At 48.2% G+C, this 117,484-nt stretch overlaps 1 protein-coding gene across 4 annotated transcripts; it reads left to right on the forward strand.

Moving 5' to 3' along the window:
• Window positions 1-9,853: 9,853 nt before the first annotated feature.
• Window positions 9,854-99,787, forward strand: ANKRD33B (ankyrin repeat domain 33B). 4 transcript variants are annotated; one of them, XM_037798920.1, is made up of 4 exons: window positions 10,367-10,720; window positions 73,112-73,241; window positions 87,864-88,004; window positions 98,406-99,787. In XM_037798920.1, the coding sequence occupies exons 1-4, from the start codon at window positions 10,367-10,369 to the stop codon at window positions 99,233-99,235; spliced, it is 1,455 nt and encodes a 484-aa protein (XP_037654848.1). In that variant the 3' UTR covers window positions 99,236-99,787. The 4 variants fall into 4 exon arrangements, with proteins under 4 accessions (XP_037654849.1, XP_037654848.1, XP_037654852.1 ...); XM_037798924.1 differs by lacking the exon at window positions 10,367-10,720 and adding an exon at window positions 10,985-11,674 and having other exon boundaries at window positions 98,406-99,235; XM_037798923.1 differs by lacking the exon at window positions 10,367-10,720 and adding an exon at window positions 10,985-11,674 and having other exon boundaries at window positions 73,112-73,237; window positions 98,406-99,235.
• The last annotated feature ends 17,697 nt before the right edge of the window (window positions 99,788-117,484 follow it).

Consider the following 117,484-nt stretch of genomic DNA (forward strand, 5'->3'; position numbering starts at 1 on the left):
AGCAGTAACCCCGACCGCAACTGGTGCCCCGTGTGAGGAAAGTCTCCACACAACAGTTTGGCAGGTCGCCCGCTCGCCCGGACGCCTCTCCAGCTTCCCGTTTCCTCGCCTGCAAGGTAAGGGCCGCCTCTCCTTCGCCGCTTCCGGAGCCGTGTGAGGTTCACCGCTCCGAGGCCGCTCCTCCCTTCCCCCACGCTCTCTTCATCCAGTAGGAGTATCCCCCACGCTCTCTTCGTCCTCTTGTATGCGCACTTCTATGACCCCCGTTCCTCCTAACGCTCTCCCTCTTCCCCTCCATTACTTTGCTGTGGTTCTTTGTATCTTTCTTTCCTCATTTGGCACCGTGTGCCTCTTTGCAACCGCCCCCCCCGACTGCTCCCGTTGCCAAAGGGCACTGCTTTCCGCTCTCGCCGTCTCCTTCGGCCTCAAGGCCACGGTTTATCTCATTCTCTCTGCTCGGTAAACAACTCCCCCTCCTCTCCCCTCAGCTATGGGTAATCGTCTATCTACATGCCAGGCACCTCAAGTTCGTGCTCTAGCGGGTCTCCTAGACACGCATCGCTGTAAAGTGTCTGTCCGGCAGCTGCAGATATACTGGGACCTCCTGCTGCCCTTTAACCCATGGCTCACCACTTGCCATCTTTGGGACCCTGTTACTTATGATCGCCTTATTGATCGAGTCACCAACGCCATGGAACATGAGAGCAAGCGCTTCCCTCCCGGCTTGCTCCCCACTCTGATAACCATCCGCTCCTGCCTTCAAGGCTCCCTCCCCCCTGATCGAGGCCCCGTTAAATCCAAGGAGGCCCTATCAACCCAGCCAACAGATTCAGATAGCGATACTAATTCAAATCATGACTCGGACACGGAGTCCTTAGTTGAGCAGATTAACAACGCGCTCGAGGTGACTCCCAAAAAGCAAAATAACACTGCGCCACGCCAAGATGGCGAACTTCCTCCTTCTTCTTCCATTGAGGGGAGGAAATGCTCTGGCGATGACGTCAGCCCTAAGCTGGACCGGAAACCGCATACGCTTTACCCCGCCCTTTCACAGGGCGGAGCTAGTCCGCCATCTTGTGCCTTGGGCCCTGCCCTTTCGTGGGGCGGAGCTAGTCCACCATCTTATGCCTTGAACCCCACCCTTTCACAGGGCGGGGCTGGTCCGCCATCTTGTGTCTTGGCCACGCCCACCGCACCGCCATCTTGCGACGCTTGGGGCCTCCCACTCCCGCCTCTCCCTCCGTCAAGCTCCCCCTCGGAGCCGCTACCGGCAGCTGCCGCCGCTCCTCCCACCCTGCCGACTAACAACCCCTGGCTGCCTTCTACACCTCAAGGCAATCCTTGGGGCAACGCTCCCCCTACCCCCACTCCCGCGCCAAGTCCTCTGCAAGCGTGTCCTCCTTTCTCCCGTGCTTTTCACTGCTTTCCTCTTAACCTTGCCCCCACCCCACAGAGGCCGCATGACTGGTATCCCATTGACTTAGATACTATCAAGCAGCTTCGCAGGGCCGTCAAGGAGGACGGGTTAGGTAGCCCATATGCTTCCCAAATACTACAGGATCTCGCCATGAACTATTGCCTCCCCCAAGACTGGGCCTCGCTTGCCCGTTCAATTTTTAACCCCGGTCAGTTTGTTGACTGGCGTGCTCACTTCCAGGCAGAAGCAGCTAAGCAAAGTGAGCAAGACGCAGCCATTGGAGTCTATCATCCCCCCGAAGCCTATTTGGGCACTGGAGCGTTTCTAAATGCGTCTGCTTATATTAATGCCCCTGCTGCCTTCTGGACTGTCCTCAGAGGCATCGCCTTACGCGCGTTTGCCAACTGCTCTGCCCGTCGACCTGACAACTTTACCAAGCTCCTCCAGGAGCCAAACGAACCTTTCGCCACCTTCGTTTCCAGGGTTGAAGAAGCCTGTGCTAGAAAAGTTACCTTGGCCGTTCATGTATTCGGAGAGCCGCCAGAAAAAATTGTTTGGCCCCTAGAGACAGGCCAAACCCGCCTGCTTATACGTGACAACCCGGACATGCAAATCCTTTTAGAAGGATTTCAGGGGGAATTCAGCTGTTACTATCCTAGCCATCGGCTGTTACAGGGACTCGCCAAGCTTCCCTTCCGCAGCCCCTTCCATCCTTTCCCCTCCTCTGCACCCATCCCGGGTGCCAACACCGTCTTTACTGACGCCTCCAAAACCCGTTTCGCCTTCCTCTCTTATTCACAGGACCATCCAGAACCCCGCCTATTCAGTTATGTCAACCTTCATTCAGTCCAAGTGGGGGAAATTCTGGCAGTGTCATACGCACTAAATGCCCACTGCAACCACCCAGTAAACATTTTCACAGACAGCCTCTACACGTATCAGGTCTGCCGAGTCCTCGCGTTTTCCACCTTTTTCCCTGGAAACTCGGCCATTGATAAAGCACTTTCTAACCTCAGAAGCATCCTGGAGCATCGACAGGATCCTTGGTTCATTAGCCACATTCGTAGTCACTCAAGCCTTCCGGGGCCCCTGGCTAATGGCAATAGTATAGTAGACCAAGCAGTCTCAACTCAAAATACCCAAGCTATGCTAACCCACACGGCAGCCCCTCCGGGGGATGCTGTTAACCAGGCCAAGTTATTGCATTCCAGGTTTCACTTTTTGGCTACGTCGTTACATCATCTATGTGGCCTCCCCTTAGATACCTGTAAACATCTTGTCCGCAATTGTGCAACTTGTGCGCCCTTTACGCCACTAGGCCCCTTACAACCTCAAGGAGTCAACCCACGAGGCTTAAAACCCAATTCTAGATGGCAAATGGATGTAACTCATGTTCCGTCCTTTGGGCGCCTCAAGTATGTGCATGTAATGATTGACACCTTCTCGGCCATGTGTTATGCAGTCCCCCTCGCCGGGGAAACGGCCAAACACTGTATCAAGGCCCTAAGACAGGGAATTCTCTTCATGGGAGTCCCCTGGGACCTAAAAACGGACAATGGGCCTGCCTATCGCAGTGCCTCTTTTGCGGCTTTTCTTCAGTTATATAACATCACCCATCATTTCGGCATCCCTTATAATCCACAGGGACAAGCCATTGTAGAAGCAATCCATCGCCGCTTAAAAATACAAATTGAAAAAGAAAGGGCAATGCTCCCCCAGGCAACTCCAGGGGACCTTGTTATAGCAGCCCTTATTCACCTTAATCTACTCACATTCAATAAGGAAGGGCTTTCGCCCTTACATAAACATTGGGGGCCCTCATATAGGCCCACCCAGGCCCCGATGGTTTACTGGAAGGACCCGGAGAATAATACCTGGAAAGGTCCCTCCCCACTTCTCGCCCAGGGGCGCGGGTTTGCTTGTGTTTTTCCAGATGATGCAGCACAACCAATATGGATCCCAGGAAGGGCAATCCAGCCCGCCACCAGCAACCACGCGTCCAACGAGACGGGAACGCCGTCGTCTCCGCAGCCTGGTGCACCAGATGACAACAGTATACCTGGGCCTGGACCCCAGTCCGAGCAGAGCGCAGCAGCGGCGAGAAATTAGAAAAATTATACGCCTCTATAAACAGGCAAAAACCAATGTCATACACCCTCTCAACCCTCACCCAAGCATAACCTCCCTTCTAATGGTCATGTTAGTTCTTGCCTCTTCTACCCAGGGCGATCCCCACCAGCCTTGGAAGTGGACTCTTGCGCGTTGGAAAGACTCCACAGTAATTTTTTCCAACACCACAGCGGGATCTCCCTCCTTCGTCTTTTATGCCATTGATCTGTTTGTCCCTCCTAATCCAAAACCTCCTGGTTATCCAGGCAGCCTAAAAATTCAGGATTATTATGTTCAGGATTATTATATGTGTCCAGCTTCAAATCCTGGAAAGTCATATTGTAAATCCCCAAAGGACTATTACTGCCCGTACTGGGGGTGTGAAACATTAGCCACTGGCTGGAAACCTTCTGTCCCTGACAAATTTCTAAACCTCGCAGTAATCCCGTATACTTGCCAAAATTCAGGCTATCGCTATTTCAACAGGTACCTTTGTCCTAAAAGACTAATGCTCACCATACAAAACCCTGCCGATACGTCTTGGCTCTTAGGTAAAACTTGGGGCTTCCGAATTTGGCTATTGGGGTTCGATCGGGGAACCCTTATAATCATAAGAAAGGAGGCTTTAAACCAACCAAAGAAAAATACTGTTATAAAAAGGCCCTTTAACATTGGTCCCAATAAAGTCATTAACCCCCTTTTTCCACAGCTCTCCAGCCGCACCTTAGTTCCAACTAAACGCACTTCAACTACATCTCAAACACCACCACCCCAGCTTCCTCTGCCCCCTTCTCGCTATTCCTCTCCCCTCCTCAGCCTCATCCAAGCCGCCTTTACCTCAGTGAACTCCTCCAACCCCAATTTTACCTCCTCCTGCTGGCTCTGCCTCTCCACCTCTTCCTCACTGTACGAGCCCGTTGCCTCCAACCTCTCCTTTTCAGAAAGCACAGAAGACAGCCCCTTGGAATGCAATTGGAATACCTCTGCCGTCCCCCTGACCTTTCATTCAGTCTCCTATACGGGAAAGTGCGTCCGCCCTCGCTCCAGTAACTCTCCCGACCTCACTGCCTGTGCCAGCTACTCATCTCCCAGCAGCTCGGCAAAATTTCTCATTCCTCATAACTCCTCCCAATGGCTCTGCTCCTCTACAGGACTTACCCCCTGCCTTAATGTACAAACCCTCAAGACAACTAATGAAACTTGCCTCCTAATTGTCCTTATCCCTAGGGTCCTATACCACAGCGAAGAAGACTTCTTCCTCCGTCTGGAAAAAACTGCAGCTCCTGTCCTTCTGCAAAAGCGAGAGCCCATCACCGCCCTCACAATTGCCTCCCTCCTAGGTCTTGCCGGCACTGGCACCGGAATCGCTGCACTAGCCAGTCAAGACTCCGCCCTAACTCACCTCAGGGCGGCTGTTGACGAGGACATTCATCACCTACAAAACGCTATTTCCCATCTAAAAAATTCTGTCAATTCCCTCTCTGAGGTAGTGCTCCAAAACCGCCGAGGTCTCGACCTTCTCCTCCTCAAAGAAGGAGGCCTCTGCGCTGCCCTAGGAGAAGAGTGCTGTGTATATGCCAATTCCACAGGTCTCGTCGAGGACAGCCTGAAAAGGGTCCGAGAGGGACTGGAAAAGCGTAAAAGAGATCGTGAAGCCACCAATTATTGGTCCAGTTTTTTCACTCCCATCCTCCCATACATCCTTCCTTTTCTTGGCCCCTTATTAATAATTATTCTAGCTCTCATCTTAGGACCCTGCCTCATCCGCAAAATTGTCCAGCTTGTAAGAAAACAAACGGATGCCATTTTTTCCTCGTTCGTGCAAATCCAGTATCAGCGACTCGCCACCTCTGACGCCCCCCACTCCAAGATAACAGCCAACCCTCCGCGACCTCAACGCCACCAGTCGACTCGCCAACCGCGAGGCCCTTCTCAATCACCTGAACATCGCTCTCGCCTCGAGTTCCAGCTTCTCTGAACCCCTAAACTTTAAACCCCTCACCTTCGCCCAGCCCGCTGCAGCGAAGCCATTGTCAAGCGCCCGGGCACCACACCAACACTGAGCTCCAGCCTCGCTGAGCCACCGTCAACCCCTTTTTCCCTTCCCTTACCTCCCCCTTCCCTCACCCTTAGTGGGCCTCTCCGGTAAAGCCTCTTCCTCTAATTAGAAAAGAAAGGGGAATTGCGGGTAGCTGAGCTTGTACCTCGGCTTGCCAGGCCTGGGCCAGGGGACCTGATCACCCCCTGGGGAGGGTAGTAGGTACGGGCGTGAGTGCTCTCTGCAGCCCCCCCGAGCCTGGGGAGCGAGGTCAAGGCAGCTCCCTTTTCCTCACCCAAAATGCCACTGGCAGGGGAGGCTTGCCGGAGGAAACCGCCTTTCTCCCAACTGCCCTTTCCCCACTTCCTTATCTTACCCACTCACTCCCTGGTGCCAAGGCAACTCCTGCCACCGCCAGCGCGCATGCACCGTGGCCAGAACAACCCCCGCCCGCTGCAACGGCTCCTGCGTCCTCTCAGAACCAATCCTAGCCCCTCTCCCTTCAATATTGCCATTTAAGGCTGCTTCACCTCCTTTCCAGCCCTGCCCTTCTTACCAGCCTATATAACCTGTAATCACCCCTGAATAAAGCTCTCTCTTTGGCGCATACTCCTACTGGATGAAGAGTGTCTTGTCCTTATCGCCGCCCTCCTCACCTTGCACGCCTCCCGCCGAGGACCCGGCCAAGTCCTCCGCCTCGCCCTCGCCTCCGGGAAAGAGCCCCCGCCGCCGGTACCCTTTAAGCAGCCCCGAGAGCTGAGGGCTCAGCTACCGGCCGCCCCTCCCCCCAGAAGCAGTAACCCCGACCGCACCCCCCCAGAAATTTCCAATGGAATTTAGTCACATCACTTCAAGAACAGAGTGAGACAAATAGGATCTCCATAACCCTGGGCTTTTCCATCTATGATAACAATACAACTCTCCATTGAGTCAGGTCTCTTTCCCTGAGAAAGTTTTCACACATTTCTGAATTTTCTTCCTTGTGGTACTGTTTTGAATACAGCAGTGAACAAACTATTGGACTCTAAGAAGCTCAAGCCATTTGATGTAGAGGGTTTTCTGAGAGAAATATCTGGAGAAGGGTGCATTGTACACTAATACAAATGCTGGCAATGCCCAGAAGGTCAAAGAGTTGGATATTGGTCAAATAAATACAGGTATGCCGGTGGTAACAGACATTAAAAATCCAGAACTCTAATGGTTGCAACTGAACAGTGGTAGAGCAAAATCGGAAGGCAGCTGATAACCACAGTCTGCTCTTGACCCCAAACTCTTCTGCCTTCCAGACGAAAAATAACAAGCATTTCTCATTCATTTCATTGCAAACAAAGTAATAAATCTGGGAAGGCAGCTCTGCAGAGCAATTTACATCATGGAAGCAAATGGAAACTTTAGTTTCAGTGTTAAAAATATTTATTGTGCGCTGAATTGCAGGCAATGTGCAAAGTGTTAATATTGCTCTCCCAATTCAATGCCCCCTTTAGTCCTGGGAGGTGCTGCCCCAGTCTACAAACAGTGGGTGGGCTTGGGGCTTCTCTCTCACTAGGGGTTGGGGTGGGGAGGGGCCATTCAAATTTCTACCTCTGTAAAAACAATAAATACATTGCCTGTAATTTTGAAAGGATCCTCCCCATCTTAGGTGTTAAAGAGTAGCCTTTTACAGAAGCCTAACTGAACTAGTGCTGATTTTTTTTTTCCTGTTCCAAAGACAAAATATTCACCTAATCAACAAATTGTGCAATTGCAAAACAAAACAAAACAACAACCAAAAACACTAAGGTTACTTAAAAAAATCATACATTAAAATAATTACTGAAACTGAGCTGTCTCGGATAAAATACAATTTCTCAAAATGTGATTGATTTGAACTTTATCTTGAGTAAGCTGACACTTTTGATCAGCTACTTTCACCTTCCTATGTAGATGCTGTACACATAATATATAAGTAATTGACTTTATAAAAATGGATACACCTGTCTGTTATAATTATCAAAATTTTGTGCCTGCTGCCTCAGCACCCACCTCACTTTGGCTGAGCCGCTTGCCTCAACACTGATCCTTGGCCTGCATAATCTGCTTTCTAGTCCTGGGGCATGAACTCCCCCAGAACCCACCACCCACACCACCCACACCTCACCCCAAACCCACAGGTGGTCCCAAATGATAAGTCCTCGGACCATCAGGCGCTACTCCTTTTTGCTTATGCTTGCTTTTTTTTTTTTTTTTTTTTTTTTTTTTAACTGATCTTCAACTCGCCCTCGGGAGGGAAATCTACTAACCTCCACCCTGGACCACACACACACAAAAAAGATCTTTTCTCATGATCTTCTTGCCTAGGTTTCCCATTGTGCTCCACTTGAGCCCCACCCGGACCCAAATTTAAAATCCAGCTTAACTAATTTGAAACATTTTTTGTGTTTCTTTTAGTCTATCTTCCAGAAATGTGGAGAATTTATTAAATTGTCTTTGTGATTAAACGGGGTATATTTTTTAAATGGAGGAAAATGATCAACTTTTGCCTAAGAATCTGACCACTCATAAATGGCTAGTTCTTATTTGGAGCAGTCTCTGTCCCATTCCAGCTTATCATTAAAATAAAAACCATTTACATGCTATTAGGACCCAAGTTTCTAGGAAAGGAAAAGAGGAAGTGGTGACCTCTGAAGATAAACCCTAAGTTCCTTGCTTGCTGACTTTGGCGATGAGGACAGCTGGGCTGCCGACACCAGAAAAGAGGGGCTGGGCACCATGGGCTGCGGTCCCTTGGATGACCCCCGCCCGACCGCTGGGGGACCCCGTCACATGCCTCTGGGGTTCCTACTTTGCAGAGACCCAGGGGAGACCCAGGGCCATGCCCGGCTAGGAGAAGAGGAAGGCAGCAAACCGCACTCGCCCTTGGAGAGGAAGGGGGAAGGACTTCAACTGGTAAATCCCCTTCCCACTTCCAACAAGCCTCTGAAAAGGCCAAAACAACAACCTTTAGCCTAGACAGGGGAGATTCCCAATGGGAATTTATGTAAACACAGCCAGTTACAGAAAAACTGAAACGCAAACCACCATTTGGGGCATTTTTGGCTTCAGAAATAAAGCCTTGAGTACGGAGAGAAGCGAACAAGCTCAAGTTCACTGTGAGCTCAGGGCTCGCTCCCACGTGTCTTCACCAGAAACCCCCTTCACCTGGCTCCCCCCACCCCTACCCCGCAGATGCCAGGTCCTGATCCGGATTGGAGGCTCCTGCCCGCGACACTGGGGCCAGGAGACAACGTCGTCTGAGGGCCCCGGGAGCGCAGTGTTAACTCCAGGCGCTGAAGCGGCCACGCGTTTCAAACCTCGCTCGGGTCCACACCGCCAGCGCGGGGGATATTTTTGACCCCTCTCCCACATGTGCCCTTCAGCTTGCCTGGCCGGGCCAGGTGTCTTGAAGCCTGGTTCTCCAGAGGCTGCACCGCTAGGCTCTGTTCACCTTCGGTCCCCCAGGGCCTCCCCAAGGCCCTGTCTCGGGACTGGTGCCGTCGAGACTGGTGGAAAGGGAAGGAGTGAGGGGAACAGAGAGAGCGGTGGTGTTTCCCCAGTGGTCTCCGAATCCGCCCCTTTGACCCGCGACGCTTCAAGTTAACCCTGCGGCATCTGCGACCCAGGCCCGGGATGCGTCGTCCCCGCCGCGCCTTCCCGCGAGGATTTGGCCCACGGCGCATCCCACTCCCCGGACTCAGGCTCCTCACGGCCAATTCTCACCCCGCCGCGGGCCGGCCAGTGGCTTGCGGTCCTGCTCTTTGCGGTTGGCAGCCAGCCGTGGGGTCAGCGCCCCGACTCCGCAGTGTCGGGCACAGGGTTACTGGCCTCGGCATACGTGGGGAGAAGCCCCCTCCCCTCCCAAGTGTGCCCCTACCGCCGGGGGCTGCCGGACTTCCAACGCCCTTTCCCTGTTTTCCGAGCAACCGTAAAGACACAGCTGGAGCGGATTCTGAGGGGGTCCAAGGGCATGACCCCGGGACTCCGCGGATCTCCACCGGATCGGGGCTCCCCTGGTAACCGCGTGCCTCCAGTTCACACGAGCGCGGACTAAACAGGGAATGGGCCCAGCAGCAGCTCCCTCCTTCCCCCGCCCCGGGCTCCCAGGATGGGCATGGCCTCCCGCTGCTCTCCGCGCCCCGGGGTGTCCCGGGGATTCCCTGGTCTGAAGTCAGCCCGGCCGGGGCGGGGTCGAGAAAGAGGGCTCCGCGCCTCCCACGCGGCGAGAGAAAGTCTTCCCACAGGCGGCGGGCCTTGGGGCTCAGACGCTCCGGGCGCCGGGAGCAGGCTCAGCAGGGCAGCGTCCCCGGACCCCATCCCCGCCCATCCCCGGGCGCGCGGCCAGGGCGGGGCGGGGTGGGGCAGGCCGCCCGCGCCGACACCCTGACGCTCGGCGCTTTAGTTATTTCTTCTGCTTTTCTCGCGCTCGGGTTTCTACTCCCGGGCACAGCCGCCGGGCGCGCCATCCCCGCAGCCCCGACAAGCCCCGGCCTCGCCGTCGTTCCGAGCTCACCAGGCGCCCTCCGCGGCCGCGTCTCCCCGGGGCGGGCACCTCCTCCGCCCGCCGCCCTCCTTCCTCCCGGCCCCGCCCGCGCCCGGAAAGCCCCCGCGGCTCCTCCCACCCCCAGGGGATTTTCTCCAGCCGCCCGAGACTTTTCTCCGCGGACGCCGCCGCCGGGCGCTCGTTTCCGCCGAGCTGGAGCGCGCGGGCCATTGCTTTCCGGGGCCCTCACGGGGCGTGGGACGCTGACCTCGGCGCGCGGCCCCAGCTCCCGCCCAGGGTCCCTGGCATGGTGCTACTGGCCGGGCCCGGGCCGGAGGGCGGCGGGGCGCGCTGCGTGTCCCCCCAGCCGCCGTCCCCGCCCCGGAGCGCGCCAGCTGGGGAGGACCCCGGCGACTACGAGGACTACGAGGACTTCTCGTGTCTGCCCGATACTCGCAGCGTCGCCTCGGACGACTCGTTCTACCCGCGGGGCGGCGAGGAGGAGCGCGGTGCCGCGAGCGCGGAGACAGTCCCGGAGGGCGTCCCGGAGGGGGCGACCCTCCTGCGCGCCGCCTGCGCCAACGATGTGGGGCTGCTGCGGGCGCTGGTGCGGCGGGGGCCGCGCGTCGAGGAGGTTCAGGAGACTGACCGCAACGGCCGGGTAAGCGAGCGTCCCCGCAAACTTCGGGTCCCCTCCCTCCGATCCTCCCCTTTCCCCCCGTGCCACCCTAATTTCGGATCTGCCGGGGTCGCGCGACCACCCCGCCGCCGCCGGGCGCGACTTTTCCTTGCTCTCCGCGCGCGTGGCGCGAGTGGAGTCAAGGGTGGCCTGCCCTTCCCAGGCCGGGGCGAGGGAGGGGGGCGGGTTTCGTCCGCCCTGAGGTCACAGCGCCACCGGGGACCCCGCTAGTCCCACGTCCTCACCGCATCCCCTTCGTTCTCGTCCCTGGAGTCCTTCTGTCCCCGAGTCCGACCTAGGGGAACGCGCTTGGATCCGGGGTTGATGCCTCTCTCGGGGTCTTTCCTACCTGAGCCCCCCTCCCCACGCCCTCAGCCGGTGACCACGCCTTCTCATTTGCAGGGACCAATTCCGCGTGCCTGGCGTCCCATTTGCCCCATCTCCTCCGCCGCGCGCTCTGCCCTTGCCCTTTCCCCTGCGCACCCAGGAATCAGGACGCGACCCTGTCCTCTCCGGCCCGAGCGCCCCGCCCCCGCAGCGCCGGACTCGGGCGCCCGCACGGTGCGCGCCGCGAGCGCGTGCCAGCCTCCGAGGCAGGGCCTGGGGAGGGCACGGACCGGGAGGGCAGGCGGCGGTGGGGAGGTGCGGGGCTTGGGCTAGCCATTAGTTATGCCGAGACTCGGGGACAGCGAGAAGCATTTGGAAAAGGAAAGGAAAACTTGGCCTGAGAAGACTTCAAATGAGTCTGACTCACTCGTAACCCTCTCACCAAGTACTTTGGGAAAAACCGCAAAGTGACCACGATGACCAAGTCCCCGCTCGTCTGGGCTCTCGGACCAACGGCCGCGGTCTCGCCTGATTTTCATGGTCCCCAGGGGGCCCGGTACCTGCCGGCTCAGCCCAGCCCAAACCAGGAACCCACCCAGCAGGAAACAGGTTGGGGACCCTGGCGACCTGTGCCTTTTAGTTTATCTCAAGGGGCAGAGTGGTTTGTTCCTGACTGTTTGGGGACCAGGCTTAGGCGTACGGGAACCTGGGCGAGGAATGTCACTTTTTTGCTTGTACCGTTTTTGGTCCAGTTCAACACAGCGTTTGAACTTGGAGGAGCGGGGTCTGTGGTTATTCTTGTAACAGTATCTGGTGATGCAGGCGTAGGAGCGGCGAGGCGCTGAGAGCTAAGGGGGCCCCCCCTCGGGGCAGCGTCACCCTCTCACCTGGCAGTTTCCTGTCAGGGAGGGGAGGGAAGGGGAGGGATTCCGTACCCGCCTTCCCCAGGTCCTTCACCATATGCGCTGTGAACGCCATCTGGGGCTTAGGAGCGTGTATCTCCAGCCCTACTTTCATTTTTACTAAGGTTGAGTTTTCACCCCCAGATATTTATGTCAGAAACCTCGCTTTTCTGAAGCAGGTGACCTGGGCTGCGTTAGAGGAGCCCCCCACTCAGGTCACAGAGGGTAACTTTCTCCCCCACCTTGTGCAGCCTGGTGATCTCCGGGGAGCTGGGGTGGGCACGCAGGGCCTTGCTCACCCAGCCCCGACTCTGATGCGTCACTGAGCCCAGATATTATGTTTCCTTTGGGGGGTGGGGGTGGGGATGGTTCTGCTACTCAAAAATGACAGTTTGGGAACAGCTGCATTGGCACAAACTTAGAATAATGCAAGCCATCCGCAGGAGGTTTTGGCCTGACTTATTATGTTCCCTGGCCACAGCTTAAAGCCTCTCCTCAGCATCTCTCTACTTCAGTTTCCTCCTCTTTGAAATAGGAACGAAGGCAGTACGTGCCTCCTGGAGCTGTAAGCGTGCAGTATACTCATGCACAGAGCATTGCCTGGCACTCAGAGCCCTTATTTTCTTTCTTGTTCTCTTTCTCACCCACGTGATTTCCCCTTACTTGGTGGTGAGCACCCTCTAGCTTTTTTTCCCTTCTGCCAGCAAAGTTTTTTCTGATTTTTTTTTTTTTTTACAGTGAGGGAGACTTGCTCAGAATGAATGCTGTCTTGCTTCCATGATTTTGTTTCTCCACTTTGGTTCACCTTGTCTTTGCTTGTCACCAGATAATGTACGGGAAAACTGTAGGCTTAAAAACTGCAAGAAGGACCCCTGGGCTCTTTTGTCATCTGATCAGAAGGAACAGGGCCTGTACTCCGTGCTTTGAGAGCAGGGAGGCGGGAGCCTTCACCCTTCCCACTTTCTTCTAGATGCTCTTGATCTAACAACCCCCCCTTCTTGAAAAATTGCTGCAAGAATAAAGTGTTGCAAAAATCTGCATGTATGACAGCGACAAGTGGAGTGGCAAATCATTGCATAAATATTTATTGCACACCTGCTGTGTGTAAGGCACTGGTTAGGTACTTTAGGAGACTCCACGATGAATTAAATAGTCCTTGCCTTAAGTGTTTTAACCTTTTAGTTGAGGTGAGAAGAACTGGAGAGTAGAGGAGGATGTGGACCAGATAACCAGAGGCCAGCCTGGAGGACCTGGCTAAGTTACAGGAAATTGAGAAATAACTGGTTTTACATGCCAGTGTCTAAAGTTGGAGTTGTGGTGCTTCCCCAGGTGGTCACATGACTCTCCCCTCATTGCCTCCAGGTTCTTGTTTAAGGGCACCTTCTCCGAGAGGCCCTTCCAGCTCCCCCGTCTAAGCCGCCAGCACCGGGAGGTAGATAAGGGCAATGCAGACGTTCGGGGGTTGGGAGCTGAAATTGTAAGTAGGGTGGTCATTCGAGAGAGCAGGTGATGCCTCATATCGGGAAGGTACCTGGGGGAAGTGCATTCCAGGCAGAGGATGTGCAACGGTCCAGAGGCCTCCACCGTCTTCCAGCTTGGTCTGCAAGTTTAGGATTAGTGACCATGAAAATCTTTTAAAAAGCATATACTGCTTCTGCTGGGGGAGGAAGACCTGAGAATAGAGAGATAATTGTGTTACCTGCAGAATGAACAGCTTCTCAGTGCCACCCACAGCCATCTCGAAAGGCTTTATGACAGTCGCTGGTCAGTTAAGAACAGAGCTCTGACGAGGCTGGCAGGTGTTCGCTCCGTGTGGCTAAAAAGGGATCTGATGTGTTTTGTTTAAGAAAATGTTTTCCTGGTTCCTGAGATTGTAGACTATTGGATGTGACTCAGCACACAATTTTACTTCCTAAAATGTTTGTTTTTCTGAAAGGATTGCCTGAGTTAATGTGCAACATGTAAATGTTTGTCAAATAATTCTCTGATAACTTTCGAAATGTGCTCCCACTGTAGTTGTGTTATAAATTTTGTTTCCTCTGATGGGGGACCAGTGAAAGCTGCCATAATTCTTTTTCTTAATTCTTCCCGTCTACTTACTGCCTGAGGTTCACCTTTATGTCTTTGATGGTTCTGGAGACAGCAGTGAGAATAGAGGAAATGCTTTTGCTATATTAATTGTTGCAGAATGCCAGTTTGAATGTCAGGTAGCTCTCACATCAAAGGAGGCCCAATTATGCTAACTTTAAAATACAGCACTCCTCTCTTGATGTCATTCTGCTCATGCACACTTAAACTCCAGGGCCCCTCTGCAAAATTTACCAAAGGCCCCTCCACCCATTTGCTTTATTGAAAGATACACCTCATACTCAGAATGGAACTGGTTCCCTTGACTTTTGGGTGCTTTAACGTGTTATGGATTTGTAACTGTGATCGGGACCTTTCTCTTGAAATACACACGAAAAAAATTTGTTTCTTTATTTTGTATTTTTGGTTTTGGTTTTTTGAATGCTACAGGAAGATTTATGAGCTTTGGAATCCCCTTTCCCTAAAATGAGAATCACCTTACTGGAATTCCCTGCCTTTTTCGGGCTGGGCTGATTAGTATGGTGGGTGAACTCCCTTGCTCTTTACTAGAGAAAGTGAATCCTGGCCTCATCCCTCTGTGTTTATTGGCTTATTTGCAGTTGGGCCACCAAGCACAAGGGAGGGCCTGCTTTGCTGTTTGGGAATGTCCTTTAGGGTTTTAGTGACATTGGCACTGAAGAATCCAGCAGAAGATCCGACTCAGTGTCTCAGGATCTGGAACAAAAAAGTCAGCTCAAGTGGGCTTGGAAAAACCCAGGTTGTGGCAGTGAGGTTCAAAGATGTCTCTTTCCTCCACCTGCACTGACCAGGGAGGGGCTGCTCTGGGCTCAAGAGCAGGAGAGGCCCATGTGCATCATAATCTATGGCCACAATACTGCTGCATAACAACCAACTACAGAACCTCAGTGATAATACAACCGTCAGCATTTTGCTAAGGCGGGGGCTCGGCTGGACTTGCTCCCCGTCTGCAGGCAGCTGGTGTTCCTCCAGCAGGCTGGCCCAGGCTTGTCCTCCACGGCCGAGGCAGGGATCCAAGAGCTCAGGCAGGGCCAGTGGGGCCTCTGGAGGCTTCAGCTTGGAAGCAGTTCAATGTCATTTCTGCTGAAGCTAGTCCCAAGGCTATGCCCAGATCAAGGGCGAGGGCTCCTCCCCTCTGGCTGCAAAGTCATCCAGCAAGAGACCCGGAGAGAGGGAGGGGAGGGTTTGGGCCTTTTTTGCAGTTGAGCTACCAGAATAAAGATGAGACTTTGCTTTCCCCCTGGAGCATCTCAAACTGAACCCCTGGCCTTTTAGTGGTGTGCAGTGTACTTTTAGCTCTTGAGTTGGTGGGGGTGGGGAGTGTGGTTTACTGGACGCCACAAGAAACGAAGTCTGAAGAAATCAGGTGGGCTTGTGAGACTCTTCTAGGTGATCGATTATGTTGCTTTGTTGGATGCCACTCCCACATTCTTTTTAATGAGATGCTTTAACAAGGTGAACTGACATGCCCTGTTCTGGTTTCCTAATGCTGCCGTTATACAAAACACCAGAAACGGATTGGCTTTTATAAAGGGGATTTTATTTGGTTACACAGTTACAGTCTTAAGGCCTTGAAGCGTTCGGGTCCCTTCACTGGAGAAAGGCCTTTGGCATCCGGAAGACCTCTGTCATCTGGGAAGGCACCTGATTGGTGTCTGCTTGCTCCCAGGTTGTGTTTCAAAATGGCGTTCTCCAAAGCATCAGCTTTCAACGGCCATCTTCAAAATGTCTCTGTGAGCTGCAGCAGCAGCTCCTTCTGTCTGAGCTTATATAGTGCTCTGGTAAACTAATCAAGGCCCAAGCTGAATGGGCAGGGCCACACCTCCATGGAAATTATCAAATCAGAGTTATCACCTACAACTGGGTGGGTCACATCTCCATGGAAACAACGTAATCCAAAGGTTCCAGCCTAATCAACGCTAATACGACTGGCCCCACAAGATTGCGTTAAAGAACATGGCATTTTGGAGGACACCATACATCCAAACCGGCACATGTCCCTTTGGCCATTTAGGATTATTATTAAAGAAGAGAAAACAGGCGTTGAGTTAAAACAAAAAAATCCCTAGATATCGTGGTGTTTGTGTAAATGTCTTATCTTACAAAGGGCAAAGGGTTAGGTGCTGAATGTGAAAACAAGTAGACCTGATAACCCAATTCAAGTCAGTACTTTAAAATGCTGGTTCCACCCATATTCTATAGATGTGCCTCTGGTCATCAATTTGAAATGAACAGGGTATCTGCTCCATTTGTGTTTCCTGTGTATTTTCTTAAGTAAATAGGCGCCCATACCTGGGGCTTCTCTTTGGACCCCAAAGTGTGTTAGTGTTCCCCAATCCTGATCTCCATCTCTGGATTTTTAATGATTGAGGAAATATCCATTGTCTCATGGTGTTATCATTTTCAGAAACACATAAGTAAATTTGAACAACAACAAGCTTTTACGAAAGGGAGGTCAAGATTTCGGAGGTGCCTTTTGCTAAGTGAGAACTGCTGCCCTAGAAGCTTGGCACTCAAAGTGGGGTCCCAGACCAGCGGAGGAGCACCGGGGAGTTTGGTAGGCCCATCCCAGACCTCTGAACCAGACTGCCTTTCTACCACGTCCCCAGATGGTCTTAAGATAGAACATTGCTTTCGATCCTCCCAGGAGCTCTGTGATAGAGATGGGTGGTCTTTGGTTTCCAGGTGAGTTGCCACCTGGAAAGGTGAAGTCATTTTGGGAAGGTGAAGTCATTTCGCCAAGGTTATACCACTCCTGCGGCTGAGCCCAGAGTCACCTCCCCATCTCCACGATGCCATGCCCCCGGTTTCCCTCCGGTGTCCGGGCACACGGTGCTAGTGTAAAGCAAGTGCTTCGGGCCTGTACCCCCGTCTGTGGACACTGGAATATGACAGTGGAAGGAGCAGTGTTGAAGAGATCCTGTTAGTAGAAACAACTACGGAGATGGTCTTGTCCGTTCCCTGGGAACCTTAGAGGAAGATGTCAAATTTAAATATGTATCACTCACTGCCCCATCACATTTTCATGGTGCCGAGATGGTCTGGCTCAGACCTCCTTTATTTAAAGGTTCTTTAACATCTGGAAAGTAGTTTGTTCTCTTCATAAAATTTCAGCACGTTGGCTCTAAAGAACAAGAAATCTGCTCAGTTTTCTAGGTCCTATTTATAAAGATGAGGCCTTGCTCTTTCATTATGGTATAGAATTAGAACTGAGGCGAACAAGTAATCGGTGAAGCTTTAAGCGTGAAGTTATTTTTGTTTTGTAAAGGATTCTGTTTACTAATCCTAACCTTTTATTTGTTTATATTACATTCATTTTCATGATGGGACATTTCCTCTAGGTACCAAAGCAGAGCACATAGTACTGGGAGTCAGCCACTTGGGACAAGTACCAGCTCACGAAGGCCTGGTTTAATTTAATCGGAAAGGTTTATGTTGGATGTCATGTGTTTGGGTGAAGGTTTCAGAAATGTAGAATGACCCTCTTCATCGAATTTTAGTACTGGAATTAGTGGATTTTGGAGATCGTGGAATCCCAGGATTTTGTAGTGGAAGGCACTGGGGCTCAGAGTGTATGGAGCCTGGTTGTGCCAGGAGAGCTGGGGTCAGCTGAGAATTTACCTCTCCCAGCTGCACACTGAGAAATGGGGAGGCTGGAAATGGGGGGGTGGGAGGTGGTTGGGGAGGGGAGAGTTGAATGTACCATACTCAGGGCATTTTTCACAGATTTCTTTTTCACCCTGTGCCTGTAAAGGAAGACCAAGGGGGAGGTGTTGTTATGAAAATCTTAAACAAATAGATAGGATAGTTCAACTCTTTCAGAATATTTGTTTACTAGTCAAATATTCTTATAATATGCAAGCTGTTATTCAAAATTATTAGTAAGGATGACTTCTGGGAGTTAGGATTGCAGCACAGTAAAAGCTAAAAGTAGTATGTAACTAATTGTAAGTTACTAGAACTCAAGTCCCAGCAGTCTTTAGGCCAGCAGTTCTTTAATGGTTATGAGATGTCCTAGTTTTGCAGAGCTGCCATAAGAAAGTACCTCAAACTGGGGGGCTCAAAACGGCAGAAATTTGTCGTCTCACAGTTCTGGAAGCCACAGGCCCAAAATGAAGTGTCCAGGGCCAGGCTGTCTCCGAGGCTCTAAGGGAGTGTCTGCCCCGGGCCCTCTCCTGGCCCCTGGCTTGCTGTCCATGTCATCTCTGCCTCAGTCGTCAAAGGGTCTTCTCCCTTCCGGCTGTTTCCAAATTTCCCCTTCTTACAAGGACACCTGTCGTGTTGGATAAAAGGTCCCCACTACTCCCATCTGACCTCATTTTATCTTGCTTCATTTCGTCTGTTAACGACCCTGTTTTCAAATCAGATCATATTTTGGCAGACTGGGGATTAGGACTTCATAGCTTTTTAAGGAGACAAAACTCTATCCCTAACATCGGACTAATTGGATCTTCTCTTTCTTCTGGAGTCAGATTTGGTAACTTCTGTTTTCTAGGAAACTCCCATTTTTTCCCTGAGTTTTGCAATTTATCAGTACAGAAGTTTCAAAGAGTTCTCTTTTTAATCTCTGGGGTAACTGTGTTATATCCCCTCTTTCTGTCCTTTTGAATTCAGCTGTTTCTCTTTTATGTGATGAATATTGTCAAAAATATTTATTTTATTAGTCTTTCAGAGAATCAGCTCTTGGCTCTGGATATGTTCCTTTGTTGACTCATTAACTTCTGCTTTTCTTTTTATTTCCTTTCTTCAGTTTTATTCTTCCAATAAATTTCCCTAAAACTACCACTTTTACTTTTCCTGCAAGTTTTGATATGTAGTATTTTTATTACTACTCTGTTCTCATTTACATTGCAATCTTTCTTTTGACCTGGGAGTTATTTATAATAATGTTTTAAAGTTTTTAAATATTCTTAAGCTTAAAAATTTTTTTTTCTAACCTACTTCAGAGAGCTTGTCGTGATACCACTTCTTTGACATTGGTTGGGACTGGCTTTACAGCCTACTGGGTCAGTAATTCTAAATCATAGTCATGTGACCTTATAGGCTTTCTTCAAAGGAAGTAAAAACAATTACAAATATAAAATAACATGTCATTAACTTTTAGTAAAACAGATAAGAAAGATGTGGAGAAGTTACTAAAATACATGAAGAAGAAAATATATTTTATTCAAGAAGGTTGGGAAGTAATTCTTTTAGACAGCTTGGTGGAACGATGGTGTATTTATGTGGTGTGTGTGCCTGCATGTGCGTGTGTGTGTGTGTGTCTTGTATTAAGAGAATTTGCGGGCAGGGGAGGGGGCTGGTGGTAGCCACAAAGACCCCGAGTGGCACAAAGGAGAGGCTGCAGGTTTTGGCTGTGGAGGACAGTATTTGATGGTGGCACCTGTTTGTAGATCCATGAGGTCAGATTTTAAGATGAAGTGGGAGGTTAAAAATCCTGGGTGTCGTTAGCATGTATGTATGTCAGAGAATTTAGAAGACTCCATTTTTACATGGTGCTCCTGAATTCGAAAGACAATTGAAGACCGGTTTTACTTATTTCTACTGTCAGAGATCCAGACGTTGAGGTGGAAGTGAAGTCTCCTGTGGCAGCCTGCGGGGTGCAGGATTGTAGTGGAGTGGTGGGATTTGAGAGCAGTTTCAGAAGAACAGATGTGTGCTTCCAAGGGCGTTAGATGCCAGCTCCAAGGAAATTCAGATGGAAAGTGGGACGGAGAAGGAAGCATTTCTCGCTGGCCTGTTTTTGCAAGGCTAACTGGCTCTTGATTGAGAGTGCACACGTCTGGCGAAGAACATTCCAGCTGAGAAGCAGGGACAGAGGCAGAGATGGAGGCAGCAGGAGGGGTGCTTGCTTCCTGGGGAGCTGTGCCCACAGGACATGCCAGTGAAGGGTGTCACCGAGGTGTTTAATAGCACATTTGCTGAGACAAGCGATGGCAGAGAAGTTGGTTTAAAAATAAACGCAGTCTCTCTCTAAGCCAACTCTGCAGATGAACTCGGTGCCCTCCCCACTACGTGGGACCTGACTCCCAGGGGGGTAAATCTCCCCGGCAACATGGGACATGATTCCCGGGGATGAGCCTGGACCCAGCATCGTGGGATTGAGGAAAGCCTTCTGGATCAAACGGGGGAAGAGAAATGAAACAAAATAGTTTCAGTGGCTGAGAGATTTCAGATGAAGTCAAGAGGACATCCTGGAGGTTATTCTTATGCATTGTATAGATACCCCTTTTTAGTTTTAGTGTATTGGAATAGCTAGAAGGAAATACCTGAAACTGTTGAACTGCAGCCCAGTAGTCTTGATTGTTGAAGATGATTGTATATGTGTAGCTTACATGGTGTGACTGTGTGATTATGAAAACCTTGTGGCTCCCACTCCCTTAAGCCAGTTGTGGACAGATGAGAAAAGGGGGACAAAAATTAAATGAATGACAGGGGGGATGGGAAGTTTTGGGTGTTTTTTTTTTACTTTAATTTTTATTCTTATTCTTTTTTGTGTGGTAATGAAAATGTTCAAAAATTAATTGTGATGAATGCACAACTGTATAATGTGAACAATTGATTGTATATTTTGGATGATTGTACACTTCGGGTGACTGTATGATATGTGAATATATCTCAACAAAATTGAATTTAAAAAAAAATAAAGGCAGGCCAGGAAATTATATTGAGCAAGAAAAGCCAATCTCAAAAGAATATATACTTTTTTGTTGTTGGTTTTTGATTAGGGCAGTTGTAGGTTTTAAAGAAGGGGAGAAGGAACAGAATTCCCTTGTATTCCACAACCTATCCAGTTTTCCCTGTTATTAACATTTGGCATGATGGTGCCATCCTTACAGTTGACGAAACCATATTACAATTATATTGTTAGTTATAGTCCATAGATTACATTAGGGTTCACTCTTTGTGTTGTGTAGTTTTATGGGTTTTTAAAATCTTTATTCTGGTCACACGTATATACAGTCTCCCTTCCCATTTTAACCACTTACAAGTATAAGACTCAGTGTTAAGTATATTCACACTGTTGTGCCCCCATCACCACCATCCATTCTCAAACCTTTTCTGTCGCCCCAAACAGAAACTGGCAGCCAATTAAGCACCAACTCCCCCCTCCTCACCCCCACCCAGCCCCTGGGAACCTGGATTCTAATTTCTTGCTCTATGAATTTGCATATTCTAATTATTTCATATACATGAGCACATATGATATGTGTCCTCCTGTGCCTGGCTTACTTCACTCAACATGATTTTATCTAACATTCTCGTATTAATGCAGTTACGGAGGTGCAACGCAGGGGCTAGGGTTTGGGGGAGGGGAGGAGGAGGAGGATGTGACTGTGAAGAGGTGTCCCCAGGGAGCCTGGTAGCCAGGAGACAGTTCTGCCTCCTGATCGTGGTGGAAGCTGCACATGTGATACAATTGCATAGAACTGCATAGATACAGTTGCATAGATGCAATTGCCTGTGTACCTGGTGATGTGAGTAAATTCTGTGACTTGCACCAATGTCAGCTTCTTGGTGTTGCTATTGTTCTATAATGATGCAAGATGCTAACATTGGGGAGGAGGGGTGAGGGGGTCGTGGACCCTTCTGCATGCTATTTTGCAACTTCCTGTGAATCTATAATTATTTAAAAATTAAAAAGAAATTGAAAGCCACGCATTACCTTTGCGCTATAGTCCGTAGCACCATGGATAGCTGTCGTTTTGGAAACTGAAGCAGGGCCAGGCCTATTTAATACTCTGGTGGGGAACACCTGGGAATATTGGGTGTCCGAACCCCTTGCTACCTAAAGTGTGGTGTATGGACCAGCAGCATCGCATCCTCTGGGAATTTTCCCAAATGCAGAATCCCAGGCCCCTCCTCAGACCTACTGAGTCAGAATCTGGATTGTAAGAAGGTCTCAGGGTAATTTTTATGGACTTCTCCGGAGTAGAACTTTTCTTAACGTAAAAATTGAGTCTGGCTTAGGATGCTTATGTGATCCTGGAGACGTTACCCCACATTTTCAACCGCAGTCTCCTCTAGACCCCACCTAGAAAATGGGGAAGCTTATTTTGAGGATAATAATGCCTCATAGCGGTTCTGGGCCGATGAAATGAGTAACTTATGGAAAATACTTGCCAGGTAATACTCAGTAAATAGCACTGTTGTTTCTTCGGGCGAGTTAGGTGCTGGGTTCCAGTGATCAGGGCTGCAGTTTCAGCCTCAGCCAAGAGAGCGGTTGGAAGCAAAGTGGGTGTTGAATGCAAGAGGAGTAGCAAGGAAAGTGGTGTCAGCTCAGGGAGGACTTTCGTAACCTCTACAAGTGCAGTTGCTGTGAGCGGGAAGGAAGCCGTGTGGGAGAAGACGAGGAGGGCGCAGAGCAGGGGCTGCGTCTTGGGGGCACCTTTGATGGAGGTTGCGTGAAGGAAGAGACCCAGTCGAAGGCCCAGACTCCTGGAAGCAGAGTACTGGGAGGCCTTCAAGGATGGCAGGGGCGACTGTTGGGCCTTTAACATTTTCCTTGATGTTGCGGTTTGCTAATGCTGCCGTTATGCAAAACACCAGAAATGGATTGGCTTTTATAAAGGGGGTTTATTTGGTTACAAAGTTACAGTCTTCAAGACATGAAAGTGTCCAAAGAAAGGCATCAACAATAGACTACCTCCCCTGAAGAGCAGAGATGGCCTCTGGAAAACCTCTGTCTGCTGGGAAGGCACGAGGCTGGCGTCTGCTCCGGGTTCTGGCTTCAAAATGGCTTTCTCCCAGGACGTTTCTCTTTAAGCGTCTGAGGGTGTTCTCTTAGTTTCTCCCAGGCAAACTCTGCTAGCCAAAGTCTGCTTTCAACGGCTGTCTCCAAAATGTCTTCCTTGGCTGTAACACTGAGCTCCTTCTGTCTGAGCTCTTATAGGGCTCCAATAAACTAATCAAGACCATGCTCAATGGGTGGGGCACACCTCCATAGAAATAATTTAATCAAGGTATTACCCACAGTTGGGTGAGTCACATCTCCATGGAAACAACCTGATCCAAATATCCCACAGGATTGGATTAAAACATGACTTTTAGAGGGACATAATATATCCAAACCAGCAAACATGAGTACAGATCAGTGCAAAGAGCCCTGCAGTTGGGGCTCTGGGCTTTCCCAGGACTTCCAAGGACTGATTCTGCTGTGCCCTGTCCTCTGGGGTCCCAGTGTCCCCCCTGTAAATGGAGGCAGCTGCCCTGGATCCCCGAAGTTCCTTTCTGTTTCTCTTTCTTTTTGCCATTGTCAAGGCAGGCATTCCAAAGGGCGTGACCCTCCCCACTCACATTGGGAGAGTCTGTCTGTAATGTTTGCTTCTAGGCCTTCCAGCTTCTGTATTCTAAAGCTTGGGGGACAATAGTCATCTGCTAAAAAGAGCGGCAGTGACAGCTGCTCGGTCAGTGTTGTTGGACTGTGAGTGGGGCTTCTTTTCTGAGGTTAGGCTTCCAGGAATTGCAATCTGTTGGCAGCAGAGCCGGGCTAAGCTGAACTGAGTTGAGGAGACTTTGAACCTCGGTGGCTGCCCTGGGAGATACTTTTGTTACTGGGAGAAGCACCTTCCTGCTGACTGGTGTGCTTAGAGGTTCCAGATCTTTGGAGGATTTGTTTCTTCTGGAGTGAGAGGTGCAAGGGCTACAAAAAGCATGTTTGAGAACGCTGACGCAGCCTGTCACGGGCACAGTGGGACAGGGAAGGAGCTGACCCTCGGTGCATCTTGTCACCTGCACATCCTCCTCTGTTTAAGGGTGGGGTGGAGCAGACCATCTCTGAGGTCCCACCGGGCTCAGCCAGGCTCACCCTCCGTGCGCTATGAAGGGTGGGGAGGCTGCATTCATCAGGCACATGTGGGCCCTTTAGGATGACCAGCTTACCTGGGATTGGTAGGATTTGCCATGGAAAGGCTCTTATCCTGGGAACCTCCCCCCATCCCTCCTGAGTTGGGACTGCCCCCAAAGCCATACCTAAGAGAAGCTGAAGGACCCACCAACCCCTCATTCCACCTTGAGCTGTATCTGAAACCCATCCTGGAATAAAGCTGCTGTTCTGAGTTTATTATGTGGCCCCTGGCAGGGAAGATTCAGCCCAGGCTAGTTCTGTTAGAATGGGTTTTTATCACACGAGAGCTGTCACCCAGCTGGGGCAGGGCCTGAGGGGGGTGGCACGCAGCACCGATGCTTCTTCTTTGTGGACTTCTATGGTTCAGGGGTGACCTGGATCAGAGACAGCCCATGGGGGAGAAAAGTAGAATAAGTACAGTTTTCTTAAAAATTCAGTTTATTAAAATGCACTAGGGAAACTATAGCAAATTGTTTTATGAGAAATAATCATTAAAATTTTTCCTTTGGAGTAAACAAATTTGAATCCATTGGGTTTATTTAGAATGAGGCACAAGTTTATTGAGTTAATTAAAAAAAAGTTTCATCTTATTTGTTAAAGGCATTGTCTTACAGTGACCCTACTAAGAATTTCTGTTGGGTCCAGAAATACTTAGACACCATTAACTTATTTTTATTGCCTTATTTTAATTTAAAAACTCACATCAACCTGTTGTTTGCATCTGGCAGGTTCCTTTTTACCAGTTTGCAAATGGGTTGATTTCTGCATATGAGTTTTTCCGTATACTTAAAAGCTGTGTTTACTTATCAATCACATAGTAACACTAGGAAAAAGTCTCCGTTGGGTAATGGTTTTTTTCAAAGGAGTGAATATTCCTGACCTTTTGCTTTAAAAACAAATACTGAGTGAATAATAAAAACAGTTGTGTTTAAAATATCTTTCCACTTGCAGAAGAGATATATAGTTTTTCAGTATCTAAATAAAACCGAAGGTACATGACTTTTAAAAAGTCACTTTCACTCAATAAATCCCAGGGTATCTATCTGGAAAATTGGATGGTTTCACAGATAAGTGATTTCCAGCCCTCAAAATGTAGAATTCTATTATTTTGTTTATTTTGTGATTTTTCATTTAACATCTAAATAAGTAAAATTAAATAATTAAAATTAGAGTCACAGGATGCCTAGGAACAGAAAAAATATATATATACATAAATATACATATACATAGCTATATCTTTTTTCTGTATCTCTATCTATATTTATCTATCGCTATATCTGGATATAAAATGGAAGCTAATTAAAATCTTTAAACTTCTTAATGATGGGAAATCCCCAGACTGCAAACTAGAAGAGTCATTTCAAATGGAAAGTAAAGAAAAATGATCCTTTTTAAGTAGCTTTCTTGAGATATGATTAACATACCATAAAATTCATCTATTAAAAAGAGTACAATTCAGTGGTTTTTAGTATATTAGTAAATATGTGCAGCCATCACTCCAGTCAATTTTGGGACGTTTTCATCACGTCCGAAGGGCACTTTGTACCTTCGATTCCCCTCCCGACCCCGTCCCACATCCTAGGCCACCACGGGACTGCTTTCCAGATCCACTCACATTATTTATGGGAGGATTGTTCTGAAAGAACTAGACTGTTGTTCTCTCCACCACAGACCTGGGACCTGCCGTGTGCTCGACCCTGTGGCTTTCGTTAGTTTCATCTTCCACAATCTCCCCATAAATTTCATATAATATACAGCGTGTGATAAGAAATTAAGATTTTAAGAAAGTATGTCAAGCCCCAAGCTTGACCCATTTTCCGTTTAGCAGCTGAGCCTTCCTCTTATTTGCCTGTTGGTTTTGCTGACCGTAGATGTCTGCGTGTGGCCCCCCCAAGCCCCCTCCCGGTTCGGCAGCTTTGGCATCTCCGGGGACCCACCTGGGCAGCCGTGACAGTCCCCGGGGAGGGTTAGGCTGAGCCTAACTAGTCCCCAGGCCTGCTGGGTGCAGAAGGTTGCCGGTCCCCACGGGGCCTCCCCTTGCTTCATCTTCCGTTTGGTGCTTGGGTGGGTTCCCCCGGCCCGGCCTGGCCTGGCCCCTCCTTTGGAAGGAGACTGAGGCTGGTTGCCCTCAACCTGGCCTGGCTCCCCGCTTCCTCTCCTGGCTGCTGCCCCGGCTGAGCAGACCCCACTGCCCTTGCCTGTGCCAGGGCGTCAGGGCCTGGGGCTCGGCCCGCGCTGGCTGCACCTCCCTGGATGTGCAGGCACAGAGCCCGGGGCACTGGCAGCTCCTCCCGCCTGTCCTGCACCGTGTCCCTCCATTACCTCCTCCCTGGCCCCTTCCTTTGCTCCCCCTCTGCTAGTCCCATCCTTCTTGCAAACATTTGCATCCTTCCTGTCATTAAAAAGGTTGAAAAAAAGCAAACAGCCAAGCCCCAGGCCTGCTCGCCAGGGGTAGGCCCCGCCAGGCTCTGGGATGCTGGGAGGCACGGCCCTGCCCTCAGCCCCCTTCAGCCAAGACCCCTTCCCGTTGGCCTCGGGGCGTTTTCACTGACCACTCAGGGCTTCGGCCTTCTCAGGCTGCCCCTTCCCCGCTCTTTGACTTCTCTGTGGGGCATCGGGAAGGCCTTCCAGCCTCACCACCCACCCTCGGCTCACCCTACTTTGAATCCTGACTTACTCCCACCCCCCACCCCCCGAGACCAATGTAGTGGGTTGAATTATGTCCCCCAAAAGATATGTTGAAGTCCTAGCCCCCCCCCCAATACCTGGACTGTGGCCTTACCTGGAAATAAGGTCTTTGCAGATAGATTGACACCAAGACGAGGTCGTGCTGCAGTAGGGTGGCCCTAAACCAAGCGACTGGTGCCCTCACAAGGAGACACAGACACATGAGGAAGAGGCCGGGTGGTGACCGAGGCTGGAGTCATGCAGCGGCCGGGCACCAGCCACCTGGCATCGCCAGGAGCCTCTGGTAGCTGGGACAGGCAGGGAGGACCCTCCCTTGGAGCCCGCAAGGGAGTGTGGCCCTGTGGCACCTCGATTTCGGCTGTCTGTCCCCCAGAGATGATACATCTCTCCTGTGTTAAGCCACCTACTTCGTGGTCCTTTGTTACAGCAGCCCTAGGAAACCTAGACGGGCAGTACGGGCAGAATTGGAAAGTGACATCCCTTCCTTGGGTGGTGGCCCCGTACCAGGGGCAGGCCTGGAGGGCATAGTACGGGCTGGGTTTCAGACCCCCTCGCCCTCAGCCAGCTGCCCTGGGTGGTTAGTGGCCTGCAGGTCGCCCACGGCAGCCTGGCCTCCGGGCTGCCGATCCGGAAGCTCTTGCAGAAGGCTCTGCAGCTGGGCTGCTCCGGCCGGAACCTCCTCCTTGGTCCCTCCTGGCCTCGGTTTACTTCTGGAGGCTGCCCGCTGCCCGGTCTCACTCTGGCCTTCTGGGTTCTCTTCCGCGGCCCATCCCCTGAGGCTGTCCTCAAAGGCTCGTCCCTCTCTCCCTTAGGACGTCCCCACTTTTGCACAGTGGTGGCAGCTGGGATCGGTGGCCGGCCTGGCCCTGGACCACTTCCCCTAGTGTCAGACTTGCACCTGCAGTTGTCTGCAGGACTTCCCCAGAGACCTCCTTTACAAGTCTGAAACACAGCTCACCACCTCTCCCCACCATCTCGCCTCCAGGGCCGGCTCTCTGGGCATGTGGCCCGGGCGGTGCACGACCCGGTGCCTGGTGTCATGCTCGGCCCTTGCTGTCGAAGGCGACCCTGTGGGTCCTGGGTCCTTGCCCGGCACGGCAAGATTGACTCGTCACACTGGTTTGGTCGCAAAGAAAAGTGATTTAATAGCCAATGGAGACAGGGACTCTTCGTCTCAAACAGACCTGCCTCCCCAAAGGGTTGTGAGAGCTAGGATTATATCCATCATCGGGATCAAAGAAAATTAGAGACGAACAGAAGGAAAAACAGGGAGAGGACATTGATGGATTTTTCGGGTAATGAGAAAAGTTACAGAGTACAATAAAACATTGCACAGATGTGACTAAAATGTAAACATTTGGTCCGGAGACTGGCCGTTTGTTCAAGGGAACATTTGGTGAGGTTTGAAAGTCTGCTTATTGTTCGGGTTGATCGGCTCTCCCTTTGTCAGAAAGCTTGGCATGACCGAGTAAGATTTGACTTGGTTTTATCAGCATAGCTGGGAATTAAGAAACTTAATTGCGAGGGATTTTACAAAGAATGACAAAGTTTTGATGCTGTGTTGCCTTATCAAGGATGGGAACTGAGAAACCCAGTTGCAGGAATAAAGAGTAATGCAGTGTTCTCATCATCAAAGATGGGAACTGAGAGACCTAGTTGCAGGGGCTTTTTCACTATCTTGACATTCTTGATGAATTCTGAACAAGGGGCCCGACATGTGTTTTGCTCTGGGCCCTGCAAATCTCCAGCTGGGCCTGGCTGCCTCTCTGCTTCTCATTGCCCATATTTGCAACCCTGGGGTCAGCCTCAGCCCAGAAGTTTCCAAGCTCTGGACAATCCATAGTGATGGTCCCCACTTTTGTTGGGGTCTTCCTCCCACCTAATTTAGGACTTGGAGATATCTCAACTGAACTAATGCCTCTGTGGTCTCTCCTCGAGCCTCATCACTTTCTGGTCTCTTCTGCCACCGCTTCTGGATTTACTCGCTTATGTGCAGCTTTTTATTACAACAGCATCATCATCTTTGGAAGCTCTTCCTTTCCTGTTTTCAAGGCCCTCCCCAATAAGTGCTCCAAATGCCTGATTTTCCACTGTTTTCCTTTGCATCGAAGTAGCTGGGTGACTTGCTCCCCCCCCCCAGCCATCTGCTGTGTCCCCCCTGCTCTCCCACCCTCCAGCCATGTGTCAGTCCTCCACCCCCCTTGCCCAGCCATGGCTGATTTTTATGTTCCCTGGAACACTCACCCTCCATTCACTCTGTAACTGAGAAGTTAGAATTTGGGGGATGATTATGATTACTGAACCATTATATAGATATTCTTTTTTACTCTCTGGTATTTTAGAATAGAAAGAGGGAAATACCTGAAATCTCTGAACTGTAACCCAGCTGCCTTGATCTCTGGTAATGATTGTATAATGATGTAGCCTTTATCTCGTGACCCTCACTCACCTGTACCCCTCCATCCTGTTTTTCAACTTTAGAGTCTTGTGATCACTAAAAACAGCCCCCAGTGTTTACTAATGAGGGGCCGTGGGGCAGCCCAGAACTAACCCACTCCAATTCCAAATCATCCCTAACCTTGTCATCTCGAGCCATTGTGCTCATTAACCTGTCAATCTTTTGGTACAATAAACTATCAGAGTTACTGGAGTGCAGGGAGACAGATTTTTGGGCTGAAAGCCCACCTCATTTCCTGCTGTACGCCTAGCAATAAACACTTTCTATCTTTGAATCTCCCGGGGTCCCAGGAATTGGTCATCTGAGTGCACTGGGCAGAGAACCCACTGCTTTTGATCCGTATCAACTCTTGGCTTCAAGGCCAGTCTCAGACCTCCCCTTCCTCAGGAACTTTTCCTGTGCCCTGTTGCTGGATGACGTCTCCCTGACTTTGGCTTCTCATCACAATTTCTCACTCTTTTATGAAACTCCTTTCTTTCCGCTTTGTTTTACAGTAATTTTCCCATCTTTATTTTCTCTCCAAGTTTGGAAAACTCTCCAAGAGGGAAGATCCTTGGTGTCCTCTTTAATCTAGTAGAGTGTTTTGCACGTGGTAGGTGATTGGTACATGCTCCTCAAACTAAATTGGGATACCGTGTCCAGCTGCCAGTTATTATGCCTTTGATTTAGAAAACACTGAAGAACAGAGCAGGGCTTCTCAGCTTTAACACTACTGGCATTTTGGGCAGTTGATGCCTTGTTGGGGGTGGGAGCTGTCCTGTGCATTGTAGGACGTTGAGCAGCAGCCGTGATCTCTGCCCCTGGAGGTCAGTAGCACCCCTCTGCCCCCCCCCCCCCAGTTGTGACAACCCTAAATTTCTCTAGATACTGTCAAATGTTATTTCCTGTCTGGGCGGAGAGCCAGTGAAACAGAATGAAGTAAAATAGTTGGAGTTGTGAATGTGGGAAACCCTTTTACATGGACAAATTCTTAAGGTCTTCTAAGGATCTATAGTATTTGTCATGGCTGGTTGCTTTCTTCTGCCTCTTCCTCACCAAAAATTGTGTCAGGTATTTATTTTAAGATAAAGATTCTACATGTTACATTTTCAGGTCCTCTGAGGTGCTCCTATTGTATAAAATGAGAACTACCTGCTGTGAGACGGCTTAGCACTGTAAGCATCTCTAGGTTTCTTGCTGGAGTGTGTTTGCCCTAGCCGTGGCTCTTGGAAGATTAGCCTTTGGCTGTGTTTTCCTCTTGGAGCCACCGTGGGGCTGGCTGTGCTTTTTAAAATGTAAGTGAGATTAGCCCCAAGAGGCATGAAATTTCCACTCTGCATTTCACAGCGTTTGCCTTTCGTGATCGTTTCCCATTGATCCATGCCAGGAGCAGTTGGCATCGAGAAGGTGTGGGGGCAGCCACCAAATGCTCAGTGACAGTGAAATTGGTAATGAGGGACTGAGACGCCAGGGCTGAGGCGTTCCCGCGGCTGGCAATAGTGCGTGATATGCGTCTTACCAAGAACGCTGTGCCTTTGGTTTTGATTTTCCAAGGCATTTTTATTAGCTAATCATTCTTCAAGCAAACACTCTCTGTGCTGCAAATTCTTCCTTTAAAAAGCAATATCACAAAAATGATTTGCATTAAATATACTTCTCGATTCTGGAGGAGATGCCTTCTTTCCTGTTTAATACATTTGTTTATTTAGCAGCTATTTATTGAATACGTGTACCCTGTGCCAGGCACTGCTCTAGAGCAAATGAAGACGGAATTCGTACTTGAATTAAGCTTACATGCTATTTATTGGGGGAGAGAGACAATAAGCAAGTAAAATATACAGAATCTTTAGCCTGTGAGAAGGTGGTAAGTGCCAAGGAGAAGAGAGAAAGCAGGCAGGGTGCGGGGTGTGCAGTGTTGGCTGGGTCAGCGTTTTCAGAAGGTCTCGCTGAGAAGGAAACATTTGAATAAAGATCTGAAGTGTATGTCGAGCCATGCAGACGTCTCTGGGAAAGCATTCCAGGGAAATGGAGCAACAGGTGCAAAAGGCTGTGAAGTGGGTGTGTCTGGAATGTTCTAGAACAGCCAGGAGATGAGATCAAGGTGACTGGTGAAACCACTTTAAGAGAGAATGACAGATTTGGGCAACGGAAGTTAGAGGGGAAGAGAAAAAGACCCATTTCCACTCACAAGTGAAAGTTTTAATAACCTCTTACTGAAATTTGGTGCTCTTTCAAGTGTACAAGGTAATGCAGGCTGGAGGCTCTTAGGGGCTGTTGTGGTGAGCTTGTGTTTTGCATTCTACTTACTTACATCAATACCATTTCATTATTCACTTAACTGAATCAACAAGCATTTCCTGGGTGCATTTGGCATTGGAAATCAAGGTCTCCAAAACACTGTCCTTGATTTGTAAGTCCTTCTTTTAGCTTATAGTCATGAGTCCCTAAGTGTTGTTTTTTGAGGTCTGACTTCAGATCCAAGTGCTCATTTCCTTCTGACCCAGGAAGCTTTAGAATTAGCGGGGAGTCCTTTGGTTGATGGGTTAGTCACAGATCTTTGTTGCTGAACTGACTTTTCAAATTGTTGGAATAAAACTGTTACCATTGCTATCTTGCATTTGCTTGACTTCAGTCATCTGCCCAGAGGAGAAGACAGGTGAAATGTCTGGTAAATGCACAGGGAGGCTGGGAACCATGTCCCCGGGTTTCTTGGCCAGGGCCTGTGTGTCTACTAAGCCAAGACCAGAGGAGACCTGCTTGAGGTGTCTATCAGTGAGTGTGGGAAACCACATTCTGCCCTTGACCTGAAAGTGACCTTGTATCCGTTTCCTATTGCTGCTGTAACAAATTACCAGAAGTCTAGTGGCTTAAAACAATACAGATTTATTATCTTATAGCTCTGGAGGACAGAAGTCCCAGATGGGTTGTGCTGGTTTGAATGTATTATGTCCCCCCAAATGCCATTATCTTTGATGTAATCTTGTGTGGGCAGATGTATTTTTGTTGATTAGATTGTAATTCTTTGAGTGTTTCCGTGGAGATGTGACCAACCCAACTGTGGGTGATAACTCTGATTGGATAATTTCCATGCAGGTGTGGCCACACCCATTTAGCATGGGCCTTGATTAGTTCACTGGAGCACTATATAAGCTCAGACAGAAGGAGCAACCTTGCTACAGCCAAGAGGGACACTTTGAAGAATGCACAGGAGACAAAATGAGACAGACATTTTGAAGACGGGCGTTGAAAGCAGACTTTTGCACCAGAGAAGCTAAGAGAGGACAAACACCCCAAGAGCAACTAAGAGTGACATTTTTGAGGAGCCTAGAGAGGAGCATCCTGGGAGAAAGCCATTTTGAAACCAGAACTCTGGAGCAGACGCCAGCCATGTGCCTTCCCAGCTAACAGAGGTTTTCCGGACACCATTGGCCATCCTCCAGTGAAGGAACCTGATTGCTGATGACTTACCTTGGATACTTTATGGCCTTAAGACTGTAACTTTGTAACCAAATAAGCCCCCTTTATAAAAGCCAATCCATTTCTTGTGTTTTGCATTCCGGCAGCATTAGCAAACTAGAACATAGGTACTGCTGGACTAAGATCAAGATGTTGGCTGATATGTATTCCTTCTGGAGGCTCTAGGGGGGAATCCATTTCCTGGCCTTTTCCAGGTTCTAGAGGCTGCCTGCATCCCTTGGCTTGTGGTCCCCTCCTCCATCTTCAAGGCCAGCAATGACCGGTTGAGTGTTTCTTATGTCACATCACATAACATCACATCGCATTGCTCAGACCCTGGCTTTTCTTCTGCTTCCTCTTCCACATTTAAAGGACCCTTGTGATTACATTGGGCCCACCTGGGTAATCCAGGATGATCTGTTTAAAGTCAGCTGATTAGCAACTAATTCCATCTGCAACCTTAATTCCCCTTTGCTGTGTAATGTGACATAGTCACAGGCCCTGGTGATTAGGACAAGGGCATCTTTGTGGGGTTGGGGTTATTACTCTGCCTACCCCAGACATACCATGTACTCCAGGGATATTAATTTCACCATCGTGTAGGGCAGGTTTCATATGAAAATTCCCCCTCTGGAGGACATGGGAGCTGCTCAAATTCAAGGGGAGTAAGAGACTTACAAGGTTTCCAAAGATAGGGATTGGGAGCTTGGGAGGAAACATATTGGGCATGTTCATGCGTTAGAATGAGCTTCTAGTCACTGAAAAATTCATCCCTCACAGGCAGTTTACTTTGCTTATTTATTCCTTCAAAACTACTTACTAAGAACCTGTGTGTCCCAGGCACTGCTCAGCGTTGTGGGCATATAGTGTCAAACCAGGTGGGCAGGGTTCTCGGCTCTCAGGGCCTTGCAGTCTGGGAATTGGGATTCAAATGTCCGATACAGTGAATGGCCTTTCAGTTGTGTGGCTGTGTGAGTCTGTGGAGGATAAGGCTTTGCTCTCGTGGAAGAAAACCCATCGAGAAAGTCCTAGAACTAGAAAGCACTTCCTGGGGTGCTTGTGGCTTCCTCTGTCAGCCCTGTGGCCTGGCTGCCTGAGACCTGGCTGGCTGGTGGGTGTGCTGATGACGGCCTGGGTGACAGCCTTGCCGGGTGCCCCCACAGAAGAGGAAGAGCTGGGCTGTGGTGTTGGCGGGTGTTCCGGTTTGCTAATGTTTCCATTATGCAAAATATCAGAAATGGATTGGCTTTTATAAAGGGGTCTTATTTGGTTACAAAGTTACAGTGTTAAGTCCGTAAAGTGTCCAAGGTAAAGCATCAACAAAGGGACCTTCACTGGAGAAAGGCCATTGGCGTCCAGAAAACCTCTATTAGCTGGGAAGGCATGTGGCTGGCATCTGCTTGCTCCCAGGTTGCGTTTCAAAGTGGTGTTCTCCAAAGTTCGGCATCAGCTTTCAACAACCATCTTCAAAATGTGTCTCTAAGCTACAGCAGCACTGAGCTCCTTCTGTCTGAGCTCTTATAGGGTTGTAGTGATTGAATAAGACCCACGCTGAACAGCCGGGCCACACCTCCATGGAAATAATCTAATCAAAGATATTACCCACAGTTGAGTGGGTCACATCTCCATGGAAACAACCTAATCCAAAGATTCCAACCTAATCAACACTAATACCTCTGCCCCCACAAGATTGCATTGAACATGGTGTTTTGGGGGACATAATCCATCCAAAGCTGCACAACTGGCTTCCACGCGTGGGTGAGGTGCCAAAAGGAATGAAGCAGAGCTGCTGTTCTGGAGTCCGAGATGTATGAAGCCAACGTCGGAGCCCCTCTGCTGTGCCCCTTTCTCTCCTTTCTCACCTGAAATGAATCCATCCAGCATCCGTCCCTCCACCCATCTCCCCACGCCCTGATTCAGCAGCTCTCTGCTCACAGCTTCTCCATGCCAGGTTCTCTGCTGGAGCCCAGAGGTCTGGAAAAGTACCAGCCAAGGGGCTCTGTGCTCAAGGCACAGACAGACAGTCACGTGTGTCAGGACCTTGAATCCTGGTTAAGGTGGGTACTGAGAGGTTCTCCATCAGCTGTGCTCATTGCTACATTGGGTGGTGTTTGTTCCATCATGTGACAGTAAGAAATAATGCAGCCCTATATGAAGGAGAAGGAAGGGCAGGTGGAGGTACCTCGGCCAACAGCTCGTCACCTGGTTGGAAGTCATCCTTTGAGTTTGGTGTGCTGTGAGAATATATCATGGGAGGGTTCCTGTAGCTCAGCGTGAGTATGGACTGCTTTCTCCCTTTTGTGTCCCAAATGACTTAGGCCAACAGAATGGTTCCCATTGTTGGGTCTTTTAGTGCTGGTTGAACAGGTGTTTTGGCATGACATCTTCATGCATAATTTATTTTAGGATATTGCTATTGGTCTCCTATAGTCAGACCCAGATTTAAATGGTGAAAGATCTTTCCAGTGCAAACATGGGCCTTTTCCAATGCATTTACATGGACGGGGACATTACTCATTTGTTTGCTGCCTTTTTACTCCACAGCAGCATGCACTGGGCTAAGTAGGTGGGAGAATCTGTTGCTTGCTGGATTTCAAGGGGCAGTGAGATTGGGGGGTCCATGAAGCTTTCATTGTGGGAGAATGCTTCTGAGGTTGGAAAGAGCCTTCCGAGGAGAGTTTCTTGGTTTTCCCTGCAAGTGATCATATCCACACATCATCTTTGTTTCTTTACTCTGACAACATTTAACAGGAATATTTATTTATTTGTTTGTTTATTTTTATGCAGTTTTATTGAGATATATTCACATACCATAAAATATCCAAAGTACACAATCAGTTGTTCACAGTATCATCATATAGTTGTGCATTCATCACCACAATCAATTTTTTGAACATTTTTGTTGCTCCAAGAAATAAAAATTAAAATAAGAATAAAAATAAAAACAAAAGTAAAAAAGAACACCAAAAACATCTCATACCCCCCCCCCCATTATTCGTTTACTTTTTGTAGCCCTTTTTCCTACTCATCTGCCCATTCACCGGATAAAGGAATATTTATTAAATTTTTTTCCCTGCTTACAGTAGAAATAAATATTTATTATAGGAAAATGAAGAAAAAAATACTTTGAATATTTGATTTTTAAAATCCATTTATCATATTTATCATATTTAGTCATTTGTTGGATAGTCTGGTTGAGTCTAGTAAAAAGCATATATTTGGATCAAGAGTTTTTTTTTTTAATTCATTTTGCCAATCTCTTCCTTTTAATTGGAGAGTTTAATTCATTTACGTTGCTGTCACGGCCCAAGTGGGCCTTTGATGCCGAGAGGCCGAAGAAGAAGGCGGGCATGTTCAGAGGTGTGAAATTATTCAGGGTTTACTTATAAGGAAATGGAAGTTGGTCACATTGCCTGGATTCAGGAGCTGCTGTGAATGGCGGTGGGTTCAGAGCTCAATGTGAAGATACTCTGCAAAAGCAGGAGGTGCCAGGGAGTGGTTTATGAGGGTTAGGACAAAGACATTCAAATGGGTATAAAGCACAGGAGTGGGGGGTCTTGTGACATAGGGAGGGACCAACTGTAGTCAGCAGGGAAGAGGGGAGGCTTGTAGGTTACCTTGTAGATAATAGTATCTCAGGGAGTTTCAGGGAGGAGGTTAACTGTAGGTTACATTTAGCACCGGAGGCCTGATCCTACAAGGAAAGTAGGTCAAACCTTAACTGACGCAGGTCAGGCAAGCTGCTGTGTGCAGTCTTCAAGGCTCTTGGGGTAGACTCTGGGCCTGGGGCTCCCACAATTGAATATAATTATTGAAAAGGAAGAATTTATTTCTGACATCTTGCTATTTGTTTTCTATATGTGGTGGAAGTCTTTCTGGAACCTCAGTTTCTTCATTACTACTTTCTTTTTTTGCCAAATAGATATTTTCTAGTGTACCACCTTAATTCCCTTGTTTTTTTTTATTAAATGGTTTTGAGTTAGATTCTTAGTGGTTGCACTGGTGTTTATAATTAACAGTTTATAACAGTCTGGCTCAAATTAATACCAACTTAATTTCAATAGTGTACAAAAACTTTGCTTCTGTATTGCTCCATCCACCCCTTTATGCTCTTATTTTCACAAGTTATGTCTTTATACCTTTTATGTTCACTAACGTAGATTTATAATTATTGCTTAATGCAGTTGTCTTTTAAATCAGATAAAAAAGTAGTTAAAAAAATACATTTGCACTCTATTTTGTATTTACCTACGTAGTTACCTTTACTGGTGTTCTTTATTTCTTCATATGGATTTGAGTTACTGTGAGTGTCCTTTCAATTCAGCCTGAAGGACTCTTTTTAGCAAATTTGTTGTAAGGCTGGTCTGCAAGTGGCATACTCTCAGTTTTTGTTCATCTTCATGTGTCTTAATTCCTTCCTTTTTGAAGGGTGATTTTTGCCAGGTTTAGAATTTTGGGTTAACAGTTTTTCTTTCAGTATTTTTGAAGATGTCATCCTACTGCCTTCTGGCCTCTGTAGTTTCTGATCAGAAATTATCTGTTCATCTTATTGAAGATCCCTGGTATGTGATGAGTTGCTTTTTTCTTGCTGCTTTCAAGCTTTTCTCCTTACCCTTTGTCTTTTGACATTTTGATTATAACTGGTTTGGAGTTTTTGTCTAGAAAGTCTAACATCTGGACTTCTTCAGGGACAGTTTCTGTGGACTGCTTCTTCCCCTGTGTATGTGCTATACTTTCTTGTGTCTTTGCAGGTCTCATATTTTTTGTCAAAAACTGGACATTTTGAGTATTATAATGTGGAACTTTGAAAATCAGAATCTCCCTCCTCCCCAGAGTGTGTTGTTGCTATTTGTTGTTGTCATTTGTTTGTTTAGTGACTTTTCTCACTAATTCTTTAGTCTAGATTCCTTATTACCTGAGGCCACTGAAGACTCTTCTCAGTTAGCTTAGTGGTCAGCTAATGATTGGACACAGATTTCCTTAGATGCCTAGAACCAAAAAACATCTCCCAGTCTTTGCCAAGAGGCTTTGTGTTCACCTGCAATGTTCAGACAGGCTGTTTACAACTCTCCCTTAGCCTTCATTTCTTGCTTTTGCCGAGCTCAGGGCTTGGAGCCTTCTTGGGTTTCTCTTGAGCAAGCCCTCAGCTCTGGCTTGTGTGTGTCTTCCGCATTCCCCGGAATATGTTAGAGCCACTCAAAGCCCTTGTGGACGGCTCGTTCTCCAGACTTTCCTTCTAAGCTTTTTGTTTAGTCCATTTTTGTCCCATCTGTTACCTGTTGCCTCAGGCAGTAGTGACTAAAGCTTTTGCCCTTGGCTTTATCTCGGGGAGAGTTTTGAGTCAGGTGAAATGAGACAAACCTTTCAAGCCATTCTTCCAGGGAACCACCGGTTAAGTCAAATAGAGACAGCTCTCTGTGGTGAGATCCATCCTGCAGAGTGCAGGCTGTTACTTTCAGGGCTGCCTCTGAGTTAAGGAGGTGGGAGTGGGACTAAGGTAAGTTAAAATGCCACCGAGCTCATGAGTCTTACCAAGCTTTGGCCATTTTTCTTGAGTGAGTGCTCCCTGGGTTGCTGCAAGTCTTTTGTTGATTTCCAGAGTCCCCCAAAAGTTGATTCTAATGTTTTTTGCCAGTTGTTTTGTTGCATTTATGAAAAGGTGGAATTTTGGAGTTCCTTGTCCTCTATGTTTGCTGACGTCACCAGTACTTTTCTTAAAATTCTAAATGTGTGTATGAAAAATTGAAGTAGCTCTGGATGAGGTTATCTTCCTCCAGAGAGGATTTAATTTGCTTCTGGCAGACAATCAGGGCAGATGATTCCGGGCTACATTGTAGACTTTGTAAAGTTTGGTCTATTTCTGGTTTGCCTTACTCTTGGGGGCTGGTCCTTTGGGCTCCATATGGAAAATGTGGCCTGTTTAACAGGCCCCTCCCACCTGCTAGTCCACAAACAGCAATTTTGCCTCCCAAGAATCAGACTGTGCAAAATTCTGCTTAACTCCTGACACGGAGCTGCTGCTTTCTGCTTGGTTTCTCAGCCGCTTGGCCTTATGAAGCAAGAAATGACTTGAGGTGAAAAGTGGTAAGAAGGAAGGCGCACTCAGAGGTTTTACCTTTTTTCTGGGATCTTAGAATCTCAAGTCCTTGTTGCCTTGGAAGCCTAAGGCTTCCAAATGAATTTTCTCTTTAAAATTTTTTCAGCTTTATTTGTTATTCTCAGTGGAACTGTTGGTCTGATTGAAGATAGTTTTTCATAGTTGGAGGTAAAAGTCTCTGCTTTTTGTCTTCTTCCTTTGTTTGTACTGTTGTTTTGCTGAGAAGTTTTCAATTAATGGGTAGTCAAGTTCATCCATCTTTTTTCTTATGGTTTCTGGCTTTGGTATCATATTTAAAGATTTTTTTTAAAGCCAAGTTGATAGAAATAGTCATCAGAATTTTCTTCCAGTATTTTTATGGTTGTATAGTTAATGACAAATTTTGGCATAAGATGTAAGGTAAGGATCCAATCTTTTTTCCTATATAGCTAGGCCAGTTGTCCAGCACTACTTAGTAGTCCGTCTTTTGTGCAGATCTGAAATATAATCTTTATTGTTAAGTACATGATATCTCATCAATATTTTAATTTGTATTATTTTGCTTACTAGTGAGGGTAAATATATTTCACTTCTGCTTATTGGTGCTTTACTTCTCCTCTGTGATTTATCTATTCTTGCCTTTTCTCATTTAAAAAATTGTACTCTTGCCCTATTTCTGCTTATATTTAATATTTTTGTTGATATTTAATCAATCCATGTATATATCCTATTAAGATTCATTGATGTTTTCTGATTTCCTTTTAAGTTGGCTAATTTTTGATGTAAAAGAGTATTACATTTTTAAAATTAAAAATGTTTTTATTGTGGTTATATATATATATATATATATATATATATAGCATAAAATTTCCCATTTTAACCATTTTTTAAGTGTACTATTCAGTGGCATTATTTTTACAATGTTTTGCTACCATCACCACCATCCATCACCGAGACTTTTTCTACACTGTGAAGATAAACCCTGTTCCTATTAAGCAGCACCTCCCCGTTCCCTGTCTTCTCTCACCGCTACCCCACCCCTGGTAACCTTTAATCTTTTATGTCTCTGTGAATTTGCTTGTTCTGGATATTTTGTATAAGTGGAACCATACAGTATTTGTCCTTTGGTGTCTGGCTTATTTACTCAGCATGCTTTCAAGGTATATCTATATCGTAGCATGTATCAGAACTTTATTTATTTTTAGTGCTCAATAATATCCCATTGTATTATGGTCCACGTTTTATTTATCCGTTCATCTGTCTGTAGACACTTGGGTTGTTTCCACCTTTTGGCTATGGTGAGTAATGCTGCTATGAACATTGGTGTACAATTATCTGCATCCCTGCTTTCAATTCTTTTGAGTATATACATATGAGTGGAATTGCCATGTCATATGATAAATTTATGTTTAACTTGTAAGGAACCGCCAAGCTGTTTCCCAAGCATCTGTAGCAGTTTATAGCCCCACCAGCATGAGGGTTCCAGTTTCTCTCCATCCTCACCAACACTTGTTATTTTCCATTTTAAAAATAATAGCCATCCTTACAAGTATGTGAATGTTACATTTTTATGTAGTTAAATACATTTATGTTTTTGTTATTTATTCATTGTCCTTATGCTTTTGAAGACTTTCCTAGTATGATGATCAGTTAAATATTTTAGGATGTAAGTATGTATGTATATACTTACTTTCTAAGTATGTATGTGTATATACTTTGCTCTTAACTCTTTAGTCCTTTTGAATTATGTGTGTGTGTGTATTCTTTTCCTGTCCAATAATAATCTTTTCCAAGTGTTTAATCCATTTTCTAGATTATTCCTTTAACACACATTGAACTTTAAAGACAAGGGTCTTATTCTTAACTATCTGTTTTACTTTTTTCCATCAATGTACTTTAAAAATTCTTGTTAGTAGTCTATTCTTTATTCTCAATACTCCCTTCCCTTTGTTTTGTTAAAGTAGTACATGTATGTGATTTAAAAAAAAAATATTTAGACTCCTGCAGATGGGCTTGTAGTGAAAAAGTGGCACCTACTCATCCCAGATCCCCCGTTCTGCTCCCTAGAAGAGACCACTTTCCTGCTTTCATTTCTTCTGGGGGTCACCTCTGTGATGACAGATTGCTCATAATAGCTGGTCATGATGGATCCATTTGGGACTATTCCTCAGGGTTCTCTAGGAAACAGAAGCAACATGAGATATCTGTAAATATTATGGGATATTTATAAGAATTGTTTCACACAACTGTGGGGATGGGCAGGTCCAAATTCTGTAGGGCAGGCCACAAGCTGGTGACTCCGACAAAGGTTTTCAATGAATTCCCCAAGAGAAGCTGGCTGGCTGAGGTAGAGACGGAAATTCACTCTTCTGACTGCTGAAATCAGCAGTTCTTTTAAAGACTTCAGCTGATTGGATGAGACATCTCTCATTGTTGAAGGCATATTCTTCAATTGATTTTAGATGTAATCAGCCTAGATGCAATCAACTTACTGATGATTTAAGTCAACAAAATATCCTCAGAGTAACATCAGGCCAGTGCTTGCTTGACTAAACAACTGGACACCCTAAGCTGGCCAAGCTGACACATGAACTTAACCGTCACAGTCTACCCCTTGCCGCCTTAGCAGCCATGCACATCTCCTTAAACCATACTTAAGCTCTAAATAAAAATAGCAGTCATATTTTTGCCCAAGAATACTCAGTTCTCTTGTGTACAACTGGAAATGCACTAACTCTTCCTAGGATAGGGTGCAAGTCCTTGGGTAATAGTGACTCTAAAACTTGGTATCCTGTAACTTAAACACTACCATATGAAGCTAATACAACTTACGTCATATGATAAGAGGGTAAGATAGGGAAGAAAACAAAAATACTTTTTTTATGTATGTGTATAAACATACTCATGATAAAACAAGGAGGAAATATTTATAACCATTATAGTCCTTGTTTCTGTAATTGGTCATATGGTCATGACTTGTATTTATAACTACCTTTCTTCACTACCAATTCCATATTCCCTTTGTCCTCAGCAAGCTGTGGTTCTTTGCCTGGTGGAATGACCCAAACCCTCATTCCTGAAGTTTCTGGGCCATTGGTAGTCCTAAGAGATGCCTTAGGGGATCTCCTGTATTCCACAAAAACTCTTCTTTACCTCCATTGTGTAGTTGCAGTGCTATTTCCCCCTTGATAGTCAGGATCAATCACCCCAGCCATACAGTAATCCCCTTCTTTGCCTGTTGATTCAGAGGCACAAGAAGCCCAAAGTGGCCAGGTGGCAGTCTTAACTTCCAGTTCAACTGAATCACTATGTGACTCCTGGTGGAAGCACTCCTCCTTTTGGAACTAAGACCTGAAAGAGGTGAGCGTTTCTATGTGTGCCCTAAAAGAAAATCTTATTTTGTGTAGCCACAGACTTGAGATTTCTGAAAACCAAACCCAGAGTCTCATTGTGCAAATGGTTGAATTACAATGTAAACTAAATTCCCAGCCTTGCAAGTCCGGCAGAACTTAAGGTTGCAGGGACAGGAAGCAGATATTTTCCTAGTGGATCACCTGGGGTGATAGTGAGTGGTGCCACTCCCATTTCCACCCCTTGATTCCTGGACCTAAGGGAGATACAGCACCATAGAGTGGACACTGATTTAGAGCATACAGAGTCTTCTGGAGAACACTGCCCCAGCCCCGCAGGGTATTGCCACCTAGTTGGTGCCATAATTGACTCTTTAGAAGGCCATTCCACCATTCTACCAATCCTGCTGCCTCAGGATGATGGGGATCATACAAGGATCAGTGAGTGAATTCCATGAGCATGTGCCCATTTCTGCACTTCATTTTGCTACAGAGTGGGTTCCTTGAAGCAGTGCTGTGTGTGGAATATCTCAGCAGTGGATAGGACATTCTCTAAGTCCACGGATGGTACTTTTGGCAGAAGCATTGTTGCAGGGAAGGCAAACCAATATCCAGTTAGAACAAAACGCTGCCTCTTCTGTGATGGAAATGGTCCAGTGTAATCAACCTGCCACCAGGTAGCAGGCTGACCACCTCGGGGAATGGTGCCATATTGGGGACTGAGTGTGGGTCTCTGCTGCTGGGAGACTGGGCACTCAGCTATGACCATGGCCAGATCAGCCTTTGTGAGGGAAAGTCAATGTTACTGAGCCCGTGCATAACCTCTATCCCTGCCACGTGACCACTTTGTTCATGAGCCCTTTGGGCAATGACAGGAGTGGCAGGGGAAAGAGGCTGACTGATAGCCACAGAACTGGTCATCTTAGCCACTTGATTATTAAAACCTTCCTCCACTGAAGTCACCCTCTGGTGAGCATTCACTTGGGACACAAATACCTTTATGTTTTTTGCCCACTCAGAAAGGTCTATCCACATACCTCTTCCCCTGACTTCTTTGTCACCAGTTTTCCAATCATGTTCCTTCCAAGTCCCTGACCATCCAGCAAAATCATTGATGGCACCTCCGACCATTTCTCCTTCCAAGCAAAATGACCAGCGAGGTGCACTGCTTGACGTTCTGCCCACTGGGAGGATTTCCCCTCACCACTGTCCTTCAGGGACATCCCAGAAAGGGGCTGCAGTGCTGCAACTGTCCACTTTCAGGTGGCACCTGTATATCATGCAGACCCATCTGTAAGCCAGGCCCGAGTTTTCTCTTCTTCAGTCAACTGATTGTAAGGATCTCCCCAAGGGGCCATAGCTGTGGGTTGGGAAAGGAAGGTAATGTGGCAGGGGTGGGGGCCATGGGCATTTGGGCCACTTCCTCATGTAGTTTACTTGTACCTTCAGGACCTGCTCATGCCCTTGAGCTACAACAATGAATCCAGAATCTCTGCTTAGAGGGCCCATGTCAATAAATTCAGCCTGATCCAACTTTTTATTCCTCCTATCATTATCCCACACCTTTAATATCCACCTACACATATTCTTGATTTCTGTCTATATAAATTGGAAAAATCATGCAGTTCTTTTGGAATGTAGCACTCCTCCTCGTGGGTCAGACTTTTGTCCCTCACCTTTTGGGGCCTGTTGGAACTTCAGTCTAGTTACAGGTCTGGAAGTAAAAAGGGTAGTGGTTGCGAGAAGACTTGGAAGTGTCTTGCAAGCCAACTACCACAGGCATTCCATTGTAGTTTCCCCTGGTGAAACAGGATTACTCTCTTCAGACAGAGGAGTGAGGGCTGCTTCCTCAGGGGAGGTGGTTACAGGTTTATCAGGCACAGCAGGGTTCATCTCGTCAGGTGGAGGTTGGATGGTAGATCCCTCAGGGCAGACCATTACAGGTTTACTGGCAAAGACTCAGCAGAATGTAGGGTTTCAGTATCCTCAGGGCCATCCTTATCAACCCGTATGTTCCCATTCCAGTGCTCAGGATCCCATTCTTTTCCAGTTAATGCCCTCACTTTAACAGCAGACACCCTGCAAGGCTGGGAATTTATTTTACATTGTAATTCAATCACTCTCACAAGGAGACTCTGGGTTTGGTTTTCAGAAATCTCAAGTCTGTGGCTACACAAAATAAGACTTTCTTTTAGGGAACACATAGAAACTCGCATGTCTTTCATGCGGCGCTTATGTTGGGAATTTGAAAGCTTGAGCTCATCCCTTTCTTTTATAACTGTATCCAGCATATTTTGGGACAACTAGCTCATGTCATTATACCTTTTAACTCCACAAAACTCTGTTAAGGTGTCAAAAACACTCTCACTCAGAGCCTTGCCTCTTAGCAGCATGTGAGTAGCCATATCCAGTGGTGATATTCTGCACATCTCTATTGCCAATTCATGCCATGGACTTACCAGTGCCACTTTGATTGTTGGAAATAGAGTCATTAGTGCCTTTTAATTTATTCAAATTAGAGAACCAATTAAAAAAACCCAGAACCAATTCAGAAATCTCATCCTTAAGAATCTGTTTCTCAAGAACCACTCCAGATACCAAATCTGTATTAGTCACAGCTCTGTAGGGATACAGAACCAACAGGAGATATCTGTAAATATATCTGTGAAAAGAACTGTCAAATGCTATCATGGGGATGGGCAAGTCCAAATTCTGTAGGACGGGCTACAAGCCAGGAACTCCAATGAAGGTTTTCGATGAATTCCCCAGGAGGAGCTGGCTGGCTGAAGTAGAGATGGAAACTCTCTTTGGACTGCTGAAATCGTCAGTTCTCCTTTTAAAACCTTCAGCTGATTGGGGGAGACATCTCTCATTGTTGAAGGCAGTCTCCTCAGTTGACTGTAGATGCAGTCAACATACTGATGATTTAAGCCCATGAAACATCCTCACGGTAACAATGAGGTCCCTGCTTGCTTGACCAAAGAACTGAACACCATAAACTGGCTAAGTTGACACATGAACTTAACTATCACAGGGACAATAACTAATTACTCCCTGGAATGACAGTTGCAGTTTTTTGCTCATGTACACTTCTCCTCCTCTTGCCATCAAATCTACCCACAAATTTTTCATATTCATTGTTCTCGTTCTGTTACCGGACAAAAGTGGTAGGTTCTCTGCTGATGCACATAACAGCCAATCCATGACACCAGCGTTTCAAAGACAGAAAGAGGTTAATGCTGTGTGTGAAGCAGGAGAGCAGATGGCCTATTGGTCCCCAAATCTGTCTCCTGAGTAAGGACTTCAGGGTCTGTATGGATTCAAACAAGGGAGGATGGAGTTCTTACCATTACGATAGTAAGTATACACACGCCTGAAATAGGCTAGAATAACCATTACAATGGCAAGTATAAACCAGGGTGAGACTGGTTGAGTGTCAGTAATTTCAGGTATTAGCTTCTGCCTATTCTACAATACAGAAAAAAGAATCTATGTAATAATTCAGTAATCAGTTAATTCTTAATTTGTTTCAGTTCCTTATGTAATATATTTTATTCAACCTCAATTTCCTTCCCATTAACTGTCTCCAGTATTTCTCAACTTCTCATGTGTTAGGTAAGGACTTGCTTAATTCTCCTTCCACTTTCCATCCCACCCCCCCCCCATACCCTTCTTTGTATCTTTCCTCTGACAAAATTAGTAGCATTTTCTCTAATCTATAGTTGCACTGCTGTATTTCACCTTGATTTATAGTTTGATTCAAAAGTTGAAAACAAGTAACATTTGTATTGTTATAAACTATATTACTATCATTAGTTGAAAAACCAACTCCTGTGCTAGGATTACAGTTTCTTTATATATAGGAACTATAATCCTAGCACAGGAGTTGGTTATATATATATATATATAAAACTATATAATATTTTTTACTTTGTCTATCACACACACCCCTTTTTTAAGCTTTAACTGTTAACACATTATTCCCCTTTAGGGAATTAAAAAAAAAAAAAGAAAGAAAGAAAAAGATGGGTCATAGCTTTATAGCTCCGTTGTTGAAGCTTGGATATAGCATAGGCCTTACTTGGCTCCCGGCATTATTTCAGGTATTAAACCTTTGCAGGTGGATCTTTGGAGCATCCAATCAGCTGATGTGCTGCCAATTTTAGAAAGATCAAGAGGCCCCTGTAAGTCTGAATAGTGCAGCTGAAAGCAGAGTGAATCCAAGGCAGCCCCAGGCTGTCTTGTGATGTGGAGGACAGATGTGTTGTGGTTCCATGTCCTCTTGAGGAGTGATTCTCATAAATGCAGAATTTCTCTTTAGTTGGAGTTTGGAACTTGGGATAGACGAGTGGCTGAAAATTGATGGCCCCTGCTCAGAACTCGTACTTCAGAGAATAAGCTTAGGTGAGGTTTAGGGGTTTTCCCTATTATTGATGTGGGATGCTCTTTGATGATAGTGGCTCAGAATTTGGTTTCTTTCACTTTGCATTTGCATGTAGCCATTTTGGAGGAATGACGCTTATTTCATTTGGGATTTATTTGCAGAGAATTTGTTCTTTTCATTTTCCTAGTCAGCTGTGTTTTTCTGTTTCTTAGAAGTTGTGGTTACTGGTGGCTGGAGGAATATAAAGTTCAACAAATTACTAGGCATTTTAAATATTTTCCTGCACAGTACAGTCAGTTCTTGTTTTTGCAATGCACAGAATAAGTACCTGCCATTACAATGGGCGTCACAGATGCCATGTACTCTGAGGCTGGGAATGAAATTAACTATGAACAGGCCACTTCAGAGCCCCATGCAGGGTAAATTGATAAGACCTAAAAGTGGAGCAAGGAGGAAGGAGGTGTCTTTTCCATACAGTCATTAGTAATTGTTTTTTTTATTTCTTTTGTTTCTTTTTGGTTTATCTTTCTTCAAATATAATTTGTTTCTTTCTATAAGTTTGAACTGATTAGTTTTATGTGCATTTTTATTATCTCTCTCCAAAAAACGTGGCTTTGAATAAGAAACAATGTAGAATAGCTTAGTGCAGATATTAATCTTATAGAAATCTCTATAAAAATTGCCATGTTCCAAAGTATATTTTCACACAAGAGCCCTTAAGCCAGGGGATATGGGTAGTTATGTCAAAACATTTGAGGATTCATCATTTTTGAAAAAGGAAAAATAAAAGTAATACACTTGAAAATGCAGTAATTGTAGCTCAATAGTATGATGCAAACATCTGCTCTCTTAAAAGGGGAAAGTCTAAATTAATTATGCCCTGACAATTTTAACAGAATGCTATTCGATGTAATCAGATAGGCAGTTAATGTACTTTTAAAAAGTATATGTATTCAGGCTGGCCAAGTTATTGACAGAATGATGTTTGTAGACCCAATTTTTATGCTACTTTGGGGATTATATATATATACGTAATATTCTCAATTATAGAAGTAGACTGAATGATGCTTTGTATATACATTTAACTTAAGAGTATACTTTAATAGTGCATTTTGTTCATGAAGTTCTACCTATCTGTATAATTTTTATTAAATTAAATTATGTACCTTAAAAGAAATAAAACACATACTATATAGTTCATATTTTGCTATCATATATTTCTATGAAATCAATTTGCTAAAATTAAATCCATGCGCCATAAATGAATCCACTGCAACTCTGCTGGAAGGATCCTTTCTCTCCCCTTTAGACACTAAACATTTGAATTTAGAGATCCTCAAAGGGGCGAACACACACACTGATTGGAATACATTTACTTTTTTCTTACTTCATGAGCATACACAGTATTTTTTTTTCCCCTACCATAAGAACAGACATACTCTAAAGTAGTTCCACCGTCTTTGGTTAATTCTCAAACATTTAAAATACTCAGGATTGAAGAAAAGGCGAGGCGCGGGTCCGGCCCCGGCTCCTCCTCGGGACTCTCGGGGCTCGGGATTCCTCCGGCCTTAGGGGGCCGCGCGGGGCAGACGCGCGCCCGGGACTCGCACCCTGAGGGGGCGCGGGGCTCACTCTGAGCGACGCGGGAGGACGCGCCCCGGGTGGCGGCCACGTGTCTTCACTGTGTTTCAGTTCGTTTGAAATGAGCTAAAAAGCGTTGGGTTTTCAGAGTCTCTCGGAACTGTGGCGCCACCTTGGGTGTGAGACGCTGGAAGCGACCGCAGGGGCGGCTGGCAGGGGTCCCCGCATTCCAGCCCCGGGCCACCCCGCCCCGCGCCCCACCCGGTTCTCGGCTCTGGATTTCCCGCAGCGGTCGGCGGGGTTTTTTTTTTTTTTTTTTTTTTTTAAATCTTCATTTTATTGAGATATATTCACATACCACGCAGTCATACAAAACAAATCGTACTTTCGATTGTTCACAGTACCATTACAGAGTGGTACATTCATCACCCAAATCAATCCCTGACACCTTCATTAGCACACACACAAAATAACAAGAATAATAATTAGAGTGAAAAAGAGCAATTGAAGTAAAAAAGAACACTGGGTACCTTTGTCTGTTTGTTTCCTTCCCCTATTTTTCTACTCATCCATCCATAAACTAGACAAAGTGGAGTGTGGTCCTTATGGCTTTCCCAATCCCATTGTCACCCCTCATAAGCTACATTTTTATACAACTGTCTTCGAGATTCATGGGTTCTGGGTTGTAGTTTGATAGTTTCAGGTATCCACCACCAGCTACCCCAATTCGTTAGAACCTAAAAAGGGTTGTCTAAAGTGTGCGTAAGAGTGCCCACCAGAGTGACCTCTCGGCTCGTTTTGGATTCTCTCTGCCACTGAAGCTTATTTCATTTCCTTTCACATCCCCCTTTTGGTCAAGAAGATGTTCTCCGTCCCACGATGCCGGGTCTACATTCCTCCCCGGGAGTCATATTCCACATTGCCAGGGAGATTCACTTCCCTGGGTGTCTGATCCCACGTAGGGGGGAGGGCAGTGAGTTCACCTTTCAAGTTGGCTTAGCTAGAGAGAGAGGGCCACATCTGAGCAACAAAGAGGCATTCGGGAGGAGGCTCTTAGGCACAACCATAGTTGTTTGTTGAGCTAATAGAGCAATGCCAGATTTTCCCCTTCAAGACAGTTAAAAAAAATCGTTCCCAGCAGCAGGGTGGCGGAGGGGGCTGATGGGGACGTTCGCTGACCCCAGCCTGGCGCCCTGGCGGGAAGGAGGCGACGCCCCGAGACCGCGGGGCGGGGTGGGCCGGATCGGCGGTTCCTGGGCACCTGAGGGAGGTGGGCGGCTTCCCTTTCCCGCTCTCGGGGACCCGAATGGAATCGAACCTTCTAGAAGGAGTGCTCCCGGGGTGCATGGAGCCGAATGGACCCTCAGAGGCGAGGTCGCAGCCACGCTGCCATCCCTGCTCAGCTCTCCTCTCTACCTTCCAGGTCATAGCGACTCTGGAAATCTGTCAGTTGTCCATTGTGTGCCTCCTCGATGCAGAGCAGGGACGATGGTGTGAAACAGAAAGAGGAGGAGGATGAGCTGCCAGTGCAGAAGTTCTTCCTGGAGTTCAGCTGCTCAGGATGAAAGTGAAACTGACTCATGAAAAGTTTGGAGAGCGAAAGCCTGCGTGTCTCTGAGGGAACATCTTGGCATAAACCACACAAACTGTTCCCTGCCAGAAAAAGAGAAAACAGAACTCCTTAACTATGCACCAGCACCCTTTGAAGAGAACTCTACTTTCTAATATGATCCTCTAATTCAAGGCGAATATCTCTGTGGGCCCTTGAGATTTTTTTCCCCTCAATTGGTTTTGGATTTGTGGATCTCAGTATGTCAGCCAAGGAAGGGAGCTGGATTTCTTTTCTTGGCAAATGACTTTAGTATCTTCTTGGGCCCCAAGTCAGATGCCGGCCACCTACTTCCCGCACTCACACATCCAGCCCCTGTTCTGCTTAAATAACCTCCAGATTTGTTTCTCTCTCAGCAACCCCCAGAATGACTTCTGCCTGGTTCCCCATCCCCAGCCACAGGTTTATGCTGATGATAGTTTATTGAGTTACAATTCACATGTGGTAAAGTGCACACATTCTCAGTGAACAGCTGGATGACTTTTGACAGGCGTCTGCCCCCATGTGCCTGTCTCCCAGATCAAGGGGCATGGTGGGCATCTCCAGGATAAGTTTCCTCTCGCTCCTTTCCATTCAGTCTCTGCCCAGTCAGAGCACCCTGTTCTGTCAGTGTGGATTAGTTGACCCTGTGTGGGGATGTCAGTGGAGTCATGTGGTCTGCACGCTGGGGGGTGGCTTCTTTCACTCAACATCGTGGTTGTGAAATTCATCCCTTGTGTGCGTCACTGAGTGGCTTTTTTATGTGATTGTTACTTCACTGAGGTATAGTTTGCATAGGGTAAAATGCACCAATCTTGAGGTTACAGCTCAATGAATTTTTATAAATAATATATATATATGGAAACATCACCCAGAAAAAGAGAGAGGGTGTGCTGGTTTGAATTTCTTTTAATCCATTCTTGTGCGGGCAGATATATTGTGAGTGGGATCTTTTGATTAGGCTGTTTCCATGCAGATGTGACCCCCACCCAGTTGTGGGTAGGACCTTTTGATTAGATTATCTCCATGGAGATGTGACCCCTGCCCATTCAAGGTGGGTCTTAGTTGTCTTTTACTGGTGTCCTCTAAGAGAGAATAAAAGGCAGAGACATTTTGAAGAAAGCTCAGAGACACTTAGAGAGAAAACACCCAGAGATATTTGGGAGATAGCTGTTGAAACCAGAACCAGGACAGAAGCTAAGAAATAAAATCCAAGTTTGCCCTGGAGAAGCTCAGAGAGGACCCCCAGACACTTAGAGAAAAATGCCCAGGTTGAAACAGGCAAGGACACACAGGGGCTAAGAGAGAGAGAGGGAGTAAGACAGAAGCCCAGAGACAATTTGGAGAAAGCCACAGAGACGAGAAGCTAACCCCAGGAGAGGCCCAGCAGGCTCCAGCCATGTGCCTTCCCATGTGACAGAGGAACCCCAGATGCCATCAGCCTTTCCTCAGAGAAGGTATCATCCTGTTGATGCCTTAATTGGGACATTTTCATGGCCTTAGAACTGTAAATTTGTGAACTAATAACCCCCCCCCCCCCCCCCCATTGTAAAAGCCAAACCATTTCTGGTATTTTGCATTCCGGCAGTTTTAGCAAACGGGAACAGAAGGTGTTTCCATTATCACAGAAAGTTCTCTCGTGCTGCTTTCCAATGATTCCCCCCCACCCACTATTTTGATTTTTATCACCATCAAATGGAATCAGACAGCATGAACTTTGTGTCTGGCTCCTTTTGCTCACCCTAATGTTCTTGAGATCTATCTATATTGTCACATGCATCGGGATTTTGTTCCTTTTTGATGCTGAGCAGTAGTCCAAAGTTTGAGTATAGCACAGTTTGCTTATTCAGTCTCTTGATCAGTATTTGGGTTGTTTTCTGTTTTTGACTGGTATGAAGAAAACTGTCATAAACATTCTCATAAATATTCTTATATGGACATAGACTTCCATTTTTCTTAAGAATATACCTGGGAGTGGACCTACTGCCATAAGGTCGGCATGTGTTGAACTGATTAGACACTCCCAGTTTCTCAATGTGGTTATTCCAATTTACACTCCCACCGGCAAGCGCTACACAAGAGTTCCTGTGCCCCATATCCTCACTGGCATTTGGTATCGTCGGTCTTTTTAATTTTAGCCATTCTGGTGGGTGTGTGACGGCATGTCATGATGGGTCTGATTTGTGTTTATTTCCCTGATGACTAATGATATTGAGCACCATCTCATTTGGGAAAGGTTTCAATTTGAATTTTAACATAAAAGAAATCAAGTCAATGAACATCCGAAGAACAGAGTCTCAGAGCCTGGAACGTCATGTCAGAGCAGCCCCCCCCACCCCGACAGTTATGAGTCAGACCAACAGATGTCAGTTTCAGTTGCATCTGAAATCACAAATGAGTTGCCCAATCAGTTAAGAAAAAAGGAGAGGAAAAAAAGCAAGAAAAGAAAGGCCTGGTTAAAAAATATGTATTGAAAGTAGAATGAAGAAAATGACAAGGCTCTCTCCTCCCACTCCACCTCCGATCAGGGAACCAGCTTTTAGAAGGCAATGTGATCATGACACCATTCTGCTTCTGGAAGATGCTTTGGTGGTTCTCCAGCAGCTTTGGATGAAAGGCAGATGCCTTAACCCTCCATGTAAACCCATCATGCCCTTTCCTGTCTCCTGTGTGCAGCCATGTGGACCTGCCTGTAACTTCTGGAATTCCAAGTCTTTGCACACGCTTCTCTGCTGCCTGGAACACTGCCCGCTCTCCAGACCCTCTGAGGCCTTGCTCTTTGGCTTGGCTACAAAGCTCAGCCTGGGTCAGTGGCAGCCCTGTCCCCAATCTGGACCAGTTTCCAGTTCTCTACCCTCCTGTAATGGTTTGCTAAAGCTCCCAGAATGCAAAATACCAGAAATGGATTGGCTTTTACAAGGGGGGATTATTAGTTCACAAATTTACAGTTCTAAGGCCATGAAAATGTCCCAATTAGGGCATCAATAGGACTATAACTTCTCTTAAGAAAGGCTGATGGCATCTGGGGTTCCTCTTGTCACATGGGAAGGCACATGGCTGGAGCCTCCTGGGCCTCTCTTGGTGTTAGCGTCTCATCTCTGTTGCTTTCTCTAAAATGTCTCTGTGCTTCTGTCTTAGCTTGTCTTAGCTCCTGTGTGTCCTTGCTTGTTTCTCCCAGGGTGTTCCTCTCTAAGCATCTGGAGGTCTTCACTTAGTTTCTCCAGGCAAACTCTGGATTTCATCTCTTAGCTTCACATCTCCAGACATTTTTCTGTCTGCATCTCCAAGCACTTGGGTCTTTGTTGGCTCTGAGGTCTCTCTTTCTGCCTCTTAAGGACTCCAGTAAACTAATTAAGACCCATCTTTAATGGGTGTGGTCACATCTTCATGGAAACAACTTCATCAAAAGATCCCACCCATAACAAGTCTGCCCCCACAAGATTGGATTAAAAGAGCATGGTCTTTTATGGGGTCATAACAGATTCAAACCAGCACACCTCCCATGGTCCCCTGGGGCTGAGCTCAGACCTGGTTATTATTTGTTTATTTTTCTGTCTCCTTCCCCAAATTGAACTTCCTGAAGGGGGAGGATTCTTCTTATTTCAAAGTTCCTCTTTGTATTTGTGATGGTTAGGTGTATCAACTTGGCTTGGTTATGATGTTCAGTCATTTGGTCAAGCAAGCACTGGCCTGATTGTTACTGATTGTGAGGGTATTTCACAGGTGGATTTGCCTCTATAATCAGTTGATTGCATCTATGGTTGATTGCATTTGCAATGAACAAAGGAGATAGCCCTCAACAGTATGGGGAGTTTCCTCATCCAATCAGTTGGATGTCTTAATAGCCATAAGTGAGGATTTCAGAAATCAGAAGGAAGAATTTTTGCTTCAACGTCAGTTAGCTGTCTTCCCCTTGGGGAACTCAGACTGGAATTCAGAGTCACCGTTATTGGGGTTTTGAGCTTGTGGTCTACCCTACAGAGTTCAGACTGGCCAGCTCCCATGGATGCTGTTCTGGTTTGCTAAGGCTGCCATTATGCAAAATATCAGAAATGGATTGGCTTTTATAAAGAGGGTTTATTTGGTTACAAATTTACAGTCTTAAGGCCATCAAGTGTCCAATGTAAGGCGTCAACAATAGGGTACCTTCACTGAAGGATGGCTGATGGTGTCCAGAAAACCTCTGTTAGCTGGGAAGGCACGTGGCTGGCATCTGCTGATCCCAGGTTGTGTTCCAGCTCCTCTCTGAGCTCCTGGCCATGCTTTAAAATGTTGCTCTTGGGGGTGTTTGTCCTCTCTTAGCTTCTCCAGAGCAAAGTGTCTGCAAAGGTCTGCTTTCAAAGGCCATCTCCAAAATGTCTCTCTAAGCTGCAGCAGCTAGCTCCTTCTGTCTGAGCAGTTACAGGGCTCCAGTGATTTAATTAAGACCCATGCTGAATGAGTGCGGCCACACCTCCATGGGAATAATCCAGTCAAAGGTATTACCCACAGTTGGGTAATCCATGGAAACAACCTAATCCAAAGATTCCAACCTCATTAAAGACTAAATACATCTGCTCCCACAAGGTTGCATTAAGGAATATGGGTTTTTCTGGGGGACATAATATATATAAACCAGCACAGGTGCATTAAGCCAATTCCTTAAAATAAATATCTCTCTGTGTCTTTCCCTGTATATTTATATATCTGAATGGTTCTGCTTTTCTTGAGAACCCTGACTAATACAGAGGCTCAACAGCCAACCCAGGTGTGGTTGATCCATCAGTACAAGCTTGTTAGTTGTGTGAACCAGCGTGCAGAGGCTGATAAAGCAAGACTGTGAAAGCAGTGTGCCCCTCCTCCCTTCTCACCTTCCACTGGACTTGTTTCTTTCATTATGCACACTGTAGGACTCAAAATATTCCTGAAACTATAAGGCAAAATATGAACCTCAAAAGCTCGTGACGGCACCATCCCAGCCTAAGCCCAGGAGTAGCTGTTTGCTGGAGGCACCAGGGAGAACTCGGGATGTAGCAGCAGGGGCCCCAGTGGGAGGCAAGGCCAGTTAGAGGGCATCTGAGGGGCTACTGTAGGCACGGGGGCTGGGATTAGGTAAGGAATTATTTGATCCACATATGACAGAGATAGGGTGTGGCAAGGAAAGTGGGCAGCACTCCCCGTGAAAAGAAAATCCAATCAAAATAAAAATTAGCAAGAAAAGCCAGCCTTGCTCTGAGAAGTCTGCCCTTGTTGGCAAGGGGCAGTGTTGAGTGTCATCCCTGTCCCCCTGAGAGTCTGGTCCAGGCTTCTCAGACTTTCCTCCATATAGACCACCCAGGGGCTTGTTAAAATGCATGTTCAGATTCAGTAGGTCACGGCCCACGTAGAGATTCTGTGTTCCCCAAAAAGCTCCCGAGTGATGCTGATGCTTTTGGTCCAGGAACCCCACTTGGAGTGCCCACAGTGGAGCCTGAACCAATCAGAAAACAGTGAATTAGGCTGTTTGGGAGGAATAATTAGCCACATTTGTTACTTTATTCTCCATTGGACTGTACTAAATTATACCATGCTTTATGTGGCATAAACTAGTATTTGTGGGTTATTTGTAAAAAAAAAAAATTGGTTGAGAAATGTTGAACGGATCTTCACTCATTGTGAGGAGGACACGCAGATGTGAGTGGCTGGTAGACCAGTGGGGTGGAGCTTTTTCTGAGCATCCACGTTGTGTGCTGTTGAAGGCACACGGGGCAGAGTGGGTTAAATGTACAGTCATCCAAACCATAGGTTTGTAGTGATAATGAAATTTGCCTTGAATGCTGTGATGGTTAGGTTCATGGGTCAATGTGGCCAGGTGATGGTGCCCAGGTGTCTGGTCAAGCAAGCACTGGCCTAACTATTACTGCAAGGATGTTTGTGGCTGGTTAATAAACCAGAAAGCTGGTTTATTAAATCATCAATTGACTGATTACATCAACAAAGGGCCTGTCTTCTGCAATGAAGAATTCAGTCAGCTGGATTTAATCCAATCAGTTGAAGACTTTAAGCGAGACAGAGGACCTTCACTTCTTCTCTGGCTGACCAGCAAAGCGTTTCCTGAGGAATTCATCAGACATCTTCATTGGAGTTGCCAGTTTGCTGCCTGCCCTACGGAATTTGGATTTGTGCATCCCTACAGTTGTGTGAGACACTTTTATAAACTCTTATATTTACAGATATCTCTTGTTGATTCTGTTTCCCTAGAGAACCCTGACTAATACAAATGCAAAATGTAGTCTAAAGGGAAATTGTTTTCAATTACTGACAACCTTGGAATTTGTCAAATCCTAATTCAAAGTCCTGATTCTAGGTGAGCTCTGCTTCGCAGAGAAATCTCTTGGTATATTTTACATATTTATTTATTTTTATTAATGTTTGTTTTATTTCTTCATTAAAAATTTATTAGGCACCTCTTTAGAAGCAGAAAAGCACAAATAAAAATATAAATATCATCTGTAATTCCACTGCCAGTGTAAGTTTTTTTGGTAAAATTACAAAAAAATAAAAATGTGGATGCCTCAAAATGACATTGAAACAGACCCAGAATATATAATCAAAAGGAAAGTCTTCCTCCCTCATAGTACATAAGTTTTTTTATGTCTCCTTTCAGGAAAATAAAAGACCTCCTATGAACATAGCTGTACAAGAGTGCAATGCATGCTTTGTAAAAGTTTGTACGATAAGGGATCGAATCATACACCCCGTGCTGAGCTCTGGCCATTGGGATTTTTTATCTTGATACTCTGAGGTGAAGATCTTTCCACACCAGCTCTGACATTCCGATGATGTAGTTCCCCATTGTGTGCTTGACCAGCCAGTCCCTCTTAGTGTCTATTTGGGTTGTTTCCAGGCTTTTGTAGTTCCAAGTCTTGGTGCTGCTCTGTTGACACACTTTTTGTGTCCCTAAAGTGAATTCCTAGGAACGGAGCTCTTGGTCCTGCTTTTGTTTTCTGTGTGTTTTGCTGTTGCTTTAAGATCTGTGTTATTGAGCCCCAGGTCTCCCGGGGTTGAGAGTGATACTAGACTGAAAGCTAACCGTCTCTGAGGTTTTCCCAGGACCCCACATGATTTCCCGATGTGAAGGTGGAAGTAAGATAAAGAGCTGAATCCCATGTGCCTGTGTGCCAGTGCCTCGATCGAGTACTGTGTGAATCGGAGGTACGGGCACCCTTCAGGGAGTTTTCATTCATTCAGCAAATGCTTGGAGAAAGTCTTCGGGATCTTGGGCACAGGGGAAACAAATTTAAAAGGTGTGATTTCTCTCCAGGGCCGTCTGGCGAGGAGGGGTATGTGCAAGGCTGTCCAATCAGAGCCCAGGAGAGGGGTGTGAGAGGGTTTGAATTAAGACTTGTGGAGTGAGCAGATGTGTGCACCGGGCAGGCTGGGAGATGGGGCCATGGAGAGAGAGGAGAGACATCAAGGCGGAGGGGGCTGGAGGCATGAAAAAGCAAGGCAGGGGTAGCACTTAGGGGCAGTGCCTGGGAGAAGCCAAACCATAAGACCTCACGGTTCCCAGATAGAGTTCAGGAAGTTGGATGGTGGCATCTTCAGGCACAAAGCAGCTCCCAGGCTGGTGAATTTGCTGATGTATTAAATATCTTTGGAATATGTGAACTGACATACTTGCGAAATTTTTATTTTGTGAGCTATGGAAGAAATTTAAAAGATAGCCAGAACAAACAACCCAATTTTAAAAAGTGGGCAAAGGGCTTGAATAGACAGTTCTCCAAAGAAGCTGTACAAATGGCCAGTAAGCAAATGAAAAGATGCTCAACATCATTAGTCTTTAGGGAAATGCAAGTCAAAACCACAAGGAGAATAAGACTGTTGTACGATGCATGACTGATCACAGAATTCCCTTTCATTTAGTTTTTGGGGACCAAAACTAAATGAAAAACAGGGTGGGATGGGGAAGATGGAATTTGGGTGTTCTTTTTTACTTTTATCTTTTATTCTTATTTTCTTTTTGGTGTAAGGCAAATGTTCAAAAATTGAGTGCAGTGATGAATGCACAATTATTATGATGTTACTGTGAACAGTTGATTGTACACCATGGATGATTGTATGGTATGTGAATATATCTCAGTAAAACTGAATTTAAAAAAAAACATGAGAGGCCACTGCACATACACTAGGATGGCTATTTTTTTAAAAAAATGGAAAATAACAAGGGTTGGTAAGTAGTGGAGAAATTGGAACCCCTGTACATGTTAGTGGGGGTGTAAAAGGGCGCAGCTGTTGTGGGAAACAGTTGGGTGGTTCCTCCAAAAGTCAAACATAGAATTAAAAACAGAGTTCAAAAAGGGTGGGAGAAATGTAATTCCATCGTGTGCCAGAAGAGATGGATGATGGATGGGCAGCTCTGACAACTGCCCACACTGCATCGTCCTTGTCGTTTTGGTTTTGTTGTGTACCTTCGTCAGCTCCGTTATGGAACATCACTCAGACTTTGTCGAGTATGTGTCTTGTAAATACTTGTGTATAGGATAAATGAAAAAAATGGAGAAGGCTGTTACGGGCATTTTTAAGGAATACTAAGGGACAAATACTTTTTAAGAAAAGTAAAAAGAAAAGGTGAAATTTTAATAATGTATTTTATTTAAGCCAATGTGTCCAAAATATTATAAGTTCAACATTTAATCAGTACAGAAAATTTTAATGAGACATTTTATTCTTTTTTTGTACCAAGTCTTTGGAATTCAGTGTGTATTTTATACTTACCACACATCTCAGTTCGCGTTAGCCACATTTCGAGTGCTAAAGAGCCAAAACTGGCTAGTGGCCACCATGATGGATGGAAGTATTAAGGAATACTTTGGGACAGCAAAACACACTGCGCTTTCAACTACTTGTTTTTCTGCTGGACTCTCTGTGCATTCATCTTATTATTTATAGCTTGCCATTATTGCATCAATAACTCTGAACAACACTTTCCTTTGTCCCTGTCTAGGAGATGCAGCAAATGTCCGTTCTTGGCAGTTTAAGTATGTTTTGGGGTGTTCTCAAGTGCCATGTGGTCCGCTGTTTTGCACAATCTTCTTTCTTCTACCTCTGCTAGTAGGATTGATAACTGAATTTGATATTTTAAATGCAGCTTGGTAATGAAGACCAACCAAGGCAATTTCAAAGGGGAAGAATGAGGAGGGTTCTTCCCTATGAGACAGCACAACTGCAGGGGTAAATCAGTACTGTCCCGGGGCTGAGATGGGCCCCCTGGATCAATGGACCCAAACTCCAGGTTACACTCATGCATTTATGGGAATGGGGAACCCCTGAGCATAGTGCTACAGATCAGTGGGAAGAGAACAAATTTGTCCATAACTTGTGCTAGGAAAGTTGGCTCTCTATATGGAAAAAAGTCAAATTAGAGCTCTACAGTATATCATCTACAAAAATAAAGTTCATGTGGATTAAAGATCTAACTATGAAATTGCATCCTTCAAATGTTTTCCAATAAAATATAGAAGAACATTTTTACGGTCTTTGAGTATGAATGATTTCGTAAACAAATCGTAAGAAGCATATAACCATAAAAGGTTAATAATTTGATTGCATCAAAATGTAAAATTTGGCTGTAAATGAACAAGCAGGGTGGGGAGTAGGGTGCGGCAGGCAGGTGCCTAGGAGGCAGTGTTTCGGGATTTAGGGGGGCACTGGCCCTCGCTTGCTCCACCCTAGTCCCAGCCGTAGAGAGGTTTATTACGCTAGGGCTGTGCCGTCCGTCGTGGTGGCCACTAGCCAGTTTTGGCTCTTGAGCACTTGAAATGTGGCTAACGCGAACTGAGATGTGTGGTAAGTATAAAATACACACTGAATTCCAAAGACTTGGTACAAAAAAAGAATAAAATGTCTCATTAAAATTTTCTGTACTGATTAAATGTTGAACTTATAATATTTTGGACACATTGGCTTAAATAAAATACATTATTAAAATTTCACCTTTTCTTTTTACTTTTCTTAATACAGTTACTAGAAAATTTAAAATTACGTATGTAGCTCTTCTGGTTTGCTAATGCTGCCATTATGCAAAATACCAGAAATGAATTGGCTTTTATAAAGGGGTTTTATTTGGTTACAAATTTGCAGTTTGAAGGCCATGAAAAGGTCCAGATTAAGGCATCAGCACAAGTATACCTTCACTGAAGGAAGGCCAGTGGCGTCTGGAAAACCTCTGTTAGCCGAGAAGGCACGTGGCTGGTGTCTGCTGATCTCGGGTTGTGTTCCAGCTCCCGTCTCGGCTCTTGTGCTTTCTTTGAAATGTTGCTCTTGGGGTGTTTTGTCCTCTCTTAGCTTCTCCGGAGCAAAGTGTTAGCAAAAGTCTGCTTTCAATGGCCTTCTTTAAAATGCCTCTTTTAGCTTCAGCACTGAGCTCCTGTCTGAGCTTGTATAGGGCTCTGGTAAACTAATCAAGGTCCACGCTGAATGGGCGGGGCCAGACCTCCATGAAAATAATCTAATCTCAGTATTACCCATGGTGGGGCGGGTCACTGCTCCATGAAAACGACCTAATCCGAAAATCCGAACCTAATCAACACTAACACGTGTACCCCCACAAGATTGCATCAAAGAACATGGTGTTTGGGGGGACATAATACATTCAAACTGACACAGTAGCCAATATCTTTGGTTCCCCATTATATTTCTAGTGGATAGTGTTGGTCTGGAATATATGAAGAACTCACACTTGTCAGTAGAAAATGGGCAAGGGATATAAATGGAGCCTTCACAGAAGAGGAAATCCAGACAGCAATAGACACCAAAAGGTGCTCGACCTCACTAGCAATCAGGGAAATGCAAGTTAGTGTAATAACACATTATATGACTCAGATTGGCAAAAATTAAGTCTTATGTTTTAGATTCCCAGCTGCTAAAATAAATACCGTACAATGGGTTGACTTCAACAACGGAAACATTGCTCACGGTTTTCAGATGAGGCACCGAGGAGGCGAGGCTTTCTCCCCAAGACTGTGTCGGCTTTGCGTCTCGTGCCAGTGCAGGCAGTCTTGCTTCCTGGGCTTTTTCTCAGACTGACTGTCACTTTGTTTAAAGAGGACTCCTGTGGTCAGGATTAAATCCCACTTGATCCAGTTGAGCCATTCCGTGACTCAAGTAACATCATCAGAAGGGCCTATGTACAGTGGGTCCACACGCGCTGGAATGGATTAAGAACATGTTTTTCCCGGGTACATAACTCCAAGCCACCGCATCTCACGATATCGCTCATTGGGATGAATGAAGAAATACTGTCACTGTCAGACACCGTGGTGGAGCTTAGGTTGATGCAAGCACTGGGGAGAGCATCTTGGCACACGTTCCACCTCCGGCTAGCGCACTTACAGCAGTGGTTCTCACACGGGGAGATTTTGTCCCCCCAGGGGATATTTGACAATGTCTGGAGACGTTTTTGGATGTCACAATTGGGAAGTGGAGGATGTCCCTGGCCAGGGACGCTGGGGAACAATCCAGAAGGCAGAGAACAGTCCCCCCCACAAAGCAGTACCCAGCTCTGACTGCTTCCCGGGGTGCGGTTCCGAAAGCCCGGCTCACAGGTGCGGACACCAAGAATCTCTTGCACAGACACGTTGGGAGACACAAATCCGTGTTTCCGTTTTAGTGCCGCTCCTTGTTTACAAGTGGGATGTTGGGAAGTAACTTCACTGTTTTGTCAGTTAGGGGAATTAGATAAACATTTTTATAAAATAAAGTAAAAATAGACAGTATTTTACCATTTTTGGTAAAGATTTGAAATACAAAATAACACCCTATATTTAATGCGTTGTTTATGGAGACATGAATATGTAATAGAAACTCAAAAACAAAGCAGGCAATGGTGGCTGCCTCTGGAGAGGAAGGAGAAGTGGGGGGAGCAGGATACAAAGGGACATCCAAGTCTTTCTGGGATATTGGTTTCTTAAGAAAAAGTTGAAGCAATTATGATGAAATATTAGCCTCTGTAATGTAGCTGATGGATAATGTGGATGTTTGCTCTATTACTTAACTTTCTAATTTACTTTCTCTATAGTTGAAATTTTTCGTAGTAAACCCTCATACGCCCGTAGCAGAGCCTCGTGGGTACAAGCAGCTGGCAGGGCTGTACCCATTTCTGGTTGCTTTGCCAGCCTTTCCTCACTGCTGAGCTCCTGCCTGCCTGGGGAGGTGTGTGTTGCCCGAGCTGAGCTCTCTTGCTGCGAGCTGGCTCAGGCGAAGTGACGCATGGGGCCGGGCGGTGTCTGATCTGCAGGGCTGGGGCTCATCCCCCCGCTACAGCCCTCTCCACCAGGCCTGGGCAGGACCTGGGCAGACTTCCCAGAGTGTGGCACACAACACAAGCTGGCTAGAGACCAAAAACCACACTTAGGGAGGCTTTTTTTTTTTTTTTTTTAATCTTGACATAATTTCAGACTTACAGGACAGTTTCAGAAATAATACAAACCCCAAACAGAGAACTCCAACATTCCCTCCCCTCCAGATCCATGAATTTTAGCATTTTGCCATCTTCTCTTTCCCCCTCCTCCCCTCTCTCCCCCTCCCTCTCCCTCCCCTTCCTCCCTCCCTCCCTCCCTGCTGTTTTCTGAACATTTGAGAGCAGGTTGCACACATCATACTCCTTGCACACATACATAATACTTCCATGTACATTCCCTACAAACAAGGACATTTACTCATGTAATTACCTTACATATAGTTACCAAGTTCAAGAAATTTAACATTGTTTATAATAAACTTACATCCATATTCCAGTTTTTTTCTACGTGCCAATAATGTCCTTTTGAGCCTTTCCTCCTTCATGCTTAGATTCCATCCAGTATTGTGGATTGCATTTAATTGTCATCGTCTGCGTTTATCTTTCTGTGTTTTAATTGTGGAAACATTTATCCAACATAGATCTTCCCACACCAGCCCCTCCCAAGCACGCCATTCAGTGGGATTAATCGCATTCACAATGTTGCGGTGCCGTCACCACTTCTAGTGCTAGAACTTTCCCTCCACCCCACTCTTGCATTAACTCCCCATTGCCCTGCCTCGCACCCCTGGAAATCCGTACTCTATTTTCTGTCTATATGAGTTTGCATATGCTCCAGTATTTTCTTTATGGTTAAATTCAACATCCTACATCTATAACAATCTCGTTTGCTTTGATACTAACTTAACTTCAATAGCACACACAGATTACGTCCCTGTACCCCAAGGGAGGCTTTCAAGTGTGTGTATTTAAGAGAAAACAGATGTCACATCATATAAATTGTAGGCAGATCTGATTTCCTTGGGAGACCCTTCTGGGAGGAAGTTTACTTCCTGTGCTTTGTGGTTGAAAAACCTGTGAGGCCTCTTAAGAAAGGGTGTGCCTTGTACAGCATCCATTTCGTAGTTTGATGGAGAATTTAAGCCAAGCAATGGCTGTTGGCGTGCAAGCTCGGTCTTCTTACCAGCCACCGGCTTGGGGGGCTCACATGCCTTACAAGGGACCTCTCACACTCGTTTGTTTCCAGTTGTGCCCATGGGAAGGATTTCTGCCCATGGAGCGGGGCCTGTAGCTTCATTACCCAACATTTTTCTATAATCAGTTTAAGCAGTAAACTGGTGTTATGGGATCTTAGGATTCTTTAATAAAAGACTCCTTCCTTTGGATTCTCATTTGGAGAAAAGCTTAAATAGATAGGGTGTGGCTTGGTTGAATTGTGTCCCTCCATGAGTTGTGTTCAGTCCTGACCCCTGGTCCTATAACTGTGACCTTATTTGGAGTCTTTGCAGATACAATTTGTTAAGATGAGGCCAGCCTGGGTTATGCCAGGCCCTGATTCAGTATGACTGGTGTCCTGGTGTGCAGGTTTGGATGTATAATGTTCCCCAAAACGCCATGTTCTTTAATGCAATTTTGTGGGGGCACGGGTATTAGTGTTGATTAGGCTGGAATCTTTGGATTAGGTTGTTTCCATGGAGATGTGACCCACCCAACTGTGGGTAATAGCTTTGATTGGATTATTTCCATGGAGCTGTGGCCCCACCCATTCAGGGTGGGTCTTTATTTAATTGTTGGAGTCCTATATAAGAGCTCAGACAGAAGGAGCTTGGTGCTGCAGCTGAGAGACACATTTTGAAGTTGGCTGTTGGAAGCTGACGCTGACATTTTGGAGAATGCCATTTTAAAACACAACCTGGGAGCAAGCAGACGCCAGCCACGTGCCTTCCCAGATAGCAGAGGTTTTCCAATGCCGTTGGCCTTTCTCCAGTGAAGGTACCCTTTGTTGATGCCTTACCTTGGACACTTTGTGGACATGGATTGCGTTTAATTGTCATGATCTCTTGGTTTATCTTTGTTTTTTCATTGCCAAACATATATCCAACATAAATCTTCTCCAGTGATGGTACCTTATTGTTGATGCCTTACCTTGGACGCTTATGGCCTTAAGACTGTGACTTTGTAAACAATAAACCCCCTTTATAAAAGCCAATCCATTCTGGTGTTTTGCAAAATGGTAGCATTAACAAACCGGAACACCTGGTAAGAATAAAATCTGGACACGGATGGACACAGAGAACAGACGGCCATGCAAGGAAGGAGGCAGAGCTGGAGTGACATTACCACAATCCCAGGGACAGCTGGGCCCTCCAGAAGCTGAAAGAGGCCAGAAGGCCTCCTCCCCTGGAAGTCTCCAGAACCGTGAGAGCAGACATTTCTGCTGTTTGAAGTCATCCAGACGGTGGTACTTTGTACAGCAGCCCCAGGAAGCTAATACAGACAGTAAAGAGGGGTCTTTAAAACGCCTGGAGAATGGAAAACTTACAGCAGGCTGCGTCCACGCTGAGTCTGCGTGTACCTGTGCCTTTGGTGAGAGGCAGAAGGGGAAGCCAGTTCCTTCTGGCTTCATCCCTTTATGCCACTGTTATATGTGCTGTGAGAAGATCATATAATTTATTTGCATCCTTGGATCCCCCAGCTGCCCCCTTGGAATATCCTTTTCTTGGGCCCCTGGAGATTTTAATTTTTATCACCTTAAATGCTGATGCAGGGAAATGTTGCTGCAGTTTTAGTTCTAGAAGTATCTGTTTCGTAACATTTATCCTGACAGACCCCCTGGCTCCCAAACCCTCCTTCTGGAGGTGATTGACTTTGCTGGTTATGTCCCGTCACTCCCCCACCGAACCAGCCATCACAGCTGTAGACAGATCTCGGGGGACCGGAAAGCACGGCTCGGACAGAAAAACGTGTCACATTAGGGATATAAAGGAAAACAGCGCGTACAAAGTGATAGCTGTCCTGAGAATTACTTAAACTCCGTAAGGCAAGTAATGGCACTGGATTGTACTTGCTGGGTGATTTTTTGCCTTCCAAATGCCCAAGAGTGATGTCTGTAAGTGTATATGCCAAGCCCAGCATTTACACCAAGCCCAGTGTATACACCAAGCCCAGTTTATGCGCCAGGTGTATACCTGGGGGAGTGGGTGGGAGGTCATTGCCGGAGAGGCCCAGGCCATGCCCATTGACCTTGAAGTGTGATAGTGCAAAGGACATTTCCATTTACCTTCTGGGAAAAAACAGTTTGCAAAAAACTCAGTACTCTCCTTCATTTACTCAGTAAGCAACATTAGCAGCCATTAGCAGTCATAGTTCCAGGCCTTGTTCTTGGAGCTGGGAACTTGGCAGTGAGCTGCGTAGATCAAAGTCTCTGTTGGGGGAGTTGACTTTCTCATCGTGGTGCTTGATCATAAATCAGGTTCTTGAAACTACACCTAACACACTTTACCCAACAAATTGCACGCACGTGGGTGGGAATTTATGGCAGCCTTTTAGAAACGTCAGGTATCTTGAGAGGCCAGAATTCTTTAAGTTCTTCCATAAAGCCACATCAACGTTTCCTCCTCTTGTCAGTGGCATTATGTTGGAGAAGGATGTTTTATAGAAACGGATTTTTCAAGAAACTGAAGTTTACTCTTTTTGTTCCAAACTTTAAAAAAACATCACAATGAATGATGGAAATTTTTTACCTACGTGGGAACTTCATTACTCTCCTTTTGCTTCTGGATGATCAGAACCATCACTTTCTTTACTCTAGTGCCGTGCGGCTGTAGGGTTTGTACGTGCTTCTTTGCGTCTGGGTCTCTTCTCTTGGCTGTTTGTCCTTTCTCTTTCTCCTGCCGACTGGGTGGGGCTGTGATGTCGTATCCACCCCTCCCCAGCCCTTTGCAAAAAGTCCTTTCTTCAGTACATCATAAATGTAAACATTGCACATATTTACTTGTTTCTCATTGTTAATTAAAATGACTTAAGTTCCTCTTGAGTACAGCTTTATTATAGCAAGTTCTAACTGCAGAAATAGAGTAAAAAGTGAAAGTGGTTTTCTAAAACGTCCCTCTCCCCCCCACTTTCCTTCCTTCCATAGAGGAGACTGCTGTTAATGTCTTGGTGTGATCCTTCTAGATGTTTCCATTGCATTTTCCACATGTGATTTATGTTCAGAGCTTGAACCCACTTATGTGATGTTCACGTTTCTTTTGTTTTTGAATCATCTTTATTCTGTTAATATAATAAATGGTAATATTAGACTCCAGGTGTTGGTTATCATCTTTTCTTCTTGCCAGGAATGGGGTTTTTGTTTGTTCATTTGAGGTTTCTGATATACAAACCTCTGCAATTTTTAATCAGGGACATCTCAACTTACTGTTTTCCTCATTCCAATTTTTCTACTTTGTGTACGCTTTGAGAATTAGGGTCATGTTTTGGGGGACTGGAATTTCTAGCTGACTTCAAATGGGGGTAGCTTACTTTTTAATTGTTAAAATTATTATTTCAGTCTATGAAATGCTCTGCTTGTAATACAAAAAATAAGTTATTTCTGGTTTCAGGGAACCTCCTGGAGGTGGCCTTCAGGTGACTCATAAGTAGGCAGTATCAGCATCTGTGATAAGTCTGTCAGTGTTCCCCTCGTGAGAACGTGCTCTGGGGTTGCCATTGATGGCACCTTCCTTTCCTTTTTCCTGTTGGGGGCCCGAAGAGCCCCCAGCTAAGACAGAGGATTTAAAATACAGTCAAACAGTAGTTTTAAACATGGAAATGTCAAACTGTTGGAACAGACCCTAGGAGGTAGGGATCAAGGAAACAAGCCTTAATAATAACACAGGACCCCCTGGGGGAAGGCTGGGGTCACTGTTGCTGAATCTAATACCCTTTTTATACTGCCTCCTCAAGTAGAGTTGTCTCTCTCTTTTTTTCTGGTAATCTGCATTTCTGACCCACACATATAGTAAGATTTCCAAGGCTGCTTTTAGCAGAGTCCAGCTGCACACTTTGAGAAGTTATAACTTTTGGTGACTGTATTAGTTAGGGTTCTCTAGGGAAATAGAATCAATGATAGGTGTCTATGACTATAAAATTTATAAAATTTTATAAATTTTACCCACATGCAACTGTGGGTATGCACAAGTCCAAATTCTGTAGGGCAGTCAGCAAACTGTCAACTCCAAGGAATATGTCCGATGAACTCCTCAGGAAACGCTTCGCTGGGCAACGGAAGAAGAAGTAAAGGTCCTCTGTCTGTCTCGCTTATAAGTCTTCAGCTAATTAATTGGATTAAATCCAGCCAATTGCATTCTCTCATTGTGGAAGACACGCCCTTTAGTGAGTCATCAGTCACAGCTGCAGTCAATTGACTGATAATTTAATCAACCAGCCTGTTGGTTTATTAACCAGCCTCAAACGTCCTCGCAGCAATTGTTAGGCCAGTGTTTGCTTGACCAGACAGCTGGGTACCATCGCCTGGCCACGTTGACACATGCCTAACCATTATAGTGACTGAGGAGCGAGAGTGGGGTAGGGGGCAGGGGGCAGTGTTTCCAGAACAGACTGCTCCCTGGGGGGGTAGGAAGTGATGCAAGGGGGCCCTGAAAGAGCTAATTCAAGAGTCAGGGCCCTTGAGGGTTTCCTTTTCTTATCCACCAATGGGGATCCCTCCTTTCAACCCCGAGACCTTAAAATGAACACCGGATTCCCGGGGTTGGCAAAGGTGAGTGTCATTTGGGACCTTTATGAAGGGAAGTTTTGCAATATGTGTCAAAAGCTTTCAAAATATTTATTTCCTTTAATCCAGAAAGACTACTTCTAAGAATGTAGTTTACTGAGAAAATAAGGAATATGTACAAAGCCTTAGCTCTAGGGACTTTTGTTCAGGATTTACTCATAGTGGAGAAAAAATAAGAAACAAATAATGAAAGTACCCAAGAGTAGGGGTTTCTTAAATAATTATGATCCTACATGCATAGAATATCATACTCTAGACGTTTTGACACAGATAGACTTTTACGGGTGGGCAGAGATGTTGCTGATGTGTTCCTGAAACATTGTGAATAATACTATTCAGTTTAAAGAGACGAGTATATATATATGCGTTTGTGCATATGTGTGTCGGCATGTGTGATGGTGAGTCTAAGCTAGACATTTTTTTCTTCCCTGTGTTTTTGGATTTTTTCTGTAATAAATATGAGCCAATTGTGTAATTATATGTCAGGAAATTGAGGATGACTTGAGAACTATTTCTATCTAAAGAAGTTAAGAAAATGAGATTTTGGTGTACACAAGGTGGAACCCCACATTTTCCCAACCTTTAAGTACAGTGACCTGATGTTAGCTGGGAGATTTGAGGTTCGACGGCAGCCAGCATTTTAGTTCCTCGGAGAAAGTAAAGTCTGTTGGGGGCTTTCTCCCTGCTCTTTACTCTTTAAAAATGAAGTGATTCGAAAAGGTTCGATTTTCATATGAGAACTTATGGAATATTCTCTTTCAAAATATGCTTGAAGTAGGGTATATTAAATAGCCTTTACTGTAGTCCCAAAATTATAGAGTTGATTCTGCTATGGTATGGGTAAGTAAGTATTAAAAAAAATCAATGGTATTCTCTTAAACCTTTACAAATTCTGAGGTTTGTGGTTTAATATTATTTTGGGAGGAACTTTATTGAGATTGGCAGATGGGGTTGTCTGTGCCCCCACTGTGAAAATTGACACTCTTGTTAAAGTTCTGGTAAAAATAGGACTGGGCCCCTGGCGTGGCTAAATGGGAGCTTTGCAGCCCCATGCAGTGAGGGGCAGGCCTGGCCCATTAGCCCCGGACCTCGCCCTCTTCTTCCCGGGTTTGGCCCCAGACTTCTCGAGGGGCAGAATCAGTACATCATGGGGGAGGAGGGGGTCACAGGTGGGAAAACTTGCTAATGCCCAGCAGAGACCGAGACCGAAGGCAAGGAGATTTTATTGATGCCCAGTTAATATGGCTTACGAATGAGCTAGGATTCGTTTCTCTGCAAGTGACGGAAATCCCCAACTGCATTGGCCTAAGCCAAAACAACAAGAGGAGGAAGTGGAGGAATTTGTCCGCTCACATGATGAAAAGTCTGAAGCCATCTGGGTCAGGTGAAGCTTGATCGGCCGCTCACACAGTGCCTCCAGGACCGGCTTCTCTCTGTCTCTCTGCTCTGCCTTCCTGAGGGTGAGCTCTGTCCTCTCAGGCCCCAGTGTGGGCTTCTGGGCAGCAAATCTCCCTTCCCTCCTCTGGGCCCAGTGGCCATAGGAGCTGTGAATGCCCCTGGCACCCAACTGTCATCCAGAACAAGGGTAGCTCTCTGTGGGGCACCTGCTAAGCTGCCTTGCTCTCATTGGCCCAGTTGAGTCACATTCCCCTCTCCGAGCCAGTCACTGTGCCCAAGGGATGGACGAGGGTATTGGCTCAAAGCCCTGGAACTGGGGTGAAGTCAGTCCCACTGGAAATCCATGACTCGGTCTGGGAGGAATTAATTCCCTGAAGAGTTACCAGGCCACGTCAATTTGAGGGGAGAAAATGGACTCCTGGAGGCCACCAGCAAACACTACAGCCCTTGCTGAAATTTGTCCCATGACCAAAAGTGAGAGGAAACCAGTTGCGAGGAGCGGCCACCGTTATGCTCCAAGATGTTCCTTGTTCACGAGCCCAGAAGAAGAAGAAAGTAAAAGTCCACCCATGTGGGTTGAGTGTCTCATGTCTGCCAGTTCAGTTAACGCTTTCCCAGGCCTTGGGGATTTCCTAGGGAAGCCTCACAGAGTCACTGGTAGGTTCCTACACCAATTCTGACTGACAGGCCAGGGTTCTGTAGGTTGGGGACCATGATGGTTTTAAGGTGGAGCTACTTTGTGTTTTACCAAAGATTGTGATGGACCCTGTGGGGGATGAGTTGGCTGTTGTCCATGGGGTGGGCTCTGGCTGACACTGATGGGGGGCAGATTTTTTGTCACCCACATAAGCCATCTCTCCATCCGTCATGGCTGACGTGCGATGCCCAGGATCAGAGCAGGAATTTTTGAGGCCAGCGCCCAGTTCTGCCTTCTGGCCCCCCATGTCCTGCGCCAAGTGGCCTAAGCAAGGGTGCGGGTGACTGAGGTCTACTCCTCAGAGGGTGGTGTGGGGCCCAAGAGGTAGAACATAGAGGCCTGGCAGCCAGCAAGGGCCTCACGAGTGCCCCTTTTGGTCATCATGGATGGTGGTGGACTGTGTAGGAAGGTCCTGCACTGATGGATCTCAGCCGTTTCCTGTCCCACTCACCTGCAAGCATTGAAAAGCCAACTGGCCACATTGTCATACTTCTTCATCTTGCCAGAGGTCAATGGGATTGGGGTCCTGGGATTTGACTTAGCTACCTGCTTAGTCAACAGATATCCTGGCAACCCCGGCAGGACAAGAGGACACAGAAAAATAAGGCCGCCTCCTCGCTCATGTTGTTCATGGAGTCCACTGTCAACCTTGATGGGTTTGTTGGAGGTCCCAGTTACTGAAATTATATTTCTGTTTCAGTTTGCTAAAGATACCAGAATGCATATACGGAAATGGATTGGCTTTTACAACAAGGGTTTATTAATTCACAGATTCACAGTTCTAAGGCCATGAAAATGTCCCAATTAAGGCATCAAGAGATACACACCTTCTCTGAGGAAAGGCCTCTGGCATCCGGGTTCCTCTGTCACATGAGAAGGCACATGGCTGGCTCTGCTGAAGCTTTTCTGGGTTTAGCTTCTGGTTTCAGTTAACTTGTCCAAAATGTCTCTGGGCTTCTGTCTCAGCTCCTGGGGGGCAAACTCTGGATTACATATCTTAGCTTCTCTCTAAAATGTCTCTCTCAGCTTCTTGCTAAGCATCTCAGTCTGTTGGCTCTGAGCTCTCTCTCTCTCCCTGAGCTCTCTTAAGGACTCCAGTAAACTAATTAAGACCTACCTTGAATGCAGGGTCACATCTACATGAAAATAATTTAAGCAAAAGGTCCAAACGCACAATTGGGTGGGTCACATCTCCATGAAAACAACCTAATCAAAAGATCCCACCCGTAATAGGTCTGCCCCCATAAGAGTGGGTTAAAAGAACATAAACTTTTATGGGGTATGTAACAGATTTAAACCAGCACAATTTCCTTAATGAGTTGGTAAACATTTAATTAACAGATCTTCAAAACCAATGATCAGATTATCTGTCCACCTTAGACCTCTTTCCCCAACTCCATTTTCATATATCCAGCTCTCTATCTGGCTCTCCACTGGGCTGTCCAAGAGACATTCTCAAATGCAACGTGTTGAAACCAAAAACCCCGACTTTCCCCAACATTTGCTTGACCCCTAGTTTTTCCATCTCAGATGACGACAACTGCATTGCCAATTGATCAGCCCAAAACTTTGGAGACATTCTAGATTGTTCTCTCTCACACCCCACATTCTTTCTAACAGCAAGTCTACCTTCAAAAGATTTCCAGAATCCATACACTTCTCACACCCGCTGCTCCTGCTCTCGTGGGAGCCACCGTCCTGCCCGAGCAGTAGCCCTGTAGCCCTCTTGCAAGTCCCCTTGCTCCCAGCCTTCGTGCCTAGCACCTGTCGCCCACCCAGCAGCCAGATAACGGCGCCTGCCTGCTCAGAACACTCCCGTTCTCACTCAGGCGGAACCCAGAGGCCTCCCCATGGCCTCCAGGCCCTTTGCAGCCTCTTTGACCGTGGGCTCTTCCTCTCCCCCTTGCTCACTCTGCTCCAGCTCTGCTGGCCTCCTGGCTGGACCCGGGACGACCAGCGTGGGCCGGACTCGGGGCCTTTGCTCTGGCGGTTTCCTCTACCTGGATCTCTTCCCCTCGATAGCCCCTTGGCTTATTTCTTCTCCTCCTTCACATCTTGGCCACAGTGTCCCCTTCTTGATGATACCCAGCCTTATTTTATACTGCAGAACACCCCTCCCTGCACTCCCAACCTCCCTTACCCTGTGCAGGTTTCTAATGTACTCTGTAATTTACTTATTATTACGGGTTGAATCATGTCCCCTCCAATAGATACGTTCAGGCCCTAACTCCTGTCCCATGAGTGAGACTCTTATTTGGAAATAGGATCTTTGAAGATGTAATTGGTTATGATGAGGCCAGACTGGCTTAGGGTGGGCTGCAACCCAACACAACTAGAGTCCTTCTAGGAAAAGGAAATTTGGACACTGACATAGAGAGGCATGGTGGGGAGGCCATATGAAGACGCAGGAGGCTGAGACAGCTGGTGTGCCGGTTTGAATGTATTGTATCCCCCAAATGCCATTATCTTTGTGGTCTTGTGTGGGGCAGACGTTTTTGGTGCTGGTTAGATTTGTTGGAATGTGCCCCACCCAGCTGTGGGAGATGACTGATGAGATGTTCTCATGGAGGCGTGGCCCCGCCATTCAGGGTGGGCCTTGATCGGTGGAGCTATATAAATGAGCTGACTCAGAGAGAGGGAACAGAGTGCAGCTGTGAGTGATGTTTTGAAGAGGAGCAAGCTTGCTAGAGAGGAATGTCCTGGGAGAAAGCCATTTTGAGGCCAGAGCTTTGGAGCAGATGCCAGCTGCCTTTCCAGCTAACAGAGGTTTTCCAGATGCCATTGGCCATCCTCCGGTGAGGGTACCCGATTGCTGATGTGTTGCCTTGGACGCTTTGTGGCCTTAAGCCTGTAACTGTGTAACGAAATAAATCCCCGTTTTATAAAAGCCTGTCCATCTCTAGTGTTTTGCATTCTGCAGCATTGGCAAACTAAAACAGCCGGGATGCATCTACAAGTCAGGGCACGCCAAGGTCAGCTGGCAAACACCGGGAGCTAGAAGATGCCAGTCAGGAAGCTCCCCTGTGGGTCCCAGAGGGAGGGGGGCAGCCGACACCTTGATTTTGGGCCCCTGGCCTCCAGAGCTGTGAGACAATAAATTTCTGTTATTCTAAGTCACTCAGTTTGTCGTACTTGGTCACGGCAGCCCTCGGAAACTAAGATACTCATGTATTATGTCAATAGCTTATGGTTGTCTTCCTCCCGTTGGCAGGAAGCTCAGGAGGGCAGGGATCTTTGCTACTGACGTTTCCCAAGCTCAGAGCCTGACTCCTATCCAGTGCTCGATAAATATCGAGAGTGAGTGAATGAATGGCTGGTTGGCTCCTGCCTGTCATGGAGAACCGGGCCTTGGGGTTCTCCATACTCTGACCCCTACATGTCACCCCCTGTGCGTCACCCGCCATGCATCACCGCAGAGAGCAGGGGTACCCCGGTGGGGTCTGCAGTGCCAATGGCTGCTGCTCGGGCTTGGCCCCTCTGACCCACTCCCCTCTTCGTTTCCAGACCGGCCTCATCATCGCCTGCTACCACGGCTTTGTGGACACTGTGGTGGCCTTAGCCGAGTGCCCCCACGTGGACGTCAACTGGCAGGACAGCGAGGGGAACACGGCCCTCATCACAGCCGCGCAGGCAGGTAAGCCCTGGCTTTCCCCCCAGTGCCTGAGCTTCAGCCAGACGCAAGGGCCGTGCAGCACGGGGGGTTTGTGTGCGCCAACCGAGATCCTGAGTGTGAGGTGGGGGTGGTGGTAGTGGTGATTGACAGGAAGCGTGTTCTCCGAAGTGTGCATTCTCCTTGTGCATTTGGGACGGGATGAAGTTTACCCACTAGTGCAGGATTCCACGTCGGGCAGCTCCAGCTCTGACACTGCCCAGGTCCTTCAGGACCAAAACCGCCCTCATCATGAGCCCATCCACAGTGTCGCAGCCCGCCCAGCAAGATACCGGGGAGCTCCTGGTGGAACAGGCCAATCGTGTGTTCTAGTCATAGTTATATACAAGTGGACGTATTTAGAAGGCAACCTTGTTCTTTGCCTGTAGACTTAAAGAATACCTGGAGGCTCCTCTCTCAGAGATCGTACAGTTTTGGTGTAACGATGTGGGACTAAATTAGTGAGAGTCTTGTAAATACGTATCCGAGGACATTTCCGTCAGCCCGGATGGTCATCTTGAGAACCAGCCCTTGCACCAACACTGCTGACCACGTTTTGCATCCCCTTTTAGAACTGTGTCCACGTGGCTTTGGAGACTAGCACAGGAGCTGCACTTTTCCCCTCCATAATCACAATTCATTTGTAACCACAGTGTCAACCAGGTTTATATCCAACCACTTTCAAAATACATGGCTTCCAGAAATGGGATCTGTTTCATCGATCAGGTCCCCAGTTGCCAGCAAGGAGCTGCCTCTGGCTGAGTCAGGAAGGAAAGGAGCTGGGTTATTGAAGGAGTGTAGGCAGCTTGTGAAGCTGTTGAGATGGTTAGAGAATCAGACTCTTTCTGCCAAGACACACACGGTGGAGGACTCCCCAAGCAGAGAAAGGTGAGAGGCTCTGTTGACGAGTGTTCCCATCAACAGCTTTCCAAGCGTGGAGCTTTGCCTCCCTTGCAGATTTTGTTGGCGTTGAAAGCCCATGTGCGCAACTTCTTGAGTAGCAAGAGTGTAAATGGAGCAGAAGTTGGGCACTGATGACCTCCCCCAAGCCGGGCCCCCTGTTAGGGACCCAGGGTGCAGAAGTGGGACAGAGAAGTAGGCACACAGCTCAGCGGCGGCTGGCAGCAGTGCTGGGCGCCATGGGAAAAAGAGCACTCCGTGGGGCCTTGGATTTTAGGACAAGGGGTCACGGAAGAGCGGGGCTGGAGCTGAGTGTCAGAGGAGTCAGAGGTGGGTTGTTCCAGTGTCTGCACTGCAAAGCCACGGGGGCAAGAGGGAGCTCAGTGTGTTTTAGGAATGGAGTTGGTTGGTGTGGCTGTAGGGTGTCTGTGTCTGTGTGGGGGTGAGGGGTGGTCCCGAGGAAGGCAGACCAAGACCATGAAGGGTCTGATACTGTGAAGGGGATGGTTCCAGGTGGCATGAGCAGGAGCATGTGGGATAATGGAGTGGAAGATCCCGACAGACACACAGGAGGAGTCAGAGGGGTTGGAAAGAACAAGAGCTCTGTGGCACAGGGTACAGTCTCAGGGTTGTGATGTGGGCTGGTTCTGAGCTTCTGGACAGGTAATAACATTACCTGCATAAAGGAGATATGCAGAAGAAGAGGTATTTGGAGAAACATCGGTCCCTTCTTGTCATATGCCTTTGAAATGTTATGGGACATCCAAGTAAATAGGTCTAAATGGTGGATGGAGAGGATGGAGCTTCAAAACTGGGTCCATGAAGAAATGCAGATTGGGGATTATCAGGAGTTCCTGGCTGGTTGGAGCCAGGGGCATGGATTAGGTCGTGGACAGTATGAGAATGTACTTTCTTATTGATTTGCAAGAGGTCTTTATATATTAAGGCTATTAACTCTGGTTTAATACCCCTGTGATACTTCTTAATCCATGCCTCTTTGAAAACGTTTTTATTTTGTATTCACACATGAATAACAGCTTGTCTGAGTATAACATTACTGGGCTACCATCTTTTGCCTATTCTTGTTTCTCATTTAGTGGTGCAGAGGAAAAGTCTGAGGATAGCCTGCTTTTTGCATCTTTGTTGCTAATCCAATATTTCTGCTTAGACTTGAAATATCTGCCCCTCCCTCTTGACATTGAACAAAACAAAACCAAAAAACCTCATTATCATATATGTCTGTTCCTTCTATTTGTATGTGCTTTGCTTCTAAATTAGGTATGGTTTTAATGTAAGAAACTTTTTCCCATTATCTCTTTGAAGCTGTTGTTTGCCTTGTATTCCCTCCTTCTGGGATTCTTTCTTATATGTAGATTGAATTGCTTGGTTCTATGTTTATCCTTTTCTCTCATCAATTTCATTAGAGATTTTAAGATGGCAAGCACATTGTTCCCCAAGCTTTTATTTTGAGGAAAATTAGAAAAATTGAAAGTATAATGAACCCCCTTTCATCCTTCACTAAAATTCAATGGTTGTGAACATTTTACTGGTTTGCTTTTTCCCTCTCCCTCTCTTCTTCTCTCCTTCTCTCTTTCCGGAACCATCTGAAAGTAAGTTGCAAATATCTGTCGCTAAATACATCAGCATGTATTTTCTAAAAACATGGTTATCTCTTATAATACACGTTATCATTACCATACTGATGTAATGTAACACTGGTGTAATAAAATTATTTACTCTAAAGCCTACATTCGGATTTCCCCAATTGCACCAAAATGTTCCATTATAGCTTTTTTGTTTTCTTTTAATCTGGAATCCAAAGCAAGCACTGTGTGTTGCATTTAGTTGTCACATCCTTTCAATCTCAGTCTTGAGTGGGGCCAGCGTCATCCATGAGCAAGCTGTGCCCCCACGGCCTTGTGCACACATGGGTGTGCTTGATTTAGGGCTTGGCAATCATGGTCTTTAAATTCCTAATGATTTTTGAAGACACCCGCCCTCCCTGCACCCGCTTGCATTTTGCACTGGGACCCACAAATTATGTAGCAGGTCCTGTTCATGAAATCAGCATTTTTGAGGAGTCAAGACAATTTGTCTTGAAGAACATCCCACAGTCTGGATTTGTCTGATTGTTTCTTCGGAGTTTGATTCAGGTCATACGTTTTTAGCAAGAATATTACACAAGTGATGCTGTGTCCTCCTCAGGGCATCACATCAGGAGTCCCTGATGTCAGTTTGTCCCAATGTTGATGATTCTAAAGTTGATTGAGTGATTACCATGCTGTCTATCATATTTCCATTTTAAAGGTACATCTTCCCCTTTGTGATTGATAAGTAATCTGCAAGGGCTTCTCCGAGACTGTGTGAATATCCTGTTATATTCTTCCAGATGAAATTCAGTTGCCCTGTTAGTGACCGTTGGTTTTTAAAACTTAGCTTCTGCCCCGACAGTCTGTGGAATAACCTGGTTAAAACATTAGCTGCACATCCCTTACTCACTGTAAGAAATCCAGGAACTGCTCTGCTTATTTCTAAGCCTCAGACAATTTTTCTTGACAAAAGATTCAGAATTGCCATCCCAACACTGCCACCCGTGTCAAACCTCCCAAGTGAAAGTCAAGATTTCTTTGCACTTCTTTGTTTTCTTAGCATATATTCTTGGTCTAGAGTACCATGTTCAGAAAGGCAGGTAAAATTTCTTCTTATCTTCGTGCAAGTTCTCCAGATTTCAAATTGTTCCTTCCCATAAATGCCTGCTTAGTACTTTTTCATGGATTCAGTGTTCTCTTGAATTTTTTTTTTTAAGCATAGGAATTTTTAGATGTGAACATTTTCTTTTGTTTCTTGCTATCATCCTTTTTCAGATGATGACAGTGGCCTGGTTCTGTAGCCTGGCCTCCCTTCTTTTGAACCTCACTGATCCAGGGCTTTTTCCTGCTTGCTCATCTTTATGCAGGGACACGAGTCTGCCTGTCCTGCACTGGCTCACCTGAAGCCAGAGATGACCTAGGTTCTCTCGGAGGTGGGTGCGGGCCCGGCCCACGGGGAGGGAAGGGCCCAGGTGTGCTTCCCGGGCTCAGAGCCAGGTGCAGCCACAGCAGCTGCCCCCATGGCCGTGCTTCTAGTGGGTTTCCTAGGTTGGGGCAGTAGGCAGTCTGGTGTTGGCCAAAGCTGAGCCCTCGGCCTGTGCCTGGCCCCACTTGGCCTCCTATGCCCCCGGGGGGCTTAAAAATGTCACTAGTGGGGTCCCAGTGCATCCCACCCTCATCTCTCTCCCTGGCCCTGCTGCTCGGATTTGTGGGCCTGGCTGGAGTTTTGCCAAGGCCGACTCGTATAGGAAGGGTCCTGCCCACTGTCCCCTTCAGGGGACCTGTGTCCACTGCCTGCGGTAGACGTGCCCCTCACCTCTGACACGTGGATGGCCTCCTTCTGGGCCTCTAGCACGGCTGCGGGCTTCTCCCTGTTCCTGTCGTCACCTGGGGGGAGCTGGGGCAGGAGACGACAAGGCTCTTGGGCTCACCGTGACCTTGGCCGACCTGGAGGGCGCTGGTAAATCCCAGGCAGGGCCGCTGTTCTCGTTAGGGGTCGGCTGTGCGTCTGGTGTATGTCTGGTCGGCATCGTCAACATGGCATGTGTAGATGGGTTTTCTTCTTTTTGTTTTTTTATCGTTATTACCATTTCTTTTATTTTCTCCTCGTTTTTCATATTTTTCTTTCTGACTGGCGTCCATCGCCTTCACCCATTTGCCCATTTGCTCGAGCTCCCTGTGTGTAAACGGCTGCCCATCTCTGCAGCCCCCACTTTCCTCCCAGACGCCCTTGACCTCTGGCACCCAGGACACCTGGGCCAGGCCCCGCCCCCACCCGAGGCTGGAGTGGCGGAGGGGCATGGTTTGCATGGCGCCTTGTTTTAGAATGCACATTAAAATAATGTTTTTACTGAGTTCCTGGTTGATGCTGATGCTGCCAGTCTGGGGACCCCGCTTTGAGAACTGCCGCCCTCGAGGTCCGCTCGGCAGCACCCCGAATGCTGGCAGGGGTGGCGCTCAGAGGACAGTAAAGGCAGACGCCCGGGGACCCCAGGCGGGCTGTGGTCACAGCGACCCAAAGGCACTGTGGATGAACCTGAAAGTAATGGAAAGCACCTGAGGGGCCGTTCGTGCCTTTCACCTGCCATTTTACCAAAGTGAGGCTGTTCCAGCTTTCCGCTGAGATAACCAGGCAAGGACCCTTTATTTCCTTATTTTTTTTAATTTAGAAACTTCCCCAATTTACAAACACTCTATACCCACCAAGCACCAGCTCCCCCTCCCTCCGTGCTCCGGCAGCGTCTGATCTACTTAGGTCCATACAAAGTTGCTGATTCTAGATCTCTCGTGTAAGTGGAATCACACAATATTTGTCCTTTTGTGTCCAGCTCATTTCATTCACCATGATGTCTTCAAGGATCCCCCCGTGTTGCAGCCTCAGGACACCATTCCTCTTTAGGGCTGATAGCGTCCGTTGTGTGGGTGGAGCACGTTCTGTTTAGCCAGTCGTCTGTCGATGGGCACTTGGGTTGCTTCCTCCCTTTTGCTGTTGTGAATAACGCTGTTGGTGTGCAAGTGTCTCTCTGAGTCCCTGTTTGCTATTCTTCTGTAGGCCTAGGAGTGGAATTTCCAGATCCTGCAGTAATTCTATGTTTAATTTTTTGAGGAATCTCCCGTCATACTGCTTTCCACAGTGGCTGCACCATTTTACAGTTTCGGTTATGTCCCATTTTAATCCAGTTCCATAGCCAGTATTATTTATTTGATCATTCCTTTCTTTTTCTTTTTTTATTTGATCATTTCTTAATTCCAAATGTTGTAATTTGTGCTTATAGTAAAAAATCACTACAGAAGTATTAAAAAAAAAAAAAGTGAAAGGCCCCTTCCCACACCCCTCAACACTCCAGATCACTCAGTGGTGACACATGACTTCTGATGTGTTGTCTTTTCATATCCCCCTCCCGTCCCCAAGCACACATGTGTACACGTGTGTGCTCACCCACATGCTCACGCTTTTATTTACATAAATAGGATAATTCTCTGGAGATTGTGATTTTAATTTTCTTCCCTTACTATCCTGAAATCTCTCTCTGTAGACACAGAAGACTTAGCTCATTCTCACAGTTCATTGGCGTGTTGCTCCCTGGCGCTGTCCCCCAGTAGAGTTTACACTTGGAGGCAGGGATGGTGTTTGCGTTTCCTCAGTCCTTAGACATGAAGGAATTGCTGAAGAAATATTTGTTTTTCTTAAGAGGCTACTGGATAGAATGGATGAGCCACAGCTGACTGTCCCATGGTTATTGGGCATGTGGGTTTTTAAAGACACCTATGACCTGTGACACAGGACGCTGCGGCCACGTCATCTGTATTTGAGGGAGCAGTTCCGAGGAGAGTATCACTTGGGGCCCAGCAGCTGGCATCTCGGGACCAGCTGAGGGATGGGTAAATGGATATTCATGGAGCTGTGGGCCGAGCTAAGGAACCCAGACAGGATGAGGGGTCTGCAGGGAGAGCCATGGCCGGGAGACGCAACCCTAGGCCCGAAGGGGAGGGAACAACAGAGGGGACCCAGGTGAGGGCAACCCTGGCAGCGGGCTGGGGTGGAGGGAGGCAAAGGCCACCCCTTGCCTTCCGCCACGATCCCCCAATGAGCCTGTCCTTGCTTCCTGGGGCTGAGAAAACCAAGTGCCGGGCCAGTGTCTCCTTTCCATGCGCGTTCTCACCGGCTCCGGATGAAACAGTCTAGACAGTCAGCGTCTGCCCGTTCCAAGTGGCGTTTTCTCGTGCTCTCGCTTGTGGTTCCCTGGTTGCCATTTGCGCCAAGGCCCTCTCACGATGCTCTCGGTGGCCGTGCACAGAGCACCCCACGAAACGTGGCCTCGACAGGGAGCAAGCTGAGCCACGGGTCTGGAGGGGACGGCGCAGAGGCCGCTTCCTGGAGCAATTCAGTGATGTCCTTGGGCCAGCGTCCCAGAAACGCCCTTGGCCTTTCCTGTGGGGTCAGGCCCTAGGTGGTCCCAGGAGCTCTGAGCACCACATCCCACGTGCCACCCTCAGCGTCTTCACACCTGGGGAGCAAATCCCTGTCTTCTTGGGTCTTTCCCCCACTTAAAAATTTTTTTAAATGTTTTAAAATTTTTGCTGCGGTAGCATATATATACATAATGTAATAATTTGCCTCTCAACCACTTTCAATTGTGCAGTTCCATGCAATTGATTTCATTTAGTTTTGTCCTGCCATCACCCTATCCATTACCAAGACTCCTTCATCACCCCAAACAGAAACTCTGCCCCCATTGAGCATTAACTCCCCATTTCCCCCCTTTCTCAGCTATGATAACATCTAATCTACTTTCTAACTTTACGAATCTGCCTATTCTGAATATTTACTATAAGTGGAATCATATGATGTTTGTCCTTCTGTGTCTGACGTATTTTATTCAGCATAACGTTTCAAGGTTCATCTGTGTTGTTGCATGTATGACTTTGTTCCCTTTTCTGGCTGAATAATATTCCATTGTGTGGGGAGACCACACTTTGTTCATTTGTTGTTCTGTCGATGGACACTTGGGTTGTTTCCACCTTTTGGCGATTGAGAATAAGGCTGCTGTGAACACTGTTGTACAGATATCTGTTTGAGTCCCTGCTTTTAATTCTTTGGGGTTTATGTTCCTTTCGAGAAGATGGAAAAGCATTTCCAGAAGCTTCCAGCCAAATGTCCTTTATCGGACAGGGTGCCCCACGTGCCCGGGCCAGAACGGTCACTGACAAGGGCAGGGGTGTGACTGCAGTCGGCTTGGTCTAGTTGACATTCACCCTGAGCAGAAGAGTGTTTTAAAGCAACTGTCTATGTGTGTTACTTGATGTTGCAGCCGGGTTGAACGGATGAGAGTTGGGAGTTCCGACTCTACTCTAGGATTCAGCCTCTGTGAGTATAAATCAGGATGCAGGTGCCTCCATCTGCCTTTGGGTGTCCTCTGAAAAGCCTAACCTCCTTGACTGTTTAATGCGTAGTAAAAAATACAGCCAAGTCTGTATAGGCCTTTATAGTGGAGAGAAGGGGTGAGAATAAATCCTCAAATAATCCCTACATCTCATTTCGCCAATAATTTCAACTTTCATCACACCTTCCCTAACAAAAGTACAAGATAAAATAACCAAAGATATGAAAAGCAAGTCTCAGGAATGGAGCTTTGTGCTTCTTTCTCATTTCTTTGTTCCCCTTGAACAGACTGTCAGGAGTTTGGGAAAGTAAGAAAATAGCAGGAGCCTCTGTACAGGTGTCGATCGAGGGTTACTGGAGCCCGTTTGGGTAATAAGTAACCTTCAACGTGCCTTTGCAGCCGGTTATTCCTTGAACTTATTTTTGAATTGCTGAAGCCCAAGCACGGAGGACTGGCTGGGCCCTGTTCTTGTCGGGACAGAGCGGCCACCAGGCTGGCGGTGGGCTCGGGCTGCTCTGCCGGGCGTGGCACGTGAGCTGGAATTGGGGTGGGCCCCGGTTCAGAGGGGAATTCAAGACTTGCTCAGAGGTCAGGGAATAAATGCCTCTTCCTTTTATGTCTCTTATTTTCTTGACACTCCACACGAGCATGATTTTAGTTGGATCTCCTTGTGGTCTCTGTGGACTTGTGGAAGTCCTCATAGTGTCTCCAGGCTGCTGTGACAAAGGGACTACAGACCAGGTGGCTTAAACCCGAGGAATTGATCATCCTGCAGTTCTGGCGGCCACAAAAGTCCCTTGCTGAGGTCTCGGTGGGGCTGTGCTCCCTCGGAAGCCTTGGGGAGGACTCCGTCCCCTGCCCCGCTGTTGGCTTCTGGTGACCGGCCATCTGTGCGTCCCTTGACTTGTGGCATAGCTCAGTCCCTGCTCCGTCTTCACGTGGCCGTGTTATCCGTGACTGTCTGTCTTCTCCGTGTCTGTCTGTCTTCTCCCCTTCTAATGAGCACCAGTCCTATCAGGGTAGGGCCCACCGTAATCCGGTCTGGCCTCAACTAATCACATCTTCAAAAGACCCTATTTCTCAACGGGACCAGGGTTAGGCCTTGACCGTATCTTTTTGGGGGAACACAATTCAGTTCAACCCCTGACGGGGTTGTCTCTCTCTCTTTTTTTTTCCTGTTTCTACTGTTTCAAAGAAGAAAGGTCTTGGCCAGCCTCTGAGGTTTCTTGACATTCCTTGTCTTTTCCTGTATGCTCCAGTTTTCGGGACCGTCTCGACCCCCTTCCCTCGGGCCGGGCGGGAGGCGGCCTCCGCTGTCCCAGCAGCTCACCCGGCTCCTCGGTCAGACCCCGGCGTGCCCCTCTCCGCCGTCCCCGCCCGAGGAGGAAGGGCCGGCCGCGCTGCTGTCCTCGGTGGGCACAGAGCCCCAGCCCGCTGCCCGGGGAACCCTGCTCCCCTGCCGGGGCCTCCGCTCAGGGCCAGCTCTGATCTTGTCTCCTGCCTGTCGCGTGGGATGCGACATTTCCAAAGTCAACAGTTCCCTCTACTGGCCTGGTTGGGAAATCTGAATTCCGAGTACCTGCAGTCAAGCCAGGCAAGTTTTTTGGAAACCCCAAATCTTTTAACATTTTCCATTTTTAGAGTAGCGTGGTTTGACGTATCTGTTACTTTCCTTGGATAAAGGAGTAAATATTTTACTGTATTTGTTTCTGTGTCCTGTGAAGTCACATGACAAAGGGCAGGGTGAAGAATCGGGGCCATTAATGTCGTTTACAATGGCCCGTATGAAAGCTGATGATCTTGTAGAGAGGGAGACGTTGAAGAGAGGGAGCCGGGCATTAGAAGCACACGTGTTGCATGGAAGCGGGAGGGCGGTGGACCAGAGCAGAGGAGAGGCGGGCAAGTTGCAGCTGCAAGTAGGAGAAGCAGGTCCCCTCCTTTCAATAGGAGGGAGAGAGGACAGGATGCTTGTGGATGTGGGCAAGTTTGTGGTGTGATGGTGGAAAGCTGAGGGGGTTCCCTTCTTGTGGCTTCTGCTCCTCCTGTGAAGTAGAAGTTGAGTCATCTTCAGGAAGAGAGGGTCATTGTCAGCTAAGTGACTTAGAGGGTGAATGCTTAAAACTCCCTGCATGGGGCTCGGGGAACGGAATGACCCGAAAACACAGAAGCGTTTTCTCTGTTGTTAATATCTTACGTTCCTGTGGTACATTTGACATAACAAACGAACCAATATTGATGCATTATTATTAACTGAAGTCCATAGAGTATTCAGATTTCCTCAGCCTTTACCTGTTGGTCTGTTTCCATTCCCTGATCCCAGCCAGGATAACCACGTGTTGTCACCGAGCCTCCACAGGCTCCTCTTGGCTGAGGCACTTTCTAAGACTTTCTTTGTTTTTGACGACCTTGACACTTTTGAGGAGGACTGGTTGGGTGCTTTGTAGAATGTCCCTCAGTTGGGTTTGTCTGACTTGTTTTGGTGGTTAAACTGGGGTTAGGGGTTTGGCGGAGGAAGACCACAGAGCTGTAGTGCTGTTCCCATCACATCACTTCAAGGATCTGTGCTGTCAACATGGGTCATCCCTGTTGACCTTGACCTTGTTCAGCTGGCTGAGGTGGGGTCTGTCAGGTTTCTCCACTGGCAAGTGACTCTTTCCCCCCTTTTCCATTCTGTTCTCTTAGGAAGTCACTTTGGGCAGCCACACCTAAGGAGTGGGAAATTATGCTTCCTCTTCTTGAGCACAGAGTATCTGCATAAATTACTTGGCATTCCCTGTACTAGAGATTGGTCTCTTCTGCTGAGGTTGATGATGTTAGCTTTCATTTTACAGATCTGAAGACACAGGCTCAGTGATGCAGACTCACCTGTCAACGTCACCCGATTTTAAGGGGCAAGCCTGGGACCTGAACTCGGGTGTCCCCAGAGCCAGCTCTCTCAAGTACCATGTTCTTTGCCTACGCCATCGTTCACGCATCCCGCTGAAGTTATTTCATCCAGTATTCACTTATGCCCTGGGTCACTTGTATCCTTTTTTAGGCAGAGGAAGCCTCACTGGGGGCATATTCTCTATAGAGACCCCACGCTTTAAAGGGCTTCCTTTGAGAATTTCAGGACCCAAATCCTATTCTGTTCAGTCCAAGCTGGACTCATCTCAAACTAAATTTCAATATGCTGCATGTTAGGGTTCTTTTATACAAAGGAGACTTGTGTATTGTACAAAACTATTACTAACTAAAAGGAGAGCTCCTTTAGATTACTTGTCGTGGTTTTAAAGAAGAATGGTTAATAATACTTTTACGTCCTTAGAAGCATGAATTCCACCCATGATTTCCATTGACTGAGGTCATCTGCATGATAACAAGTGTTATTCTTCCATCCTGGGAGACCCTGGTGGTTTCATGGATCATTGAAAGCTCAGACCTGTTGTCAGAACAAATCGACTGCCTGTAGGTTTTTCTGAATTCAACATAATATGCAGAAACGATCTGTATAGTGGGCAGTTTGCTTTCTGCATTTTCAGTTTTTCCTCTCCCTGCCTACACAAAGCAATTAGAATGTATCAGTGGAGGGACATCCCACTGAAAATTGCAACAGACATGCTATTTCATATTTTTAAAGAAATGAATTGTAATTTGTCTCAGCTAGGACCCTGGCTAAATCTAACTGACACGTCCCGCCAAGTATTCAACTGGACTACAAACCACAAAACTGAGATCAAAGGGTCCTCCTCCCCCCCGAGAGTTTAGCTCAGTTAAGAGCCGGTGGTCCCTGGCAGGGGGCATGTCCTGTGCCCCACCGCAGCCTCACGCGGTAAATGACATGGAGAGCCACGTGGTGCCAGTGAGTCAAAAAAAAGTGTCAGCTGCTGGCTGGGATCCGAGCCGCACAGCCAGGGTGCCTCCCCGTTCCTTTTCTGCTGGTTAACCTCATCACGCTGCTATGTTAGTCAGCATTTCTCTCAAAGCCTCGCATTTCATCTTTCAGTATCCGCTGTGAGCCCAGGAGGGGGGCTGAGTCGGTAGGAAGCAGGCGGCGATGCTTCTGGAAAACTCAGCACTCCACCCTGTGCTGTCTGTTTCTAACGTGGCAGTTGATGAGAGGCCAGTGCACTGGAGTTAATAATAGCTGGGACAGGGGCGTGGGCGACTGGAGTCCTCAGGCCGCCGAGCAGCCCGGGCTCCCCCAGCCCCCACCAGGCCGCGGGGGCAGCTGGGGTGATTCCCTGGACACTGTCCCCAGCCTCGTGGCTCATGCCTGCAGGAACCCCAGGAGAGGACGGCCGCGCTCCCCAAGGCTCGTGCAAGTGCTGCCCATTGGAAGGCTCTGGCTCGGAGCCAGTCGGGGAAGGGGATTCTGGGGCGTGGGGATCCTGGCTTCCCCATGTTGCAGAGACTTCCTGGGGGGATGTGGAGGTGGATGCCGAGTTAACAAACAGGGCATCACAGGGTCCGTGGTGGCCCCCAAGACCCACAGTGTGAACCGGATTTGGGGGGGGGGGGGATGGACGGATTCCAGAGTGGGATTGCCCCGTATGAGGGTGGCGCTGGGACAGCACCTCCCCAGAGATTTCGGAAAGGGGTCGGGGTAGGGGCTTCTGCACAGGGCTCATGTCGCCAAGGTGTCGGACCGAGGAGGGGGCGGGTGGCACAGCAGCAGGGCCGTGCTGGGGAGGTAGCTGGGGGAGGGCTCTGGGGGGTGCAGGGTGGGAAGGGGGATGGTGTGAATGGGGAGGGGACAAGAAGGAGAAGTTGTCCTCACCTAGATGTGGTTTGCCTTTAGGCGGTGAGTCGGAGGCCTCTAGGACAGGGGTTTTCAACGGGGGCAGTTTTGTCCCCCTGGCCCCCACACCAAATGGGACATCTGGCAGTGTCTGAGACATTTGTGGTTGTCACAACTTGGGGGTGGGGTGCTGCCAGCATCTGGTGGAAGGAGGCCAGGGTTGCTGCTGAACGTCCCACAGCACACAGGACAGCACCCCACAACATGGATTATCTGGCCCAAATACCAATAGCGCCGAGGCCGAGAGCCCACTCAGGGCTGAGGGTGGAGGGGGAGCTGCCCCGGGGGCGCCAGGCGTGTTGGCGAGCTGGTGTCGGGGCCGTGGACAGCTGCCAGAGCCTCGTCTGGTGGCCCTGCTCCTTCTCTTTGAGGGCTCTCCCACACATCTGTTTTCCGGGGGCGAGCCGAGAGCATCTGGGGAGCGCTGTTTCCTCTGTCGCCGCCATGGAAGAGCGTCCCTTGGGCTTTGGGAGAGCCCCCTGGGAAGGGGCACCAGACCTGGCCCCCTGGGAGTGTGGGGCACGGCAAGGAGGGGAAGGGGGAGGCCTGTGGGCTCAGGCCGCACGTGTGTGGCTGAGGGGTCCACGGTCCCCGTGTGTGTGTGTGTGTGTGTGTGTGCACGCGCATGTCTGTATGGATGTGTCTGTGTATACAAGTGTGTGAGCATATATGTGTGTCTCTGTGCATCGTGTGTGTGAATGTGTGTGACGGCATATTTGTGTCTGTGTGTGTGTGTCTATGTGTATCATATGTGTATGTGTGTGCATGTGTACCTATGTGTCTCTACGTATGTGGAGTGTATTGTGTATGAATGTGTACATGTGTGTGCGTGTCTGTGTATGTGTGGATATATGTCTGTATATATGTGTATGTGTGTATGAGTGTGTGTACATGCATATGTATGTGGCTCTGAGTGTGTGTGTCAAATATGTGAGTGTATCGTGTGTGTGCATGTGAATGTATGTGTGTGGGTGTGTGTGCATGTGTATGTGTGGGTGTCTCTACATGTGTGTATGTGGAGTGTATTATGTGTGTGCATGTGTGTATATGTGTGTCTGTATATAAGTGTGTGAGCATATATGGGTGTCTGCATTGTATATGTGTGCGTATATGTGTAGGTGTGTGTATGACTGAGTGTATATGTCTGTGTGTATGTGTAGGTGTGTGTATGTATGTATATGTGTGTGGGTGTGTGTGCCTGTGTACATGTGTCTCTGCGTGTGTGTATGTGGAGTGTATTATGTGTGAGTGTATGTGTGTGTCTGGGTGTGTGTGAGTTATGTGTGTGTATGTATGTACATGTCTGTGTATATATGTGTGTCTGTGTATATGTGTGTGTATGGGTGTGTGTGCAGGTGTATGTATGTGGCTCTGTTAGAGTGTGTGTGTGTACACATATGTGTGAGTGTGAGTGAGACACTCCTGAGCCTGCGCGGTAGCAGAGGGGAGTTGGCCTGAGTTGGCGACACCATATTGCTGTGCTGCTGACTTTTTCTTTCCTGAGGCTGGGAGCACTTGGAGATGGTTGTGAAACTCACTTGTGTGTTGCATCTGCTTGCACCTCACGCTGGGAGCTGCCTGCACCGAGGATTTGCTCCCGACCCCAGCATCCGTGGGAGGAGAGCTTGGGGTCTCCCCCGCTGCCCCCATGTTCTTTCTCAAACTAGCTACCCGCTAAGGGTTTGACAGGACAGCTGGCCCTGGGTGGCTTGGCCGGGGGCAACAAGAGTGAGCCCGAAATGGCCCTGTGTGGCCCGAGCAGGGTCCTGTGCTCGCCCTGGTCCCTGGCCTCCGTGAGAATCTTCCCTGGGGTCTGAGGGGCCATGGACCCACGCCACTGGCTGGCTCCCGGTGGTGGACGGGGCCCCGTTCCTCCCCCTCTCTGGGAGTCTTGCTGGTCGGAGCCCTGCCTCTGCGCGTGTGTACCGACACCCGTGTGCAATTCTCTTTGCAGGCCACGCCACCATCACCAACTACCTGTTGAACTATTTTCCTGGCCTTGACCTTGAAAGGAGGAACGCATTCGGCTTCACGGCTCTGATGAAAGCCGCCATGCAGGGCCGGGCAGAGTGCATCCGAGCCCTAATGCTGGCAGGTACGTCCCCATGGGTCTGGGCACAGGCCTGAGTTGCTCCTTTAGGAATCCGTCTTGCAGGGACGAATTGTGCCCAGAGAAACGAAACCTAGTAGTTGCACCAAAGAGTAGTTTCTTCATCGAGTTGGGAAGGATGGAAGCTTAAGCCTGCAGAGCTGGGGAGGGGAGTCATGAGCTAGCTACCCCGTGTGACAATTTGTGCCAGCTATCAGGCTCCAGGAAGGGGCAGCAGCCCAGTCCCCCATCCCTTGTCCTCCTCCCGCCACCCACCCTGCTCCCCAAGCCCTGTCCTTAGTTCTCCTTCTCCAGGAAGGTGTTCCCCAGCCTTGGCTCTGAACAGCAGGACTGTTCTCACAGGGATGGGGTGAGGGCAGGCCAGAGCTGCTCTAGGTCCCCACTTGCTGGTGGCCTTGTGATGTGGCGTGCAGTGGTTTCTTTTTTCTGTGATGCGTCGTGGAGTGGAAGGTTTGCAGGCCGCAGCTTTTATCAGCAGGGTTCACATCCTGCTCTGCCCTCATTGCATCATCTTGGAGAAAGCACTTCCTTCCCTGAGCCTCCGTGGCCCCCCGATGTGACCCATCGTAGGGATTAAATACGACGCGTCTCTGTAAACTCTCGAGGGCTGTACACGTTTGAGGATTACTGGGCTAAATTCCACACCACTCATACATCTCTGATTCTCCCGGTTCTCGCTCTGAAATAGAATCAGTGATCGTATTCAGCACAACCCCATCGGGTTATTCTGAAAATTAAATGAGAAAATGTAGGTAAACCAGACGCACAGAATAACACTGCATCGAGTTTAGATGCTGCCGCTGCTAGAATTGAATTTTATTGTTTTACGTGCTGTTCTCACTTTCGTCCTTGGCGCTGCAGCTCAGCCAGTTCCACTTGGTGCTGGGAGTTCCTGGAGAACTCTGGCATTTTCTCTCCTGTCCTGGATATCCAGGGGACAGAATCAGAGCTCCTCCACATAGCCAGTCTAGCATTTCTGTTGTACAATTTGCTTTCAATATTATTATTATTATTATTGAAAAGCAGATGTTTATTTGGGGCAGAATCCTCAGCCCAGTACACTGTCTTGCTTTCCTATATACATTTATACTGTGTTGTTCCCAAGAAGCAATTAAAATGGTTCTAATGCATACATACCCTATAAAAAAATATAAATTAGATGTCAGCAAAAAAGAGCCAGAGGAAACCAAGGGACAGGAAAAGACTGGTGCACGGAATGCTTCTCGAGGTTCTCCACTTGCCATGAAGAGGCCACGAGCGGGCGCGCGGCTGGAGCCCCGAGGAGCCCTGGACCCGGCCTGTGGGACCCCGGGAGAAGTAGCAAGGAAGACAGGTTCCCACGGAACATCTCCCTGTGACACTCGGTACATTTCCTGCCCCTGAAACAGGTTGATTTCTTCTTAAAGGCTCCTGAATTCTCAATTTGTGAGTGGCCGTGGCCCTGGGCAGGGGGCCTCTGGAAGACTCTGCTCCCGAGTTCCCGAAGTGTCACATCCCAGCCGGGGTCCGGGCCAAGTCGACTTTGGAAACACAGTGAGCGCGTGCACCGAGGCTGACCGTTTGCTGCAGGTTCTTCTCTTTGAGTGTCAGAATCCAAGCGAGCGCGTCAGGTGCAGGCCTGCAGAGCCCCGCCTAAGTCAGCCGGAGTCTAGGCGAAGCTGGTGACACGCGGACGCCGAGGAGTAGCCACGCGCTGTGCCGGGGGCTGGCTGCCCACACTCCTTCCGCCATGGGACCCTCTCCGAGCGCCTCGCCACACTCCCTGTTCTCCTGCTGTCCTTGTCGGGAATGACGTCCGGCGAGCAGTAGCTGGGTGGCTTCTCCTTGGGCAAGTCTGGGGAGTGAGAGCGGCGTGGGCTCCTCTCCAGCCGGGGGGCTGCCTCTCCTCCTCCTCCTCCTCCTCTAAGAGCTGAGGCCCCAGGCAGGGGAGGGAGGGGAGAGCCTCTCCCAGGTGCTCTCCGGGCCTCTGGGTGCTCTCCCGGGGCGGGGTCTGCAGGGACCCTCTGGAGAGTGGCTTCTGTGAGGGGGTGGCTGGGCCACCAATGTCCCGCGCCGGACGAGAGGCCATCACTGAGGCTGCCCCTGTCTGGCCACGGTGTGGGGTTGCTGTTGGGCCCGGAGCCGCGGTGCCTTCCCCTCCCCGAGCTGTCCAGCACCCTGTGCCCTGGGCTTCGACCCCCGGTCCTAGGTGCCTGCTGGAAATCAGAGTCACGGTGCTGCCTTTTCCCCTCGCTCAGAAGAGCCCAGGGTCCCCCAGGACGCTGGGAGAGCCATCAGAAGTCGCTGGCCCTCTGGGAGGACGGCAGGTCTCTGGCCAGCGGGAGGAGGCGATGACTCTGTGCCCACACCACAGAGCCCAGGGAGGCAGGCACCCTGCAGGGTGGCCGGAGCTGGCCTCGAGGCCGGGGGACAGAGGCTAGGCTGGGCTGGGCTGAGGGTCCGCAGCTCTTCTTCCAAATAACTCCAGGACACCATTGGTGACTAGAGGGTCAGCAGTGGTCAGGGACACAGCATCTGTGGGACGCTGACTGCAGCAGAAGGTGCTTTGGAGAAGATGAAACCCAGGAGCTCCTTCCGCCCCCCAGAGCAGGGCTTTCTCCGTCCTCTGAGGGCTTCGAGCCTGGACCTGCTTCAGGCAGCAGCAGCGGGCGGGACGCAGGGTGGAGGTAGCAGCGGCAGTGCCGACACCAGAGCTCCCCTTAGGAGCAAGAGGAGGGGACCCAGAGGAACGGAGATCACCCAGCCAGTGCAAGACGAGCTGCCCCTCCTTAGCTCAGTTGCCCTGCCTGTCCCCTGGAGCCTCAGCCATGCAGTGGTGCATCCACCGACCCCACCACACGACTTCGTTCATCACAGGATCCTCTCAGTTCTGGATGCTTCTGGGGCTGCTGGGCATCCAGCTCCAGGCCAGCTCTTTTTGTCCCTGCCGCTGGGCCCCTGTACGAACCTTTCGGAGGCCATTGGTGCCGTCCCTGGTGGGTCCTGATCCAGGGTGGAGCTGCCCGGTTCGGTGCTGAATAGTCGGCACATTTGGGGTCCTCACGGAAGGGCTTTATGCACCATGATCCCTCCGTGTCCCCAGGCCAGGCAGAGGTAGTGCACTCGCATTTGGGGATGACCGAGGCGCACAGTGACATCGCGCTCTGTGCTGGGGGACAGGCGAGGGGCAGCACCCCAGTGCAGGCAGCTCGGGGCCGTGGCCCTCGGGCCCCTTTTAGCTTGGGGGCTTTGGGGTGTGGTGGTTTCCCCTCGCGCGGTGGAGCGTCTGCAGCAACGCGGGATCACCCAAACCTGTTGCTTTGTTGTTGTTTTAAATAGACATTTTATTTTGGAATACTTTTAGTGTTTGGGTTTACCTGAGCTGCTGTCACATACACCACAAAGGGTTTTTGGCTGAGCAGCAGGAATTTATTAGTTTATTAGCAGAAGTCCCAGACTTTCTAGTTCTTTCTAAGGCCTCCAGGAAAGTGGATCAAGACCCATTGTCATTCATTTGGGCCCCACCTGGACTAAAAACAGCATCTGCAAGAGGGCCTGGTTCTGGTGGGTTCACACCCACAGGAAGGAAGGCAGATCAAGAACCCGTCTACACTGGGAAACATGATTTGGCCTTACACATTTAGATTTACAGAAAAGTCACCAAGACAGGGCAGGGGTCTCTGCCTGCCCAGGCCCACTTCCCGCCTCGCGGACACCTTCCGTTACCCCCGGGCACGTGTCCCCACCCAGAGCCAGCTTCCATGTGTAAGACTTGATTTTGATTTCACCCATTTTCCCGTTAATGGCATTTTCTGCTCTGGGATCTGGCCCAGGGGAACACATTGCGTTTGGTTGTCACATCTCCCTCTCCTCTGGTCTGTGACAGTTTCTGGGTCTCTCCCTGTTTCTCCTGACCTGACAGCCCTGACTCTGGCCGGGTGTCCTGTGCAACATCCCCCAGTCCGAGTCTGTCGACAGCAAATAGAATGTGTAAGTGAGGATAAGAGCTTTTGAAGACAAAAAGCTTGGAAATAAAAAAAGACTTCATGAAAATTAATCCCGTGGATTGCGCTTTTGATTCAGTGACATTTTCGTATTTTAAGAAGCGAGATACCAGTTTCAACAGCACTTAGGCCTTGCCTGTCCTTGTAGCAATGAGAGGTGGTGCTTCCTAATTAAATGGTGATTACGGGAGGCTCCTGTGTTTGGGAGAAGCTTCATCTGCTTTTACTACTTCTGGATCTAGTCATAACTGAAGGTAGAACGTTAGTAATTTTTCAGTTGAAAATTTATGGTGTCAATCACAGCAGTGCGTTTTCCCCAATGAATTAATTGAAATCACAAGACTGGTTTTCAGGTCAGTTGTCTTCTCATCACTCTGGGAGATGCACGAGGCTCTGTTCTGCACAGTGTCTGCTCTCTTTCCTGTCTCCTAGGGGTTTGGGGCATTTATTACAGCATTTACAGTAGGACTGAAACCCCTTGCGGAGCTTAGGTGTAGCACTGTTGGTGGGTTTTGTGTTTTTTTTCCCTTTCAGTTATTTGAATAACACATTTGTCGTTTAGATGTATGTGGTCTCCCTTCTCTGTTCCTTCCTCCATGAACGCCCCTCCCTGCAGAAAGGTCCAGAACCTTCTTCACGAGCACAGGCCTTGTCTGTCCCCCACCACCCAGTGCATCCATCCCTGACCTGTCCAAGGTGCAGACCAGAGAGGTCAGTGGAGCCATCGTGACCCCTGGGCCAGGTCATCATGCCATGGCCTCAGTTTCTTTTCTCTGAAATGGGGATAACGACACCACATGAAGCCTGGTGATGATTCAGCTTGTGTGGTACAGAGGAAGCCTTATCATCGTCATCATCATCACTGTCATTATCATCATTATTGGTGACTTTCAGTGTCCAGTAATGATTTGTTAAATGAATGAAAAAATATGGATTTTTTTTCCCCTTTGAAAAATATCCTTGCGTTGAGATACCTACGTTTTCTTATTGAGGGGAATAAGGGAGTAACTTGGGGTTCCACAACCTTGGCCCTGTTGACATCTGGGCCTTAATTCTTTGTGGGGGCCTGTCCTGTGCACTGTAAGATGTTGAACTGCATCCCCGTCTCTGCCCACTGGATGATTTAAGCAGCCCCCCACCCCATCCCCAAGTTTTGACAACCCTAAGTGTCCAGACCTTGCCATATGTCCCGCTAGGGGCAAAATTGCCTCTCTGAGAACCGTGGATTAACTAACTTAAATAGGAAAGGCTGGAAAAATGAGATGAGATTCTTTCCTTTCTAATATGTGTCCCACTCTTCTGTTTCAGTCTATATTTTTGCCTAAAATTAAAATATGGCCACACACACACCCTTTTTTTGTAGGGAGCTTTTGAGCTGCCCTCTTCAGCTTGGTCATCACATTTGACTTCTAGAATATTTTCAGTTTCTATAATTGCTACTATATTAGCTTCCAGCTCTTTTGGGGAAGGTGTGTTTCATGGTCCTTTCTCAGTAGGGGTGGGTGTGTTTTAAAAAAAATAAAAGGCAGTTGAATGACTTCCCTAGGTTTTTTGGAGAGCAATAAGGGCATTTGTTGAGCTGTTCTAAAAATTTGCACATGTATTTTTAAAATCTTATTTCCATTTAAATATAGCAAGATTAAGAAAGCTTGAAACATTAAAAAATACTGATAGCCTAATATTTCATTTGGATTGAGACTTCCGCATGGAGTACACCAATGTAGATGGTTAGTCCATGCAAGAGCGCTGCGTGAATGTCTGGTGACCATTTTAGAAGCAAAAGATACCGGAATTTCTATATATTAATGACTAGGATAAGAATGTATGGCTCATTTTAATTTTTTCAAGTGCAGCTCTCCCCTCTACCTGGGTGCATTTCTGCACCCAAGGTGAATGTCCAAGTTGCGCTTTCATTATGTTCAATAGGAGCCATTTCTTTTTAGCAATGATGACTCAGCGAATTGGGTGCTCCACCTGAGCTGTTTAGATTTTTCTAGAGTCCATAACATCCAGGTACTTATCAGCAGTTGCTTGCATCTGCCTTGTCAGGCAGAACAACCACAAAACTAATGCTAGAACCATCAGGACTTTGGATTTTAATTAAAAATATATCAGGTTCTGCAAAGCTGATGTAGTGGGACTTTGATTCTGTGGCTACCTAAGACCAGTACAGGAACAGTGTCAGTTCTGCAGCCTGTGAAACCTTATTAATTCAATGGAATATTAATGTCCCAAAGTTGACAGGTCTATTTAAATAAGCTGTAGTCAAGATGTGAATTTTTTTCTTTTTTCCTGAAGAGAGGCTGAACCCACTGGGGGCCTGGCAGGTTCCAGGCTTGCTCAAGAGAGCTCGGTTTTATGTCTGAACTGTGGTGTAATTACTGCTGCATTTGGGAAGCAAAAACAAGCAAACAAAAAATGTGAGCCTTCCTGTGATTCCAGGGAACAAGTAGATATAAAGGAAAGTGTAGGAGGTCTTTGAACAAGGATTGGGGTGCAGAGACCCTCCATTTTTTATCCTGTCATGGTTCTTGTCCTAGGCAAGCCCTGGCTCTGTGTTTCTGGAAAGTTCAAGTGGATATGGTGTCAACACAAGGGTTTCTTTCCATATTTAAGAAATTTCACGGGAACTGAGAACTTGCTAAGTTGGAATAGTTTCAAGTTACTAGCCAGAAGAAGGGCTAGAAGCCAGGTTTTTCATATCACCAAGGACAGTGCCCCTCAAAAGCAAACCTCAAGACAAGGACTTGGGAGCAAGTAGTTTTCCTGGAAGGTGACCCCAGCCAGTGGCTTGAGGGGTGGGGAAGTGGGAGTGGGAAGGGAGGAGAGATAATGTGTGCTGGTGCATGGGCTACCGTGTGGCCAGCTGGGACTCAGCCCTGCTGGGACCCTCTGAAAGATGGTGCATAAGTCACCTAAGGTTTGCCCCCCAGGGGGACAAGTTGGCTAGGGCACCCCCTGCTCCTCAACTCTGGACCCTCATTGAGGATGGGTGGTTCTTGGGTGCGTTCGTTCCTTCCCAAGCACGTCCCACCCGCCGTGTACCGTGGTCATTGTCAGGCCTGGGCTGGAGTGTGGCTGTCCCGACGCCCTGCCGGGGGCATCCTAATTTGTTGAACCCTAGAAGTACTTCTGATTACACCCCAAATGCCCAAGGTCACAGGAGGAGGCAGCAAGGCTGGTCCCCATGATCGCGTATGACCTGGAAGACCCTCTGGGTGGAAGGGAGCCCTGAGTCGGGCTTGAGGAATGGAGTATCGTGAACACCGGGGAGAATCAGGAAAAACAAGGTGCCCTTTCGGGGCTCCCTGTCCTGCCCGCCACCCACCTGTCCATGGAGCTGACCAGCAGTCCCAGGTAGAGTGTCTCTGAGGATGAGCAATGGAAGGCAGATTTTTTTCCCTGTTAGCACATGTTTGGACAATGGTTCTAGAAAATATGCATCAGTATTGCTCACTTACTGAAGTTAGGAGGTGGGCAGAGCTGGCCCTGGCTCCACGAGGACAGCACTGGCCCATCCACTTAGTCCCCCTTAATGGGTTGGCTCATCCCCTCGTGAACCAAGTGGTGGACTGAGTCAGGTCCCCACAGACACGGCCGAGTCCTGACCCCTGCTCCTCTGTGTGTAGACCCATTTGTAATTGGGATCTCTGAAGATCTTATTTAGATGAGGCCAAGCTGAATCCTTTCTCTATCTGACTGGAGTCCTTTTGAGCAGAGGAAATCCAGACAGACGCACAGACGACAAGCAGGAGTGGAAGCCAGTGGAGGAGGCAGAAGGAGACAGCAGGCTGTGTGCTGGAGGCAGAGGTGGTCTCACGGACAGCCGGCAAGCTGCTAGCAGGACACTGCAGACTTCGGAGGAAGTGTGATATTGCTGACACCATGATTTTGGGCTTCTAGCCTCCAAAACCATGAGACGATGAATTGCTGTTGTGTAAGCCAGGCAGCCCAGGCAAACTGAGCCCGGCCCCCAGGGCTCCTGGCTTTGGATCCCACCTTTCAGACAGCAGGCAACAGCGCCCCTCTAATTAAGCTGCAAAAACCTCCTGAGAAGCCTCATGGGACACTTCTCTTTACTGTTCATTGACCAGCGCCGGCCGCTTGGCTGCCCTTAGCTGCAAGGGAGGCTGGGAAAATGGGGAACCAGATGCAGTCATTAGGTTAGACGGGTGGCTTCTAACCGGGGATGATGTTTGCCAATTTGGCAATGACTGGAGGCATCTTTGGTAGCCCTGACTGGTTGGTGGGGTTGGGGGTGCTTCAGGTATCCACTGGGGAGAGGCCAGGGAAGCTGCCCAACACCCTGCAATGCACAGGACAGCCCCCCACCCCACAACAAAGAATTGTCTGGCCTAAGATGTCAGTAGTGCCGAGGTTGAGAAACCCTGGGTCAGGCTAATCCTGATTCGTTGCCTGGAGTTGAGCGTGTTGCTGCCTTGAGTGAAATGGAGGATTCTGTGGAGGCCTGTCTGCTGCAGCCCTTATCATGCACCAGCTCCATTTGGCAGAGCCACTGGCTGGAACTCAACTCTTGTCTACATGGACAGAACACCGGGTGAAAAAACACTGGGTAGGGGATGAAGAGCTGATGGGCTCAGGGGAAGAAGATGCATACATTGGCATTTTGCAAGTTTTCTGTTTTTCCTGAAAGGTCTATGTATGATATACTAATAATCCCCATACTTATATTTCCTGATTGCATTACTATGTCTTGGTCAATAATATTACCTTTTCTAGTAGTTTCTTGGGAAACTGAATCCCTAATGTAGACTGTGACCCAAATTTGAGTGCTGAATCATGGTCAGAATGGCCTTTGTTCTCTGGAGTGTGTGAATTTCCCAAGATCCTTCTGGAAAGGTAAGAGAGCACCAGGCAGAGGATGCTCAACTTCGGACAGCTATTCCTTTAGTTTTCCATTAGCATTTGAAAAATGTCTCTCTCAAGCGGCATTCATTAAGATTTTAATTTTTCAGTTTGTTCCTTTTTAAGTGACATGCAATTAATTAAGGTTTAATGTGTCATCTGTTTTTTTGCAATGACGTTTTTACTGCCCCCTTTTCATTTTAGCCAGTTTATAAATTGTACTCGAGCTAATGAGTTCCATCCCGATTTCCAGCTCCAAATAATTATCACTCTTCTAATATGGCTGTTCTTTAAAGTGTCACAGAACTAAGATCATCCCCAGGAGGGTTCAGGTGAGCGGGGTCCCCCCCGGGGCCATGGGGCCCTGGGGCCACGCAGGCTGGCAGTGGCCGAGTTCTCCACGATTCGGTTCGGCCGCCGCATGTCACACTCTGGGGTCTGCCCGGGATATAAATGCAGAAGCCTGGGTCGGGCCCAGTCCTCCGGGAGCTTGTGGACGAGATAATTGCCCTAGTTCTCTGCGTCGCTTTGCCGGTGGAAGTATGACTAATGGGACTTGCTATCCTAAATGATTTTTAACTGCATGTGGGGCTGAGACTGGACCAAGGTTAATTGAGCAGAAACTCCTTACTGGTTTCAGTATTACTGAGCTAACATTTATGAAAATGTCACTGAATCAAGTTGACAAGTTTGCAATATTTGGGGGGCAGTGGGTGGCATGGGGCAGCTTTATTAAGGAAGGTGGGGGGTGGCACGTGGCTTGGGCTGAGGGTTGGGACACCCAGGTCTGGGTCTGCCTTCCCCGTGACCAGCTGGGTGGCCCCAGGCAGGCCCCTTTCCCACTGACCACCATCCGTCCCTCTGTAACGAGCCTTTATCAAATGCAGACCTCCTACCAGGCAGGCTAGAAGCGTGGAAGAAACCAAAATGAGAGAGCCACAGTGTCTGTCCTGGAGAAGCCTGGGAGAGTCTGGTGGAGATGACAGACTGAAGACCGACTCACACCTGGATGAGAAGTGGAAGAAGGGAAGGGCCCCACCTTTCCTGCAAAATGAGGACCATAGCATCCTCACAAGATGGCTGTGAGGACAACATGAGGCAATGGGTGGACACAAAGTGCTTTGCAAGTGACTGTTCTTGTCAGTATTTTTCAGAACATTCTAGAAGCCTCGTTCAGGAGCTCACAAAATTTACCTGTGCTGTCCACGTCATTTCTCCATTGTTGGAAAGCAGTGGGATCTTATAGCTTTAAAAATTCCATGATTCAGGTGCCAAATTCAGGAGATAGTCTTTTCTCTAGAAAAGACAAAGCATTCAAGGGAACATGTCCAGATTTTTTTGTTTTGTTTTGTTTTTAGTCATAGCACTGCATCGGGTGACAGGTGTGGGTGTCCGGTTCATCGAGACCCCACGGAAGGGCCTGTTGGTAGGTTTGGGACGTCTTGCTGTTGCCCCATTCCTCCTCTTTAGCTTTCTGCCTGTGGAAGGGGAAGGCGCCTTGCACCCACCCACGCCTGTCTGTTTTCTCTTTTCTCAGGGGCTGATGTCCACGCCAGGGACCCCCGCCGTGGGATGACACCCCAGGAGTGGGCTGCCTACACGGGAAGGTCGGAGGCCGTGCGCCTCATCCAGAGGCTGCTGGAGCGACCCTGCCCGCAGCAGTTTGGGGGAAAGTACAAGCCGGAGCTGCAGCTGGCGCCAGAGGCGGCGCTGAAGCCCGCGGGCTCCAAAAACTGCTTGCAGAGGCTCAGGGAGTTTGTGCGGTCCACTCTGACCTCCCGCTCAGACCAGGGCCCAGAGGATGGGGGGGCCCTTGACCACATGGTCAGGGTGACCACGAGCCTCTACAGCCCTGCCGTGGCAATCGTCTGCCAGACCGTGTGCCCTGAGAACCCCCCCTGTGTGGGGAAGAGGCGGCTGGCGGTGCAGGAAATCCTGGGAGCTCGGGGGGCCCAGGAGAGGGACAAGGCGGAGGGCACTGAGCAGCCATCGCGGACCTCCCAGGCCCAGGAGGTCTCCAGAGAGGACACCCCGAGAGCCGGCCTGCCGTGTCCCCAGCCGCCAGGTCCCCAGGTGGCCGCCCCGCGGAAGGCCAGCCTCCTGCCCCTGCCGCTCCCAAAGCGGGGCAGCGTGCGCCCCGGCGTCGTCATCCCGCGGGTCCGCGTCAGCAAGGCGCCCGCGCCCACCTTCCAGCCCGAGCGGCCCGCGAGGAAGGGGGGCGCCAAGGACAGCGCCCACCTGCAGATCCCCAAGTGGCGGTACAAGGAGGCGAAGGAGGAGAAGAGGAGGGCGGAAGAGGCGGAGAAGCAGCGGAGGGCCGAGGCGCAGAAGGAGAGGCGCGCGCCCCCCTGGTGGAAAAGGACGTGAGGGCGGGCGGCGCCCCAGGAGGAGTGGGGTAGCGTGGCGTGGCCGAACACAGAGCCCCAGGCGGGACGCGGGAGCACGGCCCGGGCCCCTGGGAGACGGCGGGCGGCGAGAGGCTGCGCGGGGCCCGGCGCGGGGAAGGGCGCGCAGAGGGGTGCGCCCCGATCCGAGCGCGCACACGTTCTGGCGTTGTCGTCTTCGGGGGGCATGGGGGTCTCCGGAGGCGGTCCCTGTTGGTCTGTTCAAGCTGCACCCAAGAGTGAATTGGGGGAGACACCAATTGATTTGCCTAAAACCAGCCCACCTAGTGATCGATAAAAACACCGAGCGCCCTTCTGCCTGAAAGTCTACCTTGAGCACGTCGGTTAAAGACTTTTTAAAGGGCGTTAATAATTTCGCGTTTTCAATCATTATTTATCAAATTTGCAGCACTTTGAGTGACGGGCTCTTTATATTTAAGGCTGCTGTTTTCATAACATTTGTCTGAAGACCCTTTGTTTAAAATATTGTTTCTAGCAATAAATATGTATGATATTTATATGAAGGCCAGCAGAATTTGTGGAATTCTCTCCTTTTTTGGGTGGTTTTTGTGTGGTTTGCCCTCCTTTGTGGGTGCCGTTGTGCACCGTGTGTTCTTATTAATTAAGTGATGGAGAACGTTGTTTCTATTTGATGGAGGCAAAATGATCGAATGGGACTGAGATCAGATCTCATTGAGCTCTCTATTCCTACAGTAATGATAATGAAGGGAAATATACATATTGGCAAATTACAAAACAGTGCATAGGTGAACTTGTATTTATTGCTAGAACTAGACTCATTAAGCAAGGGACTTTAGATAAACTGGATATAAAGTCTTTAATATATTAAAAAAATAGGTGCAACAGAGAAAACAATGTCATTTAATGAAACTGAAGGCAAATTTGATAACTGATTATTAAAAATGCCAAATTAAGTCATATGTGCTCTTAGATAAATCGAATCCAAATATCCTTTAAAATACAAAATAGATGTAAAAAGACTAAGGAACTCAGAATGACACAAAGCTACCAAAATGGTGGAGGGGTAATTTTTAGAGGACTAGGTTATTAGTATTAAGTGAACTTGTTTTAGGCAAATTCTTATGGGGTGGAGTGGGCTGCACCCCTCCCCAGACTCAGTTCCAAAGATTTTCTGCTGTGGATATTCCTTTTCCTTTGATGTTCTGTTTAATTTCATGTCAACTTTACAAAATTCCCAAGAAGTGGGGCATTTGGCAGGGCATGTATGCGATTGGTCTGGGGCTCCGAGATCTCAGCAGGAATTTTCTGTGCATGCTTTAATCTCCAAACCACTGAGAAATTGTAGTGAATCACTGGTCATCTGGGTTATCAAGTATCTGCCAAACATGCTACTGACAGCACTTTATTTAAATAGTATCTTGGAAGTCATGGATTTAGAGTATTCCAGACCAGTTAGGAAGCTCCTTGCCATTATCCTGGCTACCCCGTCAAATCGTGCCACCTGCTGTGGATGCAGGCAGGAGGGGGTGCTGCTGCTGTCCCCCTTTTCCCTCCCTCTTGGCCTCATCAGGTGGTGAGTGATCAGGGATCTCAAACTTGCCTCTCCTCAAATGAGACCCCGATGGGCAGGACTGCCCAGTCTGATGGGAGATGGGCGTGGTGATGATGCAGCTTTTAAAGGCAGACTTCAGCCAGTTCTCGCTTCGTCCCAGAGAGGCTCCAAGCTCATGCCCCAAAGGTGTGTGCTACAGATGGGAAGCCCTGATGGTGGGTGGCTGTGGAAAACCCTTGGGGTCTGGATGTTGGGATCGGCCACATCCCCTTAGATGAAGCACCCTGTAGTGATGGGGACCGTGGCCTTCGTCACCTTTGTCTCTCCTGGACTCTGTCTCCCCCAGCTGCCCTGCCTCCGTAATTCACTGCATCACTAAGCTGGACGTGGGCTCCAGCCTCCTCTTTCCCACCTCGGACCCCACCAGGTCTGAGCCAGGGGTCCTCCTCCCTGGCTGCCCCCGAGAATCGCTGGGAGCTTTTAAGCTATTCCCACCCCTGCTCCTAGGCGGAGATGCTCATTTAATTGTCCTGGGGGAGGGTTTTGTTAGAGCCCCCAGGTGGTCACACTGGGCAGCGAGGGTTGAGAACCGTGGCTTTCACCCTGGGGAGTCCGAGAGGGCCCCACTGTCCTTGAGGGTCTGTTCTGAGACACCCAGCCTGAGCCCCGTCAGTTCCCACAGACAGCGCCATCCGCAAAAGAACGTCTGGTGGCCGTTGGCACAGCACATGCTGGGCAGTTTCTGCCTGGGCTGACCTGGTGTCCGGCCCACCGTGGGTTGCTAAATGTCCCTGCCTGTCCTGTCCCCACCGTGGGGAGTTGGTATCGGGAATCCGGAGGGCAGAGCCCCTCACTTCTGCCCCAAGCCTTGTGTCTTCACTTGCGTCTCTGTCCTAGGATGGGTCAGAAACGTGTATTTCTGGCCCCACCCAGTCCTCTACCTCATTACAACCCATTTTTAGTCTTGAATGACGAGTAGCTTATCAGTGTTGTGACTGGAAAGTTCTGGAGATTTTAGATTCCAAGCTGCTCTGAACTGGACAAGTTGGGGCCGTTCCCTCTCCTTGCCCGTGACACGTTGGGGCCAGCGGGCTGCTGTGTGTCATGTTCCTGGTGTCAGCCAAAACAGCCGGGGACAGGGATGCGTTGCCCAGAGCTTGTCAGGCCGGGAGGGCAGGGCAGGTGGGCGCTTTCCTTGGCAAGCCTGAAGGCGAGCTGGCCGCTTTCCCCGCGAAGGTGTTACCTGGCGAGCGTTAACAAAGGTGGAGAACGCACGTGCTGGAGAGCTATGAGGCAGCAGGATGGGGCTGCCTCTCTTCTTGGAGAGCTTTTTTGGGGTCTCAGTAGGAAAAAGTCGACCCAGAAAACCACAAGTGCAGGGTTGCTCCACATTTGGGTACAAACGTCTCTCCAGCTCCTCTCGGCAGGGTCTGATCGATCCTGGGTCTGCTCCCGAACAGCTTGCACAGCGGTTCTCATTTTTGCCGTGTGTAAGCAGATCTGCTAGTAGAGGAATTTTCCAAGGCAAGGCAGGGGTCTGCCAGGTTTCTTGCTCAGCGGGGGATGCTTTCGGTCTTGTTTTCTCATTCTCTTTGGAGTTTGCAAGAGGCGGGGCGTGGCAGGGAGAGAAGATTCTGGATGCTTTCCCTCATTTGGAGTTACTCCTCCACGTGGGGGGTGTGTGTCTTTGCAGGAGGACGGGACAGCGTCTGTGCGGCCTGGACCCTCCCACCTGCCCTTGTGTGAACCGATGGTGTCAAAGCAAGAGGGAGGGGGAATGGGAAGGGGAAACTATGGGAAAAGGCAGCCGTGTCCTTCTGCCCTTGGCTGAGCGAATGAGCTAAGCCCCTGGAAGGGGTGTGGGTCAGTGTCAGGGAGATTTGGTAGAGTCGGTCCATTCTCAAGCAACGCTGTTATGTTTTCTGGTTTTGGGGGTGCGTGTTCCTGAGAGAAGATGTGGCTGTCAGGTTCCTGGGTGGAAACATCTCTGGTCTCCCTGAGGCCCGGTCTGGCACAGTTTGAGGTTTCTTGGTTTTGTCTGTTTTTGTTGCTTTGAAGGACTGTTTACTCGCTGAGCCGTCGCCCTCTGACCCTTCTCCCCAGTGTCCGTCCAGGAAGGAGGGGACACGGGCAGGGCGGGTGGTCACCCCGTGTCCTCTCTGGCTTCGTCACCACGTTGACTGCCGGCCGGACCCTTTACCCCCTTTTCTTTCCCACCTGCCTTTTTTGTCTTTTGCCTGTTTCTTCTCCAGGTTTGGCTAAATTCCTTGATCACCCCTGGTACCACCTATTATGAGATCAAAAAAGGGCAGAAAAGCAAGGGGCTTGTGTGCAGGCGATAAAGTGTCCCTGTGACGGACTCTGCATGGCTTCGGGGGCCGTGGCACGGGCTCCCCACCCCGCCCAGGCTCTCCCGACATGCAACAGGGTCCTTCTCCGAGATTTATATACAAATATAGTTCCGTGGACAGCTGAGGTATATTTTAATACTTTTCCAGTGCTTGAGTGACCTCTGGTTACAGCGGACAGAAGAACTTCTCAGACGCTTCCCTGCCGCTGTCGTGCAGCGGGCCCCCCGGGATCGCCCCCCAGTGGAGTTTCCCTGGTTTTTGGAAACGCGGGGCTGAGGCAGCTGAAGTGGCTTTGGGATGTGTGTGACGTCACTTCACTGTCTCTCGGTTGCCACTTGGGGGCAGGAAACCTTGTATTAAAAAATATATCCAACCTCCAATTAGGCAGAGGTGGCCGTTGGATAACACAGGCGACCACTCCTCACTTTCACCGCTGGAACTGGGGATCCCTGCTCTGACATCAGGATGCACCACGCGGGACATGGTTTCTCTGACTTGCTCGTGGGAACAGAGTCCCACGGTCTGCCCAGTGCTCCGCTTCCCCAGGAGGGAGGCGTGAGAGGCTGGAGAGGCCCGTCAGTGCCTGTGGCTCCCCCTCAGCGGGTCACCTCCTAACTGAAGAACCTCCTTTCCTTCCCTGAAGCTCCCCCCGCAGCCTCCTGGCCACACTAGAGACCTCAGGAATCGAAAGATCAGACATTGCAACACCTTTGTCTCGGCTTTGGGCACAAGTGAGACGCCAGGCTCATTTTGTGGAGGAAGATTGGGGAGGGGTCAGGATGTCAGCTGGGAAACCTGTGGGTGCAGGAGGACAGTTGGGGACTGCCTCTGCCCCCTTCCCTCCGTGCTGTCACTCGGGAGTTGAATGTCCGAGTGGAGACGAGGCTGCAGTCGGTGAAACTGTACCCTGTGATGCAGGGACAGGCTCTTGTCCCAAGAGGGGTGCAAAGCTCGCTGTCTGCAGGAAGTAGGAAGAAATCACGGGTGCCAACTGATGAAGAAACACCTTGGAGGGATAAGTGAATGAGCCCAAACCAGGAAATGAGGCTGATACGCTCCTCATATCCCTGCTTTGTCCCCTTGTCCACACTACATTAAGAAGCTGACTTCCTTGACCTCCTTGGTTTGGGCCCCTGGCGTAAGTGTGAGAGCAGTTCCGACCCTGCCTGGCCTCAGTCTTGTGCTCTCCTACCCTCCGGTCCGGCTCGAGGTTTGCCACTGATGCCCTTTCCCTTCTGACACGGTGCATTCGTCCCCGGCAGTGGTAAGAGCTACTGAATTATTTTCAACTCCTAGTCGGAATCAGTCTCCTATATGACACGGTGCCAGCCCTTTTCCCTCTTTCGCAGTGTTTGGGAAAGTCTGAACACTCGCCCCACGAGTTTGCTCGGGGCCCCTCTCTCCCTTTGCGAGTAACTGGCTTCTGCAGCAGGCTGGACCCCACCCCGAAGCCCCTCGGGACCCTTGTGTCTGCTGCCTGGCCCTGGCCTCCCACCAGCCGCGTCCCCCTCCCAGCTGTGCCATTCCCTGGAGGGCCCCGGACTGTGGCGGAGCCTTATAAAGACACAGTCACAATTATGACAGATGATCATAGCAGGGGGCGTGTCGTTAGCCCCCCAGAACTGCCAGCCAAAGCAGCTCCTCCTAAAACGCAGATTGCCGGCTGCTGTTTCACTCCCCGATGATTTTGGAACTTGTTTTCTGAGCCTGTTTGCCGGCGTCAGCTGCGCATCCTGTGCCTTTGATTTCACACGTTTCTTCATTAACATCTGAAATCAGTGGCTAAAAAATTCCTCTGGGGGTTGCGTTTTGAAAGTAACAGGGAAAAAAAAAAGCCACCACTGCCTGGATTGGTTTAGCTAGTTTCTGAGGGACAGAGTTGTGTGCACACGCTGTTTCCGCCCCGTGACCTACCTGAGGTCACACCGCCACGAAAGCTGCAGCCCCTGCTGTGCTCTCACCGACCCTCGGAGGCCGGCGCTTCCAGAATGGACCATGTGTAAAGCTGAGCACACATGCGTGCACACACACGCGTGCACACGCTGAACAGAAAGGAACATAGGCTTTGTGTTTCACAGTGGCCCCTGGGGGGTGTCAGATGTGACCTGCTTCCGTGGTTTATCTTTAATAGGACCGCACAGCCCAAGCCCCCTCCACCCCCCGGGAGCGCTCCATCTAGGGTGCCACGTAAAACATGGCCACGGGTGTCATCAGCCAGGACTTCTCACTGGGGAGCGTCTCCAGGCGGCCAGACCACCACCACCGGCCGGGGGCTGAGTTCCTTGAAATTCAACACCAACATCATTCAGAATCAACATCTTGTCCTGAGCAGGTGCTGGGATTTTTCCAAGTCTGACAAATGTTAGATACTCCAATTAATCAAAGCTTGCACAGTTTGGTTTGGCAGAGAGCTTGTTCAGTTGTAATGCCACGTCCTTATATTGCTTTTTAAAGGAGATGTAGGAGGGAAACCACAGGCCAACCATCCCAGGGACGGCCGGGCTGCTCAGGAACCTGATGCTTTATAAGTTTGGGGAGATATAATCAAGGCACGTGCCTGCCACTTTTTTTCCCAGAAGTTCTAGAAGCTGATTTAGAACTGTGCAGCTTATGTGTACACGTCATGACAACAATAAAAGGGCAAGACAGACCGAGAAGTGTAACCAGTGACCCCGTGAGCCTTTGGGGTGTCCTAAGGAATTTGGATACTATACTCTGTTCAAATGAACGCAGAGAACTGGAATTCTCTTCATGTGCACTGGTGTCCTTGCCTGGCATTTCTTGGGTGTGTAAGAATCTATATTTTTGACAACGGCAACTTTATGATGGTCTAAGAATTGAACAGACTTCTCAGAGGGTATAAGCTCTGTTTCCAGAATGTAACGCTCTTTTCATTGTCATTTTTAAAAGCCAGTGGGATTCTCAGTATTGTAAAAATGTTGAATATGGACATAATTATGTAAATTTCGTAGTATTTTGTTTTGATGTGAGAGTTTTGTTACAGTTTATAAAAGATATTTTCCTATTTAAAACCTCAGGGCTATTTTGGGACCCCCACATTCCTGTGACCCTCAACAGCTTCAATTCTTTATATTCAGAATTTTAAGTTAAATATTATATGCTGTTATTCAACAGAAAGAATGTGTTTTCCCTTTTAACTTCTAACAAATTCTCTATCTCTTATTTAAAAAGTATAGATAAAAGATGTGAAGTTGTGGGAAAATTGTGGCTAAAGAATTAAAACTACTTGTGAAATAAACATATTCTTATTGCATGGCAGTCTGAGATTTGAATAAACCAAAGTGATAAATTAGAAAATGACACCATGAAATATATCAGGATCTCTGATGTCACTTGAAATATATGTGAATTTTCTTATTTCAACCTACTCTCGGTTTATTTTTCAAAGATAAGATTTTTAAATGAGTTACCCATGAATACTTTCTCAAACATGCAAATAATCTCCCGACAATCCCCCTTTCTCAGAAGTAACCATTGAAAAGGTGACACCCTTCCAGGGAGTTTTCTATGTATAATTACATACATATATAGAAACCCAAAGACAGTTTGGCTTTGTTTGTATTCATTTACGTAAATGGTTCACTGTATGTGTTGTCCTTCAGTTTCTTCACTTAAGATACGTCTCAGAGGACTTTTAAAAGAATTTTAAATTAGTTTTAATTTCTTTAAACAGCTAAAAATGTAACACATGAACATGGGAGGAAAATACTAAATCCTATAAAAGAGTCTCCAATGAAAAGTGACTTACGTCCCTTCTGTGTGAGCCTCGGCCTGTCCTTCCCCCAAGGCTGTGCCTCTGAGCAGTTACTTGTACAACCTTCCAGAAATATATTTTTGATGCATCCTTCCCTTTATGTGTTACACAAACAAGAACCCACTAAATACACGATTCCTCTCATCACCGTGTTTTGCGGTAGCGAGTTAGATCCCCCCTCATTGTTTTTTGATGGCTGCAGATTATTCCACAGTGGAGATGGACCGTATTTCATTTGACCATTTCCTCAATGATTGACTATTAAAATGTTTTTGGCTTTTACCATTTACTTGTGATGGAGTTCCTTATACTCACCTATTTGCATACATAAATGAATGAATTTTCTTTAAGATAGGGATGCAGAAGCAAGAGTTGCCAGGTCTAAGGGTTTATGCCTTTTAAGTTTCAACAGAAACTGCCGTGCTGCCCTTTTCACCGTCTCTGTAATGTGCCCACCCACCTGCAGGGGCCGAGAGAGCCCATTTCCCACAGAGCCAACAACACTTGCTGTTTATCAGATCTGAACATTTTGCCAGTTTAGTGGTTTAAAAATGGAATCTCATTTCATTTTTAAGTTTTGACCATTTCTGTTCTCCCTGTTCGAAAGTTTCTTACAAATTTCTTCCTTTTTTTTTTTTTTTTTTTGGTGTCTTTTACTGACTTTTAGGAACTTGCTATTTATTTTGGCTCATAGGTATTTCATGTATATTGCGCATATTTTCTCCCGTTTTATCACTTATCTTTAAGGGATCTTGTATAAAAGTTTTAGATTACGATCTAATCAAACTTGTCAGACTTCACATTTTCAAGGTATTTGCATTTTGTGTTTCCTTAAGAAGGCCTTTTCTACTTCAAGTCAGCATTTTTTCCTTCTACATTTAGTTCTAATTATTTACAAGTATTTTGCTTTTTCTTTTTGGCTGAAAATATTTTATGTAAGGGGTTTTTGGTTACTTCTGATTGGGATGAAAATAAACAGCTTCTCTTTCTTTTGAAAGCGTTACTCCAAACTGTAGAAACCTGAAGTCCAACTCATTAAAAGCCATAATTCTACATTATCTCTTAGGTGGTCCCGGTGGACCCGGCGGCTCGGCTGTCCCTGACAGGCTGCCAGGAGCCCTGGCCTGGAAGAGAGTTGGGTTCTGCTTTCTAGTTCAAGAGAAAACTTCAGCTAATTTTATTCAAAGGGCAATGAAATAAGCCCATCATTGAGACAGCAACGGATGTACGATATCAACTTTGCAATACTCTGAGGCAGGGGTTAGGAAAATCTTCCTCTCACAATTCAGAAGAAAAAAGATTTTTGCATTGTTTAGTGGTAAAATTTCATGAAGACCTTAAGGCATGGGTCAGCAAACTATGACCCATGGGCCAAATCCACTGTGATTGCATACGGTGTTTTAGTTTCCCAGCTGCTGAAACAAATACTGTACAAGGGGTTGACTTAATGACAGGGATTTACTGGCTCATGGCTTCAGAGGCTAGAAGGCTGGCTTCCCCTCTGAGTCAGTACCGTCTGTCTGGCCAGCCATCTTTGAAAGGGTTCCTTGGCTTTTCTGTCACATGACAGTGCATATGGTGGTGTCTCCTTTCTCTTCTGGGTTCCGTTGACTTCCAGCTTCTGGCTGCTGCCCGTGGCTTCCCTCCTGGTGGCCTTCTCTAGAAGCCTCCTATAATGGGATGCAGACCCATCCTGATTCAGCTGGGCTGTACCTTAACTGGTCACCCTGCCAAGAAGTCCTACTGACGATGGGTTCACACCCACGGGAACGGACTAAGACTGTGAACCTGTTTTCTTTGGGTCGCTGTGGTAGCTCGCTTCATCTGCTGCCTGGATCTTCTCTTTGAGGAGTGCCACTCAGCCGTCCCTCCCATGTTCTCAGCCATCTTCCCTACCTCCTTTATGAATCATCCTTTTCCCTCTTTAAGATCCTGCAGCTCTGGTTTCAGTGGCTGTGGGCCCGCATGGCCTCAGGGCGTAGATGGGAGAGGAGGGGAGCAGCATTAGGTGGTGACGGGGCAGGCCCCCAAGAAAATAATGCAGCATGTTTCCTCGAGGCTCCACCCACCCAGGGGTCTTGGCAGCAACATCTGTTTGCTCTGGGCCAAGTGTGGCCAGGAGTGTCGCCTGCCGAGGACTGGACTGTGCACGCAGCCCCTGCTCCCTGTCCCTGTGTGGTCACCGGCTCCCAGCATTGCACCTGCTGCCTTCTGAGGACCAGGCTGGGTTCCCATGGGGTGGGGAGGGGGGGCGCATGGAAGGTGGGATCCTCCCATCTGCCCACAAAGCAATCTGGTACAATTGGTACAATCTTGTACAAAACAATCTGGAAGAATGAATTGCTCTGGTAAATTGTCAGCTGGCCAACAGCTTCCTGACTCCCAGGGATCACTGCCCCTGCAGGCTGGGACAAGCTGGCATGGGAAAAGGAGCAAGGGGCCCTGGGTAGGGGAACCCCCCACCGCCCCCTGCCCCTGCCTGCTGCTTCCCGCCTTGAGGATTGTTTGTCTGTGCCTGGGCTCATTGCAGCTCTCACTGAAAATATCAGCCAAGAAACTAACAAAACATTAATACATTCTCCTGGTTAAAAATAAATTCAAACACATACATCAAACCCAAATCCACCTTGCCATTTCAAAAGTATTATTTAAAAAACAAGAAAAATCAAGATTAATAGCTACAAGTCTTAACTCTAGCTTTTAATCTCTCTTATTTAAAAAAAAAAGAATCTTTGTCTTGCCAGCCAGGCTCACTGGGAAGTGGATGAGGAGGTGAAGGAGGGAGGCCCCCCTCAGGGACGCGGGTTATGGGGAAGGCCTGGGTGGGAACTGCAGCCCCTGCCCTCCCTCGCCCCCTCCTTCCCAGGTGCGTCCGCAGAGCGTGCTGAGCCCCAGGCTGAGGGTCTCTAACTCGATGCACCTGTTCTAGTCCCAGGCCCCCAGCAGCACGGCCTGGGAAGGTCTTCTCCCCTGACTACTGAGTGGCAGAGACTGGAAGCCTGGGAGGCCTGGCTGTCTCCTCTGCGCCCTCCAGGCCCTGCTCCCCGTCACCCACTCCCGGACTTCTCCCACCCTGTTGCAGCCCCCCTCCCTGCCGGGAGCCAGTTTTCTGCCCTGGGCCTCTTCTCTGCCCTGCCTGCTTGGGCTGTCCCACAGCCCCTGGCTTTGCATGCCATCAGGCTCTAAATGCCATTGGAGGCTGTGAACTACCAACTTTGGGCTTTCAGCTTTGCACTTGACCATGAACTCCAGGTCAGGGGTCAGCAAATTATAGCCTGCGTTCCAAATCCAGCCCAATGCCTGCTTTTGCAAATAAAGTTTTATTGGAACATGGCCTCACTCATGCATTTACATATCTCTGCTTAAAAGCTACAGTTGAGTAGCTGTAACAGAAGCCCTGTGGCCTGCATTGACAAAGTTCAATCACATGGGCAGTGGCCATTTCTGAGTGGCTGTGCAACGGGCATTGCAGACCTAACGTGACGGAAGGCAGGGCCTGACTTCCTCCTCGCCCTGCTTCTCCAGCTCCCCCATCGCACAGATGCGCCACACCATGCCAGGTGCTCAACCAAAACCTCGGCGTTTATGACCCCATTTCCTCCTGTCGTTCCCAGCACCCCATCTAGCAGCAAATTTGATTGGTTTTGTTTCCAAAATATACCTGAAAAATCCTTACCTGTTCTCTGCTTCCAGCCCTGTCTGAGCTACCGTTGCATCTCACCTTTTTGGTCCCCTCCCAGCCATTTTCCCCATGTGGGAAGCATGATCTTCTGAAAGTGTGAATCCCATCCTGCTGCTCCTCTGCTCAGAGTCCTCCTATAGTTTTCTGTTGCCCCTAGAAAAAAGCCCAGGCTCCTTTCCATGGCCTCGAGGACTATGTGACCCGTCCCCTGCTTGCCTGGCCCCATATTGGGTGAAAACAGTGAGCTCATTCTCACCTCAGGGCTTGCTGTCCTTTGTCCTGGAACGGATCAGCCCAAGGTCTTCTCCCTACTCAGCTCTTGGACAGATGTCACGTCCCTGGGCCCTTCTCTGGCCACCCCGCTGGAGTTCCCTTCCCCGTCTCTTTCCGCCCCGCAGGGCCCTGTGTTGTCTCCTAAGTGGCATCATCCCTATGGTCCTGCCTCTTGTGAGCTCCATGTGGCCAGGGCCATGTCAGCTGCGGTAACACGCCAGGGGTTGGCTTAACAACAGGAAGTTCTTGGCTCTCGGTTTCAGAAGCTAGAGGAAGTCCCAAATCAAGGCATCAGAGCGGCGATGCTTTCCTCACAAAGTCTTCGGCATTGTGGTGTTGGCTTGCCACAGGCCTTGGGGTCCTCGGGGCTCCTGCCTCCCGTCAGGCGGGGACCTCCCTCTCCCCATGTCTGCTCGTCTGGTTTCCACCGACTTCCGGCTTCTGCCTGTGGGGCTTTTTCTGACGAACTGTCCACATTTCTTCTGCTCCTAAAGGCCTCCAGTAATACTGATTCAGTTGGGCCACACTTTAATCAAAAATAACATTCACTAAGAGTCTCCCCATGAGTGCCTCTTTGTTGCTCAGATGTGGCCGTCTCTCTCTAGCTAAGCCACCTCAGTGGGTGATCTCACTGCCCTCCCCCTACGTGGGACCTGACTCCAGGGGTGTAAATCTCCCTGGAAATGTTGGATATGACTCCCAGGGATGAATCTGGACCCAGCATCGTGGGATTGAGAACATCTTTTTGACCAAAAGGGGGATGTGAAATGAAACAAAATAAAGCTTCAGTGGCTGAGAGATTTCAAATGGAGTCAAGAGGTCACTCTGGTGGACATTCTTACACACTATATAGATAACCCTTTTTAGGTTTTAATATATTGGAATAGCTAGAAGTAAATACCTGAAACTATCAAATTCCAACCCAGTAGCCTTGACTCTTGAAGATGATAGTATAACAATGTAGCTTACAAGGGGTGACTGTGTGATTGTGAAAACCCTGTGGATCACACTCCCTTTATCCAGTGTATGGATGGATGAGTGGAAGAATGGGAACAAAGACTGAATGAAAAATAGGGTGGGATGAGAGGGATGCTTTGGGTGTTCTTTTTTACTTTTATTTCTTATTCTGATTCTTTCTGGTGTAAGGAAAGGGGTCAAAAATAGATTGGGGTGATGAAGGCATAAATATACAATGGTACTGTGAACAGTTGATTGTACTCCATAGATTACCGTATGGTATGTGAATATATTTCAATAAAAAAATGTAAAAAAAAAATAATAACATTCACGATGGGCTCATGCCCCCAGGAGTGCGGTGGAGATTAAGAGCCTGTCTTGTTGGGGTACATAACTCAACCAGCCACAGGCCTGCTCTGTCTTAGTCGCTGCTGCCTCCCAGGCAGGAACGGGGCTGTGCCCAGGGGTTTGCCTGATTCACCGTGTGGACTGGGTGGGAGGCGAGCCGCAAGCTGGCTTTCCTCCTGGGGCCCGAGGGCCTGCTAGCGGAGGCCTGAGCCGCGCACCCAAGCCCAGCTCCCGGCCCCTGTGGGGCAGCTTGGTGGCACAAGGAAAGCTCGGACTGTGGGTCACCTCCCTCCCCTCCAGGGTGTGGGGACCTTGGCAGTTACCCTCCCCTGCTTTGGTGTCCCCAGTTTTAGGGTGAGGATTTTCCTGGTTCAAAGGGTTTTTCCAAAGATTTCATGAAATGACCCAGAAATTGTACCAAGGGCTTTCAATTGGCTGCAGAGCTGGTGGCCACTCACAAGGCATTTCCCACCTTCTTCTGCCCCTCCACCCCCACCCCGCAGACTAAATCACAGAGAACAGTCGAATGAGGTCCTGGCTCGAATAGCCCACACATGTCGGAACACAACCTCATTTGGAAGTAGGGTCTTTGCAGATGCAATTAGGTAAGTGACTGTGAGGTCATTCTGGTAGTCATTTTGGGTGAGCCCTAAACCCCATAACTGGTGGCCTTAATGCCATGTGGTAACGAAGGTAGAGATGGGAGGGGTGTGTCTACAAGCCAAGGAGCATGAAGGGGTGCCAGCAAACCACCAGGAGCCAGGAGAGGGCAGGGAACCCCCAGAAGGAACCACCTGACGATGCCTTGATTTCAGCTTCTAGCCAAACCATGAGAGGATACATTTCTGTTGTTTGAAACCACCCATGTTTGTGGTCACTGGTTATGGCAGCCTTATGGAAACTGATAGATTAAAAAACTGATATGAAATTTAGGGATGACCCAGGGACATCTGCTTTCTGAGTTTAGGTCAGACTCCCAGAGAAGTGAGAGAACCTTTAACCTCCCCCTGCCCCCGTTGCCCCCCACCCACCCACTCACTTCCCCTCAGCTCAGGAAGTTTCTCTGGCTGCTCACGGCCATATCCCGCTGGGTCTTTTGATCCCGAAACCAAAAGAATGGTCAGCTGCTGGTACCCTCACTAAGTACCCTCAGTGTCCTCTGGACAAAATCCCCCAGTGAGAGGTAGGAGCAGGGAGAGATGGGCCTCATTTCATTTCTCCATCTCTGGGACGGCCTGGGAGCCGAGCTGTGCCTCCAGCCACAGCCCTCGCAGGGTCGTGGCTCCCCTCCTGACTGGCTATAGTGCTCTCTGACCTGCACTCTCTGAGCCGCCATTCCTAGGGGCTCAGCTCTCTGTGCCCAGGAGGGTGTGATGGTGAGGTTCATGTGTCAACTTGGCCAGCTGATGGTGTCCAGTTGTCTGGTCAAGCAAGCACTGGCCCAACTTTTACTGTGAGGACATTCTGTGGATTTAAATCATCAGTAAATTGATTGCATCCATGGCTGACTACATCTACAGTCAACTGAGGTGGTTGCCATCAGCAGGGAGAGATGTCTCATCCAATCAGATGAAGGCTTTAGAAGGGGAAGTGATGACTTCAGCAGTAGGAAAAGGGGCCTTTCATCGCTACTCAACCAGCCAGTTTCTCCCAGGGAATTCATCAAAAACTTCTATTGGCGTTCCCAGCTTGCAGCCTGCTCTATGGAATTCAGACTCATGTATCTCCACAGTTGCGTGAGACGTTTGTTTATAAAATCTCATATTTACAGATAACTCCTGTCGGTTCTGTTTCCCTAGAGAGCCCTGACTAATACAGAGGGGAACAGTGGCTGGTGGCGTGAGATGTCACGAGCCCAGGCGTCAGAAAAATGGCCTGCTGCCCGCTGCTCATCCCTGGTGCAGGGAGGTGCCTATCCAGGTACCCAGTGCTTCCCAAGACACTGCTGATTAGGGTATTGGCATTTGACTTGAGGGTGTTAAATGACAATGGAAACCAGCTACAGCATCTTAGTGTAAGACAGCAATGTGGAAAATACCCTGCTTTATTGTAATCAGCCTGTCTCACCTCCCAGAAAAGAATACAAAGAAGAAGATGCTTGATTTGCTTTTTAAACCAAATTATAATATATGAATTCTATTCTGAGCTGTGTGGGGAAAGGTCTTTGGAGGCAGACGGGGGTCCATTCCCAGCTTTGCTATGCATTTTCTTTGGGCTCCTGGGCAGCGTCAGCCGTATCAGTACAAAAGGCTGCACATGCTGCCTGGTGCTTGTCCTGACCAGAGAGATGCTGGGGGCCACCCTGAGCACAGGCTCATAACCAAGGTCGGGAGTCCTCAGTGGTTCTCCGTCTCTTCTCTGCCTCCATGTTCTCCACGTGTCTAACACTCCCCCATCAGGAGAGTCTCCCAGGACCCCCAGCAGTGCTTGATGGATGGTAGTCAGCATCCTGGGGCCTGAGGAGAGACACGTGCTTTCAAGGCAGGCTGAGAGCCCATCCCCTCCGGTGGAAGGTCTCTTCTCTGTGAGTTGGCTCTGGTGTGCTGCCTCCAACCACTGAAGGGGCCTCCCCGGCTCTTTGCCCCAGGACTGTGCTCCAACTGGGGTGTCTGGTAGACACTATGATCCATAGTTGGCTTCTTTACTACGTTGTGCCCAGAGCTAGGTGTCCCAGGCCGTCTGGGTCAAGACCCCTCCAAACATGGTGGATGTAAGGAAGGGCAGCCCCTAGGAAAAGCCCACCCTTTCCCCCAGAGCCCAGAGTGGAGTGTGCCCGGGAGGCCTGTGCTCAGGCCTCCTGAGAGCAAGGCCCCCGCCCAGGGGGATGGTCACCCTAACTGCCCTGGGCCCCATCCAGCCACTGAGAAGCGGGAGAAAAGCGAGGCAAAGAGGAAGGGTGGGATTCCACGTAGTAGTGGGAGACTTTGTTCAGGGCCCCGTCACCCTGCAGGTGTCACCCCAGCACCATGGCCCGGCCGTCTGCAGCACAGGCCCAGGCCCACCCACAGCCTCAGGGTTAGAGCTGGGGAAGGCAGAGCTTCCACTGCCCCGGAAGTGGGAGGATGTAGCCAACAAAGTATTTAATTATCTTGAGTTTCTCTTTTCTCAACTCTAAGCTGGTAAAATTATGCTGATCTCTTAAAGAAATTAAGGACACACACGATTGTTTAGGAAATTGGGGTTGAGAAATGCTTGACCTGCCCTCCTCAGATATAGCCATTCCCCCAGTTTCTCCATCTCCTGGACTCACTAAAGAGTGTGTGAGGGCATCTATTTGGGATTCCTGCCTAGACCAGGCCTAGAAAGTGATGTCCTCCCAACCCTCAGGCTAGCTCCATAAAGAAATAGGAGCCGACGGGGACACGTGGCCTTTTCACGGCTGGGTCCTTTTCTCTGCTCCCCAACCAGACTGCTGGTGCTCCTGACTTCTGGGGAACAAGTACCAGACCCCACTCTGCCCAGTGTCCTTGGCGGTAGCGGGCCTGGCCATACCCCTAAGGCCATGCTGTGAGGGCAGACTCAGAGGAAAGAGCAGGTCCACGGAGAACCAGGAGCCTGCCCCTAACGCCCAGGGATGCAGGTTTTCTGAAGGTTTCAGGGGAGGTGGGGGATGAGTTGGTTACATCAGGCACCATCCAGGACAACGTCACTGACCCTTCCCCATTTAGGCATCCATGCTTCTGGGCGTCATCCTTGCTCCTCAGTCCCTTCCCCTATTGTCCAAAACTTGTTCACCAACTTAGCAAAATTGAATCCAATAGTTGCTGAACAGCTCATTGCTGTTTTGCGAGTGAGCACCTCCTTGGAAAGTGGCCTCCAATTCCCTGACCCAATAGACTCAATCAAAGTTGAGCTCCTGAAAGGGTGTGGGGAGTGATGGCTACTCCTTTGTTTAAGAGAAAACCCACTCCTGGTTGACTATGTGAGTATATGTATCCAGGAAGGATTAGGTTCAGCTGAAAAAAAACAGAAAACCCAATAATGATAATCATTGTTGTCATCAGCTTCATCATCGTTATCACCATCATCATCACTTACTCTTTCAAGAGTGCTTACCATGCATACTATGTGCCAGGCACAAAACAACCCTAAAACATAAAGACCAGTGTTTTCTTCATTTTACAGATGGGGAAACTGAGATAGAACATCAAGTCACCTGTTCAAGTCTCGGCCCTAGAGTGGGGGTGCTGAGATCTAACCCAGGCTGTCCAGCTCCAGTGTCTGTGCTCTGAACTTCTCTGTTGTGTCCAAGAAAAAAGTGTCTTAAACATTTAAGACTTTGTGTTTCTCTAAGCAAAGTGAGTCTGGGGACTGGCATGGTGGTGTCACTGTCTTCAGGGACCCAGGCTTCTTTCAGCCTTCTGCTCTGAAATCCTTAACAGGGGCTTCCATTCGCCCAGTTGCCTCATGATTCAAGCCGGCTGCTAGAGTACAAGTGATCACACCTGTTTTCCAGACTGGAGGAAGGTGTGGGGGGCAAAACAGGGCGAACCGTCTGGGGTGTCAGCTCCCGTTAAGGAGTGTTCCTGGAAGACACTATCTACTTATATCCCATTCGTTGGAGCGCAGTCATGTGGCCACACCTAGCTGTCATGCTGGAAAATGGACTCATAGAACTGGCTCATTGCATGTGTATAATGCAAAAGGAGAAGGGGGGAATGGACACTGGGGAGCAGCTAGCATCCCTGCAGCAAAGCAATAGAAAGTCAGTTTCTTCTTTGTGTTTTCTGCCCTCAGTTATCTCCTAGGGGACGAGATGGAGGAGGTCCTGTCCTCTTCTCCATCTGCTTTTTTGCAGACACTTGCTACTCTATATCTGTTCTCTCCACAGGAATTTCTCTTCTGCATTCCCTGCTCCAGCCCTGCTGGAGAGCAGCACCATCAAAATATGCATAGGGAAGGAAGGTCCTATTTGGTGCTGAGGGAGACCAAGTCTAGAGCTTAGGGTTGATTTCAACCCAGTGAAAGCAGCATTTAAGTCTAGTCTTCAAAGATTTCCTTCCTGTTATGATCTGGCCCAGTGAAGACCTTCAAGAGGAATGGGTTTCAGATTTCTCCAAGGTTACCCATCCTGGGAGCAGGGCCTCTGCAGCTCTGAGACCTCACTTGACTGGTCTGGATGTTCGACAACCAGAGGACCTAGGTGCTCCTCGCACTCTCCTACATCCACCTGGATGATTTCTGCCAGACGATAGGAGCCATGTAGGCAGAGGAACATCTGGGATCTTCTGTGGGGTGGGAGGGGACACTAGAGATGGCCAGGGTTGGCACAGGGTGGGGATGGGAAATATAGGGGTTAGGAACCAAGACCG

Source organism: Choloepus didactylus, chromosome 11, assembly GCF_015220235.1.
Source record: "Choloepus didactylus isolate mChoDid1 chromosome 11, mChoDid1.pri, whole genome shotgun sequence".
Taxonomy (NCBI): domain Eukaryota; kingdom Metazoa; phylum Chordata; class Mammalia; order Pilosa; family Megalonychidae; genus Choloepus; species Choloepus didactylus.

Excerpts from the sequence above, each read along its gene's own strand:
- ANKRD33B (XM_037798920.1), top strand. The coding sequence starts at position 10,367 with ATGGTGCTACTGGCCGGGCCCGGGCCGGAGGGCGGCGGGGCGCGCTGC. Across the intron at positions 73,242-87,863 it reads CATCACAGCCGCGCAGGCAG|GCCACGCCACCATCACCAAC; the intron begins GTAAGCCCTGGC and ends TTCTCTTTGCAG. Across the intron at positions 88,005-98,405 it reads CCGAGCCCTAATGCTGGCAG|GGGCTGATGTCCACGCCAGG; the intron begins GTACGTCCCCAT and ends CTCTTTTCTCAG.